The 122806-nt window shown below is 40.8% G+C and overlaps 5 protein-coding genes and 1 pseudogene across 8 annotated transcripts; 3 read left to right on the plus strand and 3 right to left on the minus strand.

Moving 5' to 3' along the window:
* The first annotated feature begins 2586 nt into the window (after nt 1–2586).
* Nucleotides 2587–16121, plus strand: LOC117478019 (cell division control protein 42 homolog). Its single transcript, XM_034124873.1, has 6 exons — nt 2587–2668; nt 5917–6021; nt 11184–11256; nt 11907–12016; nt 12413–12610; nt 13434–16121. The coding sequence occupies exons 2-6, from the start codon at nt 5917–5919 to the stop codon at nt 13521–13523; spliced, it is 576 nt and encodes a 191-aa protein (XP_033980764.1). The 5' UTR covers nt 2587–2668; the 3' UTR covers nt 13524–16121.
* Nucleotides 16122–34426: 18305 nt separating this feature from the next.
* chd4a (chromodomain helicase DNA binding protein 4a) lies at nt 34427–62372 on the plus strand. Of its 4 annotated transcripts, none has more exons than XM_034124874.1 (41): nt 34427–34719; nt 35220–35381; nt 38523–38632; nt 39271–39531; nt 41611–41729; nt 41878–42143; nt 42282–42412; nt 42521–42659; nt 43559–43728; nt 44104–44334; nt 44508–44711; nt 45012–45226; nt 45691–45822; nt 45920–46019; nt 46292–46483; nt 47140–47340; nt 47436–47573; nt 47959–48080; nt 50383–50556; nt 50672–50813; nt 50995–51126; nt 51318–51435; nt 51970–52094; nt 52340–52432; nt 52568–52715; nt 52817–52992; nt 53663–53852; nt 54677–54766; nt 54899–54990; nt 55120–55253; nt 55675–55819; nt 56299–56452; nt 56560–56684; nt 56775–57051; nt 57506–57574; nt 57753–57965; nt 58051–58159; nt 58283–58415; nt 58530–58725; nt 59253–59446; nt 61916–62372. In XM_034124874.1, the coding sequence occupies exons 2-41, from the start codon at nt 35321–35323 to the stop codon at nt 62066–62068; spliced, it is 6174 nt and encodes a 2057-aa protein (XP_033980765.1). In that variant the 5' UTR covers nt 34427–34719; nt 35220–35320; the 3' UTR covers nt 62069–62372. The 4 variants fall into 4 exon arrangements, with proteins under 4 accessions (XP_033980765.1, XP_033980768.1, XP_033980766.1 ...); XM_034124877.1 differs by having other exon boundaries at nt 43562–43728; XM_034124875.1 differs by having other exon boundaries at nt 34435–34613.
* A 1630-nt stretch (nt 62373–64002) lies between these two features.
* Nucleotides 64003–71854, minus strand: LOC117477629 (annotated as a pseudogene).
* Nucleotides 71855–72934: 1080 nt separating this feature from the next.
* On the plus strand, nt 72935–76498 carry LOC117478308 (cytochrome P450 2J2-like). Its single transcript, XM_034125302.1, has 9 exons — nt 72935–73195; nt 73353–73515; nt 73858–74007; nt 74085–74245; nt 74319–74495; nt 74765–74906; nt 75015–75202; nt 75297–75438; nt 75543–76498. Exons 1-9 carry the CDS (start codon nt 73013–73015, stop codon nt 75716–75718), a joined length of 1482 nt encoding a protein of 493 aa, XP_033981193.1. The 5' UTR covers nt 72935–73012; the 3' UTR covers nt 75719–76498.
* Nucleotides 76499–81926: 5428 nt separating this feature from the next.
* LOC117478195 (intermediate filament family orphan 1-like) lies at nt 81927–96686 on the minus strand. Its single transcript, XM_034125136.1, is given in 10 exon segments — nt 81927–82068; nt 85155–85285; nt 85949–86050; nt 87506–87623; nt 87903–88090; nt 88158–88298; nt 88511–88606; nt 89061–89121; nt 95650–95858; nt 95860–96686. Coding segments are annotated over 10 exon segments (1962 nt in total). The 5' UTR covers nt 96634–96686.
* Nucleotides 96687–98979: 2293 nt separating this feature from the next.
* LOC117478301 (glyceraldehyde-3-phosphate dehydrogenase-like) lies at nt 98980–109063 on the minus strand. The gene is made up of 12 exons (XM_034125295.1): nt 108936–109063; nt 108561–108609; nt 103353–103452; nt 102901–103010; nt 102712–102802; nt 102161–102276; nt 101867–101948; nt 101087–101238; nt 100318–100396; nt 99932–100015; nt 99443–99540; nt 98980–99346 (listed from the first exon to the last, which is right to left on the minus strand). Exons 2-12 carry the CDS (start codon nt 108581–108583, stop codon nt 99277–99279), a joined length of 1005 nt encoding a protein of 334 aa, XP_033981186.1. The 5' UTR covers nt 108584–108609; nt 108936–109063; the 3' UTR covers nt 98980–99276.
* Between the last annotated feature and the right edge of the window lie 13743 nt (nt 109064–122806).

A 122806-nucleotide genomic window follows, 5' to 3' on the forward strand; every position in this document is an offset into this window, starting at 1 on the left:
TCCTTCCTGCTCTAAAAACAGACTGGGGAAGTTGTTAATGCCGTCTGGAGGGTGACACTGATACACACTGACGGGGCACCAGGGTGAAGCCAAAGTGTGTTCAGTGTGTGCGTTGATGTTTTTTTTGTGATAGTGTATGATACAAATGTGCTATCTAGATCATAGTTTCTGTATTTGTGTGTATTAATCTGGGTTTCTGCGCACAGGCAGGTGCAACATGCACCTGTAAGCACGTGTTTGTGTGTGAGTGTGAGCTTGTGAGATAATCTATAATTAAATTCCTGAGTTTAATGGGATTATCGTTGGGAGACAAGCAGCACCACGTCCTTGACATCCATCCCCCCGGTTAGCCACGGGTGAGCGACTGATAGAGACACTCACACATAAATACAGTATATTTAAAAAAGAGAGAGAGCAAGATGAAGAAGAGGCGAGCAAGAAGAGATAAAACCAGGAGGCAACAACAAAGGGAAGAGGAAATAAAAGCACAGAGTAGAGATCAAAGTGTGATGAAATGCTTGTGAAGTGAGAGAAAAGAGAGAAGACTTCCGGAGGGAAAGTGTAATGGAGAAGTGCCTTGCATTGTAATGATCTCATTTTCTACTGCGTTACCACTGAAGGTCGACTGGCCTTTGCCTCAGCGTGCTCCTCTCCACACCACTGCCTGCCAGAAGGGCCAAAACTAAAAGATATTGAAGACATAATGCAGAAAGCCCTTATTAGTTTGTCCCTGCCTCTCATATTACCGATTCATTTCTTGTTGATGAACTCTGTCTATCGCTACCCACGCTTAATAGCCTACTCACTTTTTTATTTTAGCCAACAGAGAAACTCAAAAGATGATATCTCTTATTCACTTATCTTAATACAACATACCAGATGCTATGTTCAGATGATATTTCAATCTGTCATTGTTAGAATTACTTAATAATGGCAGGATTACAAAAATGATGAGGCACATCAATTCAGCCTGCATGCATGCATGGACATAACATAAATGATGCTTTTATCTCCAAAGTTAATTCTTAAGTGAATCATGTCTCAATGTCTTTACTTTTTGGGGCTTTTAAGACCAACTCGTCCACATCTCTGGTGCTCTCATCCAAAATCTTCTTTCTGGTAAGTGGATCTTGATAAATGCACGTGCCACATTGTGGGTCAGAACTAAGTGAATCATCATGTTTCCACACATTCACCCACAGGAATGCAGGTAAACCTATTTTTAAACTCACATGTTCGACCTGTTTAGCCTGCATTACTCATTAGCTCATCTTAATTGAAATGCATACCGTGTATCATATTGGTTAGCCAAAAGGTATATTCATGTGTAAAATCATAATGGGTGTATAGAGTTGATGCATACAGTACAATTACACATAAAGCCTGTTTACTTTGTGCATACATACCTGCAGTTGACAATATACGGAAATGCCTGAAATAAGAGAACGGGCGCATAGCAAATACATTAAATTTAACTGCCCTTAGCCTGTGCTAAAATTGCTCTTCACTGTTAGCAATGCATAACCCTAAAAACACCAACTGGGCTGCACTTCATCTCCCTCTGCTGGTGTCTGAGAAACAACCCATCTTTCAGTTGACCTCAATAGACACTGAGTTACGAGTTTAACATGTTTACATTTATAATGATTATTATTCTGTCAATGGAAGTTACACTTTACAATACAGTAAATCACACATATTAAAGAATACCTTTACATTTTAAAGGAACCCAATGAATTGACAAGCCCTGCTGCCTTCAGGGAGTGTTTGAATTATCTCCAGGGTTTAACACTTGTACAATTTTTTGTGATTGCTTAAGCCTATTTGTCAAAACATGACACAAAACTCACGCAATTCACACCTCCAAACACACAAGTAGCAGAACACTTAGTAAAATGAAATACTTCATACAAAATAAAAGTAGTAATATGCCCTGAAAATCCGAAAATACATATTCTGTATAATATGTAGGCCTAAACCTTAAAAACAACAACATCATTTGTAGAGATACAAAAAAAGCGGCACACTCACCTTTTGCCTTTTTAAAGTGCTCACGCCTAATGAAAGTGACTTTACAATTAATTTAAGTATGTTTTGTTAAGTTAATTGGTTCATAGTAATGTAGTTTGAAAGGCAAGGAGAGTCATTTGTTATTTATATCGTGTCAAATACCACTCTTTAAATGTGCCTTGAAAAAGCCAATAAGTTACATCATGTTTGACATATGAGTCTAATGTGTATTTTGCAAAAGGTGTGAGGCTGTGAATGTGTTTATAGTTGTGAATATCTGAGCTGAGGTCCTCTGGTGTCATTTTCAGTAATCGTGCCTTATGTGTCATTTCAGTGTGTTAGCAATTAAATAAAGGTGAAGTCAAATAGACATTGAAAACATTTAAATTATTTAAACAAATACGTTGGGAATTGTTCACCTTAACATATCAAAAATAACCATAATTAGACCTAAGGGTCACAGTAGAAGGAGAAAAGATTGAGGTAACCAAACAATACATTGCGGAAACAAAAATAATATTAACGTTGGTAATTCCAGCGGGACCTGAATATACCACAAGCCATATTTCCGGCTTTCGCGCCGGGGGAAGTGGGAGTTTACGGGAAGCACCTGAACGTAGCACAACATTACAGCACTCCAGCGGTGAGAAGAAACAAGGTAGTGGCTGTCACCTTCTTTAACTGTGATTTACTAACCAACTATTTCAAATTATTAGCAGAAAGACACCAATTTAAGTAAAAATGAGTATTTTTATTGTAAAAGCTGTCACTGTTAGCCTGCTGACAGCTCACTCGGCTAACAGACAGCTGTCAAAACAAACGATTGCCTTTAATGCTTGCTAACTCTGCTAGCTAACTCTGCTAGCTTGTGCTGTTAAATTAAATCTCTGCTAGAAAAGTTACCGGTGTGGTCAAACCTGAGAAATGATAGGACTGCGTATTCATGACAAAATACACGTCAAGCCCCTGAATAGTGCTCTCGTTATTTTCATGGGAAACTCGTTTAAAACAGGCTTTTCTGTTATGGGTGGGGGACCGGCGGATGTAACTTTTACGTTAGCCACGAACCCAACTTTGCTAACGTAGGCTAGCTTCGCAAGAGTAAACTTTTCAACACTTAGTGACCTTTTTTAATGAAGTCAACAAGTAGTAACATCACCATTTCATAACTTTAGCTCCATACAAATAAACTAATATCCTAGGATAAAGACACTAATTCGATTTTCTTTACGTTTTTACCACTGTTTTCTATGCGGAAGTGACTGAAAAGCAGTAAAACATGATTGAAATGAGAGGGATGTCACATCATTTATAGCTAAAAAAAAGTTCTAATTAAATCGATTTAAGCCGTTTGAGTTTGGCTAATGGATATCTTCAGCTTAACATTAGTTCGAGTTGAAGTTGAGTAACAGAAAAATGAATCAGCAATTATCTCAAATATGTTTTTAAACAGGTAACAACAACATAACATAACAAACACGACAGTATAATGACATTACAATACAACCTCACAGAAAAGATAAAGAAAGACAAATACAAATATCTGACAAGATTTTTATTTTGTATTATTATGATATTTGCCTAATTGCTAACTTTATACAACATATGCATTTATTTTTAAGATGCATATTCTTTAACCTTTAGAAAATGTTTTTTTAGTGCCTGCACATCTTGATGTCTTACAGTAGAAATATAGATGCATGCAATGTATATTTTTTGGGCTGATTATTCGTTATAAAGATTAATTTCCCACAACCAAAATAGCCTTTTTAAATAATAAATCCTCAGATTAAGGAGAGCTGCAACCAGATAATGTAAAGTCTATGGGGCAAGAGCTCACACATGCAAATCTAAATAAATAATACTTAAATAAGAAAAATATATATTTTTAGAATTGTTTTGAATTAAGATTATACATACAGATGTACACACACCCACATCCTAAGGTTGATCGAGTAAAATAATCCTATTTTTAAAACGTGATTACAATTGTTGTGAATATTAATGTGCATAGTTCTTTTATGATTAATTGCGTAGTGTATAACAGTTTGCTGAAAACAAGATAACATTTTGGATTGTGTTATTTTATGCAACAAACAGTCCGAAACTCAAATATACAAATGAAAATTAGATAGAAAAATTCAGCATACCCTGACATTTGATGAGCTGAAGACGTTAAATATTTGACCCTCATATTTAATTACTAGGAAGGATAGTCATAAATGTTGTCTTTTGACAATGACATTTGTCACCTTTGTTTTCAGCAGTAATCCTCTAGAGTCAATAGGTTCTGATGAGCATGAAACTGCATAGAGTTAAAGAGAAGTGGTTTTAAAGTGATCTTGTTGCATCTCCAAAACAGAACCAGCTTGATGCAGACATGTAGACGAAACAATAGTGCATTCAAAATACCTTTGACCCCTTTTGGCTACGTTTTCCAGAACTGTCTGCTTGTGTTTGCACACACATCTCAGAGGAATGGGTTCTGCAGATGACCAGTTAAGTTGGTCCTGACTCATCAGAGTTCAGCGGAGTGCTGCCACGGCCAAAAGGCCCAAACAAAGAGCCAGTGATGAAGTGGCAGCGCATACCCCTTTACCATTGTCCCCCCTAATGAAGCGCCAGCCTGGGTATGCGAGCGGCTCAGCGTCTGCTTGGTCACAGGATCTCCAACAGTGTGTAATAAACACTGCGATACACAGCTACCTCTGTTTCTGTATCACTGCTTCTGCTTACGGACGCCGGCTCATGGCATCCCAGTCAACCTGATACAGGCTAATGCAGGTTGTTTACATGCAGCTACACCTTCGAGACAAGAAAACAAGTCACAGTTTTACAGTTCCCAAGTAGACAAATCCTCACATTTGACCTCTTACCTGACCAAGAGTCTAGATACAGAAATATCTTCTTAAACTAGTGGGTATTCATATATTAAGGAGCATGAAGAAGGGGATTTTTGGCTGTTTAGTTAATATACTGTCATTTAGCTGTCGTTTGATCATTTCTAGCTGTACTTTAGTATGCATGTTCAAATGGAGTGATTCTAAAGGCCTAAATCTTAAAACAACAAATCATTTTTTAGGTTGCATGTGACATTTTTAATGTTGGTAAATGCAATCTGTGAGTGTTAAGGATTTAGATGTTAAGGTCTGTGGATCTTTACAGCTTTGGAGGGAGACACAATGCATAATAGAATACACTTTTCAACATCTAAAAGAAACAAGGTTCTGCAGTTTGATCAAATGTCAGGGCAACAATAATGTGTAAGAGAAAATGTACGGCTATACCAATGGCAGCAAATGATTCCTTTATTATCAACTAGAGCTCGTCCAATTTATTAAAAAAAATAAGTTATTATTCTTATAGATGTTTGACATTAATGTAAAATAAAAGGACATATGCCTATTACTATTGAGTTGTCTTAAGAGCAATAGACTTCTGTGGCGTGATGACATCATCATGCGCATACCAGGGCCTGTTAATGCACCAGGATCCACTAACATCATATTTCCCACATTTACTGTTGTCTGAGGAAAAGCACCAATTTGATCACATTTGCTCTGTAGATCCAAAGATTCAGGGTACTTATTTGAATACAAATAGTTTTATCATGTTGTCAAAAGGTGTTTACAGAAACCTAAAATATCAGAATATAACATGTGTCCAGATGTGTAACTGAATAATAATAAATGTTATTTGTCAAGCTGTCCATTCAGATTAATTAGTGTTTGTCTATTTAATTACAATGACACAAATACACCAGTATGTTTACAAGTTTTAATATTGCATTTTTTTAATAGAAGAGTAAGAAGTCTTTCCTTGGCTCTTCAATCAACAGAAGGCTTTCTCTGCCCCCCCCACCTGTCGCTTCTCTCCTTCACTTCCTGTCTGCTTCCTCCTCCTCAGATGCAGACCATAAAGTGTGTGGTGGTGGGTGATGGTGCGGTGGGAAAGACTTGCCTGCTTATCTCCTACACCACCAACAAGTTTCCCTCTGAATACGTCCCAACAGTGAGTCACTTTTACACACTAACTCATCAACTGACACTTAAGTCTGTTCTTCACTATCACAGCGCCTGTAGCTCTCTACTGTCAGACCTGTTGACACGTTGTTTCCATTAAACAGACTAAAGAAGGACGGTTGCTGTTTGCAATGATATCAACATGGTAGTCAAAGAAGAATCACAATACAGACACTTCAAAGTATTCCCATTCAATAAGGGTTTAGCCACTATTGGTTTTACTTTAAAAAAACAACATTTAAAATAATGTGGTTAAACTGCTTGCTTGCTTACAATCTGTTTAATTGCCCGACTGATTTAATTTATTCTTGCAAAGCTGCTGTCTAGATTATGGATCCCTGATCTCTAATCTTATAATCATTGTTAGGAATCATTGCCAACATTACAAAAGTAAAACTCAGTATGTAATAAACTTTAAACTTTTAACTGTCAAGAGTTTAAAATTCATGGAAATGTGTTTATTCACGTTTTTGCAACAAGTTACATTTCAGAAGATTGTCACCATGCCTCCTGTGAAGCTACAGCCAAGAGATGGTTAGCTTAGCATAACAACTTGAACGGGGGGAACAAGCTAACCTGGCTAGCCAAATCCTTGCTAACTTGCTAAAAATGATTTCCTATGGCGTCAAACTATTTCTTTAATATGACATGATATTAGTGTTTGATGTTGGTAACACGCTCGTTAGATCTTATGCATTAAGGAAATGCAGCAGTTTGAACAAAACAAGTTGTTTTTGGAACTGTAGGTTGGAGATGGCTTGCTGCTCTTTTTCTTAGGATTCTAAGGATTGCGCTCCTCTGTTTGTGTTTGTGTGTGCAGAGCTATATGTGTGCACTTGCTTATTTTCATGTAGCTGCAAGTTAACATATTTGAGATTCTCTGGGGTCTGCTGGAGCAGGAAGTTGCCTCTCAGGCTCTGCAGATAGAAACGGAGGTCCAGAGACTGTCCCCTCAGCTCCACTGATCCTGCAAACTCTGACGTTTTAGAAAACAGCTGACTGACTGTTGACAGGCAGGACTGTCCTGCTGGAAATATCGTAAACGCCCCTAATTGACGGGCAGCTCCCACGAGTGCCGGCTGGAATTTGTTGAGTAATTCTCTACTGTTTTCTATGGGCACCCCATCTCTCCCTCTGTCCGCAGTCAGCACAGTTTGATCAGAGGATTGCAGAAGCAACAGTGCTGACTCAGCTCTATCGTCCTCTTCCTGTCTCTCACACAGCCCCCCCCCCCCATCACATCATTTCAAACAACGCAATATATATATCTTTGCATAAAGAAAGTTGCTTACATATTAAGCAACCTACTGTGGTGGGCAATTGGAGAAAATATGATATATGTCGTAATGTTACTTTGTCATAATATCCATATACGTTTATGTGATATTGTAAATATATCTAAATCAAAGTACTTATTAACTGATATGCACGAATCCAAACAAAGCCAGAGATATTAAATGGAGAGCCAACTTGCAGTCGGTATAGAAATATTTCGTTAGAAAAGTGGTAATATGTTGAGAATAATGTGGTGATGGTCTAATAATAGTATTTCAATAATAAAATGGTATTGTTTAAATAATAGTGATACTACTTTGAGCATCTGCTACTGTTTGTTTTTCTCTTTCACATTCGGTATGAGATCCAACACTGCCGACTCTCTGTTTTCATTGTTTGGGTTGAGCATGTTCACGAGTGCTGCAACATGTTGTGCGGTTTCCTGCTAGTCAGCCGACAAAGACAACAATAAAGAAAAATCAGGAGAGAGGAAGTCTCCTCCAGGAAATAATCCCTCAGAAAACATGTCGCCTTCTGTAACGTTTTATCTGGAGAGATACATTCACGTCCTGTATAAGATGTAAATACACCAAGTGTTGCAGAATGAGTAAGCAGAATGTAAATCAGTCATACAGGGAAGTTATTGTAACACCAAATAACACAAGCGCTTCTCCATGTAGCTGCAGTTTTGTCCTACTGTACCAGTGTGTGGTGATCAGCTTGTTTCTAGCAGCTTCTGCAGTCTGAGCCCTGTCCAAGCACATTATCATCACAAATGTGTGTGTACTTTGTATTTTATTGAAATATGTCTGTGTGTGTCTTTATGGCTCGTCATCACTCAGTGTTTCTGTCTTAACTTGAAATCTCTAGAAATGCACCTCTGTGTGTGCGTGTGTGTGTTCAAGTGTGTGTGAAGTTGACTCGTCAAGTCAAGGAGCCTTTTACAGAACGACCAATTCTAACACTAACAAGTAACACAACAAACTATTACCATGAGAAACAACTCAAAAAACCTTCATCATTTAGGGTTCAGAAAGGCCTCAGACAGCCACTTCCTTTTTGTCTGTTTTGTATGTGTTTTGGTTCTCCAACAGGAAATGAACCAGAGAGAGAGAGACTGCAATTTTGAAAGATAAATATCTCAGGGGAAAATTGTTTTTTAATTTGCACTGATCAAAATCGCATCAATCCTCTGCTCTACTCTGAACAGTTCTAAATGTAAATATATAAGTTCATCTTATCAGTGTTGCTAGACATAAATTAACTCCTACAAGATTATACTACTACTACTACAAAAATAAGTAATAATTAAAATAAATGAATAGGAAAATATGCTTGTTTTTTTTAAATTGTCAGAACAGCTAAAGATACATTTTATATATTAATATACTTTCAGATCAGTTTAATTTAGTTTAAAAGTCATATCTGTGCAAGCTTTTGTTAAATCAAGTCAATTTATTTAATGTTAAGTTAACAAAATAAATGCATTTTAATCTAGTCTGTGTCATTAAAATGTAAATGTGATTTTTGTTGCTTTTTGATATGTGTATGCACGTTGATGCTAGATGTTTCCTTCATAGCTTAGCAGGAACGATTGACCTGTCTCACTACAGTTCTTTAAAACTGTACTGCACTGGCCATATATGCTGTATATATATTTTTTAATAATGTGTTCTCATTTTCTTCTGAGTTCTCAAAAATGATATTCGCTAAATAAAAATCACTGAAGGTTTTTATTGCCTGATACCATGGTGACATATTCCACTCAGCCGTAGATGTAGGAGAGTAAAAATCCTTTATAGTCCCCCGCTGTCAGCCTGCCTGTATAAATAAAGACTAAACAGTTGCAGCAGTACACCTAGCATACGGAGCTTCATTCAAACTAAGCGATGTCTGCAGCAGCTCGACGTGTTGAAGCCGTGTTCTGTAGGCAGCAGGCGTGGCGGCTATAAAGCACTCCCTGCTGCAGCTCACCTCCACTCAGAGCTGAGGTTGGCAGGCATGTTGGGACCGTGCTGCTTCTATTTTTCATGGCAAGCAGCCTGAAGGTATGAGAGTGATGCAACAGGAGGGAGAAGCGATGACAGAGAGTGGGTTCACCTGAACAGCCTCAAAACAGAACTCCCTTTACTGGTAGCATGTGGCTAGTTTCTGTTACTTTTCACATGATTTCAAGTTACAGTTTCTTAGCATTCATTCATGAAGATAGTATTGATGCTTACATCCACTTCAAATGATTGCAATAAACAGTTGATGCCCACTTCCAGTCAAATGTGATCAAACAATGAATCAGAATCACAATATGGACAGGTACAAGATACAACTCGCAGGAGTCATTATATATGTGGAATGCATCATATGCCAAAATGGTGATTTCATTTAATCGTTTATTTGAACAGGGACAATGCACATTAATGAACACTTAAAGCAAATAATGTGTCAAGTGTAAATATGCCGGATTTGAGCTTTGAGCTCATTTCCATTCGCAGTCCCTCACATACAACAAGAGACAATTCTCTGCCAAAGAAATACAAACATTCTGACAGATCCTTCCAAAAAAAAAAAACACGCCAAGAAGAGTTTGATATGCAAAAATAATTTGAGTGAATCAATGCATCATTTTCATATCTGAGCGACGGAAATTCAGCTTTGTCTTCCAGGAATAACCTCTGACAACGATCTATGACGAAATGTATTTCTAATGGACTCATCGTCACAGATTGCAGGAATGTATTGCTTTCTTTGCATGATTTCATTTCCAGGTATGAAACCTGCAAACCAGATAAGTTAACTGATCCTAGAAACTGCTGTTGCAGCGACTCGAAACTTGCATTAAAAGATATTGCTGAATGAATGCAGTAAAATAAAATGGCAACAGGCTATCACTGAACTACTACTGAGCAGAGTGTTAAAGGTTTTCAATCTCAATGTTTGCTCTTTTTTTCATTGCACATTTAAAGCGGAAAGTGCTCGAACAGAGTCTAAGCCAAGGTCTATGACTTGCAGTTTCCACATCTTTGTAGGGATTACACATTCTTGAATTGTGTTTTGGTTTTTATGTGAAAAGTCTCTACATGCACAATTGTATTTGCAGAACACAATTGTATTTGCAGAACACAATTGTATTTGCAGAACGTATCATGACTCATAGCAGAGAAAGAGAGAAAAACTCCCTCTGGGGGGAAGTTTGGGATTTGAGCCTTTGCACACCATTTACATGCAGAAAAAAATGACAACACACAGCAGGAAAGGAAAACCCCCCAAAGCCGTATTATGGCCCCTTTAAGCTGGTACTACCATGAATCAGAGGGTCCTGAGCGTAGGAGCATTCTCCAAACCAAAACTAACAACCAGCCTCAAAAACATCATGTCCTTTCTTGTTTAAGAACTCTGACCTTGGACATGTGCAGGGTGGGAAAACTATATCATTATTATAACTGTGGACTAGAAAGAACATATTTCCATTGCTTCCCCAGCCAGAGACTCTTGACTTGTTTACTCTGTTGGTCTAGAAACGAGCAAACTAAGAAGCAACATCCTCTTAAAATCACCTAAAGTTCTGCAATGATGTGTGTGTGTGTCCTCATGTACTTCTATATTTGTGAGGACCAGTATGAGTTTCACACTCTTGACGGAAGAGGACTTGGAAAGTGAAGACATTGTGTCTGGTCTTCACTTCTTCAAAGGGTTGTTTACTCTTAGAATTAGGGTTAGGGGCTAGGGTATGTCTGACTAGCATACAATATATGTGTCTCTTTTGTTGGACACTCTTAAGCCTCTTAAAGATGAGAAGTGTACTTCCTGTTTTGATTGAAAGATCATATGCCTTTTTCACATGTGTACTTCCTTCCTTTGTGCTCCCTCTCCCCCCCTCAGGTTTTTGATAACTATGCAGTGACGGTGATGATCGGCGGCGAGCCGTACACTCTGGGACTGTTTGACACTGCAGGTGAAACAAATCATCTGCATGTAGTTTGTATATTCAACTTCATATTAATAGTACTGACAGGAAACAGAAACGGCGTGAGTAACAATAGTGTGGTGCAGGGATCACACATTTCTGTCTGCCGACCAACTTAAAGGTCCCTTGATAAAAAGATATGGGATATTTCCATATGATTTTGAACTGTTGCAGAAAATAAGATCTGTGGCACACACGCATATATGATACTGACACATCTTGTTCAGCAGGATCATCTTGACAGTAAATAAACAAACTACATCATTGTCACATGACCTTAAGCTAACTAGTCTAATCTTCGGCATGATGATGTTTTGTATTCTCAATAGGACACTTCTTAGCAACGGCTATTTTTAATACATTGAAGCTTCAGACATTCACCAGTTAGGTATTTATTGACATATTTTTATGACGGGAGTACAAAATGTCATAAGCTTGTGTCTACACAAGACAATACTTCAGGCATCTAACGCATTCAAAAACCCATTGACATCAAGAAGAGGAAGCTCAGAAGTGCTAGGACTCCTGCCTGCACCACTCTCATTGACAGCTGTTGCAGCCTACTCCACCCGTTACATCTTAAACGTTGTGTTTGCTGCCTGCCGTTGATCAGAGTGTATGTGCTTCTCCCTCTGCAGGTCAGGAGGACTACGACAGGCTGCGACCCCTCAGCTACCCTCAGACCGACGTCTTCCTCGTCTGTTTCTCCGTAGTATCGCCTTCCTCTTTTGAGAATGTCAGAGAGAAGGTGAGTTTGTGTAGTCAAGTCAGAGTCAGCTTTTGTCAGTTGGGGCTTTTAATTGAAACACACAAAAGAGGTTGTACTTTTTTCAACAACGAATCTTTAAAAGAAAACAGCAGTTTGTATACGAAGGTCTTTAGGAAGTGTTTAGTAAATGTGAAATGACTAATAATCTGGTCATAAACTTCCAGAAAAGCTGTTAAAGTTCCCTGACTGGGGGATGAAAATTAAGATGTTTAACTAAAAACGTTAAACAAAAACATTTGAATTCCTTTTGAAATGTGAACACCATATCAGTTTAATTCTGAGAAGACAAATGTAACCATGACATTGAGAATGAGGTGTTATTCAAGACTCCCAGATGAAATGCCTCATGCTTCTCTGTCCGTTGTCTCTTCACAGTGGGTGCCGGAGATCTCCCACCACTGCCCGCGGACCCCCTTCCTGCTGGTCGGGACTCAGGTGGATCTGAGAGACGACAGCAACACTCTGGAGAAACTGGCCAAGAACAAACAGCGAGCCCTGAGCTGTGAGAGCGGGGAGAAACTGGCCCGAGAGCTGAAGGCCGTCAAATACGTGGAGTGTTCAGCTCTCACACAGGTACGCACAGAGGAAAGGCCTCTGCATCTAAAACTGGTCCACACATAACATGTCCCGAGAGAGAGAATGACCTTTTGTGAAGTATTATGGGGGAAAAAGGCAATTGCTGGGACGATATGCAAGTGGCTGATGGATTGAAATCACTCATCAGCCGAAAAACAATATGAACATCCACAATGCATTCAGTTTATAGGTAAACAAAATGGTCACTTTGCACCCTACTGATTTCTATTGTATTGATTTGCTCTGCAGCAGGTCAGGACAAACAATATCATTTCCGACTTTTTTTAATTGATGTAAAAAAGGATTTCAAGCAGCACTGCCATTCAGTTCAAATCCAAGGATGTTTGTAGTACAATTTCATTTTTCCAATACATAGTGATACCCTGTAGTAATAGTTGGTATAAGGAATACATCATTTTAGCTCAAATACCCAACATCTGTTTGTTTCTGCCTCTTAAAATGTGAGATGGCTGCTTCACATTGTCTGACGTTGCAGTAAAAACGCAAATATGTGGGTCAATTTAAATATTGAATTTGAATAAAGAGATAGATATATGTTTATTCCGTTTATGTCTACTATATTTATGTAAGATTCACAGTAAAGGAAAATGGTTTTAGGTTGGGTTAAATTGACTTTTTGGAACTGTTTCTTTTACATTAGTATTAGTTTTCACATGTACTTTGGCCACCATATTTTAGGGTTGTTAGTGAATGAGGTCAGTGCTTTAAAATGATTCAAAGGTTTCTAACCCCTCAGGTCTCCTTTTTCATTTTTTTTTATTAGCCGACATAGCTCATGAGTTTTTCTCTCTTTTCTCAGAGGGGTCTGAAGAACGTGTTTGACGAGGCCATCCTGGCAGCTCTGGAGCCTCCAGACAACAAACCCAAGAAGCGCTGCGTCCTGCTATAGACGCCACAACAGGAGGACGAGGACGAGGAGGAGGTGGAGGTGGAGGTAGACAGAGATGAACCCAGATGGGAACGGAGGGAGGCAGTACGGAGAGGAGGGGGATGGTGTGGGAGTGGACGAGGTCATTTGTAAACAGTGCCTTCAGCCGTAGTGACTTACCGCGGGGTGTGGTGTTGGAAGAGGCTTTCTTTTCATCATAGATACGTGTCCATTATAATATGACTAACACATGTGGACTCCTCACTAACCAGGAAACAGGTTTCAATAATAGGAGGAGAGGGTTACACGCCTTAAAGATACAAACAGTGGGTGGAGTCACGGTTACAGCTCCAACTGGTAACCACCAACTGAAAATGATGACGTTTATCAAAAGATATTCACCCAAGTCACACATTGTAAAGTTTAAGATGTCTTTGGTCAGTACACGCCGTCGTAGATTGCGCTGCCCTCTTACATTGATGGAGATTTCTGGTTAAGTTTGGCTAGCATCATTCCTTTGAAATGGAGGTTATAATAATGATCCTTTTCATTATATCATCTCTTTCTTTGGTCTAAAGCAGGTTGCATTTGCACCAAAGAAATAGTAGTAAAAAACAATGAGGCATTAATGATATTTGTTACCAGCCAACAGTCTGATTAAAACGATTAGAAGAGGCGAAAATGGAGCAGAAATAAACACTTTCTACAAACAACGTTTTTTATTGAAAGAGATATAAAAAGCCAGTTTGTGAGCATCGTGCCCTGCAGCTGCCGTCGTGTTTAGTGGTTCAGTTTGAGTGGCCACGGTAACCTGACTTCATCCATAAAAGAGATTCAGATGGGCTAATTAGAGTTTCTGTAGAGCTTCACTGACTTCGGCTTTGCAGTATAAAATACGATGTTAACGCGTGCGCGCGCACACACACACACACACACACACACACACACACACACACACACACACACACACACACACACAGCAGTTAATGATGCACACCTGCAATAATCCAACAACAGGAGCGATGATCGAACTTGCACATCCTTAAGAAAAACGTGATTGAGGAAAACAAATCAAATCTTTCAGTTGGAACATGAGTAGGTTGGTTGGTAGGTTTCATGAGACACATTTCAAGGCACAGGGTGGTCACCTGACAGAAACGTGTTAGTGTTCAGCAAACATTGCCTTTTCTCTCCTGCCGTCTCACTGTGGACATCCTCACACTCCACCGTCACAGGGGAGTCATTATGTTTGGCTGTAACTCTTTAAAACTGCATACCACCTGATATCAAGTATTTAAGGTGTTACATGTAGACCCCATCCCAAATAAACCAATAGCATGTTTAATGCAAAAGAAACAGAGAAGAGTGTCGGCCTCTGTCTGTTGTGACACTTAGATACATTTATGAGATATAAGTCCATGAAACATTTGCCAAACAGCCATCTCAATTAGAGTCCTATCAAGACATCATCTAATACAAATGTTGCACACAAAAAAGAAGGCCTTAATTTAACTGCAGCACCAATGCCAGAATTCACCTCATGTATTCAATTGTGTGTGTATACTGAAACTTTGAGTAGTAATGCCTTAACATTTGTAATTTCGTTCTCAAAAACGTTTCTGCCTTATTGCTTAGGATCCTAAAAAGTCATATTTTTGTGTCAGTTGTTTTGTCTTTGGAAATCTAGTAACACCAACCAGCCCTTCTTCTTTAGCAGGCTATTTCATTTGTGACACATTAAACAGTAACCTAACCTGTTGATGAACTGGTTAATGGAATCCTAACTCGCCTTATGCTGTGGATAGTAGATGTGACTAATGAGCAAAACATTTCACTCGTGACCTCCTCGTATTGTTCGCTCCTGCTTCGCTCTCCTCGTTCGTTTGGCGTGTTAGCACCTCCTAGAGGCCTTAAAGGGGAATACCGCTCAGTTTAAAGGTTTGTGTTGTTTCTTTGGGCATCAAGAAATCTCCACTGGAGCCTAAAATAGGATAAGTTAGACTTAGCTTATAATATCATCAGTTATACCATCAGGCATCTTTAAGCAGGCAACCTGTTTGGGCGTTTTTACCTTTGTGTTATGAAGCTAAATTATAAGTACTAAACGAGTTAATTAGCTAAGGATCTGGAATAACTGATGTTATGTCGTGTTTTGGTATACTTTTTTAAGCTCTTCAATACTGATTAACCACGGCCAAATAATAACCAAAATCTTTAAACTGAGAAGATTTCCTTATAAAAATTAACTATAATTCCACTTTGCTTATATTTTTTCCACTATTTTGGAGATGACAGTTTATTCTGATAATGTATGGATGATTACAAGTATTATATATATATATATAATTTCCTTTGCTCCTTATTGTTTCTTGGGGAACATTATTTTAGCTGTTTTTTGGACATTTGAGGTTTTTATTTCTTTTCCTTTTAGATATTTTTACTTGACGGTTGAGTGCCAACAGTTTGAGTGAGTATCACAAACTAAACAACTCTCATGATAAGCTTCTAGTGGCAGGAGAAAACAGCTGAAGCAATATTTACAGATAAGTGCTCTGTATAAGAAGATGAATGTTAGAAGTGGTGGGTGTTTGGAAATAATAAAAACAGTACTTGAATGTTGTTTCACCTTGACTCGATTTTATTTGATATAATTCACATTTAAGACACTTTTTCCTTCTCCAACCTTTCCTGTTGTTTTATTATCTGCACTTTTTAGTTTATTTTGAATAAAACAGCAGAAATGCAGATTTTTTTTAATTAATCTTTTGAAAAATGGGAAGTCTTAAATTGTGTATTCTTTTAATAATATATGCTGGGAAATGAATCTCCCAAGGATAAGTTATTAAGGACATAAATGCATAAAACTATTGTGTTTTGACTCTTTCCATTTGAATTGAAGCTATATGTGAAACTCCCATCCAGATATTTCATATTCATATTTCTCCTCCGTCTTGTTTTTTTTTGTTTCTCTCTATTCTCCTATCTCCTATTGTTTGATCCTTATTTGTCTTTTTTCATATTATAAATAAACATACAGAGAGCATCACTGTCTGCAGAGTCAAAGAGTTTGCGTTGCATATTTAAACAGAAGAGGGAGAAATGGGGGGGCTTGCACCTGGTGATATGAAAGGAGCATTCTGACAGCAGTATCAGGATGGTCGGTGTTCCACAGAAGGTGAAGGGCATACTGTTGGTTCACATAGATTGTAACAGTAAATAGAGATTCACTTTAGCACATAGGCATCACACAGTAATGTCATTTTAGTAAATAATCGAGTAATGTCATTTTCTGTTATAAACCGAATGATTAATACTCAAGATATTACTGACATGTATTGTAAAATAAAAAATCTTTGCAGCACCCTAAGAATGTGTAAAGATGTGTCTGGTTGGCTGCTCCTGCTCTGACATGTGATCATGCATGTGTATCTGTTAAAAAGTGACGTCTTTGCTTTAAGTCGCTTGATTAAAACGTCTTAATTTTAACCTTCAATATTGCACTTTTTCTCTCTTAATTGACATCATTCTTAAAAGTTCAAAATTGAGCCATGAGCATTCATTAATCCATGTTAAAAATCGTAGAATGGACAATAGGGTATATACGGTATACATTGTATTATAACAAAATGTTATTTAAATATCCTTTTTTTCCCTAATGGCCTAAACTTCCCACTTTATAAGTAGTTCAAACAATACATGAAGCACGCATAAATGGTTAGTACTTAGCTGATTATATTTTAGTGCACGAGTATTCATTTGACTCCATACAGTCTGTTTTCTCTGCTCTTTCTTACAAGCGGTCACTTCGTACATACTTCTTAAAATTATTTTTATTTGTAGATTTTTTTATAAATTAATTATGTTTATTTTTCATGCACCAACACAGCAAAACAAATGTATTTGAAAACCTTCTTGTTAATAACCTTGATTCTGACTGACATTGGGTCAGGCAGTATCTTACAGTGACCACTGGGGGGCGCTGTGCCCCCGGGTTTGAGTCAGCCGTCAGTGAATACAGTATGTAAATGACCTGGGTTCATTTTGATTGGCAGACTAAAATGGATCCTTCAGACTGACGTGGCATGGAGGCTCAGAGACTCCATCCTTTGTCTCACGGTCGGCAGTTACATGAAGGAGCCTTGAAAAGAACACATTTAACTATCATTCTCACAGGAGTCTTCCTCTATCATGCACCCTTTTCCCATCATCCCTCTCTCTCCCCCTCAATGTCTTAGCCTAAGGTCCTCTCCACGTTTCAGTCACCTTCATTTCACAACAGCTTCTTACAACAGTGCTGCTCATTGTTGCAACACTGTCTTCTTATCTGAACTTCACACCGGGAGTGCTGTGTGCTAATATGGGTACATGCCTGTGGCACTGTGGGTATCCTAAAGGCAAACAATATGGCAGGTTCCCTCCAACTGATGAACCATTTTTACCCCTAAAGGTCATTTAACATGGTCAGTTCATTACATACAAAACCTATGATAACTATATTTCTATAAATCATTGTGGTTTAAATGTTGTTTCAAATCCCTTTTCCACTGCCATATACATCATTTTGATTGAAGATATTCAATCCCTCTAATTTGATAGTATAACAATTAGTTTCCTGTCATATTGTTAAGATATTGAGTCTTATTAAGTCGTCTGTAATTCAATAGAAGTGATACAGCCTTTGTCTGACTCTAAATATGAGTTCTTAGAAGAAGATATTGACCTTAATGACACTAACCTGTCAGAGCGTTTTCTGGGATGCAAAACAGAACAGTTTATGGGTTCAAGCTGAAAAGCCATTTACAGAACTTTTTTCGTAAAACAATTAGTTGTGCAATTAAAGAAAATTACTATAATCTTTAGTTTTAAGTCTGTATTTGAGTTGGTTTGCATATACAAAGTTGTCATGTCAGCATATCTGAGATTTAAACTGACATCATTTGATTCATGGCATGACTATCATTTCACAGACTGAGGAGACAAGGAGCTTGTGATGTGTTTAAATCACGTATTTTAATTATTCCCAAAACTCTATTTTACCATTTGAATGTATTACTAGTTTCTTCTCTAATGTATAATAACAGTGAACTGTATTTATAGAGCACCTTTCATGCAAGATGCAGCCCAAAGTGCTTTACAGAGTAAGAACAGATACCAAATAAAGAGCGAGGAACATCATTAAAAACAGGTTATAAACTAACAGAAAGAGTTATATCACAGAACCATAAAAGATGAACAGTGATACCACTAAAAATTACCCCAAATTAAAAGCTACATTAAAAAGATATGTCTTTCATTTACTTGCAATGGAGTTTGCTGTTAAAAGATCCAATGGGAGGCTGTTCCACAGTCTGGGGCCATAAAAACAGAGAGTATAATGTGACCGGTGGTGAAAAGTTAACTAACTTTACCCAGATGCTTTAGGCTATAAGTACAATTCTAAATGTACTACACCATTAAATGCAACTTTAAATTTATTTTAAATTGCAATTCAGAGTCAAGTAGTTTACCTTTTGTTCCACTTTTATTTGAGTTACCTTAGATGCATTTCAGATGAAACATTTCATCCCTAAACATGTCATTTCAAAAAATACAAGACATTGTTTAGATTAAGCTGCCCATACATGTGAACACAGTTTAAAGTCACCATTAAAGTCAAATGTTGAACTTGTCACAGAGCGTTTTAATTGTGTTTTATTGTACTTTTACGTGAGTAATAGTTATAGTAATTACTTCACCGCAGCATGCAACACATCAGGAACCAACAAAAGCCAGTTCTTTGTCTGTTACAACTTGCAAACCAAAACTTTCTGAAACAAAAAGATGTTTAACATGTAAACCCTCTACCTCAATGTTTGAAATGTTACTTTGTACCTTAACTGACTAAGATTTCATGTTTGCTCTTTTCCATTTGATTGGAATTAAGGTCATTTCCTTATCATAACTTTTAAATGCAGTTCTTATTTGTGTTTCAATACTGAGACTTAACCATTAAAGTCAAACCTCTTGGACGTCTTCCAGGTAAACAAAGGTAAGCACCACAGTGAGTTAACTGATTCCAGCTCAGTTTCAGCACTCTGTGTGACTTGACGAATCAGAGCCAACTTATTGTATTTATTTGGCGGCCATCTTGTCTTACTGCTGATTCAGCCTCTGACACTTTGACTGCTGTCTGTCCCAACACGCCTCACTCTGCAGCTTGCTAGTTTGGCTGGTGAATATTATTGGATGTCCATCTGACCTCATTATAAGTACGTTGCCATGGGCAACCAGCTTGGAGAAGAAGGAGGGGTTGTGGGGGGGGGGGGGGGGGGGGGGGGGGGAATAGAACAGTTGCATCATGGGATAGAAACCTGACCTCTCTCTTTTTTTCTTCCCCTTTTTTTTCTCCCTCAGAGGGCGCACACGTGCACATATGCACATGTGTACACGTGCACACATGCAGAGAGTGCACCCGCAGTAACGCGCACACACAGTAAGCCTAAACAAAGATACAAGAACCAGTGCGTCGAGCCTCTTCACTCTGAGTCTGAACAACAATACAACATTTGTTTATGGCCGAATGTAAAGGGAAAACACGTACAGATGCTCTCACACACTGCATGCTATTGTTGTAGAGAACTAACATTGTGTGTGTCAGCATTTAGTTATCATTTAACTGTGAACAATCTGATACAATGGTCCACTTTTGCACAACTCGAGTTTAAAACGAACAAAACTTGCATCAAGAAAGAAAAAATGTTCAACATATTTTCAATTCATTATTTGGTTGGTTGGAGAATAGTGAAGAATATCCATCACAAAGTCCCAGAGCCCAGCGTGTCATCCTCAAATGTCTTAATATGTCCAACTAAAAGGCCAAAACCCAAGAATATATCCCTATGTTTCTGTAATTCTGTGTTTCTGTAATTTTATGTTGAGTTTAGTGACAAAGTTGTGATTGCCTGTGTGTATAACACTGTGTTGAAATGACCATTTCTGTCTTTCTGTTAGTGTGTTTATCATAAAGTGTTCGCCTGTTTACAAAATCGGATGTGTCCAATGTTATGTTTGCATTATGAAGGTTGTTTATGATGATGCGTAAAATGTTGGTGCGTGTTTATACTTGTGTATTTCTATACTTTTAGATGGACGTGTTTCTTTTATTTAGCATTTCTGACTTTGTGCTTTGGTTGCCATGTCTTGTATTTGAGTGTCCACAATGTTTGTGTCCATATGTGTTGTGTGTTTGTGTTCATGTTTGTATGAGTGTGACATGTCTGTGTTTAGTTTTGAAATTCTGTTCATACAATCTTTGTTTTGCGTGTGTGTGTCTGTGAACACACACCATTTGTAGGTGTGCAAGTGTTATACGTTTTGTGGTCATTGCACTTCCTTTGTCCTTCCCCTGTCTTTGTGCTTGATAATAAATGGCATAATGTAGTTGTTTCTGCATGTTGTCAAATGTGTTTGTGTTTCCACAATAAATGGTGTCTTGGTGTGTGTCTGCCTTTTTTTGTTCTATTCTTGTTTATGTTTGTGGTTGTTTATATGGATGTGTACTTTTCTGTGTACGTGTGGTCTTTAATCTATATGTGTTTTGTCTTTGTCTTAGCGTTGAACCTTGTGTCCTTGCTCCTTCTTGGAATTTTTCGTGTCTTTGTCTCCGGCTTTTGTGTGTGTGTGTTGTGTTCTTTCCTCTGCCTCGTTCTTCTTCACGTATGTCATTATATATGGACGTGTACTTTTATGTGTGTGTTTCTGGGTGTGTACATGTGACTGCATGCACTCTTGTGTTTTAGTATGTGTATCAGGTTGTACACCGGTTAGCCTGTAATTTTGCGTGTTTGTGTGTGTATGTGTGTAGACGTGGGTTTGCGGAATGTATGTGTGTATCATCAGTGTGTGCTTGTGTGTCTTTATTTATGTATGAAGTGAGCTTTATCTGCAGAAACACAGCTATATGAATGTGTGCAACTGCATGTGTGTGTGTGTGTGTGTGTGTGTTCATAAATACAGTGAAACACACACGCACACTGAGCCTTCATCTCTGACATAACTGGTTACCATGCATACTGTGCGACTGACTATTATGGGGTGTTCTTTGTTTTGTCACGATGTGCCCTGGTATGGAATGGGAGGGGGGAGGGGAACAGGGTGTGTGTATTGGCGTGCGCGAGAGTGTGTGCACGGAGTCGGGGGGTGCATACGTGTGTGAGGGGGAGGTATGTGTGTTTTGGTGTGTGTGTGTGGAGGGGGGTAGCAGGGAAAAGGGTGTGTGTGTGTTTGCATGTCGAGCAGAGGATTGGGTGGGGGTTGGGTGTGTGTGTCTGCGCGGACGTGCGAGCATATAATGTGTGCATGAGAGAGAGTGAGCGAGTGCATGCATGTGTTTTTGAGTAGGTAAGGGGGTAAGATGAAATGGCGGCTGGTGTGTGCGTGCATGCAGGCCTCTGAGGTGGAATCTAAAAGTTTAAAGAAAAACTGTCTTTTTCTACTTCTGCTCAGATCATCATCTCATCATTAACCATTTACTCAGCGTGTATTTTTATACGACACACATATTGAAGAGTTCTGATTTGTTGCCTGACCAGAACCTGAGAGGAGACATGAATAGGACTCAGTAGTGTAAGCATGGAAACAGAAATCTTAAAGAGAGCAAAAACTAAACTAGAACTTGATATAGATCACTTCCTGTCACATTAGTCAGAGGTTAAAGGGTTTTCTTGACTTTGCTGTCCCTTTACAGCACCATACATGTGATCTGTCATGATTTATACTTATTCAACACCATGATAATAATATACGGGCGTTTCTGTAGCCTGTGTGCACTGGAGTTTTTTTTATGTATGCCTCCTTCCTGCCAAACAGCCTTTGGTTTCCATTCATTTCTGTTTGTTATAAAAGTTGGTTGTGCAGAATATTGACTTTGTTGACCTGTATCATCATACGGTGGCCGACAGGGGCAAACGCGCTAGAACGGTCCAAGCCGCTTACATTATGAGACACGCGCTGCACTTTAAAAAACAATGCAAAAATGACACAAATTTCCCAAAACACATACAAATTAAGAAACATATTCACAAAGTTTACAACACAAGCAGCACCAAATGCACAGGGTTCATTCAAATCTGCATAAACGTAACGCTGCGAACACAAAACGCTGCAAGAAGCTCAAAACACAGCGGAAACGGGGACACTAAAAACTGATGCACACAGCTTGGACCGGAGCGTTTGTTGACGTTCCGGGGTTTCTGTAACGCGTTTGCACCTTTCAGCCACCGTATTATCCATCAAAATGTGTAAGTGCATTATATTAGATATAACGTGTGTTCTTGGTGTCAAATCAATCTGCTAATAAACTTGTGTTAGTTTTGATAATACTCCAGACTTAATTAAAGTGAAAATCATGATTGTCTGATCATTAGGAACTAAACATTGGAAGTTGTTATGAAGGAGCAAAAACACTTGGAACACCAATGCGGGAGGATTAATTCTACTTTTACAGTTTTGGCCATACAACAATAACATATAAAGTTGAACATCTGGCAAGAGAGTCACAACCATATATTTTGATTGTATCCTAATCTGTCCACCAAATTTAACAGCTATAGCAAATGTTCAATAGGGAAAACATTTTCTCTCACGTTCCGTCTTTTTGCCTCAGGTGATTCACCTGGGGGCTTTTTTTTCTTTTTCCCACGCTGTCAAAGTCCCACCATTCCCAATCCTGGCATTGCTATTTCTTGCCAATGTTTCCCTACCTTTCCCCAGACAATTGTTCTTACCTTAATGTAGGGCCATGTTTATTACATTGAATTAGCTAATCAGCAAAGTCTTCCTTTGTATCTAATCTTTATTGCTACACACTTCCAATCGTTCTCGCCTTATTGAAATACATATCTCACTTTTGAGAATCTGGCTGAAAGACAGGCGGGCGGACGGATGAGAGATAACTTCATAGGCAGTATTCACATGATAACATAGAGGCGCGTCCAGAATTGGCAGGTCATGGAGGTCAAAATCGAGTTTAGTTGTCCCCTGCTGCCAGAGGCTTGGTGAGCCCATTTATGTTCTTGACTATCGAACATGTTTAATCATTTTGTCTGCAGTCAAACGGAAGAATGGTAACTCTGCTCAGGATTATGGCTGCTTGTGGCCTGAAAGTTAAGAATCAAATTTAAATAGTTTTGGCTTTATCAAAACCATTTATATCGTTCAAATGTATGCATATTTTTATCAAAATCAAATTATAGTGTTGAACCTTTCAATAAGGTGACATTTGCTATTCATAATGTAGCCCAGACACCCTTTAAGATAAGGAAAAAGTGTGTAATAAGTAATGTTCACAGATGACAGGCGGGGATAGAAAGCTGAGACAAACCAAGAACAGCTAGTTTGGCTGATATTATGTTAAGTTAAATAACGTTGCTGCATGACAACACACTTGACAGAAGAGACCTCACAGATTGAGAGAGAAGGCCTCATTGGCTTGTCGCTCAGATGCTGTACAGCGTCACTGCTCCATCATCTAAAAGACTTCCCATCAGCCACTCTGCCATTGATTTCTTCAGTCGTCAGTATGTACAGCTCTATATGTCCTTGCACCATGACTTTGACATCTTGATGAAGCTGTAAACACATGATGAATCCATAGCGTCTACACCGGGAGGATACAAGCCGTTCTGAGATTACCACTATACATGACGTGGAATTATGACTATAACTGATGCCAGAAGTACGGCTCTCTTTTCTAAAATGACCATATGTGATGGAGGACTTTTTGAAGAGGGTTAACAGTCATGGAGGGCATATCTGTTTCTGCAGCTATTCAAAGACCAGAAGTAAAACAGCCTGATGAAAACTCGCTGAAATTGGAGGTAAAAGCTAAACAAATGTCCTTCATTCACACAACACAAGTTTAGAGTTAATTGGGAATGTGAAGCTTTCACTCATTTAATTTCGATATATGAAAAAAATACCGAACTGGGGCTTTCTCCAAAACAACCGTGGTCTTGTGTGTTCTTATTCAGTGTAGTAACAATCGGAAAGATTAGTTCCTGACATCCCCCTGTCCGAAACAAAAAAGTTGTTTAAACGTTTTGAGCAATACAGTATAACATATCTTCTTTGTAGCGTCCATGTTGTTTCCACATTAAACATGATTACACCAAAGTCGAACAGAAGAAGAACAACTGCTCAACTCGGGAAATCTGAGAAGCTAGTGAATAAACCATTATAATCATGCTGCAATCCATTTACATTGGGAAACCTTTATCTAACCAGGTAGGTCCCAAGATCATTGATCTCTTTTTCAAGGGAGACCTGCATGGGACCCTTAATGGGACACAAATAAGACAAGAGTTCTGATTAACAGTATATTACTACAGCTTTCACGTAGTTGATGTATCAAACAGCCATTTCTGATTTTAAGGTCCGGGTTGTTACGTTCTCCCCCCTTTCTGGTTGGAAATCCAACCAAGGGGCAGCTCTATTTGAAACGTCCAACTGGGAACTCATTTGAGTTTGTGACAAGCTGTCTGTCTCCACATGTGTCCATATCTGGGTATAATACACTGTGGTTCAACAGATGTAAGAGCGTACAGCTCCTCAGAGCTTCATGAATATAAGCAGGTCTCAGTGCTTTCATTAACAAAGGGCCTGCAACATCTTGCTCTGCTGTAGAACCAGAAATACAAATTCTAAGCTTAAATGCATATTCTTCTTACAGTTCGACATAAATATACAATATAAAATGATTAATATAAATGGATTGCACACCACAAATACATCTGAACACAGCCAACATTTGTGTTGGTCTATGACCACACTCCACAGGCCTTAGAGTAGCTATAAGTTGTAAGCAGTCATTTCATTTTCTATCTCAGAAAGATGCATGTGTCCAGAATATTGCGAGAACAATCCTTGCGTAACACAATTTGTTCATCTTGGGACCCCGAGGGGAGGTCCTGGGACTGCACCAATCCGGCATCGCTGTGCTTAGTGACCTTAGTAAGTAGATATAAGTATGTCGGGTTTGATTTTGTAAGAACTAAGCCATAGAAAAAACAAGACGATGAACTTCCCCCCATGTGTCCCAGGCCGTATAAACTGGCCCTATTTCCTATCTATTAGTATCCGCGATGATCTGTACTACTGTGTAGCAGCAGAGGGAGAGGAACCCCGGGTTGACACAGTGTGATGAAGACGTCACAGATAGGAAGGCTGGTTATTTTGAGCCTCTATAAGTGGCTGCTGTTTTGAGAGACATACTGTACTCTGCACTTCAGGAACCTATAAGACAGGAAATGATGATGGTGGCGGTGAAGGGAGGGGAGGGGGGGGGGGGCTTTGAGAGAGAAGGCGAATTAGCAGTGTTATTATTATGGAGTGGCAGGCCAAGCATTGAAGAAAGAAGGAGGAGGTGGGGGGGGGGGGGGGGGGGGGGGCAGGCAAACGCATATTATAGGATGTCTGAGTTGTCAGGCTGGGGGAGGGGCGGAAGCGGTGAAGTAAGAAGGGGGGGGGGGTGAGTATTATGGTCTGGCCTAGGCCTTTTTTTTGTGTGAGGTGGCTCCCCCCCATGCACCACCTCCTTCCCCCTCCCTCCTCCAGTCCACATGAGCTTTTGTGTGTGTGTGTGTGTGTGTGTGTGTGTGTGTGTGTGTGTGTGTGTGTGTGTGTGTGTGTGTGTGTGTGTGTGTGTGTGTGTGTGTGTGCATCAACATGACGCCTAAACGTGCGCAGACTATAATGTATGTCGGGGATTTAGTATCCATCTTCAGGTGCAGAGTGACTCACGAACAAGAAGGTAGCGAGACCCAAGAGAGGAGGCAGCACAAAGCCACAGAGGCAGAGTGGCAGCTGGGAAGTCATCAAAAAAACTTCACGGGCAAACTATCTGAGCAGTACACTGAGCACAATACACTCCCTGTCCCCTGTAATGTAAATGATTGAGGCAGCGATGGAGCCTGAGCGTGTTTATGTGCGGTGGTTTGCCTTGTTTACTCTTACCACAGCGGATCCTTTGCAGTGTCCTTTGTGCTTATACAAATGCCAGCTTCTCTTGGAATTCGTTGTATTCACTGCTGTTACATCTAGACACCAGGTAGTCTTTATGTAACCTGATACGGAAGCTTGATCAGTATGGTCTTAAAACAGCACAATAATTGGTTTCAAAAATCATTTCCACGGACATGAGTGACAAAAAGACCAGCTAACATCTGGCTTTTGTATTTGGATATATCATCTGCATTTATTCCCGGGACAACTGACTTAGCATGACTCACGGATATGTATCAGCTCAAGCTCCCATTGGTAATGATGGAAACATGACACTCGATTGCACACTTTTTCTAACCCCGCTAACGATGACGACCGCTAACGATGACGACCGCTAACGATCACGACCGCTAACGATAACGACCGCTAACGATGACGACTGATACCTCCACACCATTGATCTTATCACAAAAACAGAAAGGCCCTTGTCTACTGCCGATGGCAAACGGCCCTAATCGTTTTCCAATGTGTACAAACTGAATATACAATCCAATTGAGGTTTGAAAAGCAAAAAACGGTATATGAGGGAGTCGGAAAATGTCCATCTCTATGGTCAGGCCACCACGAAATATTTAATCTTAATAATTTCTTAAATGTTTAATGGATTCTTGTTCAGGTGTCATGTGTGATTTTGATCATGTTAATAATGGCAGTATTTCACTGTCCAACTCAAAACAAAATTGAGAAGTAGGTAGCTTGCATTTAGCTCAAAGCATTGCTGTCACCTAAACGCAGTATGTATGTGAAAAGAGAAATGGAAAAAGTGTGTTCTTTTCTATACATTTCCCCCCAAAAGCTCCTGAGTATAAAATGACCTGGATATTCTACATTCATAGCAATAGCATAAGCGTACAATTGTTTGTACTTGGATTTACCTAAAAATTAGATGTTCCTTTCCCAAATCCACAGTTCAGCCAATGGCTACCATCTCAGTCTCGCTTTAAAGCCTGTCTCCTACTCTTGGGCGCTTGAAGTATAGCATCAGAGAGCCAGTAGACTCTTAAAAGAAAAGACAAACGTTATGGTTTAGGCCAGATTGATTGTAATTCGAGGTGTGTGTTACCTGATTGATTGCCCGAATAATCAACGATTTGTCTATTGGATGATCAGTTGGCTGCCGTTTGGTTGTACTGAGCTAGCCGTAATTACTATAGTAGAATTTCACTTATTGTGGCAAAAACTGTGGTCCTGACTGAGACTAAAGGCCGCTACACACCGGGCCGATTTCGGCTGTCGATAGATGTCTGGCCGTCGATGAGCGTCGTGTCGCCCTACTCAGATTGGTGTGTCCCGCACCGTCGTGTCTTTTCGGCCGTGCCGACACCTTCCGCCTCCGATTCGACATGGAAGGCTTCTTAATTCTCTAATTTCCCCTCCTCGGTCCTCCGGTAGTGACCCGGAAATGGATTTCAGCGCGCCATGTTGAAGGATATCTAATTTCTCTAAATGCACATCGAGGACCGAGCATCGAGCATCGAGAAGGCTCTCTGGAGGAGCTATAATCGAGGATACACTGATGGTTCCTCCACGGCTCCTCCGCAGATGTATTTCCGGCAACAGTGATGTTTCAAAGAGGCGTGACGCACGGCCGGACTTATCTCAGCCAAGGACAGCTCTGCATGCATCCCCTGGATATTATTTTAGTAACTGCTTTCATCACAACGCGATGTTTACAGTGAGAACAGCTGTGAGGTCTGTGCAGAAAGCAGAGCAGTGTGTATAATATATCACTCAGTATAACAGGCCTACATTACTCTCTTTATTTGTATGCTTTAGTTTAGTAGATATCTGCAAACAAAGAGTCGATATTTTTCTAAAACCACTTAGTGCTTCACATAATAAAATACACAACGGCTGTATCCTTCGCGTCAGGCCGAACCACGCCCCTTAACTGTGATATAATGGCCATATACCACGGCCTGTCGTGAGCTATTGCTTAAATATATGATATGCTTTAGGAGCTGTAGGTGCGTGTTGTACAGTGTGTAGGTGTGTGTTGTACAGTGTGTAGGTGTGTGTTGTACAGTGTGTAGGTGTGTGTTGTACAGTGTGTAGGTGTGTGTTGTACAGTGCGTAGATGCGGCGGACTCAGTTGGTTTGGTGTCCTATGCTTACTTTTAATACTTGTAAATAAAACTTTTGGCCCGTAATTTCAATTCCCCATTTCAGCGACCAGAGAGGGGGGGCAGGGGATATATCCAGTCTCTGATTGTGTTACGTTATTATGAGAGTGCTCTCATACTTGTTTGATTCTGAAATTGTATATATTTATATAAATATATGTGTGTCTATATGTCCACATCTGTAGCCTGTTATTGTCTCATTATACCGCACTGTGAATGAATTAAAAGTAAATATATAAGTGGTCATGAACACAGTTCTGTCCATCAGACAGAGGGCTGCTGTGCCTCCTGTCATCATTAATGGACGTCTCTTTAAAATGACCGCTCAGAGGAGAGGATTTCTCATTTCTCTAAACGCCTGCTGCTTCCACTCCTCTCAACTCGGTTCCCCTCCTCGACTCCTCCGCTCGCATCTCCTGTGGGCGGGACTAAGACACGAGGATAGGAGTCCAGGATAGGAGTCCAGGAGGGGAAATTAGAGAATTGAGAAGCCTTCATGTTGAATCGGGAGGCTGTCGGTAAAAGGCCGTCGGCAAAATAAATCACTCTGATTGGCTGTTCTGCTTAGCGAAACACTATTTGCCTGAATGGGAGTGGAGCAGTACAGTACTTAAGTAAATGTACTTTGTTACTGTCCACAATCTGCCTAGAAGTATTTTAATGTTGTCGCTGTTCAAGATGGTCATTTTAAAATGTTTTAAAAATATACTGTTAGGCTAGTTAAACCAATAATAATGCTACGGCTGCAACTGACAGTTATGTAGGCACATTTTTATTTCATCTTAACGCTGTGTGATTAAAAGAATAAACACAAATAGCAGGATAGGCACACATATTTGCTATATCTCCTGGAACCCAGAAAGAAAAAGGTTTCAAATTTCCTTTTTTTTTTAGATCACACAAGTCTTTAGGGTGTTATTAACATAATGACCAACAAAAACTAAAATAAATTGTTTTATTGTGTGTCCTCTGTAGAGGACATCAGGTGTTAGTTATGCAAAGCATAGTATACAAACAACATTAACATACAAGTACATTTAGACAACATTAGAGCACAACAACTCAATGCAAAAAATATTGATCCCTCATTTGTAGTACTCCATCCTTTTTTTAAATGCAGAGATACATCTGACACTTGATGCATGTTTTCCCACTGCATCCGTCTGCCATGAACCCTACAGAAACCTAAGTGTTAGTTTTGGCCCATAGTGGACTCCATTTGTGTACTCCGCCTAATAGGCGCTTTCATACCGGAGTACTTTTCCCCGTACTTTTCCCTTTTAGTTCCGATAGTTCCTGGGATTTTGCGTTCACACCAAAAAGAGAACTTAGTTCATGAGACCTTTTCCCCCCTTTTCAGTCCCTGCTAGAGAGCAGGGACTTTACTGAGGAGAAAAAAGTTCCAATTTCTGATTGGCTGGGCGAATTGCAAACCACGCTCCGTAAAACTCTGAAAAGTTTTGTGAAGCCAGTCCCCAACTCCGGGGACTTCCGGCCGGGGACTTCGGGTGGCAGTATACGCCGTGAAGTTGTTTGCGGCCTGCCAGTAAACCCAAAGCAGCAGAAGAAGAAGTGACGGCCCGTCCACACAGTGGCGTGCGTTGAAAGCGTCACCATTCACTTTGAATGGGGTGACGTCACTTTTCGCCGAACTGCATTGTGGGAAGCGAAGCGGAGCTTTGCTGGCGTGGCTCGCTGCAAAGGTTGAGCAATGTTCAACTTTTGAAGCCTCGGCAGAAGCGTCAGCCAATCGAATCATATGCCAGTACAAGCTCTAGCCAATCAAACCGCTGCTTGTGTGTCAGGGGCGGGAGATTCATGTGATTGGTTGTTGGTCGAGTTTCAGACACGCCTGCCGGCAAGCTTCAACGCACGCCGCTGTGTGGACGGGCCGTGACGTCAGCAGCTCCATTTGCATAATCTTCCCTCAGGGACTTATTCCGGTGTGAACGCGATCTGCTCTTTAGTTCCATGGGGGAACTAAGTGCTGGGAACTAAGTGCTGGGATCTAAGTACGGCAAAGTACTTGGTGTGAAAGCGGCTAATTTGGTGTGTAGGGGCCTTCAGGTGTAATCTAAAACTGAACTACTGCAGATAACAGTATTTATCATATTGTCTGCATCTTCTAGCAAGATGTTTCTTTCATCGTAGAATTGCAAAGAGTAATGCTGCCTTTCTGACTTTGATGGGATTTTTAAGGAGCCATTTGTCTTTTACTGGGGTTCCCTTGGTTATCTTAAGTGTAACCATACAGTTCATGTGTGCAGTGTGAACAACAAAGGTTGTGGCCCATGAAAATATGGAGTTAACATTACGAATAACAACTTAAATAGAAGTGTCTTCTTGATTGATGGTAACTTCAACATAGACTATTTTTACTAAGTATTTTATCATTATTTGTTATGTACAAAGTGAGATAGAAAAGATGGCAGAGTTTAGAAAGATGACTGTAAATGAAAAGGTCATGGCGCAGATTTAAACTCCCCAACTTCATCAGCACATGAGCTATCTGGGACATCCCGACAACCGCGAGGTAAAAATCACATCTGTAGCTGGTTTTTGTTCTCTCCATCCGTCAGCTGCCACTGTGTGTTATCTCATGTGGCAGACATGTTGTATTCTGATCAGATCCATCTGCACTTTATTATCTGCAGCGGCTTCAGAGTGTGTGCTGTAGGGCACGATAGGTGGAGCGGAGATGGTGTCTGAGCGGCAGGGAGGGGGGGGGGGGGGGGGGGGGGAGCAGTCAAGAAGTATTATGGTATGCATTTTGACTTACATGATAATCTGACCCCGCCTGTAACCCTCCTCCTCCACCCCTCTGCTTATCTCCATGGCGACCATCAGCACAGGAGCACTATTATGGTCTGTCGTCTACACCCCACCCCTCCACCTCCTCCCTTTCTTTTTCCTTTTTTTGCCTCAGAAATGATATTATTATCATTATGTGATATGCAATTCTGTTGTTGGTGGGGGGGTAGGAGGGGCGTCTAGAGCCGTGCACGAGGTTTCTATGACAACTGCCCCCAGTATCCTTCTGATTGGTGATTATAAGATGATACCCCCCCACCCCCCTCCTCCCCAAATGCACACATGAACACTGTGTCCATAGTCAAGTAAAAGGAGAAGTGTGGGGGAGGGGGGACAAGATGCAAACTGAGGGAGGGCGAAAGAGGAAGAAATGCAGAGAAAAGAAAGACAGAGAAGTTGTTTTTTAACTCGTTCTTTGTGTCGGCCCGTGTGAGAGGATGCAGAGGGAAAGGAGTTCCCTGCTGCTGCTGCCGTGGGACAAAGGAAAGTCCAGAAGAGAAAGAGAGAGACAGTCCAAATGCGGGTGTGCTGAGTCAGAGACGACTTCAGGTCCGGCTGTAAGGAAAAGGGCCAGAGGGAGAGAGGCCTCTAGCTAAAGTCAAGAGAGAGCAGAGGGGGACAGCTTGAAAAGGGTTAAAAGCCAGAGTGTCGGGGCACTGCAACAATATGCTGACATGAATAATTTGTCATTGCATTCATGAATCCTCCATACATTAAAAGAATCTCATCATACGGATATTAATTTTGCACTTTAACATGTTGAATGACACAATGGTGTCTGTGTGCAATGCAATATAATAATGTATCCTTTATACCACGGTGAAGTGGTCATGGCAGTACAAGAAACTGGTATTTTACTGAACAATAGGTCATTCATAATGACTGACTAATGCACACTCAACCTGGTAAATTACCAGCAGCTGTTGTCTTCGCTGGCTTGCAAGTGCAAAAATACATCACCTAGATATTTGATTCATTAGTTGCATCCCTCATATTCAAACACATTGATATATGGTCAAAAATATGTGGAAATCCCTGCATCTTATCATTTCCCAGGTTGTTTTTTTGTCATGGTTTGGGCTAAATAATGTCATTTAAATTACGAAAAAATATTTTATTTAATTTTAATAAAAAAGATTGTGCGCTTCAGCAGTTTAAAAAAAAGGTATAATTTTCTCCATGAGTGGCCGATGCTTGTGTTCTGACCCGCAACTTCCTTCATTCATTTAACATAACAGAATGACATCCAATAGGATGCTCTACTTTAGCTGCATGACAATATAACGTCATCAAAAAAAAAACTGTGTTGAGCTATTAAATCCGTACAAGTACACATTCCTAGGATATTGCTTTGTAATGTGAAGTCATGTGATCAATTGCTTGTAAAATGTAATTTCATACTTTTGTAAACCGCTGTGCTGTGAGTCTGCAAGGAGCATGGATAAAAAACAACTTAAGATGATTTTATTTTGTATTGCATTATACTAACAGGAGTTTCTATTTTGTGTATTGATGTATTTCTGTTTTTGTGCTGTCTAATGTTCTTTTGCGTAACTTTTGATTATATAATGCTTAAAATGTTCATCATGTTGAGTTGTAAATCACAAGGTAAGATGTTAAACAGTATTATGTTCTCTATGAGTTTGACCTTATGAGAACATGCCCTTGGTTGAAATGTCAGTGCGTGGTGAGGCTCTTGCATGCTGCCTATTGTTTAATCCTGGAACTTACAGGTGCTTTTATGTATTTTCTAATGTAATGTCGACATACTGTTGCCTATATACTCTACTGGGGCTGGCAAAACAGCTGTTGATTTGGGGATTTTTTTTGCACCCTTGTGGGTGACTCGGGCAGCATCAGAAGAGCATATTTGTCCTGCAGTGGCACAATAACAATGCATAAGTCACTCGGATGCTTCACAGAATCTAAATACAGGACTCCCCATTAACTGACATATACAATGTGGATTTCCCATGAGGTAAAACGTCCTTCAGAAGCCTTTCTGCCACACTACGGTTCTGTATTTTGCTCCACAGGCTGAATGCACTAGTAAGTTAACGGTGGGAAAAAACTGTCTAGGACCCAGACGTTTTTCCCACCATTGACTGCAATGTATTTCCATGCAGCATGTGGAGCAAGCCAGTGTGTGTGTATTAGAGTGTGTGTGTGCAGCCAGCTTAACTCAGCTGTTGGCTTGGCTCTTGTACTTCTGGGCTCCCTGTTTCTTGTTTTGAGGGGGGCTTAAAGCAGCAGACTTGAAGGTTTTGGCTACAGTTTGACCTCTGTGACCTCTTCCCTAGAGTGCATTGCACATAACCTGACTTTTTAACTTCACACACTCACAAAACTGGTTTTCCCCCTTAATCAGCCGATGCTGGTTGGCCTTCATGAGTGCTGATGAAAATATTGACTTTATGGTGAGTCATGCATAGGCAGAAACCTTATATATCAGCTCATAATAACTCAAATGGATGAGATGGGGGTTACACCTGGGTCCCTCAGTGTCTCCAAACTTTTGGTGTACCTATTATGCTTTTTAAAGGTGGCATCAGCCTTTGCATTATATCTACATCTTGGGCAGCCGGGCTCATATACAGTACAGTGCATGCGCATACATGCAAACATGCACACTCAAGTTAAGCAGTCATGTGGCACACACAGTTGCCATGTGACGCTTTTCCTTTTTTTTCTTTCTCCCCTCCTTTCTCCTATCTCTCTCTTTTTTGGAGTTATGCTTATTGAGGGATGTTAGTGACTGCGCTCATTACTATTATGGGATGCCACACGGGTGTGGGAGGGGGGTGAGCGTCTCCATGGTAACCCTGGTTGCTAAGGGAGGGGGTGGAGGTGTGGGGGGGGGTGCATGGAGGAATGGGGAAGAGACTGTAGGAGAGGGAGGGGGTGAGTTGACTATTATGGTCTGTACGTTGCAAGGTAACTATGCAGAGTGGGGGAGGGGTGAATGAAGTGCGTGTATGTGTGTGCGGAAGGGGGGGGAATATTATGGGATGCCTGCCCCCTGATCTCTTTGTGTGTGTGTGCGCGCGCGCGGGGTGTGTGTAGTGTGCGAGGGAGAGAAAGAGGAGACGGCGTCGTGCGCACACGCTGCCTACAAAAAACACGGAAATATATTTAAATTGTATGTATAACCTTACCGTTACCTTAACATAAAAAGCTTCCAAGTATTGATTGATAGACAAAGTGAGCCTGGAGTTACTGTTTTTGGAAGCTGTGTGAATCAAGTTGTGAGTATCTCAGTTTTTGGTTTTATTGTTTGAAAATGTTACTTGAGAAAGGGTAGGATGGTGTGTGTGAGATAGCCGCGTTCTCTGGTAGTTGCTAAACCGATATATTTTAAAATTGGATGTAAAAGAGTGTGAGTGCTTGGGTTTCTTTTAGTTTGTCTCAAATCTGAAACTGGCCGCCGGTCAAGCTCGGCTAGCACGCATGCTAATGGCACGGAAACTAACGATTGTGGCAAGATGGCATGTCAGCAGAGATGGAGTGAGTGAGTGAGGGTGATCATCTTTGTGAGCTGTCCTACTTGGTAGCTTGATAAACTTGCATGTATTGTCTGGAAAAGTCCATGCAGTGAGTGTCTGTGTTGCTTTTATCCGGTGCTGTGTATTGAATGCTTTTTTGGTACCAATTATTCACTTCCGTTTTCTCTTTTTGTTCTTATTTCCCTTGTCGAATCCTGGCCGACTGCCCTCAACTCACTAACACAACACGACCTGGGACATAGTCAAGACTGGGTCAGAACTCTGGATTATCCTACCAATAAAAAACTTTATTTAGTTAGCTAAACTCTTAGCTAACTAAATAGAAAGTTTTCTGCTGTCCGCTATGTCTGGAAGCGAGGATGACAGAGATGATTATGGAGCCCCCAAGGACCGGTTAATGCACGGTAAGACAAGCTCATTTGTTAGCTTAAATTGCTAATGTTCACATTGGTTGTATGTTAGCACGAGCAGATGTGGGTTCCTTGCATTCATATCAATCATGTATCGTTAGCTCTGCTAGTCAATGCTGCTAACTACCGGGTAGCTAATGTTAGCGGCAACCTTAGCAAACACACTTTTCCCGCGGCTATTCAGCTGTTTAGCTTTAAAACTTCAACAAAAATAGCTGTTACCCCAATACCATCCATATCCAATGTGTCTGAAAGCTGCATTATCGTCAAGTCACACCGACTCACCGGCATGTTCCCGGGGCCTAGCGTTAGCCTGCTACCGGTGTTATTTACGTGTCGATGACAAGATGGAGGCAGCAGCCAGTTAGCGCTGAAGCTGCGGATGACGTTCTGCTGCGTTCCCCTCCTCATGGCCGGCACACTCTGTTTGAGTGTGTGTGTGTGTGTGGAAAAAGTACAAATAATACATTATAGTAAAACATACTATTAATCGTTTCTGGCTGTTATATCTTCTAAAAAGCTAGTAAACTGATGTGGTGTAAGATCGCATTGTTTACAGTTTGTATAATACCGACGAGCACGCGCGGCGTACACGGTGGAAGCGTTGAGAACAAGTAGTCCCGCACGTTAGCTTTAATAGCTACAATCTACTCGAACATTTTAAACGCTTGTCACAGACAACAAACCTTCATTAAATATGTCAAGCGATGCTGCATAAACAAAACAGTGTGCAAAAAGAGACTGAAGCCTCAACAAGGATGTGCTAAATCGTCTACATTTTTGGATATCAAGGCAGGTTATTGTTCCTCTGAACAGTCAATTTGATTGATTGGTTCATTTATTCATTATCAGATTCAGAATACTTTATTGTTCATAAAATGGAAATGTGTATATGGCACTGGCAATTAAAACAACACTCTCCGTACACAGCACAGCATACAAGTATCATACAAGATACTGAAACAAACATCCAAATAATAGCATGTTAAATTGTAAGCCTTAATTTCCATCATGGTCCCAAAATGTTAGAAGATAAAGATTTGTATTTGTATTTACACTATATATTTGAGCTCTGCAAAGGAACCGCCTTTGTCAAATTAAGTAGTTGATTTAAAAAGAAAGAAAGAAAATAAGCAATATTTTCCTTCTGAAATGCAGAATTATAAAGGTAAACTACAAGTACTTCTTTGTTGTCTAATATCAGAGTTGAGTAAATGTACTTAGTTACATTCAACCACTAAAATGCTTATTGTCTTAGGCAGAAGTTTGGCTTGAAACAAATCCTAGTCACAGGCAAAGCTGTCACTATCTTTGATTTATAATTAATAATGTGGTCTCTATATTGACTGATAAATAATGTCCATCACAGTCCCGCAGTCCAATTTAATTATTGTATTGATATTTAATGGGGGGAAAAGTGTCAAAATGTAATATCCTGATTTGAATTACAGAAACAAGTTATGATAAAATAGAAAATCATTTATAAGTCCTTTTTAAGCTATACATATGGTTTTTGTGTACGTTTCGAGTCCACGTCTTTAGTCTATAGCTCAGGGCCTCTTTTCCGGTTCTTAAACCCACTGTAATCTGTTGATTAAGATCATTTTAGGGATGGGGCGTTTACACTTTTTATCTATTTAGTTTTGGTTTCACATTGCAATTATGCAAGAAAACTAAAGTGCTATACGTGACGTATCTATTTCCTGTCATCACCACCTATGTGAGCTGAATGTCCCTAAACTTGCAATGGAGTGGTTTGGAGATGGGCTTTCCCATCCTCTCGTATGTACACGTACAAACACGGTTACTTTACCTTCTTTGTTTAGGAGATGAAATGCTCTTCTACACAATCTTTACACACTGAGCTGCTCCACAAAGGGGCTTCTATACTCTTAAAACATGATGACAGCCAGCAATAACGTCTATCTGGCTTTGAATCTCATGTTGGTCCGGATCAAACTGAAATCTGAAAGTCCGGATCAAACAATGTAGGTGTGAAAGGGCCCTTAAGATTACTAGGCACTGGTTTTCATACAAACACTGACTTCTCATAATATCAAGTAGGAAAAAAATATGTTTTCTCTGCTGGGATTTTCAGTTGTTCACCCACATGCTCACATACAGCTTGTTCTCCTTTTATATGACCCGAAATGCTCATCACATTTAAGTGTCCTCCTCACCAGGTGCATCTTAATGGCTGCTTGCCATTTACTTTTTACTGTAGTTGATTACATTAATGGGGCCTAAGTGCACTTCTCTTTGGAGCCACTGCGGCCTTGCTGAACACTGGACATGTATCCCACTGTCATAAGGCCCTGCAGGAGGGTGTGGTAAATTATGACTCATCAGTTGTAAATTACAGTTTTAACCACTAGAGCAAAACTGATTTGAATCTTCTCCCTAAGGGCAACTTATAAAATGGAGTACTAACCCAAACCACTAGCTTTCCTCTACTAGTCTTGGTCCCTGGATCTCATGCCAGTTTTCATTCTAGCCATGTAATCATGGAGCACTTATGTGTCATTTGACACCAAGTGAATGTGGTTGCAGCCTGGTATGGGTGGAAATGGGGCTAAATGATGGTTTAAAACCAGACTTTGTTCCCTGACTTGTGTTGAAAACCAGCTAGTTGGCCACTGCAAAAGTGAAAATGTGGCATCCTGTTAGTAGTGATAATTCAAACATGAATAGGCACCATTAATCAATCTGTTTCATATTCAGTGATGACAGTTAATCTTAGGTGGAAAATCCTCAGGTTTGAGCTATGATGGAAACAATACTACTAAAGCTGCATGCCATGATGTTGAATATCGCTACAAAGATATTACTTGTTATTAATAAACAGCAATTCAATTGTTCTCAGCCTGAGAACTTAAACTAAACGGAAAAGACACACATTTAAAAGTAAAGTATACTTACATTTCTTTTAAATATGAGTAGCACTGAAAAAGCTGCTCAATGACAGGAAGTTGTTTACCGGCTGATAACTTGACAAACTGACTCTTCTTTTTTAACGGCAGGATATGCAGTGTTTTAACAGCTCTATTTTCTGTAATTTTATCACACGGCCCAAATACAGTACAACATGACTCTGCTCTTTATCTAAAACCATCAAATATCTTGTGTGATTTGCAGACGATGAGGAGGAGGAGATCTCGGAGAATGAGACTCCGAAGGTGAAGAAGAAGAAGAAGGCAAAGAAGAGCAAAGAGAGCAAGGGCAGTAAGAGGCGCTCACGCAGAGAGGTAAGCGTGGACATTACTGTGTGGGGTAAATTACTGTAGCTACAAGTATGAAATATTAGAAAGAATATTACAACTTTTTAATCCTATATCCAAGGTGATGTCTTCAACATAAACTAGGAATAAACAACTCTTACCAAAACACCATAACACCTGAATTTAAGCTTCACACACAATTGAAAGCAGAACTGTCTGCGGACTTTGATATAGGCAAAACAACACATTCAAATTTGCTAAAAGTAGTTATGATTGTCAAATACTTGATGCTGCTAAAGCTCTCGTATGGCACATTTTTATTTTATTTTATTGGACATCTCAAAACTTTCTAGTCCACTCTTTATTTGCATTTTTCCCCCTCCATTCTTCAAAAATGAACTATAAAAATGATAGTTGTCCTACTTTTGAAAAACGTTATCTATAGCACAACTCCGTAACATGTGTTTTTTTTTACTTTTATGATTTGAGAAAATAAATAAACTAAAAAGAATAGGAAAATATTTGTATGTAATGAACAAACCGAAAGACATTTGCTTTTCTCTACATTTCAACGTATTATCACCTATATTTTGTCCCGTTCCCATTGTTCTCAAACCTTGTGTTCTGTCTTTGCTAACTTGTGTCTTTTGCTCTCATTTTTCCAGGAGGTCCCGATCAGCTCCCCGGAGGCCATGGACGTGGGCCCAGTGGAGGAGGCTGAGGAAGGCAGCGCCATCCTGCGCTCTGACAGCGAAGGCAGTGACTACACTCCAGGACGCAAAAAGAAAAAGAGAGCCAGCAGCGGCAAAGAAAAGAAGAGGAGCAGTTCGGGGGCAGAGAGGAGCAGCTCCAAGAAGAAAGACCCGGAGCCCGAGGAAGAAGAAGAAGAAGATGACGACGATGATGATGATGATGACGACAGCTCGGTGAGGAAAAGTGGGCTTTGAGGGGGATTAGTAGTGTTAAAGTGAAGTCTCTAACACACACATCTGCACTGATGATGACGTACATCTTAGTGAAGGATTAAAAAGCCCCTGAAACCACGTTTACGCCATAACCACACACAGTCTTCACTGACCCCAAAAGAACTGATGAGTTATAGTCATTTTTGCATAATAGAATCCAATTAAATTGCCAGTAATGCCTGCCCTGTCTAGAATTGTTGACCAAACCTCATCATGTCACGTGGCTGAACAATAGAGGGATATGTACAGTATAAGAAGTGTGGTGGAACACGTTTTGGGCAAACCATTCAAGTGGGGTAAAGGTGACGACCCCCTGCATACTGATGTAGAATTATATCAAAAATATAAGTCACACCAAAATTCTCCTTGATCTGATAAAAAAAGTGCATATAAAATGTCTTAAAACATCAGCATCATTTACGAAATGATTTGCAGCGATGTAAATCATATGCGACTTGATGTCAATAGGCTAAAACATGCAAAACCGCTGGCGTGGTAGTTCTGTTGTGTGCTGTGTGACAACCAAACAATGCACATATAGAAACGACAGGAAACGGTGCTACATGGACCCTTTTTCAGTTTAATGGTTTACTCCAATTTCTAACAACCAAATGTCTTTATTAGTAAGATTACTTCTGTAACAACCCTTTGTTGGCTCCATGATGATCGCCTATTGACTGCGTACCTGTAATGTTGCGGTTTGACAAACGCAGATTCGATACGAGAGACTGTTAAACAAAGAGCTGTGTCTGGTGTACTCTGAGCCAATAGGGGGCCTTGTAGTTAATGACACTTATGCAAGGGGTGGTGTGTGCGTCTGGGGTGGGCGTTGTAAGGCATATATGCTGTTACCATGGCAACCTCGCCTAGCACCACAATGCACTGCGCTCTTGACCCTTTTTTTGGTTAGATAAACACATTTTGATTCATTGTTAAAGCCGCCCTCAATCTATTCTGCAGCCAGTTCTGGAAGACAACATAAATGCGAATGATTTGAAGAGGCGCAGTTATCTGCAAGAAATCGGTTGAATTGCCTACAATACTTAAAAGTACTAGGAAATGAAACAACTCTTCTAGATAACCCAAATATTTAGCCATGTACTTGTGTCTTTTGTGACAGATAAAGTGAATATGATAAAAAATGTTGGACTGTAAAACAGAAAAGATTTAATCCTGGCCTTTGTCACTAGATTAGAAACTATATCACCAAGCAGTTTGATGTCATTGTCTTTAAAAAGAAAGTGGGTCAGATGAATCAAATGGACTTATTACATTTGATTTTTTGTTGCATTTGTTGGTTAGCTCATCTCTGATTCTAAACCCTATTCAGTAGAGTCTGATAGAGCCATTAAAGCATCATTATTACAGCTCTGATAGTTTGTTTTTTTCTGATGCATAAGGACGGCACGCAGCACTGCTTTTTAAAAACCTATACATGGCAGCTGTTGTGCTCGAGATCTACGCTGAAAAGCAGCAGCTGGTCCCTCTTCCTGGTCACTCAGTCAGAGCAGGATCAGTCACCGCTGTGCTCATCCAGCAAGAGCTTCTCACATGAGATGTTTGAATAATAATGGTCAGAAACACACCTGGCACCATGTATTCTCTAATGCAGTGTCCCACATGTTATGGCTCGTCTGCTAGACCAGGTTCTCCTCCACACTCTGTTCATCGAATCAATTGATTAGATTAGTATCGATTATGCCTCACTTACTGATTTAAAGTGGTAGTGAGAAACCAGCGTTGCACAGACTAAGGCTATTATTAGAGTCTCTAATTGTGGATTTCTTTCCGTTTTTTTACACTTCTACCTATTATGTTTTTTTTTTTTTTTACAACAGCAAGACTTGGCTTGTTGATTCAGTTCAATCGTTTTCAGTGATTTACCTGCATATGATCATTATGTTACCTGCTGGTTTGTTGGGCAACAGCAAGTTTTGAAACGTACAATGTCAATTTAAAAGCCTTTAGTCCTAGTAGTACAATCTTAAATTGTACAACATCATACAAACGTAGCTGATTGTTGGTGTTCGTTTCCTGTAGGAGCCAAAGACGTCATCCCAGCTCCTTGATGACTGGGGCATGGAGGACATCGACCACATCTTCACTGAGGAAGATTACCGCTCTCTGACCAACTACAAGGCCTTCAGCCAATTCGTCAGGTAGATACTCTAATACACTTTATTCCAGTCTTCTTATTTATTTCTGCTCTTCAACCAGTTTTGGGATTATTGTGGTGCTAAATTGGCCAAATATTCATGTCGATTCATGTTTGTTTACATTTTAAATGTGTGTTTCCCTCACCTCCAGGCCCCTCATCGCAGCCAAGAACCCTAAGATCGCCGTGTCCAAGATGATGATGGTTCTTGGGGCCAAGTGGCGTGAGTTCAGCACCAACAACCCCCTGAGAGGAGCCGCCGCTGCCAACGCAGCCCTGGCCACCGCCAACGTGCCGGCTGCGGTCGAGACCATGGTGGCGGAGGCCGCCCCGGTCGTTGTAGCACCACCCCCTCCAGTAGAGCCTCAGCAGCCCCCCCCACCGCCTCTACGCAAGGCCAAGACAAAGGAAGGCAAAGGTACAGTGGGGACGAGGAGGGGTCAAATGATATAACAGAGCTGTATTTTCTGAACAGTTGGTGGATTTCAGTCGGATCTTTACGTTATCCTCGGCTCTGTGTGTGACTGACCTCTGCCTTTCTGTTTCGTGTCGACAGGCCCTAACTGCCGCAAAAAGTCCAAACCAACAGCGAAAGCAGCAGACAAGAAAAATAGTGCCAAGACCAAGAAAGTGGCTCCTCTCAAAATCAAACTTGGAGGCTTCAACAGCAAGCGGAAACGCTCATCGGTACGTTCCACCTCCACTTTGCTTTGTCTTTTGCTTCCTAAACAAACAGTTTTGCGATTAATGCAGTGAACTGTATTCTCAACAAGAAGTTTTTCTCCCATGTTTCAGAGCGAGGAGGATGAGCCTGAAGTAGACAGCGATTTCGAGGACGGCAGCACGAACAGTGTCTCTGTCTCGGAGGGATCCAACAGCCGCAGCAGCCGCAGCAAAAAGAAGCCTTCCAAGAGCAAACCCAAGAAAAAGAAAGGTACGTGTGCATGCTCTGGGGATGAGACGTGGAGGATGTGGACGCTGATTTGAAATGTAGTCTTCTTTATTGTTTTTTTCTGGATCATCCTCTGGTACCGTTTAATTGAATATGCAGTTTTGTATAACCCGTGGGAGTTGAACTCGTTACCCTGACGGTTTCATGCGTTACCTCATGAGTCAGCGGCGGAGCTCTACCTGTTGCAGCTGCAGCAAGAGCCTACAGATTGCAGGTTAACACGTAGTGGTGGATAGTAATGACTGCGTTCAAGTTAAACCATTAAAGGCCTGTGGGACGCACAACAACTGGAGGAAGTGTCCCACACACACACACACACACACACACACACATTAGTCACTGTGAATGAGTCAGCTGAGTGATAAGTATATTTAGAAGGACGACATCTTGTTCTAGGTTGCTGCTTACTGACGCATCCTCTATAGCAGCTAAGACAACGTCACAGGAATTCATATTGAAACTAAAGAGGTCATCAAGTCCCCACGAGATGCTGCTGCTGCTTCTGTGTGAAAATCCTTTTAACGCTAGCTGTGGTGTTTTGTTGAGTCTCGGAGGACTTGATGTGAAAGTCACATGAGCATTTAACCCTCCAAATCTGAGAAACAGTTTCTTTGGCAAATGAATCTTTTAAAATTGCCCATCGCTTCTGATAAAGTTATTTATTGAGTTCTATCCGCCCAGATAGATTTCATCGTAAAACCCTTGAATTTCAGTCAAATGTGTCTTAAAAGGGGAAAAATGAATCACGTGTGGGTTCCCTCTCACAAACAACATCAACGACACACAACAGATCCTGGATCAGAGCAGATATCACATTCTGTGCGTCAAGGCCAAATGTTTAGAGGTGTTTTGGTTTAAAACCTTTTCTCTGTTGGTTTCAGAAGCAGAGGAAGGGGACGGCTATGAGACGGATCACCAAGACTACTGTGAGGTTTGCCAGCAGGGCGGAGAGATCATCCTGTGTGACACCTGCCCCCGAGCGTACCACATGGTCTGCCTGGACCCCGACATGGAGAAAGCCCCCGAGGGCACGTGGAGCTGCCCACACTGTGTAAGCAACATACTTGGACTCTTAGGTTTTAACCACATTACTGATGCTTTTAATCCAAATCTCTTTGGAATACCTCAAAATGTTGGCTCTCTGCACCCAGATTTCAAGCCGGATTGTTATGGCGCCTCATTTAGAAACGTTTTTCCTCTTTATGAGACACAAATAGAGAGTTAAACTGGACAACCGTGATCTACAAAAAGCAGCCTAAACTTCATCTAATTGCAAATGAAGAGTGGCCAATTTAAAACCTCTGCATTGCGACCAGAATGCATTGCACCACTAGGCACACATCGAGAAGCGTTGAAATGACCGATCCTGTAACACCTTTTTTGTCTTCAGTTGAAATCAATTTATTTATACACCCTTTCATTCCAGGAGAAGGAGGGCATCCAGTGGGAGGCCAGAGAAGAGGTTTCCGAAGTCGAGGAGGAAATCGCCGAGCCCGAGATGGAGGAGGACGACCACCACATGGAGTTCTGCAGAGTGTGTAAAGACGGTGGAGAGCTGCTCTGCTGCGACTCGTGCCCCTCGTCATACCACATCCACTGCCTCAACCCGCCACTCCCGGAGATCCCCAACGGAGAGTGGATCTGCCCCCGATGCACGGTGAGTCGCCATCAGCCAATCAGGGGTCAAAAGGGATGATTGATATAGCGTTTGATCTATAGGGGTATGGCAGCTTGAAACAATGCTCATTCATTGATTCGGTGTCTGAATCTGAACTGAGATTTAAAAGAGATGACACTATAATATATTTATTTCTCTTTTTTCCCTTCCAGTGTCCGGCCATCAAGGGGAAGGTTCAGAAGATCCTGACATGGCGGTGGGGCGAACCTCCTCCTCCAACACCAGTCCCTCGACCCCATGACCTCGCGCCAGATGCCCCCGATCCCTCGCCACTGGCAGGGCGGCCTGATAGGGAGTTCTTTGCCAAGTGGTCCAACTTGTCGTACTGGCACTGCTCCTGGGTCACAGAGCTCCAGGTGTGTGGAATACACAAACACACCTTAAACAGAGGGAAATAGTAATATCGATAGGTCTTGAATTTGAGTTTCTGTAAGGTCTGCTGGTTCTCATTATAGATTTCTCAGTGTTTAAAAGTACCCTCTATCTGTGTCTCAAACGATGTTGTGTTGGATCATTAAATGAAAGGGAAATGGGCCTGGAAAACCCTTGAAAAGTCCTTGAACAAGCTGTTTATAAAGTGTGGATACCCTGGTATTATCCATGTTTCGTATGCATGATATTCTTCACTAACCTGTTTCCCTTTATTTCCCCTCTAGCTTGAGATTTACTGTCAGGTGATGTTCAGAAACTACCAGCGGAAGAATGACATGGATGATCCGCCGCCCATCGACTTTGGGGAAGGCGAGGAGGCCGCCGAAACAAGTGTTAAGAGGAAGAGCAAGAACCCCATGTACGCAGAGCTGGAGGAGAAATACCTCCGCTTTGGAATCAAGATGGAGTGGCTGATGATCCACCGCATCATCAACCACAGGTAAACACATTGTTACAGACAAGGAGAGTTTTTGTTCAATTTAGAGTTGACTAATAATCCAGTAAGAATCAAACAGCTTTAGGATTTCTATCAGCCAAAAAGATAGGAGTTCTTATCTATAATTAATCGGCACAGTAACTTTTTTTTAATACATATACACATGTTCTTGTTAGGAGAATGCAAGACTTAATCACATTTCTCTGTGCCTCTTTCATTTCATTTCATTCATTTGAGCTACAATTTACAACAGCCTTTACCACCAGTGACCAGTTTTCCATGATACCCATCTTTGATCAGTGACATAAACAACTTTTTACCACAGCTTTCAACATTTTGTTTCACTCAACAAGCCATTGCTTTATGAGTTATTATATCCCGACTTTCAATATATATTTTAGATATTGCCGTCATGCCAAACCTGGGAAAAAACTTTAATTGGAATGTTTTCTTTTTGTTTTTCCCAGTTTGGACAGGAAGAATAACGTCCACTACCTGATCAAGTGGAGAGAGCTGGCGTACGACCAGGCCACCTGGGAGGCCGACGACATGGACGTCCCGGAGTTTGACATCTTCAAGGTGCGGTACTGGAACCACAGGTAAGATACAGACGCAGATCATCACCTTTTAAACTGAAGCACTAAACATGATTACACCAAACCCACACAGTGCTTTACCAACTAATGTTTGTTTCAGAGAGATGGTGATGGGAGATGAGGGGAAACCCGGGAAGAAGATCAAGGTGAAAGGAAGAGTGAAGCGGCCCGAAAGACCTCCAGAGAACCCTGTTGTGGATGTAAGTCATTTTAACTGCCTTTTTATTAGGACTCACATACAGTAGGTGCTAGAAAATAATTATAAATATGAACACTGTTTGTAGTTAAATTAGTCTCATTTGACAAATACATTTCAGTCAAAATACAAAATGGTCTAAAACCGTGCCTAATTGTTATTCCATGAAATCAATATTACCATTTTTAATTAAAAAAAAGTAGTTTTTTAAAGCTCTGCTTCCTTGTGGCTGATCTTTGGTCGCTAATCCGTCCTATCTCTTCTCTCTGTTCCCAGCCGACCATTAAGTTTGACCGACAGCCTGATTACCTGGACGTCACGGGGGGGACGCTGCACCCCTACCAGCTGGAGGGTCTCAACTGGCTGCGCTTCTCCTGGGCTCAGGGCACCGACACCATCCTGGCCGATGAGATGGGGTTGGGAAAGACGGTGCAAACCGCTGTCTTCCTCTCCTCGCTATACAAAGAGGTGGGTGGCAGTGAGATACTGGTGAAATGCTTTGGAGATAATTCTTATCAACCGCTTTGTTGGAAACATGGGCTCAGCACATTCATTTAAATGTAGCTTTGACTCTAACGGTTGTGCTCTTCATTATCTTCATGATATCTGTTTCATATTTAGTTTAAAATAATACATTTTGGCTTTTTATTGCATTTTTGGCTTCTGAGTCTTGTCTGAGCCTCCCTGTGTAGAGCTGTCAATAGGTAGCTGTCCTCCTATTGGCCAGGAGCCATCCAGCCATTTTGTCTAAGTCAGGTGAAATCTGACGACATTAAGTTCGATCTCAAATGGAAAACAGTCACTGACACTGATCATGTTTGCGGCTGCTGCCATCTAAAGGTTGGAGGCCAGAAGACACTTCCTGTCCGAGCAGCAAGACATTTTGGGCAGTTTCAAACTTAATTTGATTTCATTTGAAACCACAGATATTTGTATGATGTAATCTGTCTGTTTGGTTCTATAAACCTGTTTTTGTGATTTTTAGCAAAGCATACTTTTTTTTAATTTTCTTTCATTCATAACATTCTGCTCTCTTAATTAAAGTTTTTAGTTTGAAACACAAGAGTTAGTCTCTATAATTTTGAAATGATGGAGTTGACTTGACCTCCTCTTTTCTCCTGCAGGGCCACTCTAAGGGGCCGTTCCTGGTCGGCGCCCCACTATCCACCATCATCAACTGGGAGAGAGAGTTTGAAATGTGGGCCCCCGACATGTACGTGGTGACGTACGTCGGTGACAAAGACAGCCGAGCCGTCATCAGAGAAAACGAGTTCTCCTTCGAGGACAACGCCATCCGAGGAGGAAAGAAAGCCTCCAGGATGAGGGTAAGAGACTCGGATATAGGAACTCTTTTAAAAGAAATGCATTTAATTCACATACATATTTATTAACATGTTTTTGTGTTAATTACCTCCTAAAGAAAGACTCGTCGGTCAAGTTCCACATCCTCCTGACCTCCTACGAGCTGATCACCATCGACATGGCCATCCTGGGCTCCATCGACTGGGCCTGCCTGGTGGTGGACGAGGCCCACAGACTGAAAAACAACCAGTCCAAGGTACGGACACACCGGATCACTTAGTAGAATGTTCGGACACATTTTTTACAAAGCAGTCCCTTAATGACAGAATAGAGAGTTCAGGCGCTGCAATTAATGCCGCGCAAGATACAAAGTTATGAATGGTTTCATTTGTTCCTTTACATTAAACATAGTTTCTTTTTACAGTCATTTACATTATTCTGCATAAAAAAAATATCCTTTTATTATAATCAAGTAAAAGCTGAACCTATAACCTGCCAGAAATTTGAAAGTTGTGCAATTTCTTTCTTGTGAATCGCTGGAGTTATACAATCTCGAGGCCTATGCAGACGGCTGCTACTATTGTTGAACTGAAGCTGATAACGGTTGCTTACATGTTGTTCTTTTATTTTTCCTGGTGTAGTTTTTCCGGGTGTTGAACAACTACCCTCTGCAGCACAAGCTGCTGCTGACTGGAACGCCTCTGCAGAACAACCTGGAGGAGCTTTTCCACCTGCTCAACTTCCTCACACCGTTGAGATTCAGGTAGGTCCTAGACTCTGTTTAATAATATACAGGGTTCTTACGGTCATTACAAACCTGGAAAAGTCATGGAAATTCAAAATGCTAATTCCAGGCCCTGGAAAAGTTATGGAAAACAATATTTTTCCCAAAGTTTGGGAAAAGTCATGGAAATGTAACTAAAGTTGCATCAAATATAATTTATATTTTATCTAATCGCCGAAATAGTAATACTATAATGATAATAAATACTGTATCGTATAGTAATGAAACGTAAAATGGCATTTAACTGACGAGGTATTTTGCTGGTGAGAGATTTTTAGTTGCTTTAGCCTGTAGAAGCTAATAAGCCTATTTGATTTGTTTTAGATAGGTACAACATGTTTCATATGCAGACCTTATTTTCCTGTTCCATGTTAAAATAAACCATTTTCAGTGGTACCGCTGAGAAAGAGTAATTTTTTTGGTCAAGGAAAATTAGGTTAAGGTCGTGGAGAAGTCGTGGAAAAGTCATTGAAAATCATTGGTGAAAAAGTGTATGAACCCTGAATATATTTCTTTATAGTATTTCTTTATGGTTTTTTCCTTCAGGTGTAAAACTACAACATAAGTCTCAGTGGTGAAGTTGGTCAAGGTTTAGCTTTGATTTAGACAGCTTTGTAACTTTTTCCCACATGAAACTACAAAACCATAACAAATGTGACTGACTGTGACTTTCCAGAGGCCTGTACTACGAAGCTGGATTTTCGCTTAGCCGGCTAAATTCAGGGAAATCTCGGGCTTTCCGGTCCTACGACGCTGGTTCTCTTTTTAGCAGGCTAGATTTCCATGGTAACTTATGCTGAGCGGCAAACCTGCTCCGGAGCAGGTTAGGTGGCAGGCTAAGAGATCAACTCAGTGAAAGCACTGCCTGCTGACCAATCAGAGCTCCGTGTGCGGAGTTTAAAGCGATCAATTCATATGACAGGAGGAGAAAGGAAATACAGAAAAACTGCCGTTGCAGGAAAGACGACCGGCCAAAATCAACTGACTGTGTGAACGTGAAAATTAATAGAATATCCCTTCCCATCTTCAGAGCAATCTGACTATTATAACATTAGCGTTAAGAAAGCTTACTTAAATATCTGCCACAACATAAGTAACCGGATCAGAGTAACATTAAGTACAGTCCGCGGCACTGTGAGTGCAGACGTCGATGTGTCCCATTATCATTCATATCATATCACATCATAATGTATCATATATTTCCTTATTTGAGTCAGCTTCTTGAGCCGTATCTGGCCGTGCAACACTCAGTGTCACATACTGTATGCAGAAGTGTTATTTTAAGCAACACATTAAATTGACGAAACACTCGAGTCAAATGTAATTAAAGTCAGATCCACTCGTGTCTTGGACGGGGCAGTGATTTCATAAACCTGTTAATGTACGCATTCAAACACTTTTTCTTTTACCAGCTGTATTCACCTTGCAGGTGCAGCTATGTGGCTTTTATTCTGGATAAAGTGTTTAAGACATGGATGTTTAAAGTTTAACTTCTTCATATTTGACTAATATTAAAGTTCACTTTTCATTCAGGAAGTATGACGCTGCGCTGTCAGTACGCTTGTCCGTGTTTGAGATTGGTCGAGTGCTCCAAATACCACCCCTTTCATGTGAACGCGCACCTAACTAGATAGGACACGGCGGCTTGAGCGATCCACTTGATATCCAGCGTCGTAGTACAGTTTAGCCAGAGCGCGTATGTTTTGGATTGGGCCAACCGGCTAACAACAACATATCCAGGTTAAGTTGAACCAGCTTCGTAGTACAGGCCTCTGGTGTGCTTCAGAGGTGCATAGGATCTTAATCTTTAAGATTGTTTTACCTTCTCCTGACCTTTCAGATTGTTATGTTGTCAGCTGTACCTCAAGCAAATTTGAGGTTTTTAGGAAAACGTTTAAATCAAAGTTAAATAAATGAACAGAGGTATGGCAAATTATGCACAACAACTTCGCAACTGAGGTGCATTTGCTGTCATCCGTGTTATATTCAAGATTCAAAGGCTGTGTTGTCATATGCACAGTAGCTACAGTGTAGTTATGGCAATGAACATCTTAGGTCCCGAGCTCCTCAAACAATGCAACATGGTGTGTGTGTGTGTGTGTGTATATATATATATATATATATATATATATATATATATATATATATATATATATAGGACAATTAAAAAAACATAAAATGAAACCGAGGAGAATAGAGTAAAATAAAAGAGTGCAGATGATGTTGCCTTATTGCCTTATTATGTTGTATCAGTGTAGTTATATCACCTGTCTGTTTGCAGTAAACTGGAGATCTTCCTGGAGGAGTTTGCCGACATCGCAAAGGAAGACCAGATCAAGAAGCTGCACGACATGCTGGGTCCTCACATGCTCAGGAGGCTGAAGGCCGACGTCTTCAAACACATGCCCTCCAAGACGGAGCTCATCGTCCGAGTGGAGCTCAGCCCTCTGCAGAAGTGAGTCGCCTTTTATTTTCAAAATGTCGATGTTCTTTCTGAATGATCCAGAGTTGTACAAATAAGGGAGTATATATTTAAAAGGAGAGTATACATTGTCTGTGTTTATCTACAGAAAATACTACAAATTTATCCTGACGAAAAACTTTGAGGCTCTGAACTGCAAAGGAGGAGGAAACCAGGTTTCTCTGCTCAACGTCGTCATGGACCTCAAGAAATGCTGCAACCACCCCTACCTCTTCCCCGCTGCTGCAATTGTAAGAGCCTAATAATGTTTCTATTAAGTGCCAAATCATGACACTTTAGATTCAATGGATTGAAAGCATGTGTTACAATTCTCCATGGAGATTTAATTGTGATGGATTGTTGTTTTAGGAAACCTGTCTTTTAGAAAAGTTAACCTTTGCTTACTTAATGTTTGATTGCTCACTCCAACAGGAAGCTGCAAAGATTCCCAACGGGATGTACGATGGCAACGCTCTCACAAAGGCTGCTGGGAAACTGACGTTGCTGCAGAAGATGATGAGGAAGCTGTATGATGGAGGACACAGAGTGCTCATCTTTTCTCAGGTAACACTTCTAAGGACTGACTCAGAAAACAAAGATGGTCAATTAGTGGAAACACTTGTGTTGCAGACTCTGCCTGCACTACAAACAAGTACATGTTTATAATTCCCAATAGGAAATGCAACTAGTTCTTTAAAAGCCAGAGATCTCACCAGCTGTTCCCAACAAACGTTCTCCTCTGTGTTTTGCTGCAGATGACTAAGATGTTGGACTTGCTCGAAGACTTCCTAGAGAACGAGAGCTACAAGTACGAGAGGATTGATGGAGGGATCACTGGCGGGATGAGACAGGAAGCTATTGATCGCTTCAACGGTGAGAACGGGGACAAGAACTCCACCTTTAGTTGTTTGATTTTGTAAAAGAATCCTTTATCATTTTAAAAGGAGAGTTCAGCTGCTCAGCAGAGCCCAGTCTGCTCCGAGTAGTTAGCTGGCTCTGTTGTGATTGGGCAACTGCTTAGAGATGTCCCGGCCCTTAGCATATTATGTACAAAGTGTTGGAGCGCTAGCCAATAGAAGTGCGAGTGGTACATAGTAGTGTCACTATGTTACGGAAGTAAACTACAAGTAGACTACAACGGAGGGCTTTCAGGCAGGGGGGGAGAGGAGTGTGTGGGAGAGAAACTCCCTCTGGAGGGAACTTTGGGATTTTAGCCTTTGCAGACCATTTAGATGCACAAAACCCTAACACACTACAGGGAAGGGAAAACTCCAAAAAGCATAATAGAGCCCCTTTAATTTACGCTTTACTTGTTATAAAAGTTCCCAATCACTTAAATGGAACGTTCTAGTTTAAACATTCTTACAGAATTTGTGTCAACTTATATATATATTTTTTTCCCTTCAGCCCCTGGCGCTCCGCAGTTTGCCTTCCTGTTGTCAACAAGGGCCGGGGGTCTGGGTATCAACCTGGCCACGGCCGACACCGTCGTCATCTACGACTCCGACTGGAACCCCCACAACGACATCCAGGTACAGCGGCTACTTCCTCTATTCCTACTCGTTTTTATTGATAATAAGGTGAAGCTTAGGGAAGACGTTTTTTGTGAACCTCTAGAGAAATCTAGATATTTATTGTCCTATTGGTACTGTTTGTATCGTTTGACAGTAATAACTATTTTTCCTATTTACTCTAAAGTTCCGGGCACACTTGTTAATCAAGCTCATTTTGTGAAGATCTTATTTTAAGTGTTAATGAAAACTCTCCCTCTGTCCAGGCCTTCAGCAGAGCTCATCGTATCGGTCAGAACAGGAAGGTGATGATCTACCGCTTCGTCACCAAGGCCTCGGTGGAGGAGAGGATTACTCAGGTGAGCAGGACGGAGCAACACACAGAAACCTGACAATGTTCTTTTTTTTTTTTAAATGTCAACCACTGATTGGCAAGTTTTGCTGAATAGTTGCCGAGATCTGGCTTCATTTTCTTCTCACCATCCTCTGTACAGGTTGCCAAGAAAAAGATGATGCTGACTCATCTAGTGGTCCGACCCGGTCTCGGATCCAAGACGGGCTCCATGTCCAAGCAGGAACTGGACGACATCCTCAAGTTTGGAACAGAAATGCTCTTCAAGGACGAGTTATATGGCACTTTAGGTGAGGGTTGAAACAATGCAGATATGCGGAGGTCATATGTGTTGGTGCATGAAGGGGTTTAAAAGTCAGGTGTTTTTTGTAACTGTGTTTTTTTTGTGCAGGAGAAAACAAGAACAAGGAGGAAGACAGCAGCGTCATCCACTACGACGACAGGGCCATCGACCGTCTGCTGGACAGGAACCAGGACGCCACCGACGACACGGAGCTGGCCAGCATGAACGAGTACCTGAGCTCCTTCAAGGTGGCTCAGTATGTGGTCAAAGACGAGGAGGAGGAGGTGAGTGCCCGCGGAGCGAAGATGTACTCGGGAGTCCTGATTTACTACAGCAGAAATCTGACGTTGCTTAGTATAGGGATCAGGCTTGGAGGTGGAAATATATAGTAACCATTCATATAACAAATGAGATTCTTCTCAAAGTAAATTCTGAAACGATGCCAAGAAGGTATCTTTACCAAAGAAAAATATTGCTACACCAAATCAAAGTTTGGCTTAGCAGTATTCTGTTATTTGTTTAAAAAGTCTCTCACAATTCCAGTTTTACAGTCCTTTTGGGCATCATTTTGAAGTTGGCAAGCTTCTGATAAAACAATGGCAGCTAGTCCATGCATATTCATTTTATTTATGTAACTGGGAAGATTTTAATGTATTGTATAACTTGAAGCTGTTACTTATGAGGTCACTGTCGTTTGAGAAATACTAAAAACTGTTCAGTAAAAATGTTTTTATTCAACACAAATAATGTTACCTTTCGTCTTCAGCTAGCAGTACAAACCACCTTTTGATTTGAACATAGCAGACTGAATTAGCTTCTGAAATTAGCCTCCTATATACAGAAAGATTGACATCACAGATGCCAACAGGAACTTGGGAAACATAGCTTTATCTCAGCTGTTACTTTCGTCTTCACCCTTCCCAACCGTTTCCATCTTTTTCTCCTTTTGCTCAGGAGGAGGAGGTGCAGCGAGAGGTCATCAAGCAGGAGGAGAGCGTGGATCCGGACTACTGGGAGAAGCTGCTGCGTCACCACTACGAGCAGCAGCAGGAGGACCTGGCCCGCAACCTGGGCAAAGGCAAACGTATCCGCAAACAGGTCAATTACAACGACGGTTCCCAGGAAGACCGAGGCAAGAGCAGAGGTAAATATGGGAGCTCTTTTCTTACTACTAGCATTCAAGTTGGTTTAAGTTCATTCTGCCAACTTTGTTTTAACGTGTGACTTACCAATGTACAAGTGCAAATAACATCCGCCCTTCCAGATATTCACCCATCAGGCTTTTCCTCTAAACCCTCTTTTTAACTACTGGGTTGCACAAATAAATGTATACTGTTGCTAAAACAATACTCAAGATAGGACACATTCTATTATAATATATTGAACCCTTATCAAAACAAGAACAATTTGGCCAGGTACTTTATGCACCTGACATCTTCTATAATCTGTCATACAAACACATGTTGTACTCAAAAGGCTTGAAGTACAGTACCAGCCTGTATTTGCATAACTTGAAAATGCTTTACTGTATGTCCCAGATGTAGCTGGATGGGTGTCGCCTCTTGAATCAAGAGACTACATTACCCATAATGCACTGCACAGAACTGCCATGATCTTAGCTTGTTTAGGAGTAAAATGCCGGTCCCGCCCACACACACTCAGTGAGGAATATGCCCATTTAAGACACACAGCAGCTCTTTGTGTCCATGTGCAACAGCAGGAAAGACAGTGTTATACAAGAAACTAAAATCAACAACAGTAGTTTTATCTCTTTCCCCCTTTATTAACCATATTCAGTCTTGGGTGTGATTATTTTACCCAGTAACAAAATGATGATAATTAATGCAATTTGCCGCCCTGCCTACCTAAGGGTTTAAGTCATGCATGTTTCCAGATCCTTTTTAAGAACTTTTACAAAATGGTTTCATTGAAGTCTTATTGGACTGTCTTGTTGTTTTTCTCTTGCAGCTGATTGGCAGGATGACCAGTCTGACGGCCAATCAGATTACTCTGTGGCATCTGAGGAGGGAGACGAAGACTTTGATGAGCGAACAGAAGGTAAAAACTGTTAACAGAACAATATGCCGTCTAAATGTTAAGTTTTCTCCACAAGGTGTATCACATATTGATGTATAAAGAAATATATCTGTCATTATCTCTATGTTAATCACATCTGTTTCCTCTCTGCAGCCAACTCTCGCAGGCCGAACAGGAAGGGCCTGAGGAATGACAGAGACAAGCCGCTGCCCCCCCTGCTGGCCAGGGTGGGAGGCAACATCGAGGTGAGCATCCCCCGGGATTATATGTTTTTCTTCTCTTACACAACAACTGCATCAGACAGCCACAGTTCAGAAAGTGTTGCATCATTCTGTGTCTCTAAATAAAGCCTTTCCCTTCCTGCTGTTTCCCAGGTGTTGGGTTTCAACTCTCGGCAGAGGAAGGCCTTCCTGAACGCAGTGATGCGTTATGGGATGCCTCCCCAAGACGCATTCACCACCCAGTGGCTGGTCCGAGACCTGCGAGGGAAATCTGAGAAAGAGTTCAAGTAAGAAACCAAAACATTTCCTTAACAAAATATGAACCCCCAACTCTAAATATGAGGTATTTAAGACTTTAAAGACATACAACTAAAATGTTACAATATGCAAGTTAGTATTTATTTGGAAAAATGTGGATCATAATTCAATACACGTTTCAAACTTCCATACTTATTTTACGATAACAAATTTAACTGGATTTACTTTTATTTGTTGAACTTTTGTTGTTTAGACCGAACTTTATGTGTAAAATCATATATCTTATGAAATATTTGTAGCCTGCAGATATCCTTTAAACTATGACCTGCTTTATAATTGTTTTTTACACCACTGGTATTACACGCAACAGCCTTTTTATCCTCTGCATATTTTAAATCCCTCAATATATTGGGTTCGTCATTAACCCCTTCTCCTCCGCCTTCCTCTCAGGGCGTACGTCTCTCTGTTTATGCGTCACCTGTGTGAGCCCGGAGCCGACGGAGCCGAGACCTTCGCAGACGGTGTCCCCAGAGAAGGGTTGTCACGGCAACACGTCCTCACCCGAATCGGCGTTATGTCACTCATTCGCAAGAAGGTAACGACCGCAGCCTTTACTTTCTTTTATTTGTTATTAAAGCAAATGAGAGAAAACACGGTAACAGACTAAACAAAGCCCCTAAAATCATCTTTGTTCATCCGAGTAAAACGTTTATCAAAATGTTTGCGACTAGGCAACATTGATCATTGTTTCAGCTCAATACATTTGCCCTATATCTTTGTAATTTGAGTAAGTTGGGTTTTTGTTTTTAGTCCTGTGATTGCCCTTCTTTATTACCCATTAAGGAAATTATAGGAACAAGAATAAAAACAAGAAATGGCAAATTAAAGATAATTTTTTTTTTAATGTTTTCTGACATTTTATAAAATTGTGTTTTGATTGATCAAAAACAATTAGAGACATTAATAAAGCAGTTTTGTGAAATGGCACAAAATGCTGCTGTCCTAATAGACGTCTTCAATGTTGGTCATGAGTCCTTTGAGCGCTCCTGACGTCTGTGTGCTTCGTGGTTCCAGGTCCAGGAGTTTGAGCATGTAAATGGTCAGTGGTCGATGCCCTGGATGGCCGAGCTGGAGGAAAGCAAGAAGGCTGCAGCTCAGCCCGACTCCCCGGGGAAAACCCCGTCCACCGGCACCCCCGCCGACACGCAGCCCAACACACCTGCTCCAGGTAACACACACTTCCACTCACTGCACAACACACACTCTACTAACTTACCTGGGGGATGTTGGATTAGAATCAACATAATGAATAACTGTCGGTCTGTCTGTGTGTAGTTGACGAATCCTCTTCAAAGAACGAGGAGGCAGTGAAGGATGCAGACAAGGACACGGAGAAGGAGGTTAAGAAAGAGGGCGAGGTGGAGAAGAACGGCAAAGAGTCGGCAAAGAGCAGCAACGAGGTAAAAACGACATTCATTTGAGTGACGTGACATTCAACCGCATTTATTTTTTCGAGATGTTTCATCAAATCCCCTCCGTGCTCCCTCCAGGTGATCTCCATCCCGGACGACGACGAGAAAACTCCATCAGCCGAGCCGGAGGCTAAGAAGAACGGGGAGGAGCCGATGGAGACGGACAAACCGAGCAACGGAGAAACGGAGAGCGTTAAGGAGAAGGAGGGAGAAAAGGAGAAGGAAGGAGAGAAGGAGAAAGAGAAGGAGGGAGAGAGCGAGGAGAAGAGTCCAGAGGAAGGAGAGGAAACCAAATCGCCTGCCGAGGCCAAGGCGGAGGGGTCAGAGGTCAAACCTGAGGACGCTGAGGTCAAAGGTAAAACTCTTCCTCCCACTCTAACGTTCTTTAACTATTTCTCATCACAAGTTTCTCATCTTTCTAAAGGCGTCCAGCGCAGATATTCTGTCGTTACAGAATAAAAACATAACTTGCTTATAGACACAAACAAACTCTACAGAAACACAGATGTGTCAAACAAAGGATGAATAATGAATGAAAGAATATATGCGAAGACCTGAAGTAAAATATTATTTAAAATAGAAAACACAACCAGGTCAAAGAACTTGTGGCAATAATTGAAAAGTATGGAGAAAATGTCACGGACTTCAACCAATCAATATTTACAATGCATTTCCTGCATCGTTTAACTTAACCTAAATAATAACATACATTATCATTTAAATATTTTACTTTGTATTGATTTTAAATGTTGGTACTGTTGTTATGGCTTTTTCTCATTTTTCTCATGTTTTCGTCTTTTTTTTTGCAGCAGAAGAAAAGAAAGACGAAGAGAAGAAAGAAGAGAAGATGGACACCGCTCCTGCAGATGATAAGAAAGGTAATGAACCCCTTTTTGTATATATATATATATATATATATTTCTCACAAAACAAAGTAAAATGAAAATACCTTATCAGATCTCAGGTATATCAGGTCCTTGTCAGTAGGCCTCAGCTATCTGCTCTACCCCCTCCCTGCTTCACCCCCCCTCATTAACCGTGTTCCCTCTCCTGCAGTGGACCTGAAGGAGGAGAAGGAGCCTCAGAAGCCGGAGGAGGCGACCAAGCTGCAGAACGGAGACGGCAGCAAGGAGAGCGCCTCCACTGCCATCACACCCGCCATCAGTGCTGCCACCGCCGCCGCCGCTGTGGTGGCCGCTGCCGCCAGCGAGGAGAAGAAGAAGGCCAAGACCAGATTCATGTTCAACATCGCTGACGGAGGATTCACCGGTACACATAAACACACGTAGAGAATCACACACACTGAAACTAAATCAAAGTTCACATTTCCTAATCGCCCTTTTTCCTCTCGCAGAGCTCCACTCTCTGTGGCAGAACGAGGAGCGCGCTGCCACCGTTACCAAGAAAACCAATGAGATCTGGCACCGTCGTCATGACTACTGGCTGCTGGCTGGCATCATACAGTATCCTTTTCCTACCTGTGATTGGCTCTGAGATGTGATTATAAAAGGCGGGTGTTGTAAATTGAGAATTGTTGTTTTGAGATGAAAGCATGTGGTGGTTGCCCTTGACCGCGCCCCCCCAAGACATGGTTATGCCCGCTGGCAGGACATCCAGAACGACGTGAAGTTCGCCATCCTCAACGAACCTTTCAAGGGAGAGATGAACCGAGGAAACTTCCTGGAAATAAAGAACAAGTTCCTCGCCAGGAGGTTCAAGGTAGGTTCACGTTTTTATGAATTGAAGGAAAACACTGATGAGGGAAGAGTTCATCTAAAATGACCTTCTTCATTATCGGAGAACTCTAAAAGCCTCTCTGCTCTCTCCCTCCAGCTGTTGGAGCAGGCGCTGGTGATCGAGGAGCAGCTGCGTCGCGCCGCCTACCTCAACATGTCCGAGGACCCCTCCCACCCCTCCATGGCCCTCAACACCCGCTTCAGTGAGGTGGAGTGTCTGGCCGAGTCCCACCAGCATCTCAGCAAGGAGTCCATGTCCGGGAACAAGCCGGCCAACGCCGTCCTGCACAAAGGTGAGACAGGAAGTCATGCAAAAGCAGATCAAGTGGAACTCATTTGTTGGCCAGTTTGATAAAGTTTCAGGTTTATTTCTACAAAAAGTCACATCCTATACCTCAGGTTTTAAGAGCTTTTTTACTTTTCTTTGGTTTTCTTTGAACATTATAATGCTCAAACGAGTGAATTACTCTTACTTCTGACTGTTGGTTAATTATGCTGCTGCTCCTTTTGTACAAGTTTTCAATGTTCTTTTTTTGAAAGACGCATTTCTCTTATCTTTAAGAATTTTTATATTGAAAATAACTCAACTTTAATAAATTGCAAAAGTTAGTTTGACGATAAGGTGGTGAAAAAGCATGTAGACAATTAGAGTGCCACAGGAAATGTTAGAGATAGAATCTATTGCAATGGAAGGAAATTAAACTATTTTATAATTAAAAATGTTGCATAAAATAAACAGAACTAAAATAAGCAATCATAAATCTGATTGATCAAACAAACCGTGCAGTGTCTATAATTTCTTATCTCCCCCCCCTCTCAGTGCTGAAGCAGTTGGAGGAGCTGCTGAGCGACATGAAGGCGGATGTCACCCGCCTCCCGGCAACCATCGCCCGGATACCGCCGGTTGCCGTGCGACTCCAGATGTCGGAGAGGAATATCCTGAGCCGGCTGGCGAGTAGAGGACCAGAGACACAGACACAGTCACAGTCACAGACACAGACACAGACTCAACAGGTACAGAGCCGGGGGGTCGGGGTCTTTATCTCAGCTGGACTGATGATCACTCTGCAGTAAAACGTTCATCAGTCGGGTAGCAACCGTGGAAACCAACATGAGGTTTACATACTGACATGTTGAGCTTTACCAGCTGAAAACACATTCTGCTTTCTTTTCGTTATTTTTACTTACATGATGAGAGACCATTTAGAACAAGGAGTTTGAGAGGATGTTTAAATGAACGACATGTTGGTTTTTATTATTGTAACTATGCCACATTTAAAAATGTTAGAATTTGTGCTTTAGTATTTTTCGTTAGTCTACAGACAATTATTTGTTGTTAAATTTATATTGGAACTTTTTCCATATTTTTGGGTTTTTAAGCCAATAAAAAGCAACGCACTCAACAGTGCTACCTCAGAAAAAGAGCTGTAATAGATTATTTAGAATTTTCTTTGCTTGTAGAAACACTTTTTCACAATCCTGCCAAATGTTGGATAAGAACATTGTACGATGGGAGATGAGCTAAGCATCTCTTAGCATGAAAAGCAGAGGAATGCACTCCATGGATTATTATATATAGGTTTATTGTGTAAATGGTGAAAAGCAGAGGAATGCACTCCATGGATTATTATATATAGGTTTATTGTGTAAATGGTGAAAAGCAGAGGAATGCACTCCATGGATTATATATAGGTTTATTGTGTAAATGGTAAATGAAAGTTAGCACACACATAGGTGAGCTGTTGTTTGAACGTAGATTTTGTATGCATGTATTTTATTGTGTTGTATTTCTATTAGGGCTGTCAGTCGATTAAAATATTTAATCGCATGATGTCCATAGTTAATCGCAAATTAATCGCACATTTTTTTATCTGTTCTAAATGTACCTTAGAGGAATATTTTTCAAGTTTTTAATACTTTTATCAACATATGAGTGGACAAATATGCTTTATGCAAATGTTTGTTTATTATCATTGGAACAATGACAAATATTCTCCTGAATATTTTCAATACAACAACCTGGAACCTCTCTCTTATGGCGCATTTCCACTACACGGTCGGCCTCGGCCACGCTCGGTACGGCTCGGTACGGCTTGGCCGCGTTGGGCCTTAACAGGGCCGACTCACTTCATGCTGCGCTTCCATTACAGTTTAGGAACTGGGGTAGTTACTATAGTAACGCAGTGTAGGCGGAGCCGTGACGTCATCTTCAGAGAACTCCAGAAAACACAACACAGCCGTTAGCTGTTAGCACTCAGAGCTCACAGCTCCTTATATATGTTCAGAAACTCGACAAAAGTTAAACAAGTACAAACCACAGACTGCCTGTGTCATGGTGAATACAGTCGCTGCTTTATTTATGTCTGTATAGGCCGTTGTTGTGAGTGTGGACGGTCGGAGCATATACTGCGTTAGCTTAGCCAATCTCCATCTAGAAAACACGCATTTTAAAAGGTTTTTCGCCTGCCGTCTGTCTGCAGACTTGACAAAGCATTAATTCATGGTTTTTACTAACCGGTATCAGTATGTTGTTACTTCGGCATCATTTTGAAACGTGTATTACAATTAAATCACGGTCAAATATGTCCATCTTGTTGTAGTTGTAGCCCCCTTGCCAGCGCTCCTCTCTCTAGTTTAGCATACTCAGCCCGACTCAGCCCTGTTTGTTGGCCCCGATAGAACCACAATTTTGTCGGGCCAGAAAAGAGGTGAAAAAGTGGCCCCGGGCCGGGCCGTGACTAGGCCTAGTGGAAGCGCAACCAAAAACGGGCACGGCACGACACGGCACGCTTAAAGCGAGCTCCGCGCTGTAGTGGAAATGCGCCATTACACTCTCTCCCAACAACCCTGTCTACTTCTTTGCACTGAGCCAGTTGCTCAAACAGACAAGCCTGTTTACAGTTGTTGGCGAAATGCCGCTCCTCTGTCTTCATAACAGTCAAAGCATGAGACTGAAGTTCCCACCTAGGGTCAAAATAATGCGCTGTGATGTGCAGTCGACACGTTGGATGCGATCCGAATTATCTAACGCAGTCCCTCGTCCTCCACAATGTTAAGCTGCAGCCACCCATTTAGCTATCGCTGTTGTTGTCCAGGCGTCTCCCCGGCAAACTTTCAAGCGTGGTCTGCCTCAAGCGAGCGGCAGGAGCGGGTCTGTCAGCATCAGCTGTGTGCTTGGCTTGCTGTTTAAAACAGATATCCATATCTCTCGCTAGAATCTCCCACCATCCAACTAACAACAACAACGTCAAGCCTTTGGGCTCTGAAACTACGGGGCGGGCCGAGGACAAATACTCATGCGTTAATCGCACGTTAAAATAATTAGTGGCGGTTAAAAAAAAAAATGCGTTAACTTGACAGCCCTCATTTTTATACCTACCGCAACGATCATGACCGCATTTCCCAAAATGTAGAACTATTCCCTTTTTTTAATATCCAATGATTCATAAAAGTGACATTCTTCTTCTTGTTTTCCTCTTCCAGATGTCGCAGATGCCGCAGCAGCAGATGCCGCAGCAGCAGATGTCGCAGCAGTCGCAGCAGCAGCAGTCGCAGCAGCAGATGTCGCAGCAGCAGTCGCAGCAGCAGATGTCGCAGCAGCAGATGTCGCAGCAGCAACAGCAGTCACAGCAGTAGACTGAAAATCGGCGCTTTACCTCGAAAACCAACCCCCTGCCTCACCTCGACATTCCTGATTGGTGCACAGCAGACTGACGGACAGCGCGCTCAAGCTTGAAGCCACGCCCAGTTCACGTTCCCCCCCTAAACAGACTTTAAACAGAGTTTTTCTGGAGGATCGAATCCCTTCCCCAACGTTGAGACTGTGGACAGAAAAGCTATTTTATTTTTTTCCTCTTTTTTCAATTTCTGTATTAATATTATTGATATAATGTTATTATGATGGTTTTTTGGGACCTAAATAAAAAAATGTTATAAAGAATTTGTTTGTGGTCAGTTGGGGGAGGTGGGTTACGGTGGCCTTCTGTGTTCACATTCACATTAGAGTAAAATGACCTAATGCTATAATTTAATTCATGTGTTTTTAGATGTTTTTACTTTCCGTAAGGGAAAGATAACTATAAATTGGCTTGAATTCTAAGTACAGGACCCTCCTGTAAATGTATTTCAGATATACTTTTTTGATGTTAAATTCATTGTAGGACTTCTACATTAATTTAACGTTAACTGATAATCTGCTTTAACAAATGTACCCATCTTTCCAATTTTTACTTATTTTACATTTTAATGTGTAGGGAGTTTATGTCCAACACTCAGACAAAATACGGTTATAATAGAGGAACAAAATGTTTTCATAGTATACTGTTCTCTCTGTTAGTACTCGGAAGTCTGTGTATGAATACAAATAACAGAACAACATATTTTTTCCAAATATTTAATACCATCATGTTCCTTGTTCTGTCTCCAGCTGTCTCAAAGATAGTTGGAATGTATTTTAACTTTATACCAGTTTTGAACCACTCCTAAATTGTATTTGTATTAGATAGCTGCTTGATTGGGTGATTCAAGTATAGATTTGGACTGTCTAGTTATTTAGACTTTTTCAAGTAGAACACAATACTGCAAAACCTGCTTTGAGTTAATGTGCAGTCAAAGCATCTTTTATCAAATACTGGTATCAATCAGCTATTCCTATTTGTCACCAGTAGACAAGAAGATAACATAAAAAAAAAACATCGACAAACTTTTATGGATAAATCAGGGCAAAAACAGCATTTATTTTGGTAATATGAATTTATTTGAGATCCCCGTCCATCAACATAACTGCTTTTTAAATGTCAAATGTAATCTTGATTTTTAAGCAGTACAGAAACATCAGCTAACGCAGTGGGAAAGCTCAAGCACTCACAGATTGAATCTATATTTCTCTTTACATTTTAAATAATCCACCTATGATATCTACAGTCTCACCGTTTCATTCAGAAAAAGCCTCAGAAATATACAGAGGTGTCGCATTGAAGCAGAAACATTCGAACCACCGCTGAAATACACAGAACAGGTCCACGAGACAACAGAAACAGGAAGTGCTGCATCACAACTGTTACATAACTCAAACTGAGGCTGGACGGACACACGCAGGAGGAAAATATATCCGAATTGTTCTTGTATTTAAAACGGAAGTACATCAGTAGCAGTACCAATACTGACATCAAGAGGGCAGCTTTCCTGAACAATACTGTACAAAACAGCTGGCAAACAAAATAGATGGTCAGGTGACAAAGCAATGGAAGAAAAAGTCTCATAACACTTCCTGTCCCTTATAAAATGTTTTATCGAACTTTCTGCGACCCATTTTTGTAAATCCCTTTATGTAGGTGAGAGAAAAAAATCATATAATATAATCCAGAGAGCTTTAGCCATATATGGCATATTGTACCAGATGAACAAATCCTGGGTCAATGGATTTATGACATGCAGTAAAATTGAAAAATACATTTCTTTTTGTGTTTAAACCCCTTGGCTACAAGAAATATGACTTCCTTTTATTTTTTAGAGAAGACAATACAAGAACCAGGAAGAAAAACATGTTTTTTTGTTTTTATGTATTCATAATTGAACTGTCCTGAAACAAGAATATTACATTCACTCCGGAGAAATGTATGTAGAAGAAAAGAGAAAAGAAGAGAAGGAGGCACTGGACTGGAGCACATTACAGACCGAGCATGGAGCTTTTCTGAGGATGAAGAGCAGGAGGATGAAGAGCAGGAGGAGAGGCTGGGTTTCGGCTCGATGGCGTTGGTGCAGACTCGTCCTGCAACTCTGTGTCCATCCCTGAAGAGCTGCTCAGTAGAAGAAATACACTGAGGAGGGAGAGCAGAGGAGTTAGAGTGGATGGGACAATTAGGAATGATTTAGACTTACAATTCTACAACAACTGACAAACTGCATCTCCTGATACTTCTTTTGTAGACATTTTTTCAAACAATTCTGATATCAAACATTCATATTCTGAATGAGAATCGTTTGTATTTTTTTAGGGTCAATAATATGTTTTTTTTTTTCTAAAATACACTTGTAAAAATCTTTAAAACAATTATTTTCTGTCTCCCTCAAACAGAAATACAAGCCTAAATCCCTGCTGGCAGTCCCACTGTTGGTCTGAAAACAATTCTGCACAAGCTGAAAGGTAATGGGTCATAAAAACAGTTCCTTTGAGCAAATGTCTTTGTGATCTTCCTGTTAGATTCAGACATCCATTGTGTGCTAAATTATTACATTTATTAGTACATTTCTGCCCATAAACGTAATGTTTTCCTTAGAGGAATCATGATGTCGACGCTATAGCAAAGACCAGAGGGTCAAACTAAATGATGAGGATTTATTCATCCTGAGGGTGCCACGAATATCAAAAGCCAATTTAATGAAACCCTTGTTTTGAGTCACAAATCAAAGTGGTGGTCAGAGCAGGAGCACTTTGGTCTGATGATGGCGCTAGACAAGACAAAAGATGACCCAAACCAGGGAGATAAATCCATAAAACCATAAAGAGTTTTCCAAACATCATCTGTGGTCGTCTAGTCACAACACAAGAGTGACAGAAAATATAACAGGAAACATCTGACTGAATTATACCAGAAAGAAATACTGTTGAAAATGAGGGAGAAGATATTTTAAAGAAGAGAACCCTTTTAAAAAATAAGGAAAGTTTACTATTTGAAACTGAAGATGAATTACTTACAGAAGACGACTCCAAAACATATTACACCTATGACTGCCATCATGATCATCATCTGGAGGGAAAAGAGACAAACAAAGTCACATAATAAATTCACGAATAACCTTAATATCTTTTATGTCTGAAATCTGATAAACAAAGCCTTGAAATTAGAGGGGAATTAGGGGACACACAAAAAAACGTCTGTGTTGTTTAATTTGTTTCCATTTGAACTTTTCTCCACGACCACGTGATAGTGTTTTAGTGTGGGGTATTTTGGTTCAAATACAATATGCAAAGCTACACATTATGGACCTACGTACTCAATAAATAAATCCACATGATGACATAGTAGTGACAGACAGGAAATCACATCACCTCAGTGGGGGGAGGGGGAGAGAGATTAGCAGGAACAAGGAGAGGACAGGGGAGAGAGATTGGTACTGGCTTGATGTGTGAGTGTGGGTGTGTGTGTGTGTGGGGGGGGGGGGGTTGTGGGATACTGAGAACAAAGCAAAAATAGAGAAACCAGATGTTAGTCGAAAATGAATGTAACACAAGGAAACGATGAGTAAGTGAGTAAATGGATTTGTTCCGGGGACTATTTTCAGCTGCGGATTAATCTGCATTTGGGGCTCTAGTGAGTATTTGGGACGGTGTGTGTGGAATTGAGTAGAATGGTAACGAAGGAACCTGTCACCCACTGCATCACGACGGCTTTCTGATGTGTTTTTATTAGGTTTTGGACAACAATGGCACAGAGGAAGAAGTTATATCAGGATTTGATACATATATAATAGGATATAGTGTTTATGTTCTAAAGGCATTGGTTGAAAACTATTAAAAAAAAAATGTAACCCTCCTATTGTCTTTGTTTCCCCCCCTTACTTTGGTGTTCGCGGTCAAATTTGACCGGTCCTGTTTTAACTGCTATTACATTAACACAAAAAACATTAATCATCACCAAATGTCATTTAACACCCTTTCAAACTGTACATATTGTATCAGACTACTGGTATTCATGAATAACTGCAGTAAATATACAAAGAATAGACACTGAACATGTATTGCGTGTGCCAGGTGTGATCCATGTGGGGGGATGGGCACATAAGAGCGGGAAATGTGTCAAATTGTTTTGTGTGTGTGTGTGCCAGGTGTGATTCACGTGGGGGGGTTGGGCACATAAGGGGTGGGGGGGACACATCTAGAGTATGTGTGTGTGTGTATGTGTTTGGGTGTTTGTGTGTGTGTTTTATCTGATCCGGATGGTTACTAATTCCTTTTCTGTATGGCGGTCATTTTTGACCGGGAACACCATGGGTGTTACAAAGTGGTGATCAGCAATTGTATATGTTCAAATGTCTACTGTGAAGGATATCATAAAGCCTTAATGCAATCGAATGTAAAACTAAAAAGTTATGATTGATGAAAGTAGTAAATCGGTCAGATTTGACCCGAAGACAACAGGAGGGTTAAAAATCATCAACACCCCCAAAGACTTATAATACATTTGATTTTTTATTTGACTTCACCAAACACAACACAAAGAACACGGCCTGGGTGTCATTGGCGTTAATATTAAAGGCTATCATGCTTTATGTCCTCACTTGTAAAGACGTGCACACCAGCGTGTGTTTTAGTGTGTATTGGGGGTGGGTGGAGTTACATCACAAATCACAGCTGGCTCTATAATCCCACACTGACACTGTAATCCAGATTGGGATTTCTCTCTCTGACTTCCTGGTCACTGTCAGTAATCCTCCTCTGCCTCTCTAAACGGCAGCATCTGATTGGTGGATGTGGAACCAGCACAGTCTGTCCGTCAGAGGCGGAGCGATGGACGGACAGAGTGAGATAAAAATGGATTGGCAGCCGAGGCCGGACTGATGAATGACCAGGGGAGAGCGAGATGTGATGAGGGAGGGGAACGAGGGATAAAGATGGCGGCTGATCTCACACTGGATGGTTCGTCCCATTCGGCTGATGAATTTACCATCATCATCATATTTTAAAGAATGCTTTCGTTTATATCAATACACAATTGTGTCCTTAGATAGGTTTCAATGGTGGATTGTCACCAAGTACATTCAATCGAGTTATTAATTACAAAGTCGAAGTACTTGCACTTTGAGATGTAGTGTTGAAGACCAAAAAGTATTATAAATTGTAAATTCTCAGAGGCTATATATTGAAGGAATATTGTAAGTTTTCACTCTATAGCAGAGTAAAGAATATGATGCACTTCTGTAGATTAAAATCCAACAGTATATTAAGGAGTTAAATCGAGCACAAATGTAAACAAACATGCAAAGTATACCATCAATATCATGTATTATAATAAAACACTGACAGGGAACATTTTACTGCTGATTGCACTTTTTCTAGCCATTTATTACTACTTTATTTGAGTAAGGGTTTGAGTGCACAACTTCACTTGTAGTGTAGTATTTGTACTTGAGTAAAGGATCTGATTATTCCACCTTTGCATCAATCAATGATATGTTGAAGCTATGGGAGCATAAAATGGTGTGAATACTTAATTTTTTGCCTTTAAAGCCACACGAGCCACACGAGGACGATAACGGTCGTATCTGCTACAGTTCACTATCAGATAGACGGTTCGGCCACACGAGGCCGACATGGAAACGCAGAAAACGATAACGATAACGGGTCCCAAGGTGGGTAGATCTGCAAACAAAACGCTCTGGGGGGGCAAACGGCTCTGTGTTTACGTCTATACGATCATGTCCTGATAACGTTGAAACAATAGCCCCGCCTCTCCCACCTCTCCTGCTCAGAGATCAGCTGCTGGGCTGTCAGAAGAGGAGGAGGAAAAGAGAGGCTCCGTTTTTTATTCTTATATTATTATATAGAGTCGTTTTTTGATTGTTGGCTGCTCATTTAATAACTATTGATTTTACTAGTTTGTTGTCTGCTCTTGTGCGTAGTGAATACTAAAGAAGACCATTGTCTCTGTGTTAGCTGATTATTTTGTAGAGTTCTGTTGAGTATTAAACAATTGCGTGAGTGTGAGGGTATTAAAATACATTGGTCAGTAAGTCAGAGATGTGCAGCTATATTTAACTTTTTGTTTTAAAACATTTTTTTATAAATGATTATGGGAAGTGCCCTTTGTCTCACTTGAGCTCCCTCCCCCTAAAATGTCTGTGCACGTCCCTGGGCCTAATGTATTAGCCTTGTTGCCTCACAACAGGACACTCCTGGGTTTGAATCCTTCATCTAGCTGGTCTTTCATTTTTTTAGCCATGCCTCATTTCGCTCTATGTGCTGTTTGCTGTCTACGGGGCTGATTCTGTGAGCTGCAGCTGACCACGCGCCCCTGCAGGAGAGGGGAGCCGTGCTCTGATCAAGTCAAGAGGGGGAGAAAAAAAGATCTCTGTCCTCCGTGTTTTATTATATTATTATAGGCCTATAGAGTCGTTATTCATTTGTTTTAAAGCTCAATAAATAACAAAGAAGACCTTTGACCGGCACTTTTCTAATTTTGTCCGGAAGATTTAAACTTTAACGGACATGTTGACCGGCGAAAAAAGATCTAACTGAAACTCTGCCGCACGGTTCGCTCGTCCCTTGGAAGAGGCGGAGAGGTGGGTGTTTGTCATCTGCTGGTGGACTAACCGGAGAGAATTACAGCAGGAGCAAATGCTTGCCTCGGGGAGGGAGAAAAAGAGCCAGAGCGTCCACAGCGGAGAATAAACAGAAGGGCAACCATGGCAACCATGCGCGTGAAGTCTTCTTCGCTGCTTTTGTGGCAGGACTACAGCGCCACTTACAGGCCTGGCATATGTACTACAGCGTCTCCAGCACTTTCGAGCGGTCTCGTGTGAACGGACACGTTTCTGGTGCCTGTTGCGTGTGGACGGAAGACTTTTTTGATAACGATTGCGGTCCGTTTGCGTTATCGTCCTCGTGTGGCCGGGGCTTTAGATCTCCAGTGGTGTCTCGTCTCGCATTTTTTTATGATCAGCATAGTCAAAAGGTGCAAGGTGCAGAAATACTCCTTATGAAGTACTGAGAAGGGCCAATGCATGATGGGATACAACACATGCCGACCTTGCAGTTTTTCCACCAGTACTTGTTCTTGAGTTTGGCGGCGCTGCTCTCGAACTGCGAGGCTCCGGCCTGCAGGGCGTCGGCCCCGGTCGTCCAGCTCCGACAGCTTCTGGTCCCTCTCCAGGACTTTGTCCACGTTCACACGCATGATGTCCACCACCTGAGGGACAACAACACCTGTCAGCATCACAGCCTCCCTCCAGGATCAATTTGGTGTTATAACTTCATTCATTGGTCTTTTTTAAAGCCTTTTGATTTGATTTTGTGCTAAAGTATTCCAAAAAAGCCTCAAGTTAACCATTTGTTTCCATTGAGATTATTCCATACAAATGTGACTCCTCGTCTTTGAGCGGTTTCCTCACCTCGTCCACTTGTGCCTGTGTCTGCTGCAGTCGTCTGTTGCTGGTGAGGTTGGGGGCCGGAGCCGCGGGGCCCCCCTCACCGTCTGCACCGGCACCTTCTGGAGTCGTCCTGCAGAGCGAGAGGTGAGACAGAGGAACGAGTGCAACTCATCACAGAAACCTTTCAGTAACAGTAAAAGTCATTCTTCACATGAATGGCCTGAAACATTATCAATTATTATGCTGGTTATTTTCTAAACCAATAGTTTGGTATGTTAAAATGACAGATTTTTTTATTCTATTGTTGATGTCTTTAAATATCTTGTTTTGTCAGTCCCAAACCTAAATATATTCCCTTTAATATGATGTCAAACTAAGAAAAGCAGGAATTTCCAATATTTTAAGGGCTACAAACAACATTTTCGGCCATTTTGTATGAAAATGACTTGAACCATCAATTGATTATCAAAAAAGTTCCTATTATTTCCATTCAATTGACATAATGTTGGACCACTATAATTAATCTTCATCACTTTTAGTCTTTTAATTTAGAGATGTTTTATTTGGTGTTATACTGCCAAAAGTGACAATTACAGGACATATTAAGTTATAAAACATAGTGTAAAAGTAGTTTAATCACAGCAGTCCCCAAAAGTGCATTTTAATGTTTATAAATTAAATGTTGTGTTATTGTGGAGGAGGATGGGATATTTTGTATTACAAAAGCTATAGGGTTGCTTTTCATGGCTGCAGAGATGTGGCAGCAAACAAAAAATCACAACTTTGAAACTCAGCCACAAATGTATTAACATCAACAGATAACATCTGATGTTTGAGTCTGTGATGTGTTTACAGAAACCAAAGAGAGGATAGATCTGAGAAAATGGCAACATCTCTGCACCAAGACAGTTTTGATGACAGTTCTACTAATCTTTGTGAGGTAATAAAAGAATAAAAACCAGATTATAAAAACAGATTAATGCATTGATGCATACAATATTTGAATCCGCTTAATACATATTCTGAAATGGGTAGATATGCACAATGAGTAATCCTACTGCTGGGTTTCTACGAGTAAAATATTTAAGGAAGGACTTTTTACTTGTATTTTCAAAAGGTATTGCTGTGTTTGTTTTTTAAAGTTAAGTACACGATTTGAGTTCATACTCCACTGTCTTTCTTTTTTAACCAGTCAGCACCTGATAAGGCAACAGAACTGTCCTTAGACAATTAATTTTAAAACATGAATTCAAAATAGTAAACATGACTCATCAAACTTTAGCATCCCTGCATATAATTAAAGTATAAGAGAGTGTAAGAAAGAACACAATCCGAACAATATTTAAAGCTGTTTTACACACACATGCACACACACAGCAGGTGGTTTGATTTGATGGTGACACACATAGCAGGTCCCTCTCTCTGCTCTCCTCTCAGGAGCAAAATGGAGAAAGATTAGTGCATCAGAGAGGGCCGAGGGAGATAAACATGCACGCAATAATACCTCCCCCTCCCCCCCCCCACAACTCTGAACAAATAAAATAAAACAATCTTTATCATATGTTTTGCTTTTTCGAAAAACAACTACTGGTAATTTTAAGCGACACATTTCATTCAGTTCTTGTTTATGCTCAGCTGAATATTGGTTTGATGGTTTGATGGTGTGAAGATTAGAAACGCACTTTCGCAGTAGGCCTAATGATAGTTTTGCAGGTGAATCATTTAGATACTTTGTCGCCTCCCAGTCTTTCCACAGTACCGAGTTGTATTAAAGCAACAAACACGATATTAAACCAAAGGTCAACATCTCGGAAACACACATTAAAATGAAAGAAAAGTTGTTTAACTGCATTGAGCGGAATGTAACAAAATGCTTTCAGCCGTCTGACCACTTCGTAATGTGAAAAAGTAAACAGATATTTCGCATATTATATAAAAACGAAATGAAATATGTTACTCACATCTCAGCGGCAGGATGATGGAGATAATCTGAGTCCGAGAGAGAGGGGTGAGGAGGGGGAGGGAGATAAAGAGAGAGAGAGAGAGAGAGAGAGAGAGAGAGAGAGAGAGAGAGAGATCGAGAGAGAGACCAATTGAATGTAAATGAAGGTTGAGTCCAGTCTTCTCTTTCCCCGATATTCTAATTCACTTTTTCTTTCAAAATAAAAATACTAGAATTAAAGAAGCTGCACAAATAAAAACTCTGTGTCAAACGTAGCCCCCCCCCCAACAGACACACACACACACAGTCGGAACACAACTGAACCAAAATCAATAGGCTTGTTTGAGACGAGCTGCGGCTCGCCTCGAAAGTAGACGAGAATAGCCGATCGCAGCCGGGGGAGGTCTCAAAAAGCTCGCCTGAAGTCGGACAGCTCGGAGTCGGCTTCTTCTTCTTCTTCTTCCTCTTCTCTCGGTTTTTTGGCGGATTTCAAACAACTTTAAGGTGCATACCGCCACCTCCGGGGTCGGCTTGACTCGGTTTGCATTTATAAATGCACACGGCATCTATTGCACGTCTGTCCGTCCTGGGAGAGGGATCCCTCCTCTGTTGCTCTCCCTGAGGTTTCTCTCATTTCCCCTTTAAACTGTGGGTTTTTCTCTGGAAGTTTTTCCATGATGTGAAACGTAAGGACAGAGGGTGTCGTATTGTCATACTGATATTCTGTACAAACTGTGAAGTCCACTGAGACAAATGTAACATTTGTGATATTGGGCTATATAAATAAACATTGATTGATTGATTGATTGATTGATTGATTGATAAAGAATGGACAAATGTGTTTAATCGTTAATGTCAGGTATGTACTAAGTAAATACATTTGTTCCTGCTCAAGATTAGATTCAACTTTATTGTTATTGCACAGATTACAGGTACTGAGACAACGAAATGCAGTTTAGCTTCTAACCAGGAGTGCATAAAGCAGTAAAGTGAAAATTAATGTACACAATCTACAGAATAAAATATAGAATGAATTGAATGATGAATAAACAGTGAGGGGTATGAATACACTATATACACAGTACTATTTACACTATGAACATCCAATCTCAGTATAAGGTTACTGCAGGACAGTGAAGGTTTTGCACTTTATGAATTTACGTTTGTGTTGCTCATGAGTAATTCTGTCATAATACCATGTGTAATATGATGGCAATCTCAAGAGCAACGCAAATGATGGTATCCTCCGCGAAACAGGGTCTTGAAACCAAAACAAATTCCTGTACCCCATGGTACTTTTTAGTTTTCGCCAAAACTATTCCTCAGGCTTAACAGGTTAAAAGTCCCCCTTTTGTCCACAACACACGGTGCAAACAAATACAATCCTCCTGCTGGAAGATGTCCAGAGAGACACTCAGTGTTACGTAACATTTCCTTGTTGGGAATTTTTCCGCCTCTGCCTCATACAACCCGCAGCCAAATAACATGAGACGGACCATGCCTGCAGGAGCAAACTGAGTTTACAGAGGGTCCTTTTAAACATTTTCATCATGATTTTTCAAGCCCTTTTTGAGTGTATGGACTTCACTAGTTGGCTGTTGATCAGTTTTATAGTGTTACTCCTGACAGATGTGATCAGAAACTGGAGACCAAACAGCTTTCCCCCTGGACCCTGGGCTGCGCCTTTTCTAGGAAATGTCTTGATAGGACTTGACTTCAAAGCAATGGAGAAGGTAAGGTGAACAGATTAGAGGACACAAGTTGATCTTTAATATCATACAGGCAATGTGTCTTTCATAAATAAGCCTTTGCAACACTATAGGCTGGAAATAACAATAAATAAACAATAAAAGCTTGCAACTAAAAAAATGCTTTTGTTTTTGAATGCAGCTCTCTCAGGAGTATGGTCCAGTGTTCAGCTTGAGGATAGGCAGCCAGAGGATGGTGTTTGTTTCCGGGTACAAGATGGTCAAAGAGGCTCTTGTTATCCAGCTGGACAGCTTTATTGATAGACCTATTATTCCTCTTTTCCATGCTGTCTTTAAGGGGATTGGTGAGTATACCTGAACGAGAGTGAGAAAGCCTGAATATTTAATGGTGCAAAAGTATTGCAGTAGTGGTTTGCCTTCTCCAGGGCAGAACTTAATCTCTTTACGCAGTATCGATAGATTTAACCAAAAGTCATAGCCCAGTAAGTCAACTCACATGGGACAAAGTCTGTGGTCCATGCAGAATAGACTCTCCCCTCTGTGCAACAACAACACTGCACAACACCAGATTAGGGAGTGAAAGAAAGTGTTTCTTTTCAAGAAAGGTGCTCAGAAGTGATATCTAAAATCTGTAAAGGCAGTGAATTGCCTGTTTGCTTTGTTAATTTGCTACAACTGTCCCACAGGTATAGCTTTGAGCAATGGGTACTTGTGGAAAAAGCAAAGGAAGTTTGCCAACACTCACCTGCGTTACTTTGGAGAGGGCCAGAAGTCCCTGGAAAAATACATTGAGGTGGAAAACACCTACATCTGTGAAGCTTTCAAAGAGGAACAAGGCAAGTAGAGATTGCTATGTGGAGTGATTTTATATCCTAACATGATATATCATTACTTTAATTCAACATATTCCCAGGAAGGCCATTTAACCCCCATAACATCATAACGAATGGAGTGTGTAACATCATCTCGTCTGTGCTCTTCGGACATCGCTTTGAGTACAGCGATCAAAGCTTCCGCAGGATTCTGGACTTGGACAATGAGGCTATTAGGTTAGCTGGCTTACCTCAGACTCAGGTAATTTCTCATCTACTTTAACTAAACTGTGCTGTAGACCTATAACTAATCTGAGAGTTTGTCCCATCAACAGCTGTATGATGCCTTCCCTGGTGTGCTGAAGTACCTGCCAGGACCTCACCAGACTGTGTTAAAGAACTACTCGGAGATCTTGGCTTTCCTGAGATCAGAAGTAGTGAAGCACCAGGAAGAGTGGAACCCAGAGGACCCTCGTGATTTTATCGATGTTTACCTGGGAGAGATGGAGAAGGTAAGATATTTGCACAAATTTAGTATAGTCTGATACAGTATTACATAAACATGAATATAAAAAAGTATTCCATGATGTTTTCTGATAGAGTATCAGATAGAAGACAAATCTGTTTTTTGGCAACAGCTGAAATTAAATTGGCCAGACTTCTTTCTGAGGATTGATAGGACTGCACAGCATCCTTAGTTTAGAGCGTTCTTTAGTATTCAGATTTGAGTATTCACAAGCCGTGTAATAACATCAATGTAATGTTGTTGACACTTTGCCAGAAAAAGGAGGATCCCCAGGCTGGCTTCAACATTGAAAGCCTGCTGATTTGCACACTGGACCTGATAGAGGCCGGTACAGAAACATCAGCCACCACTTTACGCTGGGCCCTGATGTACATGATGCACTACCCAGAGATACAGGGTTAGTATCTGTCTGAATCACATTGGCATTTAGAGTATTCTCACAGAGATTACAGAGTTTTTTGTGCTGTTTAAGGTTATAATGTCCAATGACTGCCTCCTCACTCAGAGAAAGTACAGGCAGAGATAGACTCAGTGATCGGACAGTCTCGACAGCCCACCATGGCCGACAAGCCCAACATGCCTTACACTGAAGCTGTCATCCATGAAGTTCAAAGGATGGGAAATATCGTTCCCCTTGGATTCCCAAAAATGGCCAGTAAAGACGCTACACTGGGAGGATACTCAATACCCAAAGTAAAGAACTATTTACCAGACTCGCCCATATATTATAGGTTGAGTTTTGTCCATTATTTTTACACAACGTGACATTTCATGCTTATTTATCCAGGGAACAACTATTACTACAATCCTTGCGACTGTGCTGTTTGATAAGAATGAGTGGGAAACTCCGGATACCTTCAATCCGAAGCATTTCTTGGATTCGGAGGGGAAATTTCGCAGAAGAGACGCCTTCTTACCGTTTTCAGCAGGTTTGCTTGATATTCCTCTACTAGCTTACAGACAAATTGCTACCAACATATTTCCTGCTATCAAGATTAGAGTTTAAAATCTGTTGCCTATTGTTTCCCGACAGGTAAACGTGTGTGTTTAGGGGAGCACCTGGCCAGAATGGAGCTGTTCCTTATGTTCACTGTTCTCCTCCAGCACTTCACCATCTCCCCTGTTCCTGGAGAGATGCCCAGCTTGGACGGTGTGCTGGGTTTCACCAATTCCCCCCAGCAGTTCAGGATGCTAGCTGTGCCTCGCTGATTTGCTCCTATTCCACCTCAGGGTCACAAAACAGTCTTAAGTCCACGTTCGCTGCCAAAAAAACTAAATCAGATCACATTTCTGACTCAAAACTTAAAACTAGTTTGACATGAAATAAATCAATATATACTTTTTAGTTTTAAAGCCATTCACTCCCATCATCACCCACAGAGATCATTTCACACATTTATACATGCACGTACTCATGTGTATACTCACACATTTAGTAGCTTTGTAGGACTTTAAGATAAAAAATAACCGATTGCTAATGTAACAGGTAAATTACACATGCTAGGTTTGCTAGTATTATTTTCACTTAGCATGAAGATCTTTTAACTAATTAACTAACAATCTACTGTTTCACAATACTTGCCTGATACAGTTTTGATTTATCACTACACTGACAAGCTTTTTATCTACTTGAACTTAGATAATTTAACGACATGGTCATTATGACATTCATAACCTGTCTATTAAGTGCATAACGTTATGCAACACAATATTGCAAATATTTTCCTGCAGCAACAGGAGATCAGATGTATTATATTTTCCTATATCCATTAGCTGGTTAAGTATTAGTTAAGCATGATTTTTTGACAAAATAAATCATAGAACCTATACACACAACTTCACTCACATGCCAAATTGAGTAAGATAACATTTCTAAATAAATGCCTACATACATTAACATGCTTTTAATTTGGTATACATAAACTTGTGAAATTATACTTAAAAATCTGTAAAATGTTTTATTCTGTTCAATAAAGGATTTTAGTTGTACCCAAGAGTTTGCCTTTTACATAGTTTTAAAACATTAAGAGAAGTCAGGATTTTGTTGGAAATGGTTGTGTGGGGTCAGCTTAAATAACTTGACCCAAAGCCGGTTTGTTTGCAAAATATTGTAAGAAGTGTAACGTATCTCCTTATCTTTAGAATCATTGACAAACTTTCAGGAATCCATTGAAATCAATTAATGTTTCATGTGGAACCTCGTTGAGCAGGTCTCCCTTGAAAAAGAGATCAATGATCTCAATGGGATACACCTGCAAGGTTTGAAATTCAATTAAATGAAATTGTTCTTTTGAAATCATGTATTTATCTGAATTCATCTGAACTCAAAGAGTCTTATCTGCCCAATGCATATGATGATTCAATTCAACACAGTACAGTATAGCACAGTACATTTATCTGAGACGACACTTTCTCTGATGGTCTGCTTTCAGTCTACAAGTCTTAAATTGTGTAGAGGAATGTTGGAACCTATTTCCACTCATTTACATTCAACTGTATAGTCGATCGGTATAAGACCTTTATCCCAACTGCACTCTATATTTAAGCTTGACTCTATAGCCTAGCCTAGTATGAACAGTGTGTTGTATGAATATGCTAAGATATATAAAGTAGACAACGGTAAGCAGTGCAAGTATAGTATACAAATATATAGATATTAATTTAATGATGATAAACATTGTGGAACAATGATGAAAAATGTGAATGGAAGTGGCGACGTAAAACTGACACAAAACAACAACACACTTTTGCCGAGCCAATGGAGAGTTTCATCCCCAGCACGGGGTAAAACCCACCAATGAGCGCTCAGCTCGAGATACCAGCAAGTCGTTTCCCATCAAGCATTTCGCTTCCGCAGCCCGTGGAGAGAAACTGCGCCGCCTCGCCGCGCCTCGCTCTCAAGTCTGCGGGCGTCTTTGTCCCGCGATATTTCAACGTCTCATGTAGGTGAGCCTCCAGAGCAAGTCGGACAAAATGACTAACCATCATGCAACGCACTAGCAAGACGTTGATCGCAATTGCGCAGGTCTGCGCAGGTCTCGCTTGTCTCAAACAAGCCTAGTATGTGTCGTCTGCAATGTCAAATTAGGCAAAAGTGTTGCGCACGTGCACCACTTTAGTGGTCAATAGGTGAAGTTCACCTGTAAAAAATACACACTGTATAGTAGGCTATCTGGAAATATAGTAAGCCTATGTCATGAATATCAGAAAAAACGTTGTAGTATAATATGTCGAACAATATGCAAAAAAAAGGACATAGTGTAGTATGTTTGTAAATATGCAGTAAAAACACATTGAAAAGTATCTTAAACATTTGCAAAATGTTGTAATTTGTCGATAATATCAGAAAAAACGACATGTCGAAAAAAAAAGGCATGGTGTAGTATGTCGAAAATAAAGAAAAACGACGTAGTATTTTATGTCGAAAATATCCCAAAAGACGACATAGTATAGTATTATATTTTCAAAATACTATACTTTATATTTTCAAAATACTATACTATGTAATTTTTTTTTCAGCATACTTTACTATGTCGTTTTTTCTGATATTTTCGAAAATATTTGCCTTTTAAAAAAATATTTTCAACATACTATGTCGTTTTCTTTATATTTTTGACATACTATACTATGTCTTTTTTAAATTTATTTTCGACATACTATACTATCCCTTTTTAAAAAAAATATTTGCGACATACTCTATACCATGTATTTTTTTTTTATTTTCAACAAACTATAATGTATTTTATTTATTTTTTCGACATACGCCCTATGTCCTTTTTTCTGATTTTTTTCAACATACTATGTCGTTTTTATTAATGTTTTCGTCATACTATACTATGTCTTTTCTTTCTGATATTTTCGACAAACTATACTATGTGTCCGGCAGTGGTTCAGTCAGTAGGGGCTTGGACTGGGAGCTGGTTCAAGTCTCCGAACAGACCTTAATATGGAGTATGGACTGCTACTTGGAGAGGTCTCAGTTCACCTCCTGGTCAAATGTCACTGTGTGTGCATGTATATGTCGATTTGCTTTTATTTTCAAATATATCTATACATTATGATGTTCCAGACCTTTGCTTGAGGAAATGTTCTCGAACTGGACCTCGTTGAATTTTAATTGAATACCCCTGGTATAGTATGTCGAAAAATATCATAAAAAACGACGTAGGAAGTACATAAGAAGTTTTGTATGTAGTTAATCAGAATCATAAAATGAAATGTTCTATTATGTCATAAACATATTTAAAGTATTTCAGTGTATGCAATAAAAGGTTTTTATGCAATAAAAAGTCACACAAAATATGTTTTATGCTATTAAAATAACATAAATATGTCAAAGTATAGTATTTCAAAGAAATAAGCATGACATAAAAATGTTTCAACTGTTAGACAGGTAATGAGACAGAACTGAGTTATTCTCAAGGTATTTTATACATTTAACATGTAACATTTTAGTCTGTAAAGGAAATGTAGATCCAATGTAAGGATCAAGTAACCAATCCAGGACAAATAGTACATTTTATAGTCATTGAGTTAATCATTCAAACACTCTCTTTCAATGTTTTTTATTCTGTGCAATATTTCATTAAATTGATCAAACATTCAGTCTCGTGACAGAAAGAAAACATTAAAGACCTGATTAAAAAAGAATATGTTGTTTGAGTTGTGAAGAGAGAAGGCGATCCAATCTGCACATTATACAGTATTTTGACAACAATCTGGTTATTACAGCAGTGTTCATCGTGCTTTGCTCAAATACATTACAATTTATTGCGTCCTGTTTCATGAGGCCTTTAAATCTTTTACACAATTTGATTTATTTCAGTTTTCAGATGTTATTTACATTCAGATAGTGTAGAACAGTTCAGTTAAAGCAGCACTTGCACAGTTTCATGAGGTGGGTGATGTTTGCTTCGCTTTAAGTGTTCACTTGCCTTAGCTTTGCTTTCCCTTGACATAAAGGAATTATTTTACATTTAAGTCCATTTATTTTATCTGGTTACCAGGTGAACATGGCAGGTTATTAACTAAGCAGGCATTCATTGGATGAAACATGTTTCAGTGTTTGAAGGGAGGAACGTTGGAACACTCATATCAACAAAGACAGAAAAGCAGGCACAAGCTATTGAAAAAATATTCCTTATTTCTCAAAACACCTCCTGCAAAATGGCTTCTTTCCTCTGCGTATTTACACTCATAAACTCACAGGAAACTGGGAAACTCATCTTAAATTCACTTTTTATCATTGTTGCAGGTGTATTCGCTCTGAAACCACAAAGACAACCCTTTTCAAATTGTACTCATGCCAGATGAACTGATATTATACCTAAATACGTCTACATTAGTTGAGAGTAATAGCAATGTAAATACTAAATGAAAGGTATAAATACAATGTTTATTTGCATTGAGCTTTGCTTAATTTACATTATAGAACATGAAGCTTACAAGCATTATACACAGCCCTGTTATGTACATTAGTTACAGTATTATGTATCCTTTACAAACTGTACATTCTTAAAATAGGTTTTAACTTTTGTAAAATTAAAAATTAAAATGCCCTTTAGATTTCTGTTGTTGCCAAACAACTCTATCATATCACATCATAACATATCACATAGGATTTCAAGAGTAATGCTTTCTTTACACATTAATTCCATTAGCATATTAATTATAGGTTGATCTGTCAGAACTGAAACAATTAGTTGTTTAATCAATTGACAGAAAATAATTTCTAAGCATTTTGAATTGTTTGTAATTATTTGAAAGCAACAATGCCCCACATGTCACCGGTTCCAGACCCTCAAGTATGAATATTTGCTTGTTTGAGTCTTCTGTGGTAGTAAACTGAAGATAATAAGCTTTTGGCTATCAAGTCATTTTTACTCTTCCTATTTGACATTCTCTAGAAAGTAATTGCAGGATTAATAAATCAAATTAAACATTAGTTACAATCCTATATCTATCCTTTTATACAAGTTGCCTTCCCAAAATCTAAGATAAACTATTAGATTAGGCTTAAAGAGTTTTTGTGACGGATCTAAAGAAACATTATTTAAAAATCTCCTCAAATAAATCATTGTTTGAAATTAGGAATGCTTGACATTGGACGCTGCCGATATCTAATATAGGCAGATGTTTTTTCCACCTAATTATCAAGCTTCTGTTGAGGAATTTAATATTAATATGCCTACTGTAATCGTGATGGCCCACTGGCAGATGCAGACATAAAATACAATGCAAAATGTACACATTCACCGGGCAAAATATAAGAAAACTACTTCAACTTCTGTCATAACAGAGGAAAGGCTCATATATGGCCGACACTCTATTTAAAGCTTTCTAAGCAGCTACTTTATCATCGTGAATTTCTATTTCACATTCAGAAATCTGAGGTGGAGTTCCCAAATATGCACTTTTAAAATAATTACTAATTAATAGAAAGATGAATTGCTTAATGATGTATTTTCTGGACAGTGTTCCTGAATAACTTTCACTGTAGTGCAGAGAAGGAGTGATACTTCTAAAATGTGGGGAATCAGTTTAAGGCAAATAAGGCTTTGATAGTTCAACATCTGTCAAACAGGATTTTCTAATTTAGATCCTAACTTAACGTTCAGTATTATCCCGTAAAAGTGGCAATTGGGTCACATTTAAGGATTGAAACTTCTGCTATACTTGCACATGACAGAATAACATACAATGAAATAAAATCACACAGTAAGAAAAAGCATTTCTTGATAGTAAATAATAAGTAAAACTGTTCAAAGAGCATTAGTGTGCAAACTACTTATTGTGCGTCGCTGCCTCTTTGTGCGCCAGCAGCTGAAATAAATGAGAACAGAAACTGTGCAAAAAATCAGATATATCAAGGTCATTGTGCAAAATAAAAATGGTCCTTTTATTCAACAAACAGAACCAGTAAAAAAATGTCTAAGTGCCATTTTGTTCTGTTTGACCTTCACTGAGATGCAGTTACAGCTGATAGCCATGGGAGGGCAGCAGCGGGACATCAAGAGAATTGTTTTTTGCTTTTTTTATGAAGCTCAAATCTTTCTATATTTTACCATAAGGTAAAAGTGTTGCAAGCACATTCGGTTTTCTTTCTTTGTTTTAATTGTCCTGCTCAGGCAAGTGAAAATGACCAAACATCAGATTGGATGCTTTCAAAGAGAACATTTTACATCTGCTGGTTTTAAAATAATTTAACAAAAACAAAAACCAAGGGGACATCACTTTAGGTGTGTGGAAGTTTCATGGTGAGTGAAAACAACCACAATTTAAACTCGGCACTGAATGAAGAAAAGAGATTTGGAGTGATTATTTACCAGCAGTGTGTGTGTGTGTGTGTGTGTGTGTGTGTGTGTGTGTGTGTGTGTGTGTGTGTGTGTGTGTGTGTGTATGTGTGTGTGTGTGTGTTTCAAGGTTTCCTCCAGGTGAGGGGGGGGGTGGCAGCGTTGCAGTAAGGTTTGCTCGTCTCAGACTCGCCGGGGAGGGCGGGCATCTTCTTCTCCTCGCTGTCAGAGTCGTCCACCGTCAGGGGGATGAGCGAGGGCGACTTCCTGCAGAGGGAGAAGAGTATCTGAACTCTAGTTTTTGTCTGCAGCACAAATGTTTCCTCCACATTGAATCCACACAGAATAATTTACCTTTGCTTTTTCAGTTCAAACACTACATTTTTAATGTATTTTGGCCTTTTACAATCATCTCGATATGATGGACTGCTCATTAGTTTAAATAGGTAACATGACCTTCACCCATAACAAAGGTAAACAATACAACCTACCTATTTATAAAACTTTAATGTTGTGTACTGTGATTTTGCTAACACATTTAGTTAAAGGGGACCTATTATGCAAAATGCACTTTTTGATGTCTTTTATACATATATATGTGTCCCCGGTGTGTCAGGGAACTCACAAAGTGTCAGAAAACAAAACCCTCTCTTTTCCTCCGTACCCACATCTCTTAAAAAAAAGAAAAAAGGGGGGTGCTTACAAGCAGATCCAGAATTTTCGCTCCTATAACGTCATTGGCGACATCCGGCCGACGTGACACGTCCCAACCTATCGTCTCCGGCACACGTGACACGTCCCAACCAAATACTCCGGCACACGTGACACGTCCCAACCTACCGTCTCCGTATACAGTCGCATGTGTGTATCTGTGTATTCAGCAGGATGTATGCTGGAGGCTTACCCCTAGATTCCACCGGGTCCGTCTGCGCCGCGTTACGTCTGCGCCGCGTTACGGCTGCCCCGCGTTACGGCTGCGTCGCGGTTTTGGTCCGGCCTCCTCCGGCGTCATACCCTACCAGGCGCGTTTCAGAAGCATTTCAGAAGCGGAGCGTCTTGCCTGCCGGCTCACAGTTTTTGTTGATTTGGGCATATTTCCTGGACAGGCTACTTTGTACAGACAAAGTTAATAATAACTGTAATATTCCAGTTATAAACGACATGAATCAAAGATGTGTTGCTGTATTTTAGTGGTAAAAAAATGCATTCATCATCATAATTATTCTATATATATAATTTACACAGTGCCTGTAAACCGGAGGAGAACGCTGGCATTTCTCCTCCTACTTGAAAGACTACGGAGGGATAGGGTCTGCAAAATTAGTTTGTGTGTGTGTATATATAGCTTTGAACGTTCCACTTCCTGCCTGCCCGACATTACGTTACGGCTGCGCCGCGTCAAAAATAGGATTCATCCGAGGAGCCCTGCGCCGAGACGCTTCTGGGACGTCAGCTACGTCGCCTGCGTCGGCTACGCCGTCCGCCGTCCGCCGTCCGCCTACGCCGTCCGCCTACGCCGTCCGCCTACGAACACACCGCAAATACTTCAGTAGACGAGTGGCAATAACTGTCCTTACCAGCAGGCAGCGGTAGTGTGAACAGCCAATCAGAGTGATTGCGTGTCCCGACTTTCTCTGACCTTTCTCAGGTGTCGGGAGGTGTGAAAAGGTGCCGTAAAGAGACGACGGTGCGGGACACACAAACCCGAGTAGGGCGCCGCGAATGCCCGACTGCCTCTGACGGCCTCTGACAGCTTCTACTGATTTTTAAAGATATTACTGATTTTCTTTGAATTAAAGAATGTAAATACTGAGTTGAGAGAATAGTCAGGGGTTTTGGGTGATGGGAGACACATCCATGGATTCAGAATTTCAATAGCTTACCATTAAATGACGGATATACCTTTCTGTCTGTGATGTTTTACAAATCAGATATTAATGTGTAGAAGTAAAACATGTGAAATATTATAGCAATATCCTGTAAAATTATGTGAAAACATGAATAAAACTACACATCTTCAGATGTTATACATATATAAGTGTCCTACACTAATAATAAAAAGTTATTATGGTATGCTGTGTGTACCTTGTGTGCACCGCCTAGTGGTTAAAGCACGTTATTTAATTATTTTTGTAATATGTTATATTTGATGAAAAAAATATTAAGAGTACATACAAAATAGGGGGAAAGTAGAAGGTACATTGATAACACCAATGTGTTTAATACTGGCAACTTCTAATTGTGGGAAAAACGAAAACGTTCCGAGTAGAGACATCCCATAGAACATTTTGCGAAACACAATAGCCAGCATATCTAGTTCTGGGGGGGGGGGCTGGTCCCGTTCGAGTCCAGTTTTGACGCTCGGCGTAACCTTGGCACACTGCCACTCCAACATCCAATCACAGAGCTTGAGGATTGATCACGGAGTTTGTAGTCCCAAACGATAGCTGAGGATTATGGGTAGTGTAATGTCTTCGGCCATCCTAAACTCCGAAATGTTTTTATTTTGAAATTCAGTTCCGGACGGACGCCAAAAAAGGCCGAGATTATAGAATTAAACAAATAAATAAAAACAAGGATAATTGTGTGTTATTGTTGAGTAAATAACAGTGTGTTATTTACTAAAAATACAGATTTCAGTATTCTGAGGCTCTGAGCCCCATTTCTTTTCCTAACGGACGGCAAAAAAAGTCAGACATTATAAGATTTAAAATAAAAACAATAATCGTGGCTTGATATTGAGTAAGAACATGTTCTTATGAACCACACAGTTTCCGGTCTTCCAAGACCCGACCGGACAAAAAGACGTGGTGCAGGCACGAAACATGCTACCAATAGAAATACATTGCTTTTAAAATCGTTCTGTGTGACACGAAAAAAAGGGGAAAATCGTGTTGGTGAACACGAATCAATAGATTAAATGTCCTGACTATAACACGAAATGCCGTGAGACTGGGTTGAGGGGAAAGCTGCGTGACGCTACAAAGGGCCGTGGCTAGCAGAATCAGCCTGTTTGCAACAGGGCTGCAAAAGAGGGGTATGAGCAGTATGAGGCATGGCTACAATTGTTGATCTGTTTGGTATTTTAAGCAAAACACTTCACAGACATGTATTGAATAGGTATGGCCCTACAATATATGTTTCCAATATAGCATAATAGGTCCACTTTAAGTAAAGGTTAAGAAGTTACAGTTATATTGAAACATAAAGTTGTATTGTTTACTTGGGTGTTCCTGGAGAAGGTTGCGTGGTATGGACCTGATACAATGTATTGATAATAAGCTCAGTAGGCTACTTTTCTTATTAATTAGAAGCATGATAAACTGAAGTTTAGGAAGTTATATAAAACAAACCGGTCTCCGCTCTGTGTGATGAGTCTCCTGCAGGTCTCCATCTGGACGTCCAGGCCTCTCTTCATGGAGCACATCTCCATGTACTCGTGCAGGTGGCGGTTCATGTCGCTCTTAGCTGTAGCCAGCTCCAGCTGACCAGGAGGGGAAACAAAACCACAGTTACATTTCTATGACTGACACTAGACACTCAGCATTAATACTATTTTATGTTGTGAAATGGGAGAAGCTATTTTTGCTCCTCTGTTTCTGGAAGTGAAAGCCAGTAATTTTTCCCATAAGATATTGTAACGTGACTCGCAGTTGGAGCACTTCAATGACATTCATCCTGAAACTCTTCAGTGGAATTATCAGTGCAAAAGATTAAGAAATGTGTTGGAAAATATCTGGTTCTTTGATTGGAAAAGACAAGGATAAAAGTGTGGATGGTAACTATGGCTTCCAAGGTGCATATCAGCTGGAAACATCCTATCATGGGTTTAAAATTGGGATACTTGCACAGACACAATTTGCAGATAAAATACATTACATTTTAAATTCTTCCTCAATTGTGGGTGACAGGTAATGATTTCAACATCAACATGCCAAAATGACAGAGAGAAACAAATGTAAAGAAAATATTTAAATGGTAAACCCAACAACTGTCCAAACAAAAGGTTAGCTCTAATCTTCTAATAAAAACATGAATACGTCTGTTCCAATAATAAAACATTATGGACACCAGTCTTTAGACCCAGTATGAGAGGTGAATCCTCACAATGTAACGTAATAGACAGAATGCATGGAAACAGACTCGCCTCTATCTGGTCGATGGTCTCCTGGTATTCCTTCTCTCTGAATTTGAACATGCACTCTGTGTCTTTGATCACCTCCTCGATGGACTCCTCCTGCTGCTGCAGCTGCAGGCAGAGAGTGGAAACAACAGGACTGGAGTTAGCAGCAGTCATTATATTTCAATATTTATCAAATGTTTTGCAGATAACGGCTGTTAAAAGAAAAAAAAGTCCATGTTGAGGTAGAGTTTATTGAGTAAAGCCAAATAACAAAAGAGTGCATTCTTACAAACTTGGGAAGCATTTTTTTAAATGTTGGAGTATTTATGAAAATCCAACAGTATATTAGTTGATTCGATTTGCTTGGTCTTTAGATGCTTCACAAATGATGTGACAATTCAGGAAAACATTGACATCAAAATACTTGAACTACTCAATCAACCCGTGCTTAATTATATAGCGACTGAGAAGTTCAAGTATATGAAGGTATGTTTTGTTTCTGTCTAATAAACTGTAGGTGGCAGACTATCCAAATTGGTCTTAACCAATTTATTTTAAACAAGTGACCATAACTAAAAGAAACACAAATATTGAAGAGTTGACAGATAAATTGAAATACTATAATACTGTCAAAAAGTGATGTTTGAGTAGCGAAAAGAAGACACAACCGCTGTGAGTGTATCACAGGTGAGTTAAGATCTGTTTTCTTTTCTTTTCAGCTTCTCACTAAGCAGATCAGGTCCTTAGCCTCTTTGGATTATCTGGTTAAAAACGGCTTACAGGTCACAAGGAAAGACTGGAGCGTCACCAGACTGATCTCAAACACCACAGTTCATCAGGTCAGGACAGAGGGACAGGGGACATCTGAACGGAGAGGGAACACCGAGCGTCACAGCACGCATTAAAACTGCTGAAGGGTTTAGTTTCCTCTAATGTTGCTATGTTTATCTGTTTCACTATTCAAAGATTCAAAGGTTTTATTGTCATATGCACAACGCTACAGTGTAGAAATGGCAATGACATTCTTCTGACCTGAGCTCCTCCAACAATGCAACATATATAGTAAAATACAAAAATACAAAATAAAAAGTAGTGCAAAAAGTCTATATATTACTATTTGTGGTTTTGAACAATTCAAGATGAAATATTTGAGGGTAACAATGAATTCCCTATTTAGAATAGTCTATTCTTGTTCTCTATTTACTTTATGACAGAGGTTTAACATATAACACTTATGCATTGTTGGGGAAGCCTGTGACCTAAGATTTTCAACGACATAATTACTCTGTAGCTATGTTAGTTTGACAATAAAGAACCTTGAACCTTATGTTGGCTTCAATAAGGGTCAATATGATTTGAAAGTAAAACAATTAAGTGCTTCTGTGATTGCTGTGATCTTAAACACAGTAAAAACAGAAAACTGCGTTACCTGTTTTACATTCTTTTTGTAGAAGCCCAATTTGTAAACCAGATAGAATTTGTTTTGTCTGCTGTTTTTGGCTGATCTTATTTTGAGCTATTTCTGAATAATAAAGGCAAACTGAACTCTATTTGTGCCTGTCAGAATTAGTATGCACGCACCTCTCCCTGTGTTTCCACTCCCAGTGGGTATCCAGGGAAATCCTCCCAGAGCAGAAGGGTTTCCTCTGTTTCCTCCCAGGCCAGACTGTCACAGTCATCGTCAAACTCACACTCCCTCCTGCACACACACACACACACACACACACACACACACACACACACACACACACACACACACACACACACACACACACACACACACACACACACACACACACACACACACACACACACACACACACACACACACACACACACACACACACACACACACACACACACACACACACACACACACACACACACACACACACACACACACACACACACACACACGGTATGTAATCAAAATGGTTAAACATCAGTATGTGTGTGAATTATAAGCAAAAACACCTACAGCTGATTCAGCATCCTCTGCATCTGCTCGTTGATCTGATTGGCCGACGTGCTGCAGGACTCCTCGTCTTTAGCCCCGCCTCCCTCGCTCTCGGACATGCTCAGTTCGTCTCCATCTCCGCCCTTCGCCGACTGGCCGCTCGGTTTCCTGGACCGGCCACTCAGACTGGAGGGGGGCGTGGCCACCTGCTGAAAGGACGCGTGTTGGTTTAAAGGTGGAGGACTTGTTTCAGACCTTTTACCAGCCCTAACATACCTGGAACATCTGGATCATGTCCTCACAGTTCCTCTGCTGGGCGACGTCACACAGGCGGGCGGTGATGTCGATGCGGCGGCAGATGTCCATGTCCACCTTCATGGCCTTCTCCTGGATCTTACTGTCCAGATCTGACAGGTTCTGATGGAGAGAGAACGGATTACTTCTTCCATTTGTGTACATTTCTGACAACTTGAAACGGTAGGCCATTGGATGGAGGCATAACAAATAAATTGATCAAAAGGGAAACAATATATAGATTATGGAATCCAAATTCTTCTACATTTCTGAATCCGATAGTCAGTTTTAAACATTTGAAAAATGATGCTAACCACAGCTGGCAGCAGACTTACGTTGCTGACGAGTCCTTTGAAGAGAACCAGTTCGGCCTTCAGCTGCTTCACCCTCATCGCCAGCTCATCCTGACACACCTCGCTCTCCTGCAGGTCCTGCAAACACACACACGCGCGCACACACACACACACACACACACACACACACACACACACACACACACACACACACACACACACACACACACACACACACACACACACACACACACACACACACACACACACACACACACACACACACACACACACACACACACACACACACACACACCACACACACACACACACACACACACACACACACACACACACACACACACACACACACACACACACACACACACACACACACTGCTGGTAAATAATCACTCCAAATCTCTTTTCTTCATTCAGTGCCGAGTTTAAATTGTGGTTGTTTTCACTCACCATGAAACTTCCACACACCTGAAGTGATGTCCCCTTGGTTTTTGTTTTTGTTCAATTATTTTAAAACCAGCAGATGTAAAATGAATATATAGAGAAAAGTTTTCAACATAAGTCCCCTTACCTCCTCCAGTTCAGCCACTTTCTCCTGCATGTCCATCCTGGCTGTGTACTCCTCTTCCCATCTACAAACACACATACACAAAATATTAATGGTATAATTCAGAGAGAACTTTGCATATCTTGCATTTTATCTTTGTTGCAAAACAAAAGACTAAGATGACCACACACTATTGGTACTTTTTCCCTCTTTTTCCCTGTTTGTTATCTTGGTATCTTTTTTATTTTTCAGCTGACCTCTAAACCAATAGGAGATTCAACAATGATTTGATTGTAATAGATCATTTGAATCTCAGCAGATAACAGTTGAATGTGGAATATTCCTGGCTTCTCATCAGGTCAGGTGAGAAGGGGGAACATTTAGCCTGTGAAGCTTCCTGATCTTCCTCTCTGCAGCTTTCAGGCATGTTACCTCCTGACTGACCTACAGCATGAACGCGCCTCTTACCAGCGAGAGTATTACTCAGCAGGTGTTACATAAAGGAAACCATGCGGTGTGCATGTAGAGCACGAACAGTAAGAAGAGCAAGCTGTAACCCTGAGGAGAGAAGACAGAAATAACAAAGAGTGACGAGGCAGAGGCCGACCTTACACTGCAGGACTACGGGCGTTCTGAAATGCAAGACGTATTATTCCTGATTGAATGTCCCTCTAATGAAATGTGATCTCAGGACAATGTACATTTATAAAAGCGAAACAACATAACACAGGAGACAAAGACACCGCATTAGCAGTGTAGCACAACAAAGGGCCATTGGTCGACTGAGGGGGTGCTCTTTTGTCCTGAGTAAAGTACAACTCTTAGACTTTGATGACATTCGTATCATCATATTTCTCAGTTAATGAACTCCAGGTCCAGAGAGACTGAATCTTTATTGTACAATTGTCTCTCGTTTCTAAAACTCAAGGTCTCTGATTATACCACTCTAACACCAGAGCCTTCTTTGTCCCATGTTTAACATCTGTACACCTCAGAGATTTGCCAGATATTATTGTGGCACTAAAAAATAGTAGAAAGTAGATGTGACATGATGACTGTCACTGAGAGCAAAAAAGATACTAAATGTATAATGACATTCACAAATAAACGGCATTTAATGTAAACCTGCATGTTATGATTGGCATCCAATCCACTATGTAGAGGTCAGTATCGAATGTGTGTCTCTGTAAAAAAAAATGGGTGAATTTTCTTATATGCTGTCAACAAATCATCTCTGCTCTTCTGGCTTCTTTCCCATTTTTGAGTCCTCTTTGTCCTTCACAATAACAATGCTCAGCTGGAGCACTGAAATGATGACATCATGTCTCTGGGGGACGACCTCAGATCAGATTGTCTCCATGTCAACAGAGATGATTTCCAATTTGTGTGTTCAACTACAAGTCACAGGGAGGCTGCATGCTGAGAGAGACTTGTGTTGGATATGAAGAGGATAGCATCACATCTGGTTTATTCAGAGAGGGACTCAGACACAGATGTGATGCGCAGATTGTGTTACAGTGAGAGAGCTGACATTTTGTATTGCTCTCTCCTGTTTGTCAGTCCCAACACGTGGCTCTGCAGTGAGTCTGCAGGCTGTCATTCTGTTAGACTGAGCACACAGAAGCCGGCTTATCTAAAACTCATGCTGTAAGATGATGCAATAGCTAGAATTTAGCAAAAAGTCCTTCCAAAAAAATAGACATTTACATTATTTTCACGACCCATTGTGTGTTTTATCTGAGATTTCCCCTGTCATAAGGAGACCGGGCTGCTGCACTGCACACTTGAGCTGTGATGTCAGCAAGTAGTGTGTCATGAAGAGGGTGACGTAAATTCAACCTCTACCTCCTGTAGGCTAATGCATGGTGGTAAATGCATGGTGTTTTGAATCACATATGGATGTATTTGCCCTCTTTAAGGCCATGTAGCAGTGTATTGGAATAAACAAGCCTCATTGGACTGAATTGAATCAAAGACAAAAATAAAACCTTCGAGGGTCGTGGGGTTTGGGGATGTGGATGATAGCGTGATGTTGATGATGATGTCAGTGGCTCACATGGGACAGAGAGGAGGAGAGGGGGGGAGGGGGTGACACAAGGTGCGTGCAGGCAGAAGGGTGAGGGAGATGGATGAGGAGTCAACAGGGACAGTAGCAAACAATTCAGGAGAAAACAGAACAAGGCCGCAGAGAGGGAGAGACAGAGAGGGAACACTTAGAGGGAGGCAGAGGGTAAGAGATAAAACAGAGAGGAGAGGAGAGATGGCAGACTGGGTGACATCACTGTTGGCGTTCACAGGCTAGTGCTGCATTGCAGGTAGCAGGACAAAACCCAGCTGAGAGGAAGAGGGGAAGAAGAAGAGGAGATGGAGAAAGACAAGAGGAAGAAGAAGAGCAGGAAAGAAAGGAGAGGAAGAGGGGAGCCTGCAGTGTGAGGACGATCAGGACAGACAGTTCCTCCCTTCAGACACACAGGCAGCAAAACACTCAGAGCTCAATTAAGACACTCTTTTTTCAACCTTAATGGATTGATAATAATAAAGTTGTGATATGGAGGAAGCTGCTGGTTCTCAGAAGTACTTAGAAACACAGCTCTGACTTCAATCAAGGGCAGGGAGGTCGTGTTCTTAAGTAATTCACTAATTCAGTTTTTAGAAATCATAGTTTATATTCTATGATTAATAACCAGGGGATATACTTATGAGTAAGTTCCAGTGCTTTAGGTCAAATGAGTTTACATTTGACAACTTATCTACAGAAATATATAAGGCTCTTTATCTGATTTCTCTGTCAGTATTTTATTCCTAGCAGTTTAGAGAAGGCCATTTAGTTTTTATGTCAAATTGTCTGGGGTGTACGGAGCCCTGGAGGGTTCATAGAGAGAATAAATAAATAAAACGAGGCCACGTTTTATTAATTTGTGCGCACGAGATGTAATTCGTGGCCTCAGCTTAAAGTGGACCTATCATGCTATATTTGAATAATATATTGTAAGGTCATACCTATATAAAACATGTCTGTGAAGTTTTTTTTTCAAAATACCAAACAGATCATGCATTTTAGCCATGCCTCATTTCGCTCTATTTGCTCTTTTCCAGCCCTGTTTTTGCAAGGGCTGATTCTGTGAGAAGTCTTCTTCGCTGCTTTTGTGGCAGACTACAGCGCCACTTACAGGCCTGGCATATGTACTACAGCGTCTTGAGCGGCAATGGCCGTGGCCGTGGCCCAATCCCCCATTCCCCTGATAGGTGGAGAGTTGCCCATATAGGCGGAGCTCCCCGTTTCTGACGTCAGAACAATTTCAAATCTGTATCAGCTCCGATGCAGCCCCGTTTTTAGAGATTTGGGTATGGAGGAAAAGAGAGAGGGTTGTGTTTTCTGACACTCATGGGGCTTTCCCGAACCTGAGTCGAGAGCTGGAGTTAAATGAAATCTCAGATTTGCCTTCTTAATAGTTTGTTTAGGTCCCTCACTTCCGTTTCGCTTCTCATGCACTGATTCGCTAAGCTGAACAGCCAATTAGAGTGATTTCTTTGGCCGTCGGCCAACATGTCGAATCGGCGGCGGAAGGTGTCTGCACGGCCGAAAAGACACGACGGTGCAGTACACACCAATCTGAGTAGGGCGACACGGCGCTCATCGACGGCCCGACATCTATTGACATCTATCGACGCCGAAAATCGGCTCGGTGTGTAAGGACCTTAAAACGTAGCAGCCTCGATCTCTATTCAGCTGTTCTAATGAAGGTAAACACAGTGAAGGCGCTGCGTAAAAGACACAGCTCTCTGCGCGCAGATAGCTGATACTGTGAGAGTCACGGACATGAATTCATAGATCAAGGCAGACTGGTTCACAGACTCTCCTGTTTTACGAATCCGGTGCTTAAACAAATAGCTCTACACCTCTGGCCGAAATGTCCCTAAAATGAAGTCCGAGTTTGAAATATATCTCAAATAATGTATGCACTGCCATTTCCCCACATAAACATAACAGTTATATCTCCGGTTGTCTCGTGCGAACGAGAAAGTATCTCGTGCGCACAAATTAATAAAGTGTGGCCTCGTTTTATTTAAATTGAGGCCACGAATTACATCTCGTGCGCACAAATTACATCTCGTGCGCACAAATTACATCTCGTGCGCACAAATTAATAAAACGTGGCCTCGTTTTATTTATTTGTTCTCTCTATGAACCCTCCAGGGATCCGTAGGGGTGTCATAATGGACTCATGTCTTCTGTTGTTCTAAATGACTGGCTCCAGCCTACATATTAACACAAAAGGCTCCTGGATATTTTAAGAATATCACAGGTTTATCTTTTATTTCAGAATCCGAGAGTCAACAAATCAAAACTGTTGAAAGATTCTTAATTAGGTTTCTATATGAGGTAAACTTATCGATAATTGAGCATGCAGCAAAATGAACCTCTCTGATTGGTTGTGTCAATGACTTATAGTTGACTTTTATCTTGCATTTCCAGGTTTTTTTCAAAAGACACATTATTTGAAAATACAGTGGATCATCTTTTTCAGTCAAGCGGGGTATCTTTGTATCATCCAACTTGAATTAGACCAACTTTGAATCATTTAACATAAGCTGTTCACGTGGAATGGAAACCTGGAAGTCCTAAAATCAACCTTTCACAACTCTATGATGACCTCATGATGTGAAATACAAACTACAGCAACGTGCACATCTGCGTTCCTAATGACTCATACAATGTAACCTTAAAGTATGTCTAACTTTATAAAAAAAATAATAACATAGCCTATGTCTCAAGCCCTTATCGGCTCTTCGGCAGGTGCAAATGTTTAGGGAAAAAAAAGTAAATGTTTCAAAGGCAATATTTATATGATCTGTTTTGTGCTTACAACTCATTTTGTATGGTAAAGATTATAAAAGCATCATACTCTGTGAAATGCTGCCAAATTGAAGGAACTGTGAACCTTTTCTATCTCCAGATCCCTTTAAAAGCATAACACCCAGGTCAGAGTGTTGTTGCTGCTCGTTCTGAAATCGATGTGACTGAAGGTTTGTCCTGCAGTGGCGTCCTGCCTCAGCAGACTGAAGCAAAAGCACTGAGGTCAGTGCTTTTTAGCATAAAGCAGCAGAGTGTGTTAAAGTGTGAAACAGGTCAGTGCGAACAAAACAGAAACTGCATGCTGAGCAAAACCCCTCTCAGACCAAATATAGGTTTATATGTCATAGACCTAAACACTTCAATTAAAACAGTTGCCTTGTATTGATAGCATACTTTATGAATAATTCATAACATTCTGCTCGGCACACACAAAGATTTTGTTCTTTGTTTTTTTGTTCTTTCTGTCAAACCTATGTAATATCTATAGTAAAACAGATGCGACAAAGTATATGGGTTCAATAATGCTGTATATATAATACCACTATTCCTTATAGACCTTAAAGTACAAAGATGCACATTAAAAGTGAGGAACTGTTTACAGTAGAACAAATCAATGTCACATGCATGTAATAATAAATGCCCTTGCTTTGAGATGCCTAGGATGCACTTATTACGTTGCTTTGGGTGAAATCATCAGTGAAATAAATGTAATGTACAAATCCTGTAAACCTTGCCTTACAGCAGGCCTGCTCAGCATTTTGCAGCACTGCTGTCGATGACTCAATACAAGCAGAGGAAGTGATTGCTACCTCAGCATAAACTGTTTGGCAAAATCCTTGCGGGGTGACACATTCATATCAGTCAATTATATTTCAGCTTTTCAGAGCCATTGGTGCATAAAAACCTCAAAATAAATTGTGGAGCAGGAGCTAAACATTTGCAGTAAGGTGGGAAATCAGCTCTCAAAAAATACACTGCCACTGACAGACTTTACATTTTGAACATCTATACAACATGAAGCAAGACAAATAAGTTCTTGAAACACAACATGTGTAAAATAAGAGTATACATATGTTGTTGAGAGCTGATGACCAACCAAGATGAGATGCAACTGAAAATCTTAAATAAGGTATCCCAGCATAAAAAAAAGGATGAAGATGATAATATCAAAAACAGAAAATGTACTAAGCTATACAGCTTTTTGAATTCCCTTGTGTGGGGATGTTCACAATTACCCTCATGAAGGAAATGACCAATATTTCCATAGTATCTCTCTGAGTTAGATCATGACAATAAGATCACACTGTTATTGTAATATCAACTTATTATTTCCCTGAATATCAAGGCAAACTAATTAAAATGTGTTTGCTATTAGTCAGGTGTTCATATTTGTGTGTTATAATCTTCACAGTCAACTTGTATATTTTCTACTTTTGAATGCTGTTTTTTTCCTATTTTGAGATGTTCACATTTTAGAATAGTTTATTTCTACTCTTTTAATTTCTACTTATGTGCAATGCCTTGATTTAAGGTAAGATAAGATGTACTTTATTGATCCCAATTTGGGAAATGTTTGCATTTTTATGCTGCTGCAACGAAAACATTTCCCAATTTGGGATCAATAAAGTACCCACAAAAATAAGCCATACCAAGAAACTCAAAGTCACTTTACACTATGCATCAGAAATCAGACACTTGTCAAACAATCCAGTCATGTGTACAGTGATACACTTTAAGGTTAAAAACAACCCTTACCTTCTCTTGTACTCGTCTCTCTCCCTCTTCACCTTGGCCAGCACGTTGTTCAGGGCCCTGATCTCCGGTGTGATGGTGTCGACCTGGACCCCAACCCCGTCCGGCTGCGTCCAGGGGGCCCCGGGGCCCGAGGTGCAGGACTCCCTCCCGGAGCCAAACCGGCGGCTGTGGTTGAAGGACCAGAGCGTCCCGGGGAGGAAGCGGGGGGGGCGGCGCGGTGATGAAGTTGGTGTTCGTCCCGGAGTGAGAGGTGTACTTCTCGTTGATGTTGGTGAAGGTTTTGGAAGGGTCCATTGGGCTCAGGGCCGGGCTGATGGAGAAGCCGGAAGTGGTGAGGTTGGAGTTTGAATCCGTGGACAGTGAGCTCGGGTTCAGGTTGTTCCCCAGCAGGTGTTTGTTGTCAAATAGAGGAGGGGGGTTCAGGGTGGGGGAGAGGAGGCCGCCGGGCAGGTAGGCCGAGTTGTTGGCGTTGTGGAGCGATATGAGTCCCGGTCTGGCTTGGATAGGCCCGATAAATCCAGTCTGGACCCCCATGTCTTTAGTCTGCGGCTTCTGGTGTCCATCCCCCCCACCGTTATCCTCCAGAGCCTGCTGCAGCTGCTTCTCCAGCACCTTGTTCCTGCGCTCCAGCTCGTGCACTTTGGCCAGGAAGCAGCGGAAGCGCAGGTTCAGGGTCTTCAGGACGCTGATGTTGGAGCCCAGGTCGTTGCGCAGCGCCGTGGCCGCGGGGGGTCCGCGGTGCAAGGGGTTGCTCAGGTGCAGGTAGGTGAGGCCCGACGGCGGCAAGGAGCCCAGGTCCAGCCCGGACAACCCATCAGGCCCGAAGCCACCGTGGTCCCCCAGGAAGTAGCCCGGCTCCATCATAGCGGAGTCGTTCTGGCCCGGCATCTGGTGGTGGTGCTGCTGCGGGGCCAGGAAGCCGCTCTCCCCCAGGGCCGGATTCATGCTCGAATAGGAAAATCTGAAGTGCTCGAAATCCGGCATGAACCCAGACTTCTGCAGTCTATTTTCAACAGTTCAAATTGTTTTGTCTATAAACTGATTATAGTCCCGAACCGGAATGAGGCCCAGCTGCCTTGTTTTTGCCCCCCTTACTGGTCACACCAGATGCTCACCTTTACGCAGAGGAGCTGTGGCCTAAAGTCAGATGACGGGGGTTAAATGATTCTTTACGGGTCTAAAATCGCAGCAAAAATAACAACCCCCCAATAGGATATTATAGTAAACCTATCGCGATGAGCTGTGAAGTATAAATGTTATTATAAAGTACAAATAGAAACCTCTAAACTCGCAGACACACCGCTGGTCGCTGCAGCAAAATAAGATGACTGAGTTTACTTTTACGCAGGACTAAATTCTAGTCGAGAGATCTCAGTGGCGACGCGCACTATCACAAACTGTTTATTCTAAGCCCCTAGAATAAAGCGCTAAGGAGATATATTGAAGCCACAACCAAAATGTACGCACCTGCCAGACCGAGGAGGAAGCATTAACTTTGGCACCAGATAATGAGGTGAATGAGTCCGAGGAGAGTGTAGCAGCGGTGCAGCAGAGCTCAGCGATAAACACAAATGACTGAATGCGGCGTTCACTTACCGGACAGACTGTGGAAGAGGAGCAGTGATCAGTTTGCAGTCTGGCTCAGATACCGTAGTGACTAAAGTAGAGGTGCACCTGTGGTAAAGCAGCCCAGGGGGATTTAAAACGTCATGGATATGTTGAATGGATGGTAACGTTTCATAAAAGAAAGTGTTTTAAAATAAAAATGTTAAATACAAATATCCATTATCTTTCCCAGACTTAACAGTGGTTGCAGCTGAATAAACTATTAGCTAACTCCTTCCACCAAGGAAGCATTATGTAGCACAAATGAATAATGTTTACAGGATTTTAGCTTGATTGGTAACCAATTAACCTTCTCTTAACACACACATCACCCATCCTTCTTAATACATGTTTAGTGACTACAAAACACTTTGCATTAAAACTAGTAAACTTAAAGGTGGGGTAGGTAAGTTTGAGAAATCGGCTCGAGATACACTTTTTGTTATATTCCATGGAATGCTCTTAACATCCCGATAGCAATGAATATCTTAAGTGCTTTGACAAAAAATCCATAAAAAAATGTCATCTGTGGAAGCGTGTAAAAAGCACGACCAATCATTTTAGCCGGACCGGCTAAAATAACTGGATGGCCTATCTGTCTGTCAGCCTTCCATCTGTGCACAAACTTATCTCGTGCCCTCATTGGTCATGTGCGTGTTCGTGTGTGTTGGAGGAGGGGCTCTGTAAGGAAGTGGGAGATTTTTTCCGGCTGTGTATTTTCAAATTCTAGCGATCTCAAGCCGGTTTCTCAAATGTACCTACCCCACCTAAGTAAGCTAGCATTCTGAATTTCTTATTCACTATATTGCAACAATGAAATGTATCCTTTTTACGTTTAACAGCCAATACATTTGAAAAAGGTTATCAAAAGAAATATGAAAATGGTTCTGACTCATTAACTTTCTGGGCTTTTGTGACAATAAGTTATTTCAGTTGTCAGACATTGGAGGTGTTCCTCCCTGTTTCCCTTTTTACCCAGTAACCCTCCACTCCTTCGCCTCTTTGTATAGTTGCCACTGACCAGCTGATTATATTTATCCCTAATACTAATTGGATATTCTGAAATAAACTCAATGGCACTTGCCTGGGCCGGTATCAACAGCTCCAACAAAAAAGTTGTAAAATCCTGGATTAAAATTGGTTTTAACAGCTACTTCTTTAAATTAAGTTTGGCTAAAATCAACTACAGACAATGAAAGGAAAGCAATTAACTTTTTTGTAAACCCTGGAAATTGGACATCAGTGACATATCAAAATATATTTAAATTTTATTATACACTAGGCTACCCTTTATACAACATATAGGACTATAGACATTTCCAGATACAAATCTATTTGTTGCAATACAAATGTGTGAATTTAAAATGACGTGTAAACCACCCTCATAGTTTGAGGAGGGGCGAGACTGTCATTATCAATTGTCAGAGGTAAATAAGAGAGACACATTATTTATATAAAATGATCAAGAGTGACATGTCGGCCCAGAAAACTACACTTCCTGTATGGCTTTCTCCTAACTCTCCTCCTGCCTTCCTGACTAGATTTTGGCCGCCATCCCAGAAATGAATTTTGTATTCTGCACAAAACTCAAAGTCATTTGTCTGGGCACTAGATTAACAGCTTTAGGGTCCTGGCTGGGAATTTTCAACAGCCCACTGATTTTTATTTATTACAATAAATACAAATAAACATATGTCTAGAGAGAGAGATGCACTCTACAAAAAACTCTTCCACAAACTGAGGACTTTATTATCATGTCAAGTGCAACAAGACCATTCAGTACAATACAGTTCAGTGATGGAAAATCCTCTCTACAAACACTGCTTAGTGCAGACTTCACTGCTGGACAGAGCAGAGGCGACTTTATCATATAAAAATCTATGAATATTATTATTTATATTATTATCTAGACGTTTGTTGAGGAAGATGTTTGCTCCTTGGGCGGATGACACAACATCCAGGTACTGCATAGGTGAAGCATGAGGGAATCATGGGAAGGAAACTATGAGTCATGACAGGACTTTACTCCTTGGAGAACATGTGCAGGACCAGGTCACACACACGGCTGCTGTATGCAAACTCGTTGTCGTACCTGCGGACAAACAGTGAGCAGAGATTGAAGTTGCATATATTATAGAATATTTATTAATGGAGAAACATGTCCTATTTTTGGTGTGTTTTAACTCACCATGAAACCAGCTTAACAAAGTGCTCATTCAGTGCAATGCCGGCGCCAGCATCAAAGATGGAGGAACGAGTGTCGCCGTTGAAGTCTGTGGACACAACCTGAGCAGAAAGAGATGAACACAAATGTTTATACAGGCAGGGGGACAGTAAATACAGATTTGTGTCGGACATAAACTCATCAGTATGTCATTTCTGGTCCTGGATAAAAGTGGCATAAGGCAGGCCGTGCAGCAACATAGGGATGAATAAGTAATTACAAATATCTGCAGATCTGGCTTTATGGATTATAAATAGTTTTCTTTTTACTTTAAATATACCTTATGAGTTCTTAATTAAGTTGAGACCATGTCGTAGCAGAATAGATGTGCTGACATCTAGTGGATTTTGTATTGCTATACACACACCCATAAAAATTGCATCAGACTGTTGTTATGTTCAGACACGCTTATAGTTAAACATAGTAAGAGAATATGTTGACATTTGTCCGTACCTGGTCCTCTGTGTATCCCAGAATTCCCTTCATGGGTCCCTCAGCAGCGGCCTTCATCACCTTCTTGATGTCGTCGTACGTGGCCTGAAGGACGAGATATATTTATTAATTTAAACTAAAGGTTTTAAAGCTTTATATAGGTGCAAGTCTAAGTAACATAATTATGCCTCAATGCTACAGAGTGTTATTAATACAAATGTATGGAAATTCAGTGGATGGTTGAGCTCAAGTTTTCTTCCTCTCCGACCCCAAACGTACAGTCAAAAATAAATATGTGGGATCTAGTTAATAGCTGAAAAATAATGTTTTCATCTGTATATTAGTTCCAAAGTTAAGCAGCCACTTGGTTAAACCTTTATATTTAATAAAAGTTAGAAGATACTTACGGGCTTCTCCAGACGGACAGTCAGATCAACGACGGAGACGTTGGGGGTGGGGACACGGAAAGCCATACCGGTGATTTTGCTGTAAAAACAGGACTGTCAACAATCAGACACAAAGTAAAAACATCAAAACAAATTATTGTGTATTATTGTTTTATTCCCATTGGTGACGTCTCCTTGATTATCTCCTCCAAAGGAAGGTCAAAAGTCGAACTCAGCTAGAAAATGTCAATACTTAATTCTGGTCTGTCCCATACAGTATATGATCAGCCTCAATGCGAACCGTTTTTGCATGTACTCAGCTGCCTACTTTTATGAAATATTTCTAGAGTTTGGGGACCTGCCACTTTTTATCAATGGGATCATCGTGTAGCTCACATACATACATACATACATACATACATACATACATACATACATACATACATACATACATACATACATACATACATACATACATACATACATACATACATACATACATACATACATACATACATACATACATACATACATACATACATACAAACATTCAATGTCCTCCTGGTTGACGGCTGCTTCCTAAAGTCACAACCAAGGTTTTAATTGTTCTCTATTTTCAATTATTTTAGTTTGGATGTTTCAATTTCTTCGTAGCTTAGATTCACTTAGCAAGGGAGTTTGGGAGCATCAGTTTAGTTGTAGTTTTTCAAGGATGTCTTGGTTATTTAGTTTCAGTTAACAGTAACCCTGGTCACAACCCTATATAAAATGATCTGAAAGTTGCTTGTACCCGTTGAGGTCGGGGATGACCTTGCCCACGGCCTTGGCGGCCCCGGTGGAGGCGGGGATGATGTTCTGAGAGGCGCCGCGCCCGTCCCTCCACAGCTTACCTGAGGGGCCGTCTACGGTCTTCTGTGTGGCCGTGATGGCGTGGACTGTGCTCTGAGGAGAGGGAGCAGAGGGAAGCATTACAGATTTATAATGTATCTATTAAATAGGATTTCTAAGTTCCTAGCTACAAACTATTAAACAACAACAGAGCATTTCATTTTACCGAGCTACTCTTAACACTGATCTCAGAAATCCTCAAGTTAGTGAGTTTTAGCTGTGGAAAGAAGCTAGTCCAAACATTTTTGGCTCTTCTAGGAAAATAATATTGGTTAATAAACCACTGTGATGATGTATGATTTTAATAAAAAAACCGATTGAAAAACGTTTGCTAGTTTCAACTTTTGAAATGCAAAACATGTTGTGTTTTCCTTGGCTTTTTGGCTGCAGCTTACACCAAGTAATCCTATCACAGAACATCACTTTGCGCTACGAGAACTTTGTTTTATAATTGTATAGCCCTTACTTGGAAATTAGCATTTCTAAGTTAGGGCTATACAATTAGAAAATCATTTAAAAAAAGGAATACATAAAGTAATTACAAAAACAGTCAGTTTTATGTTTTAAATACTTAGTTCAAACTGTGACCATCTTTAAATGTCATTTTCAAACTATTTTCCATTCATCCTTAAATGCCCATCAATAACAGATTGTATTCAATAAGAATGTCTGAGCTGTTTACCATGAGACCCTCAACGATGCCGAAGTTATCGTTGATGACCTTGGCGACGGGAGCCAGGCAGTTGGTTGTGCAGGAGGCGTTGCTATGAAGGAGACAAGAAGGAGACGACATTTAAGCAACGACACAAAATTAAGGTATTACTGCACATACACTCAGAGCTTATTTGAGGAGATGATCTTGGTTTGACTTGTGTTTCTCATTGGCAGAGCATCTAAAGTCATCATTTGAGGTCAGAAACATAAATGAAAGCTGCGATTATAACTAGGAAAATGTGTAAGAAAGGTGGAGACTCACCTGACAACCTTCATGGAGTTATCGTACTTCTCGTGGTTGACGCCCATGACGAACATGGGAGCGTCGGCACTGGGAGCGGAGATCAACACCCTCTTAGCACCGCCAGCCAGGTGAGCCTAAGGAACACAAAAGAGGTCAGAGGTCAAAGGGAAAATGACAAATGTTATAATATTTATTTCATTTGAATTAAGACTAGAAATGATGTAGCTTTAAAGATGTATCATCATTTCAATAAAACAGTCATTTGTAATTCCCTGCATGCTATAGAATAAAACATTTGACTGTAAATGAAGTGTTTGCTGTTTTTTCTGGTGTCACCTTCTACAGTTTACACTATTGAAATACAAGAAGAGACTGAAAAATATATATAAAACTGGCGTTGCAGGCCAAAACAGCATAATGTTTGTTACTTCATTGATATACAAACAGATGAAAATACATTTGTATGAATTTTTTGTCCATTCTCAACAATTTAAAACATTCTCGCTGTAACTTCCTGTCCTTATAATTGTCTCCCAGTGAAATAAGTGGGAGGCAGATGGTAAACTTACAGATGCTTTTTCGATGGTGGTGAACACACCGGTGGACTCCACAACATAGTCAGCCCCAGCATCGCTCCACTTGATGTTGGCGGGGTCCCTCCTGTGTAAATAGATCACCCATTGGAGAGGTTAGACTGTGCTGGTCACACACTCATAGGGAGAACGCTGAAAGAAATGTAAATCTAACAGTGTGCATACTCGTGGAAGACCATGATGCTCATGTTGCCGATGATCAGCTTGCCGCCGTCTGCCTTCACCTCTCCGTGCTTCCACACTCCGTGGGTGGAGTCGTACTTGAACATGTAGACCTGCAGGCAGATAGAAGAGGAACATTTAAAACCAAAGCTATGAACACCTGATTCTAACAGGACAAGACCTACAGTATTTTTTAAGCAGGGTCTGAAGTGTAGTTGTAACATGTAGCTTCTCCACAGGTAGGCTTTCAAACCTTTGTACTAGCTCTCTGTCTTTTCTTAATGCTTTAAAAACCCATTATTTTGTAACCTCTTATTACCCAAATATGAATTTCTGACTAAACTCGGTCCCCGAAACTATATTTGACCCTGAGTGGACTTTGGAAGGCTTTGAGAAATACAAAATGATCATGACAAACTGTCAGGAGGAAAATGGAGTACAGGCGGTCTTCTCACCATGTACTCCAGATCGATGAAGGGGTCGTTGATGGCCACGACCTCCACCTTGCCTCCAGTGGCGGCGGCGCGGGTCACCAGACGGCCGATACGTCCAAATCTAAAGAGGTAGAGAAGGGAAAACTTAGCAAAATGGCAGCAAGTGGAAAACCCTTTTATTTGACTGTAAGGTCATTCAAAGACACAGACAGCAGGTCATGAAGAACGGATAAATAAAACAAGATTATATATCACAAAAATCTCTTAAGGGAATGTACATATTTTATTACATTCTATTTCAATGTAAATACTGCTATATTTTATTTTACTATATTTATTATTATTTTTGAATGTTATTATAGTTTTCTTAAAATAGTTCTCTATCTGTGTTTTTACACCAAGTCAAATTCCTCGTACGTGTCAACCTACCTGGTAATAAACCTGTTTCTGATTTGTCTTCCCTGTAAAGTCTGAAAAATCCCTCAGGCCAATCTTGACGCGTCCGAATCAAATAATTTCGAAACCTCTTTTATGTTTGGTTTTTATTTAGAGCAGCTTTTGTGCAAGACTGCTCCATACGTCTCATGCCACATTGCCTCTGGCCAACCAGAAGGTGGCACTGAAAGACTAACTTAAGAGTGACAGTGGAGGACAGCAGGGCCATACAAGGCCTGCCAACCTTGACTGAAGATAACAATGGTTGGCACCGGCAACTGAAAGCCTGTTTACGCCTAATATGGCTGCCGTCACAGCAGGTCAAACAGCGAGGGGACTGAAACCAGAGAGCGGAGGATGTTAGGACACAGATTCATATTAACCACTTCACTGGAAGAAAGAGATAACAGCGGGGCTCTCATAATGAGTGATCATCTAAGAGAGCGTGAGAGGAGGAATCTCTTCCTTTCATCTCGCAGGAGGAGAGAGGAGGAGGAGGATGTGTGGAGAAGGGCGATGTTAACTCCCAGACACTGAATGACTTTTAAAGGTCACATATTAGCTACAGTTCAATAGAAATGCACTGCAGGAGAACTGTCCAAGTGCACTGTGGCTTAAGGGGACATTTGATAGCCTGAGTAACGCAATGTAGTGCCTGAAGGCAGGTGGTGTTTAAGGGATGTAAAAAGGAAGACATGACACAGTCCTAATGTTAAAGGTCCCATGTCATGGCCATTTCTACTGATCATAATTCCATTGTGGAGGTATACTAGAATAGATTTAGATTGTTCAATGTTCCAAACTCACATTGGTTTCTCATACAGCATCTCTGTATAGTATGTGTATTCACTCTCTGTCCTACACACCTTGATGGAGCTCCTGCCCCCCCCTCCCTGTGAGCCCACTGTGCTCTGATTGGTCAGCTCACCCACTCTGTTCTGATGAGTCCACCACCGTTACAGCGGAACATCAGTGATTATGTGTTACAATGGCGTTAGCAACCAGAAAATGACACCAGTAAGGACAAACAGATGAGAATGCTGCGTGGAGTCTGGGTGCCGTGTTGGCGGGACGTTGCGGGTCTCGCTGCTGCGCCCTTTGAGGCTCGAGGAGCGGACAGTGTGAGCTGGCTTACTGGTGTCGTTTCCTGGTTGCTGCGTGGGTTCTGCGAGACAGCGAGACACCGCGAAACTCAGCCTGAGCTCAGGCTGAGTTTCGCGGTGTCTCGCAGGAATAAAAGTGAATTTACGTCCAGAGAGCAGAGTTGCCACACAAACAGTAAAGTTCAGCTGGTAATAGTTGTTTGTGCATAAAACTATACGATGGAAATCTGATATTAACATACTGTTTGACCTTTATAAGAGCAAAGGGGCGAGGCTGCGGCACTTTCCTTTAGTTACATTTATTTTCGTTATTGAAAAATGTATTTAACATTCCAGGGGGAACAAACCTCACTTAACACGATGCAAATGTCTGCAAATAACTCATTCGTAACTGCATAAAAAATAATTTAAAAAAGCTAGATTCTGTATTGGCTGATTAGGAAGTTCTAGCAAACGGCCTGCAACTCCACTACGTGCACATCTGTATGACGGTTCCAAAAGTCATTGTGTCGTTATAGGGCAATAACTATTCGTCAATCAACTTATAATAACCTGATTATTAAAAGTCATAGGCTTTGTTTAAAGTGGACCTATCATGCTATATTATAATAATATAGTGTAGGACCATACCTATATAAGGCATATTTATACTTTTTTTTTTTCAAAATACCAAACAGATCATGCATTTTAGCCATGCCTCATTTTGCTCAATTTGACCATTTCTAGCTCTGTTTGTGCAAGGGCTGATTCTGTGAGAACAGCACCATCTAGAGGCCTGGCATATGTACTACAGCATCTCCAGCGCTTTCGAACGACAATGGCCGTGGCTGTCTCCTCCTGATTGGTGGAGTTGGCCCAATAGCCGTAGCGCCACTGTCCTGACGTCAGGACAGTGTTCAAATCTGGATCAGTTTTGATCAGATCCGTTGCAGCCCCTTTTTTAGAGATTTGGGTATGGAGGAAAATAGAGAGGGTTGTGTTTTCTGATACTTGGTGAGTTCCCTGGAACACCGGGGACACATATTCATGTATAAAAGACGTACAAAAGTGCATTTTGCATGATAGGTCCCCTTTAAGTATTTTTTTATCCGATTACTGTAATAATCGCTATAGCTGCAGCCCAATGTGTCCCAATAACAAAACAGCATACAAGACTATTTGGTGTAGGAGCAAGTGTCTATGTATAATAATCAAGCTGATAGTAGGGGGAAGTAGTAAGGGGGGTTAGAGCCTTGCTCAATGGCACTCACAGGGGGCAGTGGGGATCAAAAGTGCCTCCACAGTGTGGTACACAGTCTCTGCTTCACATGTTCAGACTGAGCCCTGTTATGTAAGGTCACATGGCTCCAGCACTCAGGAGTCACATTACTGTAAGTAATCATGCGACAGATTGAAACTTAACTCTAAGACTCAGACAATCACATACTCCAAAATAACAGTCTCTATCTGAACTAGAAAGGTGCAGTTAAACAAGTTTCCAGTAACAAGGATGTCACTGATGGTGGGAGTATTATTACAATTCTATTTTCGTTTTTGGAATCAATTCTGGGTATTTGCAATTTTTAATGGATCTTTTTTATCCAAATAATCTTGGATTATTGTATGCATTTGTGTGCTTACGATAATATTTTATCATTAACTTTATCTTCTCCTTGTCAGGAAAACAAATTGTTTTTGAGTTCTACTAAATACCATAGTAAGGCTGTGAGAGTTATCTGGAGAAAGGCGAAAAAAGGGGATTGCCGATTAAAGAAAAACATGCATTTAACTTAAAACTGAAGCGACTGTTTTTCTTCGGTTTGATGATTTATCTGAGGAGAAGTTTGCACTCTCACAGTCTAATCCGTGTAGTCTAATTGATGTATTTCCAAAAGTTAGAAATATCTGGTAATTGAATGACAATACACAATATAACTGCTTTAAACTGGACTTAAAACAATAGTTTCCTCTGTTTTTGAACCATAATAACTATTTAGTAGCAGTGGCACGCCACAGTGCAGGGCCATGGGTTCAACTATAGTGCTTCCTTGCTCAAGGGCAGCAGCAGGAGTACTTCTAACAGCCAAATGAAATGTCTATTCAAGGGAGTAAACCCCAGGCGATTAATGGGAGACATTGTTTGCATGTCTGCCTTCCTTCACAGGAAGAATGGACATGAGGGGAAAGGGCCAGTGGACATTAGAGCTTCCCTCGGTTCGTTTTGGAAGCCACCATGCAGCCAGAAGGCCAACATGGACCGGAGCCCATCTTCAGTTTCAGAGGCTCAGAGATGGCCAGAATCAAGGAGCTAAATCTCCTGCAGCTCCACAGCAGCTGCTTCACAGAGGAGGAGGAGGAGGAGGAGCAGGAGGAGGAGGAGGAGGAAATGTTTAACTGGAGATCTCAAAGTGTAAGCAGCGCCTATAAACCTCCGGCCGGATGATCCCTGAACTTCAGCGGAAAGGTTAGAGGGTTAAAAATAGACGAGTGGAGAACAAAAAGGAATGTGACAGCTGAGGAGGGCAGCAGTAGACAGAGGGGGGATCGGAGGGGTCTGACGGGGGGTGTGGAAGAAGAGGGGACGACAACCGTGACAACACAACACCACCCCGACTATAAATAACCAGAGAATAGATGAGTCCTGTCCAGAGTCCTGACCCATCTCCAACAGCACTGAGTCAGAGGAAGAGTCTCACATAAAGGGCAAATAACATCACTTTTAAGAAATGTGTTGGAGGAGTTTGTCCGAAAATAAAATGTATTAAAAAGTTTATTTTATGATACATTTATTGATTTAAGAGTATTATCCAAAGGGACTTCAGTGTCTTGCTCAAGGACAATTCAGGATCAAGAGGGACGTTATGTTTATTTTGCATTTATGTAATTTTGTTCATTTATTACATTTAATATAATTTCCGATGAAGTTTCTAAAGTTATAATACTGCACTGTTGTTTGGCATGTCATGTATATATTATACGTGATGTCATTCATTTACATGTTCTTTATAAGATGCCCAAATAATACATCTTTTAGAGAAAGATTATATGATTTAATCATCTTTTCAACTGACTCTATTATGCTCTTTTAATTAAAATACAATCTCTCAGCACAGATCATAATTCGAGGGTCTCAGAAACAGTGTCGGGGTCCTGAGGATGGAAGACCTTTATACTGCCAGCAACTGGATGCTTATTATGTGAGTGATTTGGGAAATGAAGGGTTGACACTTGCCCTCTTATCACATTGCTCTGAATAGAAATGCAGCTAAGAAAAATAACAAGCCTGTTAATAATGTCCAGTAAACCGGAGAGGTTGTGTATGCTGCAGCATTTCAGCAAACATCAGACACACATACTCTGCAGGAGACCATAACCTGCAGCCTAAAAGGTCATTGCCCCCTATCAAGTTACATTTATTGAAAGTTATTTTCCTATTACTTATTTGCATTCTTGTCCTATTTCATGCACATTTATTAATAAAAGCCACCTTATTTGTTTGCAAATACTCCTCCTTACAGATCTGCTTATTTACCATCCCATTTTAGGTTTTCCAGAGCCTTACAAATTATACTGCACTCAGTGATTGTTATCCAATTTATATTCTCTGATAAAAGGTTTTCTGGAGACTAATGCATGCCAGTGGAGACGGTGACAAATAATGAGATAATGTTTTGCAAATGATAGTGACTAAAATCTAAAAACACTAACTCACCCATTGATTCCAATCTTCACCATTGTGTCTGATATGGTCTTAGTCGTCACTGAAAGGTAAAATAGCCTAGTTAAGACACATTTAATGCATTTTTCTTCAAAAGCAACACAAAACTGGGCATCATGCAAAACTGCAAAAAGTAATTCAGAAAACGTATTGCACTGCTTGACAAATACTTCGAACTTTTAAGCTATTTAAAAGTTATAGAAGCAACATGCAGACGAGTTAGAAGACCAAATGACAGGAATTATAAAATGAGGTCCCAGAAATGTCCGTTTTTTGACAGTGTGTCACATCAAAATGACAGCTTAACTCTCATAATTCAAAAGTTTTGAGAACTTAATTCAAACTGGAAACGAGAAGAGGTAAATGTACCGTTTGTGAAGGCACCTCAGTCTGTCAGTCCTCAGGGGGGAGAGAGAGCGGGGGACGAGCTGAGGTCCCCCCCGAATTTATCTCCGCGGCGCGCGGCCGGGCACGCCCCCCTCACAATTTTAAGGTCGCGTGCAGCTGCCTGCCAAATAATTTATTTGAACCACGAGACAAGAAGTTTACAGAGGTGCATGCGCCGTCTATGAGCGATACAACCGTATCAAACCCATTTGAACTTTGAAACCACTTTTATTTCGACTGGATGTTTTATAACGGCCTATTTTCATAAAAATCAAACCTCCGCAAAGAAAAGTAGTTCCAGCGGAAGAGATGCACAATGAAGTTGCTAAGCGACAACGACCTACCACACAGTACCTAGGGGTTGATTTCAGGTCATTGTGTAATATAAAAAACAATTTAACAGGGACTAACCCAACTAACTAACCTACAAAATAAACGTATTTACATATCATATTATTATATTACATCACTTTAGCCTCATCAATGTGCAAGCACCCAATTTAATGTAGCACCATTGATTAAGAAATAAAAGCTATTGGCACTTTGAGCATTCATTAGTTTGAAGTCTGTCTGATGCTTACACTTTATCTAATCTTTGTACTGGTACTCAGTCCAAAACCAGACCACTCAAGCCCCCTCCCCCCCACCTCTCTGTCTCATGTTCAGTGTTTGACACCAATAGTCATGTGATGCTGTGGAGCCACTGCTACGTGAACCACAGCATGCACAATGGGGAGGTGGATAGGAAATGTCAAGCTGCCTTATGGTTTTATCCCATTATGTCATGTAGCTTTCTCTGCCAACAGTCCTATTTACACCTGTATAATTTACTAAAGCTTCACAAGATAACTAGGGATGGACATTATTTAGTCCCTAGCAGTACATTTTCTTTGGTACTCAAATCATTAGACTTATCTCTGGAATTGGGAAGCAAAAATCTGTTTCAGCTGAGAACTTGTTTCAAATTGTCTGATCCATCTCAATTTAATGCCATTAAAGTTATTTGTTTATTTAAGTTGTTTTTATAGTTGCGCATTGCAAAAATTCATTTGTAATGGTGTCAAACTCTGCTTGCAACAAGTCCCCACAAAGAACAAAAAAAGTAATTATTAGGAAATCAATAAAGAATTCTGATAAGCAGATAACATTGGTATTAAAAGTAATGAATGACCTACTTATCTATGAAAGTACGAGTGATATAAAGTAGTTTTGAATATCATTTGTCACATTCTGCTGTGTGTTTCTTGTGTTTCTGTGATAGCTGGAGGCCTGCTGGGTGATCTTTCCATGAAGCTCAGGCTCTGAGTGTTGTAATCAAGGAGCACTTAGAGCAAACACTGTGCTCCCCTGCTGCTGCGCGTTTTTGCAATAAGATGGATTAAATCACAATCAGCATATTCATGTTTTGCTCATGTAGCAAAAAGTCCTGAAGTAACAGAAAACAATAACAATGAACAGAAAACATTTATATGAGAAAGTTTATACTGTCACTCTTTTTTAATCATGACAAACAAGTTAAGGTCAAAATATTTCTAGAGGTCGATGCTAACATTGGGCTAAATTTGGTTGAATACTGTATTACAACATCATTTATAAGACATCCGCGTTTAGCCTCATAAATCGCCAAATCCATGCGAAACCTAACACTCCGTAAACAAGGATATCATTCATTTTTATTCAACCAAACCAAAAAGAGACAAGGACAAATGTTGTGATGTGTCTGTTGATTGATAGCCTGATCTCTCTGAACTCTCCTGTGTATCCTGCACAGAGACTATCTAAGTCTATTCTTGGATAATCAGACTGCAGGCCTAGATTCTCACAGATCATAATTCACATCTATTATACTCTGTCGACGTGCTGTTGGAACACAATGTAAACATCTGTCTAGTCTGTTATTTATGGTGTAGGCAGGGCAGTTTATTAAGCAACATGACCGGGCCGAACTGACAAGTATAAATTGGAAGAGTGTCAATGACAATATGACAAATAACCTTTGGTTATCAATCCCAGCCATATGCAGAAAAAACACATCCATTGTTCATCATGAAACATGTGAACTCTCATTACCTCTTGGCCCTTCAAGTCGGTGCAAGTCATCTCTCTAGTCCTTCTCCTCAGGGATTACTAGTTACATTTAAAGGTGTCTCCTGTGTTAGGATTGGATTTTCATATAGCTGTGATTGTGTTCTTTACATAAAGTGCTTATTATGCTATTTTGAAGCTGTTTCACGATGCCACGCCTTTTGTGGCAAAAAACATAATAAACATTCAAGACTTTGAATTGGCATTTGCTCAGGTACAGATGTACAAGGGCATGGTCGGTCAATTTAAAAGCATGATATAAACTAGCTGTTGTTATTCTCTGACAGTCAACAATTTTCCATAAAAACACAAAAGCAATCAGTGTCTTACTGTCCCTCACTATTTTGTGACTTCCTGTCTGTGGCTCTCATCTACAAACTTAGTGGCTTTTACTGAAAATGAATATAACATTTTATTTACAATTTTTTTATTTTCAAACCCTACAACATCTTGTTCCTATATTTGTGGAATTTGTTGAGGACTATTTTCTGCTGTAGATTAATTGACTCGAGAGAGTGTTTTGGGCAGCAGCACACATCTGGGATTGAGTTCGAATAAGCATGTGTTTATGTGTTTTGGGTAATATGTCCAAGTGCAACAGTGTGGCTCATTGTTGTGTTTCTTAATAGTTTATTGACAACAACAGAGCACTATGTATATACACTATTTGTTAGTAGGATACATTCATTGTTGGTTTTGAGAAAATAATTTAAAAAAGTCTAATTTACCTCTTAATCCAATTTGAGTCCAAGAGTGACCCCTACACTTGCGACAATGGGCAACATGAGTCATAGGTGGGATTCAAACCTGAGACATGTTGAGTTCCCACAATGCTCTGGGCAGATGAACATGCAGTTCTTTAAGACTAGTCGCTGCAGGGTGAAGTAAAGGTCAGCCTATAAATATTACATCCAACCTTCTCATGCACTGAGCCTGAGCTCTATTCATATGGCATCAATATGTCAGGGGTTGTGACATTTGGCAGGACGACACGCTAAGCCAGGCATCGCAGGTCGGGGTCAAAGGTTAACATTGTCAGGGGCGAGACCGTCTGTAAAACAAGATGTGCCTTAAGCAGTGGCGAGCCGTCAGGGCCCTCTAGGCCCTCTGTGAGGGCCTAAGATATTCTAAAAAATAATATTTAAAAACATTTAAAAAAAATATATTTTTTTTAAATATATATTATTTTAATATTATTTTTGTTATATTTTTCATTAGTTTTACCGAAAAAAAACTTGATTTAATTGTATTTAAAATAACATTTCCAAAGAAATAAATCCTTCGAATCTGCCTGTTCAGTCTCTGTTGAATGTGAAGGGTTACATGAAAGAAGCTCGTCTGGCCCTCTCTGCGATTCACAGAGGGCCCGCTATAGTAACTGAACGAGAGAGTAATGTCAAATGACAGTACAATTGACCAATCATATCTTCCCTCTAAATGGGTGGGTTTTATTATAGCGGACTTTATGACAAGTTCCGCCCGCTGTGAAACTTTTCCTGTTTCCATAGCAACAACAACTTCCTGTCAACAGCGTGAACTCGCCTTCAAAATGAAAGCATGCCAAATTACACTTAAGACATACAACTGCAACGAAAGTAACAAACACAATGCAATATCATTTTCAATGTCAAAGAACACAAATTGGGTTCACAGGTGTTGTTTTGTGTGGTAGAGGGTCGCTGTCATTGATGTGTTTTGCACCCTGGGCCGTTGTTTTGATATTCCGCTGAAGTATACGCTGTGACGTAATAACTCTTTTTTTTTCTTTTTTTCGAGGGAATTGGTGGGGGTCAGAGGGCCTAGGTATAAAGCTCGGCTCGCCACGGGCCTTAAGGTTAGTTTGAATGTTTGAATAACAATACACAAGATAAAGTAAATGTGCGTTTATTTTCAGCACATGCATGTGATGGAGTTCATACCTACAGTTTATACAAGTTCTAGCTCCCATGATCCACAACCGCCAATGCGGTCTCTAAACCTGGTTGCTATGACAACCCCAGTGGTTACACAGCTGGTTAGTAATTCCTCTCCTGTCTGATATGTTTGTTTCTGCCGCTCAGATTGTGTGAACATGTTGTTTTCTGGCTCTAACATGTTCATGATTCTCTCTGGTGAAGTCAAAGCTCTTCCATCATGGAGACCCGTATTTCCTACTCTCATACACTTTTCTTTTACTGTTGCTCTCCGTTCGATTTTTCACTGCAAATTGTGATTAACTCCTCTCGTGTTTGAACTTATTTTATGTGAAACTGTGCTGCCCTACTTTTCGTAGAGAGTGTAATATTGTCTGGTATTCCACGACTTGCACACAAAACTGAACAAATGTCATGACTTGTCCTAACTCAATAATTGGAAAGCTATAACGTACTGCCTCTTTATTCAGACTGTTTAGCTATTTTTTGAGCAATAATGCCTACACTGTCAGCATTTGTCTATTGATATGAAAAGACACATTGAAGAAGCAGTTTTATATTTATGATTGTAACGCACCTTATTTCCCCCAGTATCCTTTTCCTTTTTATTTGATACATTCATATGCTCACATGTATTCTTGGAGAACCCAATATAAACACCTGGTTAAGAAAATTCCATTTGGTTTTGAGAGAGAATCACACTTATTCTCAATCATATCATTCATGTTTATGTTGGACTGCACATCTCCAAACATTGTGTGAGCACAGTGTCTTGGCAACTGTATGGACCACTAAAGGTCAGAAGATATGGTATGTTTCCTGAAAATGATCACGTTATATTTTCTTTGAGATCTCTCAACTCTGAATGATTTTTACTGACATTTACATTTAATTTTAAGATATAATTGTTTCTCTTCTGTCTCTGCAAATATATAAATAACTTGTAATATACTGATTCTTTTTGGCACATGTTAAGTTGGTACTGTGCATTGTGACCTTTATAAAAGGACATTTACTTTATATACTGCAGATTTAGCTGTACTTTATGATTTATCATGGGATGTTCTTGTTTTGTGTGGCTGTCTCGTGTCTTTAAGAGAAGGGGATAACCATACAAAGAAATGAATGAATTTAGTAACATGTAGACAGTCAAGTCAGAAATCAGCAGGCAGGCAGGATTTCCCTGAAAACAATGAAGGTCGTATCAAACAAAAAGCTGCACCAAAGTTAGAAATCAAATGAAATCCTTTCAGATTGCGTTTTTTCTTTATCATTCCCCAAGAAATGATTAGATCCCAGTTGCCCCAGGAGGTTCAAACTGTTTATGGAGATGACCTTTAATCATTTCATTTTAAGCTGATGACATTTATAGCATTTCATCTTATTAAAGAGTGGAATTGACAGTGGATGTGAGGGAAAGGAAAGAGAAATACGCACCCCAAAGGTCAAGTAGCAGACGAAGGGAGTGGGCGATAAAACCTGCGGAGACACCACAACGAGTCCGGTGAGCATCTGCATGTCTCACTCCTCCATCATAAAGGCAGTGGCTAAATGTAATATCTAATGTAAAGCCTCTTGTTTACCTCACTATAACTCACTATTAAAACCTACAACAAAAACTATTTCACATGTCCATTGGCATCATTCTGATTTAATTATGTATTTAACTTAAGATTGTCTTTTTAGATGTTTATTTAAACTATTATTTGTATATTTACTTAAATACTTGGTTTAGGATGATAATGGCTGGTAACTTTTTTTTATTTGGGGGTGAGTGGTAAACATTTGTAAATGTATTGGAAAAACCGATATATATAGAAAGTGGCACTTTTAAAGCGTGATTAGATATACCCTTATGTCTAAACTAAACATCTGTGACTTAAAAGTAAAAAATAGAAAAGGCCTCAAGAACATGGAGGGCATTACAGATATGATAAAGTCTGCTTCAGAAATCTGAATTGCATGCTTTGAGGTAAATAATGATTTAGGATGTTTGTTGATTTTATAGCTGAGATGTGTTGACTGATCAATCATCTCCTACGGTGTGTAGAGAAACTGAAAAAAGAGGCAGTGAAATGATCTCACAGGCTTACACCTCAGGAAGGAAAGAGGTGTAAGAAAAGATCGATAAACTGTCAGGAAAAATATATAATACAAAAAGAGCAAAAGTCTCGGAAAACAGAACTGTGCCTCCAGTGACCCGCACAAAAAAAGAGAAAAAAAAGTTCTTTACAGTCCAATTAAAGAAGTGGAGAAAGTACAAAGCTTCCTCTCCCACTGCTGTGTGGCGCCCTCTAGTGAAGACATCCGGAGACCATCAAGTTCATCCTTCGCTTTTAGAAAATTAATGTGTAACAAAATAATCTCTAACACCAAAAAAAACAGACACTCCAACAAATACTCAGAAATGATTTCTGGTAATACATCTTGTTGTATTTGTGGTGTAAGATTGCCCCTTCAATTCATAACAAAAACCTTACCTTTTCAACCATGCAGGCAAGCAAAACAGGCAATATACCCAAGGTTTTGGGGAGGTGAATGAAATGTGGTATTTTGGTGAGTTATGTAAAACTTTGCAATACACTTCCCTCATTAGCATCAATGCATTTGATGACAAATTGCAAAAGAAGAAACTGCTGAAGTTATCAGACACATTTTTTCCCCCTGGTATCATTTCCTGAGGCTGTTTAGGTCATTTTGATAAACAGCTGATAAATTGGGCAAACAAAAACAGACATAATTGTTTTAGGTGGCACAGAGGTCAAATAAAATGCTTGGCGTGAGAATAATGTAAATTAAACAACTATCACAACTCCAGGGGTTTGTGATTACCTGATCAAATGAAGACCTGTGTGACTGTCACCTCGCAGGCGGCCATCTCAGCCTACCTTCGCCTGGCAGGATTAGGTCATCCGTCTTCATCCAGCTGCAGCCCAGAGTCTGAGAGCTCTGTGGCAGACGGAGGGCGGTGTCCTTGTCTCGTCCTCTGCTACAGGAAGGGGCCTCTAATCAGCTCTCAGAGAGGATGCTGGGAGAACTGGCAGGAAACCAGGTGAGGAGAGGTAAATGAGACGCTGCTGAGGTGGGCAGTGTGGCCTTTTTCATTCATAATTCATTCACTTAATTGTTGGTAGTTCAGACTGCAAGAATTGTGCATTTGGAAAAGGTTGACATCTAAAATAAATGACATTCAAAGAATTGTAAAATCGACAACACTGGCACAGAGTGTTTTGTTCGCTTACATAAAATGTCATTTCTCATCATTTCTATACCCATTTCTCTTCCTTTCTTCTTCTTTCATTGATTTCCTGTCGACTCATTCACCATTTTATTCATTAATTCTGTCCCTGTATACTTAAGTGGCTCAACCTTCTTTACGGTTATGTTAGGTGACGCTAGGTTATCAAACTATTTAATTCTGCCTTTTATAAATGAATTAATTCCACGCGCTAAGAAGAGGAGAGAAAAGCTTCTTACCAGCTGAGGCTGAAGATACTGAGGCTGGCACTCAGTGGGAAAAAAGAAAATGTTAGTAGTGCTTTTGCCTGGATTTTCATTATGAAAGCTCACAGAAATCCATCAGGTGTAACATTTGGTATACAAAGGCTGCTAATCTTTCTTTACTTCTGACTAGGTGGAAGGTATGGGGTTTACAATTTTGGAAAGAGAGGAGTATAACCAGGAGCCTTTTGCAGATCTTAATAATAGTCATTATTAAACTGTATATACAGATGGCAAAGGGTTTATTTCACATGCTTGGTAACCCATCCCTACGCTGCAAATAACTGATCATTCTTTTATTATCTTAATCTATGTATCCAATTAAAGGAGCCCTATTATGCGTTTTGGATTTCCCCTTCCTGTGGTGTGTTATATAGGTTTTTGTGGATGTAAATGGTCTGCAAAGGCTAAAATCCCAAAGTTCCCTCCAGAGGGAGTTCTCTCCAACACTCCCCCCCTTCCTGAAATGCCTCCATTGGACTCCTTTGTAAAACGTGTTTAGATCGGCTAGCGCTCCAACATGTACGTCACATCTCGAAGCGGTTGACCAATCACAACAGAGCCGGCCAGCTAACCAATCAGAGCAGACTGGGCTCTGGTTTCAGACAGAGGGTGAAAAGAGGCAGTAGGAGAAGAATAAAGACCTTTTTGAACATTAAAGCATGGGGAGACATGTCACAGAGGCACAAATTACAATTATGAACCTGAAAATGAGCAAAATAATGCCCCTTTTGTCTGTAATTTAGTCTCATACGTCTCAAGACGATATATCTACCAGTGGAATAAAATAACAATATTTCCAAAACAACGTGTTTTGGAGTTTTTTTAACTGCAGATGGGGTTGGATAAGGTATCATTATCTGCCTCAATTCTTTGAGGTTATCAAATATAGTCAAGAATATACCGAAATAAAAATGCATATTGCACTGACATATTACAAAAGAAAAGGTTTAAGGACAGCAACTCAAATCCACTACACTTTCACTTGTTGGTGGAATCAGGGAATTTCCTCACAGTGACTACTTGCCCATTCTATGTGTGTGCTCTGAAAAAAAAGCTCATACACAACCCTGGCTCTGTAACAAACTAAATGACTCAAACTATATCTTTCCAGCCAGCACAGTTGAGAGGCCTTGGATCTATACATGGGTTGGAACAAGAGGGATGCTGATTTTTTAAATGTAGTTTAGGTCATCAATTGTTATACAGAATCGCTGACTCAACTTTGAATACAATTATTAAAGTAACAATTATTATAAAATAACTATAATATAACAATAAAATACATTATTTGAATGACATCTTGAGTGAAGAGGTACGAATTAAACCTACCAAACATTGTACTGCCCTGTCATTTGCAAGTAGCGTTATCATTACAAATGTAAAGAAATTCTATTTTATCCACATAATTGTTGTAAATAATTATTTCTGCAGTTGGATAAATACACATGTTGGATCATGAATCGCGACAACCTACACACAGAGTAATAACCCACACACACTTTTACCTGCCACTGTGTGTGTGTCACCTGGGCTTTGTGTTGTCTCAGCCTCTGTCAGACTTTTTGCTGAGGTGTCCAGGAGCCTGTCAGCTCCATATCTTATCTGCCGTCTCCTGCGAGTAAAGAGCCGCTGAGAGGACAACATGAGGGATAAATCCTCTAATATGGAGCATTCTTCATATATTCTATTTTTATGTGAGGAAAATACGTGTCAGCTATTACTTAAGAACACTCTTAAACTGCAGTAAAGGCACTTTGCACATTATTAGCTCCGGATAAAAGCAAGTTTAAACATTTGTATAATACACAGAAATCATGTGAAGTTAAATGATCACTGCCATACTCAAAGATATATTGCGAATAAAATACATTCTGTGTATTACTGAAATGGATGAATGGATTATGCAGGTCTTCTGTGCAGGTCTTCTGTGAAGGAGAGAACAAATAGAGCTTAGTTTCACTTAGTATCTCCAGATTTGGGGATTTTTCAGATCAGTTTTCGGTTGCTCTAACCGAAAAGTTTAATAATAATCCTTGATTCCAAATTTGGCAGATTATTTCCTGTGAATATGAAATGAGAGTTTCTGTTAATGTTTGGGAACTTGTTTCAATAGTTTATTTCCTACCTTATAAGCACTTTAGAGTTTACATTACATAGCTGTGATTTCCTGCTCTGCACAGAGGCAGTGAACTGGACCCTCAGAGAGTCCTTTGTTTTGCTACAGAAGCCTGACATGCAGCCCAGATGAGGCTCAGAGAACTTTGCTCAGCAGCCAGGATCCGAGCAGCGAGCAGAAAAAACAAAGAGTATCGATCGGGCCGGACTCAAGTGTGGGATCAATCGTTATGAGCTCTGTGAAGCCATGAGCTGCTGCTGGACTCTCTCTCTCTCTCTGTGTGTGTGTGTGTGTGTGTGTGTGTGTGTGTGTGTGTGTGTGTGTGTGTGTGTGTGTGTGTGTGTGTGTGTGTGTGTGTGTGTGTGTGTGTGTGTGTGTGTGTGTGTGTGTGTGTGTGTGTGTGTGTGTGTGTGTGTGTGTGTGTGTGTGTGAGAGTGTCAGTATGTGACTGTGTGATCTGTGTGTGAATATCATCATTCATGTCATGATGCTCCAGTGACTGCTGATGAGCAAACATAGCACTGATGTGTCATGTGTTTGTGTGAAGGCTGAACTGAAGCCACAGCCTTTACTGTGCCAAATAGAGAAAGGTTATACATCAATACATACAGAGAAATATTTAAAGAGGACATATTCTGCTCATTTTCAGGTTCATATTTGAGTTTCATGCCTCTATTGCGACATGTTTACCTTCTTTAACGTTCAAAAAGCTCTTTACGTTTCTCATACTGCCTGTGCTGCAGCACCTCTTTTCACCCTCTGTCTGAAACCAGAGCCCAGTCTGCTCTGATTGGTTAGCTGGCCGGCTCTGTTTTGATTGGCCAACCGCTTAGAGATGTCCCGCCCCTTAGCCTATCACGTTCAATGTGTTGGAGCGCTAGCCAATAGAAGCGTGCATGTTACATAGTGATGTCATTATGTTACTGTAAACAAAGGAATGAAATGAAGGCGTTTCAGGCAGGAGGGGGATTGTGTGGGTGAGAAACTCCTTCTGGAGGGATCTTTGGGATTTCAGCCTTTGCAGACCATTTACATGCACACAAACCTATATAACACACTACAGGAAAGGGACACCCCAAAAAGCATAATAGGGCCTCTTTAATATCTGCCATTTCACAATGCTAAAGAGTATTGGAACACTACTCCAAGTTTTTTTGTCAGAAGAAGTATACAACTAAAATGATGTTAATTTGCCTTAACACTTGTTCATAGTGTTGAACAAAGATGCTTCCTCTCTCTCATTCACATGCCCCACCCTGGTACTCTCCATTGCCTCTTCTGTCTTCCCTTCCCTTCTGGGTGAGCAGTAAGGATTGAGTCCTCCTCTTCCACTGCCAGGAGAGGATTACCCAGCGGACCGCCACTCTGCTGCTGTCCCGGTCCTGACCCACACACATCTGCAGAGAAACTTCTGAAGACGCTCAACACCTTTAACCTGGAGCTAATCCTAAAGCTAACCTTAAGCCTCTGCATGGCAGCCAGACGTGACTGTTGGAGTTGAGATGTCAGTAGGTCAGTCTGTGATGCTTTATGACATGTAATGTAATACTAGCAAAATGAACCAAAAGTAAGTAAATACACATAATATTACCTCCTGATTGATACTATTTGTAATAAGATTACTTGTTGGAGGTAAAACCATGATAAGAAATCAGTTACTCTTCGGATTTTCTTTCTCAAACTCTATTAGGCTTGATTACATGTTGAAGGTATTCTAATGAGTTGCTTTTGAGAGGGATTGCTCCAAAGCTACACAACACAGCAAGTTAAAAAGTAAATATTTGTTTTCTCAATGTTTGAATTCTCAGTTTTCCAAATCAGCAGTTGAAAACTGCCAAAATAACTAACAGCATTTGTGACGAGGACAACTATGGAGGTTTTCTTTTTACTACAACACAGAATATACCGAAATGAAAAACTATTGAGCTGTGAGCTTTATTTGTTTTTTGCCATTGCAATTTACCATAAGCAATTCTTGACTGTAATATATCTACTGTAATTTGTAATGTATTTTACCGTATTTTTTGCAAGGCTTTTCTGGAAACCACATCAGCTGGTAATTTACCATAAATTTGAATTTCTTAATAAAATACCGTAATATAACGAGGGGTTACGTATGGTAACCCTTGTTATATAAACACAGGCGGAGCCCTCTACTGGACTCTATGGGGACTTTCTAGACGTAGCCGGCCCCGGGGCGGGCCTACCTGAATGCGCGCGCATCTCACCGCATAAAAGGAGGCCTCGCCTCCTGACTGTCATCCTACACTTCTCTTCAGCAAGCAGCATAGGACAGACAGGGCCCCTGAGTAGAGGGCTCCGCCAGTGTTTATATAACAAGGGTTACCATACGTAACCCCTCGTTATATCTCTCACAGGCTCCGCCCTCTACTGGACTCTATGGGTACAGTGGGCGGAGCCCCGATGTATACACGCGCTGTCGTCCCACAACAACACTGTTCCATCTCACTGTCTCTGACCGGCTTTCAGGTTAGCAGCCGCTGCGCCTCACTCATCTTTCCCTCGGTCGTAACCGCGGAGGGGGAAAGGGTCCTCCAGCCCCTATGGGCCCAGTGCGCATCACGTAAGCGCATTACGCCCGGGGAGGGGGTCAGATACCCACTGACCCACAGCCCCCCTCCCTCCTCACCAGTCCTGCGTTGCCCCAGCAAGCACAGACGATGAAAAGGAGCCAGACATGTCCAAGAGATAACATTTTATGAATGGGCCTGGCATTGACCAAGACGCCGCCGTGCATATGTCCTCCACACTCACGCCGTTAAATAAGGCTGTTGACACAGCCATAGCTCATGTAGAGTGTGCACGGACCCCCGTGGGGAAGGCTCTCCCCGCCTGTCCGTAGGCATGTGCAATGTACTCGCAGAGCCAGCCTGCCAGGCGTTTCTTGGACAGGGCTTTCCTGATCACCCCGCCCCCGAAGCACACAAACAGCTGTTCAGTGCGTCTAAGGGCAGCCGCATGCTCCACATAACACGCTAGCGCACGTACCGGGCAGAGGAGGTGCAATTTAGCCTCCCTCGCCCCACTATGGGGTGGAAGATTAAAGCCCCCCAACTGAATAGCCCTCAACCTGAACGCACTCCTTAGGCTCTTTGGCACAAAGGAGGGGTTCGGTCTGAGTGTCGCCCCGCTCTGGTCACCCCGGATCATCAAACAACTCGGGTGCACCGATAGAGCGGTTAACTCGGACACTCTTTTGGCTGACGTTAAGGCAAGTAGCAATGCTGTCTTCCACAACAGTGCTTTTAGGGAGGAGAGATCCAGAGGCTCAAATGGTTCTGAGACCAGAGCCTCGAGCACCAGCGGCAGGTCCCACTGCGGGGCGTGCACTACTGGGCGCAGCCTCCTGACCCCCTGTAAAAACTGCAACATTAGTGGCTGAGAAAAGGCTGACCTGCCGTCAAATCCCTCATGGCAGGCTGCTGCATACACTTTCACTGTGGAATGAGCAAGCCCTCTGTCCACCAATAACTGTAAGTACAACAAAATAGATCCCAACTCACAAGATAGGGGCTCTATTTTCCGCTCCTCACACCACCGCTGGAATCCAAGCCACTTCGGCCTGTAACAGGCTGTGGTGGATCCCGCTCTAGCTGCCTGGATAGACTGAATAACACTATCAGACAATCCACCCTGTCTTAGCCTGTCCCTCTCAGGAGCCAAGCCTGGAGAGGTTGGCCCAGAGTGGGTAACGCCGCGATTGCACCTGCCTCTTGAGACATCGCCCCCCAGAACTGAGGAAGCGCCCAGGGCTGGCCCACCTTCATCTGTGTCATCTCTGAGTACCATGGAGCCCCGACGCGATCCAGCGCTACTAGGATGATTGACAGACGCTCTCGCCTCACTCTCCCCAGGAGAGGGAGAATGAGACACAACGGTGGAAAGGCGTAGAGCAGCTTCCTTGGCCATGGCTCGTGTGCAAACGCGTCCACCCCCAAGGGCGGGTCGTCGCTCAGAGCCATGGAGAACCACAGGGCACAGTGGCTGTTGCGCCGGCTGGCGAACAGATCCACCTCTGCTGTCCCGAACCGGGCCCAGATCCGCTTCACCACCTCCGCCTGGCAGGGGTCCGCCCCTCGACATGAGGTCGGCCCCCCTGTTCTCCAGACCCGGAATGTGGAGGGCTCTCAGAGATAACACCACCTCTGAAGCCCATAACCACAGTTTCTCCGCTGTGGTCAACAAAGCGGCAGAGCGGACTCCGCCCTGCCTGT

Source organism: Trematomus bernacchii, unplaced genomic scaffold (genome assembly GCF_902827165.1).
Source record: "Trematomus bernacchii unplaced genomic scaffold, fTreBer1.1, whole genome shotgun sequence".
NCBI lineage: Eukaryota > Metazoa > Chordata > Actinopteri > Perciformes > Nototheniidae > Trematomus > Trematomus bernacchii.

Excerpts from the sequence above, each read along its gene's own strand:
- LOC117478019 (XM_034124873.1), top strand. The coding sequence starts at position 5,917 with ATGCAGACCATAAAGTGTGTGGTGGTGGGTGATGGTGCGGTGGGAAAG. Across the intron at positions 12,017-12,412 it reads TTGAGAATGTCAGAGAGAAG|TGGGTGCCGGAGATCTCCCA; the intron begins GTGAGTTTGTGT and ends GTCTCTTCACAG. Across the intron at positions 12,611-13,433 it reads AGTGTTCAGCTCTCACACAG|AGGGGTCTGAAGAACGTGTT; the intron begins GTACGCACAGAG and ends CTCTTTTCTCAG.
- chd4a (XM_034124874.1), top strand. The coding sequence starts at position 35,321 with ATGTCTGGAAGCGAGGATGACAGAGATGATTATGGAGCCCCCAAGGAC. Across the intron at positions 42,413-42,520 it reads GCAAGCGGAAACGCTCATCG|AGCGAGGAGGATGAGCCTGA; the intron begins GTACGTTCCACC and ends CCCATGTTTCAG. Across the intron at positions 58,160-58,282 it reads CTGCTGGCTGGCATCATACA|ACATGGTTATGCCCGCTGGC; the intron begins GTATCCTTTTCC and ends CGCCCCCCCAAG.
- LOC117478308 (XM_034125302.1), top strand. The coding sequence starts at position 73,013 with ATGATTTTTCAAGCCCTTTTTGAGTGTATGGACTTCACTAGTTGGCTG. Across the intron at positions 73,516-73,857 it reads TGCTGTCTTTAAGGGGATTG|GTATAGCTTTGAGCAATGGG; the intron begins GTGAGTATACCT and ends ACTGTCCCACAG. Across the intron at positions 74,907-75,014 it reads GCACTACCCAGAGATACAGG|AGAAAGTACAGGCAGAGATA; the intron begins GTTAGTATCTGT and ends CTCCTCACTCAG.
- LOC117478301 (XM_034125295.1), bottom strand. The coding sequence starts at position 108,583 with ATGGTGAAGATTGGAATCAATGG. Across the intron at positions 101,949-102,160 it reads AACTCCATGAAGGTTGTCAG|CAACGCCTCCTGCACAACCA; the intron begins GTGAGTCTCCAC and ends TCTCCTTCATAG. Across the intron at positions 100,016-100,317 it reads CTGTCCGTCTGGAGAAGCCC|GCCACGTACGACGACATCAA; the intron begins GTAAGTATCTTC and ends CTCGTCCTTCAG.